Source organism: Oncorhynchus masou, chromosome 18, assembly GCF_036934945.1.
Source record: "Oncorhynchus masou masou isolate Uvic2021 chromosome 18, UVic_Omas_1.1, whole genome shotgun sequence".
Lineage (NCBI taxonomy): Eukaryota > Metazoa > Chordata > Actinopteri > Salmoniformes > Salmonidae > Oncorhynchus > Oncorhynchus masou.
Genome location: NC_088229.1, coordinates 39,161,216 through 39,274,721, shown reverse-complemented (window position 1 = coordinate 39,274,721; position 113,506 = coordinate 39,161,216). Strand labels below are relative to the sequence as shown.

General features: G+C 45.4%; 1 protein-coding gene across 1 annotated transcript; it reads left to right on the top strand.

Moving 5' to 3' along the window:
• Positions 1 to 8,960: 8,960 nt before the first annotated feature.
• Positions 8,961 to 74,313, top strand: LOC135504561 (microtubule cross-linking factor 2-like). The gene is given in 16 exon segments (XM_064923266.1): positions 8,961 to 10,194; positions 12,268 to 12,492; positions 19,003 to 19,161; positions 52,336 to 52,398; positions 53,251 to 54,460; positions 54,463 to 54,569; positions 55,796 to 55,909; positions 62,646 to 62,774; positions 63,479 to 63,709; positions 63,879 to 63,933; positions 63,936 to 64,027; positions 64,149 to 64,316; positions 68,862 to 69,116; positions 70,246 to 70,319; positions 70,402 to 72,010; positions 72,217 to 74,313. Coding segments are annotated over 16 exon segments (5,556 nt in total). The 5' UTR covers positions 8,961 to 9,282; the 3' UTR covers positions 72,370 to 74,313.
• The last annotated feature ends 39,193 nt before the right edge of the window (positions 74,314 to 113,506 follow it).

Below are 113,506 nucleotides of genomic sequence, written 5' to 3'. Positions count from 1 at the left end.
ACTGTGCCGGGTGGAGATTATAACAGAACATGGCCAAAATGTTCAAATGTTCATAAATGACCAGCATAGTCAATAATAATAAGGCAGAACAGTTGAAACTGGAGCAGCAGCACGGCCAGGTGGACTGGGGACAGCAAGGAGTCATCATGTCAGGTAGTCCTAGGGCTCAGGTCCTCCGAGAGAGAGAAAGAAAGAGAGAATTAGAGAGAGCACATGTGGGGTGGCCAGTCCTCTTCTGGCTGTGCCAGGTGGAGATTATAACAACATGGCCAAGATGTTCAAATGTTCATAAATGACCAGCATGGTCGAATAATAATAAGGCAGAACAGTTGAAACTGGAGCAGCAGCACGGCCAGGTGGACTGGGGACAGCAAGGAGTCATCATGTCAGGTAGTCCTGGGGCATGGTCCTAGGGCTCAGGTCCTCCGAGAGAGAGAAAGAAAGAGAGAAGGAGAGAATTAGAGAACACACACTTAGATTCACACAGGACACCGAATAGGACAGGAGAAGTACTCCAGATATAACAAACTGACCCTAGCCCCCCGACACATAAACTACTGCAGCATAAATACTGGAGGCTGAGACAGGAGGGGTCAGGAGACACTGTGGACCCATCCAAGGACACCCCCGGACAGGGCCAAACAGGAAGGATATAACCCCACCCACTTTGCCAAAGCACAGCCCCCACACCACTAGAGGGATATCTTCAACCACCAACTTACCATCCTGAGACAAGGCTGAGTATAGCCCACAAAGATCTCCGCCATGGCACAACCCAAGGGGGGGCGCCAACCCAGACAGGAAGACCACATCAGTGAATCAACCCACTCAGGTGACGCACCCCTTCCAGGGACGGCATGAGAGAGCCCCAGTAAGCCAGTGACTCAGCCCCTGTAATAGGGTTAGAGGCTGAGAATCCCCGTGGAAAGAGGGGAACCCGGCCAGGCAGAGACAGCAAGGGCAGTTCGTTGCTCCAGAGCCTTTCTGTTCACCTTCCCACTCCTGGGCCAGACTACACTCAATCATATGACCCACTGAAGAGATGAGTCTTCAGTAAAGACTTAAAGGTTGAGACCGAGTTTGCGTCTCTGACATGGGTAGGCAGACCGTTCCATAAAAATGGAGCTCTATAGGAGAAAGCCCTGCCTCCAGCTGTTTGCTTGGAAATTCTAGGGACAATTAGGAGGCCTGCGTCTTGTGACCATAGCGTACATGTAGGTATGTACGGCAGGACCAAATCAGAGAGATAGGTAGGAGCAAGCCCATGTAATGCTTTGTAGGTTAGCAGTAACACCTTGAAATCAGCCCTTGCTTTGACAGGAAGCCAGTGTAGGGAGGCTAGCACTGGAGTAATATGATCAAATATTTTGGTTCTAGTCAGGATTCTAGCAGCTGTATTTAGCACTAACTGAAGTTTATTTAGTGCTTTATCCGGGTTGCCATTGCAGTAGTCTAACCTAGAAGTGACAAAAGCATGGATTAATTTTTCTGCATCATTTTTGGACAGAAAGTTTCTGATTTTTGCAATGTTACGTAGATGGAAAAAAGCTGTCCTTGATATGTTCTTCAAAAGAGAGATCAGGGTCCAGAGTAACGCCGAGGTCCTTCACAGTTTTATTTGAGACGACTGTACAACCATTCAGATTAATTGTCAGATTCAACAGAAGATCTCTTTGTTTCTTGGGAGCTAGAACAAGCATCTCTGTTTTGTCCGAATTTAAAAGTAGAACGTTTGCAGCCATCCACTTCCTTATGTCTGAAACACATGCTTCTAGCAAGGGCAATTTTGGGGCTTCACCATGTTTCATTGAAATGTACAGCTGTGTGTCATCCGCATAACAGTGAAAGTTAAAATTATGTTTTCGAATAACATCCCCAAGAGGTAAAATATATAGTGAAAACAATAGTGGTCCTAAAACGGAACCTTGAGGAACACCGAAATTTACAGTTGATTTGTCACAGAGACAAACTGATATCTTTCCGACAGATAAGATCTAAACCAGGCCAGAACTTGTCCGTGTAGACCAATTTGGGTTTCCAATCTTTCCAAAAGAATGTGGTGATCAATGGTATCAAAAGCAGCACTAAGGTCTAGGAGCACGAGGACAGATGCAGAGCCTCGGTCCAATGCCATTAAAATGTAATTTACCACCTTCACAAGTGCAGTCTCAGTGCTATGATGGGGTCTAAAACCAGACTGAAGCATTTCGTATACATTGTTTGTCTTCAGGAAGGCAGTGAGTTGCTGCGCAACAGCCTTTTCTAAAATTTTTGAGAGGAATGGAAGATTCGATATAGGCCGATAGTAACCGATACTAACAGTGAAATGCTTACTTACGGGTCCTTTTCCAACAATGCAAAGCTAAAGATATATCTATTTTAAAATTCATAGAGATAGAGACACAGGGAAAAACTACACAGTGAATAACAGGTAAAAAAATAACATGGCTATGTACAGGGAGCACTAGTACCGAGTCGATGTGCAGGGGTGCGAGGTAGTTGAGTAAGCTATGTACATATAGTAGGGCTAAAATGACTAGTGTGTGTGTCTGTGTGTGTGAGTTTCATATCAGAGAGAGACACTGGAGGAGGGAGAGAGAGCATAACAATTAATTTCCAATCCTTCACTGAGAGCAGATGAGATGTTGAGTGGATCAGACAAGTTCTTGTCCTAATTTTGTTATATATTAAAGTCTGATGATTTGGTGAGTGAGGGTGTTATTTTATCCATTCAAGCACTGCCCAGTTCTGGGCATTTCAACAAAACATAGATCTGCTTGTCTACCCTCACCCTCCTAAAAACCAGGGGGAATTTATTAATAGTTTAACCACAGGCAAGCAATCCATTGCTCTGCACAGAGAGAGTGCATAATTATGGCCATTGTTGAAGCGGCTTCGCCCCGATGGTTCATGGCAACCGAGAGAGAAGTTGTTTAGCCCGGCCTCAGAGAAGTCATTCAGCATTATGTACGGTAATTACACAGCTAGCCAGTGCTAGAGAATGCCACAGGCTGGTTTTGTTTCAGCGCTTTCGGAGAAGAAAAAAAACAATTCTCTCTCTCGGCATATCATAACTACGGGTCAAAAACAATTTTATTCTTGTGGAATATGGCTTGAACAAGAAGGCTTTGAGTGTATGACATGAAAGTGCCATATATTTTATAATCAGATAGGCTTTTCATAAATGACATATCACATAGTTGTTTTTCTCTGAGAAATTGTTGTGTACTTCAAGAAGTAGTCATATTCATTTCAGGGTTAGTCTAATTCACTCTTACCAGTACCTCAGGTTTCATGCCCTGATTTGCCTTTGCGGAATCCTTCGTGGCTATTCTTCATATTCCCACTAGATGGAGGTAGAGAACTGTGATGCATGTGATGCATTTTCTTGGTCTACTTCCATGGTCAGTTTGAACAGAAATCTATTCCGTTTCCAATATATGTTGTCTCACAATCTCTAGATGAAATCTGTCAAATCTGTAACTGCTTTGAGAGTGAATTGATGGCAACACAGATGTTGTGAGAATGTCAAATAATAAAACAGAAACAAATGTATTTGGCCATTTGATTCAAAAGACAGCTCAAATGGAATGTAGGCTTAACCATACACACAAAGGTCACGTGCCATTACAGTGATGTATGTCACTCACCGCCATATTTTAAGGATTTAAGGATTTAAGGAGCCTGAGCCTCCCATGTGACACATCAACAAAGAACAAGCGGAGGAACACAGTAACTTGGCCAGATAAAAGATGAACACACAGTTATCGTCATTGTTGGCATCCTAACCATCACTCTGGAAACATGGTGACAAATCACCTGGCGCCCCAGAAATAGTGTTCATCTAGCTCTTTGAGCGACAACAGATCATTAGGGGGTCCTAATGTTGATATGGTTACAGTTACGCAGGCCATCGGGATCTGGGGTGAAAGCTGAAGAAATGCTCATTTACCATACTATAAATAGTTTTACTTCATATCCCACCAGCGTTTGGGGCTGTTTAAATCACGGTTCAAATCTGTCTCTGAGAATGCTGGCATACTTAAGGAATAGCACTGCTGATCGCTAATGGTCATAACAAGTTCTCAAAACGTATGTTGAGGATGACTGGATTCCAATTACTGTAATGTAAAGACTTGCTTGGACAGCAGTTTTTCTGTATGGTATTAGCCTATACTTCTTTATGTCCAGAGAGGATGGAGTTCATATAATTTGACTATAATAAACTGGAAGGAAAAGAAGGAGGTGTTAATTAATAACTAAGGACTATGTCTACTTTTAATGAGCGTTGGTCGTCTCTCCTTCCCCCATTCCAGCTCTGTGATTGGTGAAGCGCTGGGCCCAGATGCCACCTGTGATTCCACGCCATATCCTGGCTGTGCCAAGAAGGCAGACCTGGCAGCCCTGGCTGGCACCACAAAGTGCTTTGTTGACACTACGCCCATCCTTGCAGATGGCATATACATTTAGATTTGAGTCATTTAGCAGATGCTCTTACAGTTACAGTTAGTGCATTCATCTTAAGATACCTATAGGTGAGACAACCACATATCACAGTTGTAGTAAGTCGATTTTTCCTCAATAAAGTAGATATTAGCAAAGTGTGTGTGTGTGGCGGGGGAGGGGATTAAGACTGAGATGTCTTTTTTAAGATACTCTTTGAAGAGGTAAGGTTGTTTTTGGAAGATGGGCAGGAACTCTGCTATCCTAACATTAGGGGGATTCTCATTCCGCCATTGGGGTGCCAGGACAGAGAAAAGCTTTGGCTGCCTAGCTGGCCGAAGTCATATAATACCCTATGAAATATTAGTTATAGAACTTGTTGCTATGTTATCATCATTATCTATCGACAAACAGACAGACAGACAGACAGACAGACAGACAGACAGATAGATAGATAGATAGATAGATAGATAGATAGATAGATAGATAGATAGATAGATAGATAGATAGATAGATAGATAGATAGATAGATAGATAGATAGATAGATAGATAGATAGATAGATAGATAGATAGATAGATAGATAGATATCTAGATAGATATCTAGATAGATCCGTAGATAGATAGCATTGAATGGAGCCGGTTTCCCACTGAGATGCTGACAGCCTTCCATGTACTCTCTCTGTGCTAATCCTCCTTGATAGGTTTTATGTAGCCTAACGTTGTTACGTGATCCCTGGAGGAAGCTCACAGCTAATCATGACCCCTACTTTGTGACATTCTGTAGGCTCAGCCCTAATTTATGTGCTCTCTGCCACCTCTGGCCGAACAGCAAATGGACCAAGGCAATACCCAAGGATCAGTCAGCCCTTCCCCCATCAAGGGACCAAAATGTATCAATTCAATTCAAGTGGCTTTATTGGCATGGGAAACATATGTTAACATTGCCAAAGCAAGTGAGGTAGATAAGTATCTCTCTCTGCAGTATTCAGAGGACTGGTTACTTGAATGTGTGACAGAATAACGACACGGTATCCATCTCTGGTATCTTTCTGACACTTGTCCCCTGGGGAGGACTCTGATGCCATCTATATGGATGTATGATCTCTGTGGTAACTTGTGTCTGTACAGGCTGAACTCTAAATGATTCTATGTAAAGGGGTTGTAATTGTCTTATTTCCATGGGTCTCGTCCCACACACAAGCCTTTAGATGCGGTGACACCCTGTGGAGATTTGGCCTGGGTGATCAAGTTACTGTAAACTTGGCATAGTTTGATGGGTCAATGGTGGTTGTTTTTTTTTTTTTTTTTTTCTTGAAGAAGTTATCACTTCAGATGTTATAAATGGAATGAAGGTCTGTTGTTCTCTCTACTCTCCTGCATCCTGTCCATTGGAGAACAGTTGTATGATATTTGCTTATTTCCTAGGCGTCTAGGCCTTTGGCCTAGTAGGTATCTCTTTGTTTTGTCTTGTAAGTTAACTTTGGGATATATGTGCCTAGAATTGTTCTTTGTTAATGTCATTATAGTCTATGCTTTGTATGTGAATCCATTCCTTTGATTAAGTTATGGAATAATGCTTTCTTTGGTATTCGCTTCTCATGACCATTCCTTGGTTTTAGTCAGCAAAATGCATAATACTTGATTGCACATGGTTTTACTATAATGTTAAATGGAGTCAGATATACCTTTTAATAGACTGTGTCCATTAATTGCATAGTCTTATTACAGGTCACGTGTGAGGTATACAGGTGAGCTCCAAAGGTTTTGGGGCAGTGACACATTTTTGTTTTTGTTTTGGGGGGTGTGATATTTATGCCTCTGTAACTTTCTCACTCGTCGTTATTCAGGATTCGTTCAGGATTATTCACATTCATGTTGAAGTGTTTTTCCTAAACGGCTGTAGGATGAAAACACCCTCAAAAATTAAAGCTGACAGTCTACACTTTAACCTCATAGTCATTGTATCATTTCAAATCCAAATGCTGGACTACAGAGCCGAAACAACAAAACATTTGTCACTGTCTCAATAATTTTGGAGCTCATAGATTATAAATATTACCCCCATTACAATTATTCCATTGCTGGTTTTACAAGATTGCCTTTACAGTTTATGAATCCAATATGATTATGCTTTTGAGGAGCTGGGGGTAACTATCAGACTGTATTAGACCCTGGATAGGCTGGAATTAAGCCTGTGAGTGGTTAACCAGGAGCTTTGTGCTGTGTGTGTGTGTGTGTGCCCGTGGGTGTGTGCACGCATGCGTGTCTGTGTGTGTCTGTGCGTGTTGGTGTGTGTGAACAGCATAGTATTAAGCAGTCATTACATAGTAAGGTAATTAGGGAGTATGGGCTTTGTGCTCCTGTGTGATTCCTGCGTCATTATCCAGAGAATACCATTCTTCCACTGAGGCTTAGATCTGTGTTGAACTGTTAGTCTGATAGACTCTCATTCTGGCACATGGCAAATTCGACAGACAAAACAACACATGATCAAGAGAAAACACATACAAGTGTTAAAAAATATTACAGCATTGAGACTGAAACTTGTGCTTATACCCTAAGGTGTTAATTTATACGTTTTAATGTGGTTGTATAATAACTGCCTATACGACGCTACGATTACACATATTATTACAGCATATGAAATTATACTGTGTGTGCATCCGTGCATGAATACTTGTGTGTATGTGTGCGTGTGCGTGTGAGAGCGAGAGGGAGAGGGAGAGAGAGAAAGAGAACAATAGAGCCTGTTTCGATGAACAATAAGTGAAAGAAAGAGAGAAAGAGAGAAAGATCGTAGGAGGTGAATATACACACAGGTGTGCTCAAGTGAAATGGAAGCAGGCCAGAATGTGTTGTGGGGGCCCCTGTGTACTCAAACTTGTGTGTGCTGGCAATGATGGATACCACCCTGCATACCACTGCTGGCTTACTTCTGAAGCTAAGCAGGGTTGGTCCTGATCAGTTCCTGGATGGGAGACTAGATGCTGCTGGAAGTGGTGTTGGAGGGCCAGTAGGAGGCACTCCTTCCTATGGTCTAAAAACAAATGGCCCAATGGCAGTGATTGGGGACACTGCCCTGTGGGTGGGACGTTAAATGGGTGTCCTGACTCTCTGAGGTCATTGAAGATCCCATGGCACTTATCGTAAGAGTTGGGGTGTTAACACCGGTGTCCTGGCTAAATTCCCAATCTGGCCCTCAAACCATCATGGTCACCTAATAATCCCCAAGTTTACAATTGGCTCATTCATCCCCCTCCTCTCCCCTGTAACTATTCCCCAGGTAGTTGCTGCAAATGAGAATGTGTTCTCAGTCAATTTACCTGGTAAAATAACAGATAAATAAATAAATGTGAACTGAATACACCACTGTCAAACCGGATAAGGGCCACAGAACCAAGTGTCTCTCAGTGAAAATAATGCTGATGTCATTTGCCTGCAGGTCATTTGCCTGCAGGCCAAATGATGTCTCCTCAGAGGAAACTATGTTCATAAATAGCGATGCTACCATAGCAACGAGTAAACATGTCCTATAACGGTTGAGCCGGCCCGGGCTTATGATTTGTGCAACTTTGTAACCTATGTTTAGGACCAATGCGTGGCAGTGGCTGTGTGAGAAGCCGAGCCTCTATCTCTCGTAGGACTAGAATGAGAATCACTTTCTATGATCTCTCTCTCCCTCTCTGCTCTGATAGACATCAGCCTGCAGCTCTCACCTCTCCAGAGTTGCACTTCATCATATATTTCCTTATAGCAGGGGTTCCCAAACTTTGCCAGCATTGAGGAACAAAGAAAATGTTGGAGTTTTAAAGCTCGTTTTCTTTTAATTCTATACATTGTGCCACGTCTAACTTGTGTTCATGTGATATTTCAGTGACAAAAAAAAATACAACAATACTATGGGCTAAAATGTTGCTGGACCCCAGGAAGAGTAGCTGCTGCCTTGCCAGCAGCTGATGGGGATCCTTAATAAATACAAATACAAATAAAACATCTTTGGCTGACATGGGCAAGTTAATCTGGACATTTCTGACAAGTTATAAGTAGATCTCGAAGGTGATGATGCACTACCCAATTTCGAAATTGCACCTTGCGCATTCTACTATTACAACTTTTAAGAGTACATTCAGGCTGTATCACAACCGGCGGTGATTGAGAGTCCCATAGTTCGACGCACAATTGGCCCAGCGTCGTCGGTGTTTGGCCGGTGTAGGCTGTCATTATAAATACGAATTTGTTCTTTAACTGACTTGCCTAGTTAAATAAAGGTTACATTTCAAACATTTTGTTTCGGTACCTCCCGATCTACAAATTAAGTACTGCGTATTAGACCCTGTAAAGTTCACTGTCCAAATCGAGTTCGATCCTGAATTAAATAGGCAGCCTATAGCCTATGTTTGTAGTAAGTCTATATGCATCCTAGTTTTATTGTAGTCTCACGTGTGCTTCTTGAAACGATCTACGTGTCTGGGTGGCAGCAGAGAGCTCCAAGTGATGCTCCAAATTCGTCACAGACAGAACCGCTAGCTGGGCGGAGAAATAAACCTCGGGAGCACACTGCCACTGTTCCTACCACTTCAAACCGCGCCAGGGAGAGAGTCGCTTAATGCAAGATAAGTAGAAGAAGGGCAAAAACCTCAAAGAAAGTCATCCTAAAACCGGGGAAACATCATCACAACGCGTTACAACTCGCAGTTCCTGTCTTTCTACGCTGCTGCATCCGGGTTATTCGGGATTGCTACAGTGTATTTGTTTGCAGTTGTGAGACAAATTTCAACTTCTACCTCTTCTGAAAGGGGTTTCGTTTCTGTTTTCTGTAGTTGTCAAAACGGAATGAATGACAAAGACAAAGGCTGATGTTCATTCGCCAACTCACTTTGTCTCGCCCAAGGAAAGGAGACACAGGCACAAAATGGAAAGCGGGACGGAGAACGCCAACGGCGGGCAGGCGCAGCCCCAACAACAGCACCAGTTCGAGCAACAGCCCGTAGTGCAGTCCATCCAAGTGAACGAGAAGAAAAAGATCAACCGGGCTCCGTCACCCGCTAGACCCAAGGATGTGCCTGGATGGTCCCTCACCAAGATCCGGGGAGGCATCGGTACACCAACACTGAGCGTTAAACCAGGATCCATACATTTAGGCAGCCGGGTGTCCAGGCGTAGTCCAGGTAGCGGAAAAGAGACCAAATCAGAGAAAGGAAAACTGCCCGGGAAATCCACACTACCGGTTGCCAGTGCCCAGAAGAGCGGCAGTAAATCGATGAAAGGTGGTCGGAAGAAGGTGGCGGATGCAAGCAACGCCTCGGACGACCTGAGCAAAGACTCTGGTTGCGCCGCGGGCAAGCTGTCGCCAACGGATAGCAGTTCTGAGATCTCCGATTGCGCCTCGGAGGAGAATAAACTCTCCACCGAAGCTCTGAGTAGTGACACCGAATCCAGCAGCCGAGGCCGGGGGGCTGAGGGCGAGAAACGGAGCGGGGATTGCGGAGATGGACCACCGGATAGGGGTGCTCGTGGTGACCATCATGCCAATACCCCCGTAGATAAGGACCGACTCTCCTTTGGTGTGGAGACCGGGGAGGGGAGCATTTCTCCGGGGGATGAACGATCTCTCACCTCGTTCGACAGCCGGGTGCCTGCCAGCACTTCCCTGGCTTTCTCCGACCTGACAGAAGAGTTCATGGATGGCATGCATGAAGAATTTGTCAGGGAAATCGAGGAACTGAGATCAGAAAACGATTACCTAAAAGTAAGTATATTTTTCCAGATTTGCTACAGACATTCCTTCCTCTGTTTGCTCTCATTTGTGAAAGTGAAAAGGTTTTGTTTTTTAAAGCATTATTAAAAAAAGCTCTCCAATAACAGTTCTATAAGAGATGGTTCCGGAGAAACTAAAACCTAATCAAAACCTAATGTATTTATGCATAATCACTGTTCTGCTCTTCAGGAGAAAAGCAGGGCAATCCATGCAAACCCAAACTGGCCACAAAGCCAATAACATCTTGAGTGCACAATTGATTACTCCCTCCTCCCTCTTGTCAAAAACAACAACAAAATACCACCCTTTGAAGGCACCGAGACTTCAGTGTTGGTCAGTGTTATTTCGGGAATTCATTATCAATGTTGCCTCAGCTGTTGTGTTTACAGCTCATGATGGTCAGGTGGTGAATGCCCAAACCATCATAGGTGGTCGGACATGCAGCTGGTTGTAGTGTAGTGACCTGGTTAAAACATCTAAACTAATTGTATTTTGTTAAACAATATTATCAAGGCCCTGGGGTTGTATATAAGAATTGGTTTTAACTGACTTGCCTAGTTAAATAAAGGTTCAATCAAATAATAACATTTAAAAAAGAATTGACCATGCGTCACAGACACGGACGGCCTCAGTCAGAGGGGTTCACTAATACATTGGATTATCCTACAGGTTTGCGCAGCATAACGGTTTATCCAAACAACTTCTAGGCTACTATTAGCACATTTTATTTCATATTTAACTGGTCTGGGACAGCAATATTAAGATGATTATGGTGTACATGGGCCTAATAGACTACTTGCCTATTTGGTGGCCATCTAAGATGGCCCTTCAAAAGAAGGCAGTTTACTAGGACAGTCCACTGTGCATGAATGTGTAATACACACTTCCCCACCAATAACACTTTTTGGTTCATTTCAGACCATAATCATCAAATCCATCTTACTGGTTTAATTACCAATTAGGAGTTTTTAAAAATCAGGTCATTCGTGCAGCCAGAGTAGTCCTAGAGCGCGACATCTTTATTTATTTATCCCGTGCTTTCTCTCGCCTGTCTTCGGCACGCCTGTCTGACTAGTACAGCTGTTTGCTGGGGGTAGCCTGCGTCGTGCAGATGCTGCAGTCGAGAGCGCCCACTGTCCTCACTCACTCCACACACCATTGTTTATACCGGGGCCGCACCACGTGACGCGCTCTGCAGTGAGTGACCCACATTCCCCCTGGCAGCCCTCTCGGCATATTAGCAATGCGATAAAAGACTTGCATTTACTACTACACACTTCTGCCACCACCGCCCTTATAAATACTCGATCTGCCTGATTACTGCGCCTCTGTCAGGGGGTTTGTAGGATTTGGGTTAATGCCTCCTGAACCGTGTTGTTATGTAAGTCGTAGTAGGGAATTCTAGGAAGGCTTTTTGGGGTTTGATTTAAATCATACATTGCCATTGTTATTATACACCTTTCTATCAAGTGGGCAAAGTTCAGTTCTGTATTAATCTGTGTTCTGCACTGGTTTGCCCCTGGAGGGGTTATGTAGGCAATGGGGTTGTTAATGCTACAGTCTTACTGCCATGGGCTACATCAGCATATCTCCCGTTAAAACGAACGTTTACACCTCACACACATGGTGATGGGCTTTATAAAAGAAGACACCTGTACCATGTCAGATATAGAGTTGAAATGTATTCCATTTTGAGTTTGCATCCCAATATTACACTTTATATACATCACATAAATACAACAAAACCGTTTGACATGGAAACACCGGATTTTCATTCAGATAAAAAAAAGTTTGATTAATTATGAAATGATTAATAACATTCCACCCATGAGGCCACCAGGTCATTTGACTGCAGGAAAGGCCTGCTGAGTCTGAGATGACAATACCCACCCTGCTAAGGATAAACTAATGAAGGGGGTGTTGACGATGACTGGTGATCTGATGCTGAGACAGTCCCTATAAGAATTATTATACGTAGTCGAATGATGGCACGAGCTCATCCAGACCACTTCCTACCATTCTCAAACCGTCTTCTCCTCCACCCCTCCCCCCCCCCTCCCCCAGGACGAGATGGAGGAGCTGCGCTCGGAGATGTTGGAGATGAGGGACATGTACATGGAGGACGATGTGTACCAGCTGCAGGAGCTGAGGCAGCAGTTTGAGCAGGCCAACAAGACCTGCCGCATCCTGCAGTACCGCCTCCGCAAGGCCGAGAGACGCAGCCTCCGCGTGGCCCAGACGGGACAGGTGGACGGGGAGCTCATCCGGACCCTGGAGCAGGACGTCAAGGTGAATCTGGGATGGAGAGCGTGCGCGTGTATGCCTTTCATTGACTTTCGATGGGCAGCCAAGATGATGTGTGTGTGTGTGTGTAAGGCTATGCCTAAATCGTGTATGTCAGCAACACAAACAGAACTTGACGAGAGACTGAACTTTGGGTAATTGCTAGCATTTAGGTCCTTGCCGATTTTCGTAAACTTAAAAAGAAAGGGGGGGTGACATAACAGGTCAAAGGACAAAGGTTACATTTGGCTTTAAATGCATACATTCACACACCATTGATGGGATTTCTTGTTAATGGAGACGTTGCGGGTTGTTGGTCTTCCTACTGAACTGAGGCTGTGGTTACACGTCCCACATTCACAGCTGTCTGTGATCTATTTCCATGTGACAGAAACACAATGTGGCCTTTCTCAGGAGCCGAGGAATGAGGGAATAGAGGGGAGAGGGTAATGATGTCATCCCCTGAAGGCAGGCCCCGTTCCCGCTGTCCCTCTCTAAAAACGGTCCATTTGTATATCTTTTTCTTTTTTTTAAAGAGAGAAAGAAAGAAACAGGGGGGGGGGGTGGGTCCCTTCTTTCTGGCCTGGTAATATTGTGCCTCTGTGCCGGCCGTCTGTGCTGACTCTGGGGAATAAGGATTTGGTGTCGCTCCCGAGTTAAGTCCTCAGCAGCCAATCGGGGCGCAGCGGGTGGGCGCAAGAGCTCAACGGGCCGGGGGAAGACAGTCAAAGAAGGCCATTAAAACAGGAAACCAAAAACAAACCACGGGGATGTGACCCCGGCTTCCTCGGCCTCCCCTCTCCGTCTCCCTCTCCGTATTCTTAAACAGCTAGGGCCAGTCACTCAACACATACCTGATTGTTTCTGCTGGCTACCAACTAAACCAGATCAAATGTCTCAGTGCTTTTCCCTCACACTGGGCTTTAACACTCCCATGCACTCCAGACTCCCTTCAAACAGAGTTCCTCTAACCGTGAGGCCGGCTGTGTTCTCAGATAGTAAGGCTTATTCACGCACCAACCAAGCACCGGGGGAAGGAAATGTGTCTTGACATGTTTGAGAGGATTTGGGCTGTATTCCATGTGATATTTGAGACCTGTCCTGTACCAGCCATTGTAGACTTTCTTTCACTTGTCAGCAAGAAGCCACTACTTTGTGTTTGTGGCACAGCAATGAGTTATTGAACAGTTAGTATGTGTTATGCATGTTAGGTTCATTCAGTAAATACAGGTAGTTTCAACACATTGGGGTCGGTAGGTTCCTTAGACGAAAATAACTACTTTGTGGTTATGGTCTGTCTTTATTAGTCACACAGTACTCAACCAACGTGATCACATAAAATAGCATACTGTAAGCTGATAGGGCTGTGTCAGTAGGGCTATACTTTAAATTGGCTTAACATAATTATTGCTCTCTCTCCTAAGTCCTTGTTCCCTTGTGACATACACAGTGAGCTGTTCCCACTTCCTGTTGCATCCTGCTCTTCAGCGCTCCACAGGGGGAGGGGCATGAATGTGCAATGCGTGCATTTTTCTGCGGGCGAGTACGAGTCTGTGTGTGTGTGTGTGTGTGCGTGTGTGTGTGTGTGTGTGTGATATCTGGAGATGGTCGTGGGATTCTCCTGGTCACTTCCTGTCCTTTCTGACCCACTGTCCTAATTCCAGAGCTATGAAACATAGGAAATGGAAAACATTGAGGTCTTCCATGACAATGGAAATGTGCTAAGGGATATACAGTAGATACCAGTATGATATAGAATCAGTCTCTCATTACACTGTCTGGGTCAGTGGATTTTATTCAGGGCAGCTAGCCTTTTCATTCCATAATGATTCCATAAACAACATCTCTCCCAGCCTGGATGTTATGATGCTACCGTCATTGTTTGCTGGGGAAACTTGACTGAGGTATTTGATTTTGAGTCAAAGGCACAGGCTCTCACACATTGCCTGTGATCTGTGATAGGTTGGGGTGTGAAAGATACCATATCCTTCCCCTCTTAACTTCACATGTATAGGATGAGTGGGCTGAGCCTCTGTGCACTCCTGCATAGCAACAGCCGAGTTGCAGTATGGCGTGATGTGACATATAGGGAAGGAAAGTAGGGGTTGTTGAGATAAGGATACAGAGAGAGAGAGAGAGAGAGAGAGAGAGAGAGGGTGGATTCCCTCTCTCTCTCTCCTCTATCTCCCTCTCTCCATCCCTCTCTCAGCAGCAGATAACGGCTGGGCAGCAGTAACAGCAGCATCCTGGAGATACCAATAGAAACAGTCTCCATGTGCCAGCCAGACATGCCCGGATCAGAGAGCCGATTGGCTGGCTCAAGGAGTATCAGGAAGTATTTTTGTCCCTGTGCCTGCTCAGCACGGCACTAGCAGGAGCGTGTGTGGATGCCCCACCATGTGGATTATTCTGTAACCACTAAACAACCGTCGTGCAGGGGTCTGCTCTGTCACTACTAAAGAGCCTTTTACAGATAGACAGAAGGGACGAAGATGATTATTTTCAGTTTGTAGAGGCTGCAACAGGAAGGATAACAACTAGATGATAGTTACATACAAGTGCACCAGTTGGCTGAGCCTGTTAGCTGATACTGCAATACTAGACCCTATCATTAAATGTCTAAGCTAGATGGTAAATACTCAATGCTTTCATAGAGTATGCTCTCCTTTGTAAGCACTTCTTAGCTCATTAAAGTAGAAAATGCAATATCTCTCCAAGGTTATGTACAGTAAGGCCTTGGCTATGGGCCCTAGTCAGAAGTAGTGCACTACATAGGGAATATGGGGCCATTTGGGACACAGACGTGGCCGATACTTTACACACTCCCCCCTCCTGTGCGTACTGCCAACATGCAAAACGCTGATGATAAAATCTACAGGGAAGTCATTGTTAAAAGGCGTGTGGAGGAACAGCTGTGACAGTGCTGACAGGCAGGATCAGAAGGGGAACATGGTGCCGCTTCAGCACACCACACACACACACACACACACACACACACACACACACACACACACACACACACACACACACACACACACACACACACACACACACACACTCCCATGCAGGCACACACATGTGCGCGAGCACACACACAAACACACACCAACGAACCCACCCTCAGAGATGCAAAATATTCTCTATCACATATACACTCACCCGCAAAAACATGTGAAAGAGACCCTTTTGATGGGTAAATGGCTCTTTTTAATTTGGTATGTGTGTCCAAGTGCCGGGTGTGGATAGGATCGACGTTAGGAGTCTGAAGGCTGGGACTTGACTATAATGTACCAGTCCTGCAAGACCTTCTCTCCTATCCTCTGTATGCCATTCACGTCCTCTAGCTCTCCAGCTGGAACCCCTCTCGCCAATGCTAAAACCGCTAGTGCAGTGACCCCAGACACTAATCTTGGTTCAGTTTTCTTCTTTAAAAAAAAAATTCAATAGTGGTTGAGGTTAGGGGTTGGAGATGGGAAGCTGATCCTAGATCTGTATCTAGGGGAAACTTCACCCACGGAGTGCTGAAATCCATGTGTTTTACTTTTACATATCAAAGCATGATATTTGATTGGGAGGCGAAGGCAGCCAAGGCAGTGTATGGAAAGAGGCTGAACAGCAAGAGGGAGGAGGGAATCCTGTAGATGTAGTAAGTTAACAGGCCGTTAATACAGACTGTTGTTTACTGTGAAGGGGCCCGATCGCCATATATCGCCAGTCTAAAAACATAACCTGGAACCCTCCCAGAACGCTAATGAAAGGGAGCATTGATTTGACCATGCAGTCTGTCTCTTTGCATGTACATTTCTACCTCCTAAAGTATGGAGAAGAGAGAGGGAGGGGCAGGGGCAGAATGAGAGAAGGAGGGGAAGACAGAAAAAAAGAGAACGTCTGTGTGAGAGAAGGAGAGAGAGAGAGAGAGAGAGAGAGAGAGAGAGAGAGAGAGAGAGATGAATTTGAGCATGATGGGGAATTGGTCGGTTGGTCCACTCTCAGAGTGGGCAGCACAGAGGGGCATTGTGGTTCCCAGCTGCACATTGGCTCTGGTTATAGGGCCAGAGAGAATACCCCAATTCTGACACACGTGGACGCACTCGCACCCACAAACAAACACACAGACGCACGCACGCACACACACACATTCAAACACACACACACACATATACGCACACACACACACACACAGAAGCCCTGTTTTCTCTGACCCCCTTCCTCCTTTAATGAGATCAGCACTGTACCCCACACAGACGCACGCACCCACATTCAAACACACACACACATATACGCACACACACACAGGAGACCTGTTTTCTCTGACCCCCTTCCTCCTTTAATGAGATCAGCACTGTACCCCACACAGAGGCACGCACGCACACACATTCAAACACACACACACATATGCGCACACACACAGAGGAGCCCTGTTTTCTCTGACCCCCTTTCTCTTTTAATGAGATCAGCACTGTACCCCACTCCACACTGCACCAAAAGACTCCCATCCCATGCAATGATGTTGCAGAGGTAGAAAAATAGAGAGAGAACATTAAATAATAATCATCATATTGTGCCTTAGATATCATTATGTTATATTACCATTTTGAATGATACAATGCTTTCAAGCACATCAATATGACAATCCACTCAGATGTTTTGGATGTGTTTCCTGTCTATGGTATGAATAGAGCACCCTTGACATGTCACCTCCTTTCATTATAAACAATTAAAACCAGGCAGCTGGGTTTGCATTTGGATTGAACATCCTGTCAGTGCCCTGGTGATATACAATCAAACAGAAACACACACACACAAGTTGTTGTTGGCCCAGCAGAACATCATACGCTCATCTGGATAGTGTCTGTGTTGATCCCCAACTGCATTTAATGCTCTTCCTGCCCCTCAGGGTAACCAATATCCAACTTTAAGAAGATCAGCCTTAATAACCGTCTTGTTCTGTAGCAACATGTCAACACATGATGATATAAGAGCTGGTCTCTGCTCTACTCCACTCCTACCCGTATTAGTGATCATGCTGGAACACATTAGTGATCATACTGGAACACATTAATCATAATATTGGAACACATTGGTGATAATACTGGAACACATTGGTGATAATACTGGAACACATTGGTGATAATACTGGAACACATTGGTGATAATACTGGAACACATTGGTGATAATACTGGAACACATTAGTGATAATACTGGAACACATTGGTGATAATACTGGAACACATTGGTGATAATACTGGAACACATTAGTGATAATACTGGAACACATTAGTGATAATACTGGAACACATTGGTGATAATACTGGAACACATTAGTTATAATACTGGACCACGTTAATGATAATACTGGAACACATTAATGATAATACTGGAACACATTAGTAATAATACTGGAGCACATTGGTGATAATACTGGAACACATTAATGATAATACTGGAACACATTAGTGATAATACTGGAACACATTAATGATAATACTGGAACACATTGGTGATAATACTGGAACACATTGGTGATAATACTGGAACACATTAGTAATAATACTGGAACACATTAATGATAAGCTACAGTATGGTGTCATTTCTTACTGTGCTGTGAATACACCATCAGCAGAGAGACATATTTTACTTACCCATATACACTGAGTGGACAAAACATTAAGAACACTCTTTCCATGACGTAGACTGACCATCCATATACTTATATGTACGTATTCTCATTCACACCCTTTAGATTTGTGTATATTAGGTAGTTGTTGGGGAATGGTTCGATTACTTGTTAGATATTACTGCACTGTCGGAACTAGAAGCACACGCATTTCGCTACACTCGCATTAACATCTGCTAACTATGTGTATGTGACCAATAACATTTGACTTGATTTGACCAGGACCAGGTGAAGGCTATGGTCCCTTATTGATGCCACCTGTTAAATGCACTTCCATCAGTGTAGATGAAGGGGAGGAGACAGGTAAAAGAAGGATTTTTAAGCCTTGAGACAATTGAGACATGGATTGTGTATGTGTGCCATTCAGAGGGTGAATGGGTCAGACAAAATATTTATGTGCCTTTAAACGGGGTATGATAGTAAATCCCAGTCGCACCTACGACCAAAGCTGCAGTATTTTTCATGCTCAACAGTTTCCTGTGTGTATCAAGAATGGTCCATCGCCCAAAGGACATCAACTTGACACAACTGTGGGAAGCATTGGAGTCCGAATGTGCCAGCATCCCTGTGGAACGCATTCAACACCTTGTAGAGCCCATTTCCCGGATGAATTGAGGTTGTTCTGAGGGCAAAAGGGCCTGCTAACATTTTGTTCTCTCAGTGTGTATATGGTCATACTGGAAACAAATCACAATTTACAAAGGGCATTCATAAAGTAATTTAGTATGACTCTGGACCATGGCATCGTGGATCATGCTTGATCAATGAACCTCTGATGTTGACCCCCCCCACCCCTCCCTCATGTCTTCTCTCTCTCGTCTCCTCCTTTGGACGTCAGGTGGCTAAAGACGTGTCCATCCGGCTGCACACCGAGTTGGACTCTGTGGAGAAGAAGAGGGGTCGTCTGGAGCAGGAGAACGAGGAGATGAGGTTTGGGCTCCAGGAGCTCGAGGTGGCCAAGCAGGTCCTGCAGGCTGAGATGGAGAAGCAACGAGAGGTAAGACGTTAGGTAGGACCAGGCTGGGTGGGGTGGGATTGGGCTGAGCTGGGATTACCATAGTTGGGCCGTGTGGATAGGGCCAGAGAAGTGAGACATGGTGTGGTGTGGCAGGGCTGGGCTGGGCTGGGCTTGGTTGGGTTGACCATGGCTGTGTCTAGCTGGGCTGAGCGGACTGGGTTTAGCTGGGTTTGGCTGTAGGTTACGCTGTGATAAATAGGCTGGGTTTAGCTGGGTTTGGCTATAGTTTACGCTGTGTTGAATAGGCTGGGTTAAGTAGGCTGGGTTTAGCTGGGTTTGGCTATAGTTTACGCTGTGTTGAATAGGCTGGGTTAAGTAGGCTGGGTTTAGCTGTGTTTGGCTATAGTTTACGCTGTGTTGAATAGGCTGGGTTAAGTAGGCTGGGTTTAGCTGGGTTTGGCTATAGTTTACGCTGTGTTGAATAGGCTGGGTTAAGTAGGCTGGGTTTAGCTGGGTTTGGCTATAGTTTGCGCTGTGTTGAATAGGCTGGGTTAAGTAGCCAGGGTTAAGTTGGCTGGGTTTAGCTGAGCCGATCTGTTTGTTTGCCTTTCTTCAAGGTTTCATGTCAATTCACCAGGCTTGGAATAAAAACGTGTCCGTTTTCAGTAAATGGAACGTTTGGGACCACATACACGGTCAGACTGAACCACAATTGTATGTTGTCCTATATGTTGTGAAGTGACCGGTTTGAGTTTTATGATAGAGGGTTGTGTTTTTTGTTTGGACTCAAATATGGACTGGTGACCTTTAAGCCAAATGTTGACATTTGGCCTTTCTTCATTTGGCCTCTTCGTATGTTTACTGGAAAGAGTTGAGTAGAAAACCGTGGGAGGAAGTTGCTTTCTGCACGTCTTTCTATCCCGACAAATGCTTCTGCTAAAAACACTGTTTTGCGATCTACAGATATTGTGTTAGGCTCAGTTATGCTCTAAGGAGAAATCAAATGCCCTCTTCTCTCAGTCTCGGCCCTCCCCCTGTGTTGACTAATCTGGAGTGGACAAAAGGAGGCCCCTCTCTCTCCTGCCGTCCCTTTATGGAGGAGAGGAGAGCAGGGAGGGGGGACTGATGACTGACCGTAGCCTTGGCCCAGCCCTCAGAATGAGGTTTGGGTTGGCTGGCTTGATGGGTAGCTGGTTGGGTAGCTGGGTGTCTGGCTGGCTGCAATGCTAACTCACTCAGTCACTGCCTGGCTGGCTGGCAGGCTGGTTGGCTAGCTTTGTGGTTGGCGGGCCCTATGCTAAGCGAGGTACCGCTTACTGTGTTGTGCTTGCCCCAATGGAGAGGGAGAATTCTTTGCATAGCTGACACCCTTCCAGATCCAGAAGTATTATGCGTGCCCGCCGATCCCTGGCTTCACCCTGCCCACTCCGTCTCTGTTCCCCCGGCCAGTTAGGAATGTCTCTGTCCCAGAGAATCAGGGCTGTGTGTATTAAAGGGGAATAAAAGGCGGTTTGTAAGTAATGAATTTGGTATTCTGTGACTCCTGTCTGGGAGTGGATGTGATGCTGCTGCTGCAGTGTTGGGGTAGCTGCCGGGGCCCGGCTATTCCACCGGACTCTGCCCGCTGGACCGTCTGTCTCCTGGGATAGTGGAGGGGCTGAAGATGCTGGCCAGGTAGAGGGAGAAGAGAGGGAGAAGGAAGAGGGGAAAAGAGAAAGACAATATGGCGTATTTGTCACGTTTTCCTTCTCCTCTGTTTCAATGCAGACATGTAATAATGGTCCATTTTAATAGTTGAATAACAATCCACTCAGAATCTAATTCAACAAACAAAATGTAAAATGACTGGCGGCACTTATATTGTCTATTACTTATAAGACATGGAGAAAATAGGACAGTTTATGTTTCCTCCCTTAGCTTGTGGCAGGCTGTGATGTACTGTGTGTGCTCTATGACATCAGACATTACCCCCCTCCCCCCCAAAACAAAACATTTCAATGTTTATAACCTCAGTTGTGTTGAAAGATGTGGCCAGTAACATTTCAGTCCATATGTAGGATGGATTAACCATTAACCCCTAGGTTAAACCCAGATTGGCTGTTGACTATTTCTCATATGTCTTCCCAAGACAATCTGTTTAAAACCCATCGTAGGCTCTCGGCGTTTCGTCATGTAAACGCATTGTGAAGGATCCGCCATACGCCCCTCTAAACCAGTGGAACATGTTGGGATTAGAAGTAGGGTCACCGGTGAGGCTAAGTAAGGACAACTCTCTGAGATTAGATTTTTAAAAATGGTGGTTTCGGCTGCCTGTGTCTAGAGCTTTGCCCTCTGTTAACCAGCTACCTTTTTGACAAGAAGTGATTCCACACAAATGGATTAAGGAAAGTGGAATGCTTGTAACACAGACAGAACACTGCTGATGAAGGTATTTCTTTATCCCCTCCTTTCCTCGCCGCTCCCTGTTCTCTCCTCTAATTCCAACTGCATCGACTCCCATTGCAGCTCTTTTGACCCTCTGAAGGTGATGAGGCTGGATTGGAGGGAGGGATGGAGTGATGCAAGGGGGTTGGGTTGGGTTGAGGTAGGGAGGGGGGTTGGGTCGTGGCGGGGAGGGGGGTTGGGTGGTTGGGTTGCAGCTCGAATAGGCGAAATGGGCAGGCGGTCAGGAAAGATAACGCCTTCAAGTGTAAACATCCAGCAGGACATCTCTCCCTCCCTCCTTCTCTCTCTCGTTAGCTTCTTCTTCTCCCTCTGTCTTTATTTTTCTAAATCTCGCCACCCCTCTCCCACTTTCATTCCCAGTCGCTTCCTCGCAAGTTCTCTCTCTCTCTCTCTCTTTCTATTCAATTCAATTCAAAGGGGCTTTATTGGCATGGGAAACACATGTTTACATTGCCAAAACAAGTGGAGTGGATAAACAAAAGTGAAATAAAAAAAATATTACACTCACACAAGTTCCAAAAGAAAAAAGACATTTCAAATGTAATGTTATGTCTATATACAGTGTTGTAGCGATGTGCAAATAGCTATCTCTCCCTTTATAAAACTTTTTCTCTTTGAGGTCATGGGCAGACTGGGCAGTGTTTTATGTTTACTGGTGTGTATTTGTGGGCTTTCATTACCCCAGTGATTTAGTGGGATCGCAGTGGAGACAGTTTAGGGACACAGACCTCTGTAGCAGTCAATCCCAAGGCCTAATGCACTTATTTAGTGTTGCAAACGCCACTCATTACGCCATTACTTATCAAGGAAACACTATACCGAGACAGCCCCCATTTTATTTATGCCTTCAGGAAGTGCTGTTGTCCCTTTGTTTGTCGGAGGCTGGGAGAAGCATGTCCTTGAGCAGAGAGAGGGGGAGGAGCCTTATAGGCAAAGAGAAAGTCAGTGGAGATGGAGGACATGTGACCGTGAGCTACTTCCTTATTAGTCACATGGTTGTTTCTCCCAATGAATGAATGATTATGCTCTGGGCTTGAGCCATTGATCATTCAGTGCTTTACAACATGCAGAAGAGCTGGGGGGTGTATTCATGTGATGAATACCCGCATAAAAAATACTATAGTATACTATACTACTATGGGGCGGCAGATAGCCTAGTGGTTAGAGCGTTGGGCCAGTAACTGAAAGGTTGCTAGATTGAATCCCTGATCTGATCTGTCGTTCTGCCCCTGAACATGGCAGTTAACCCACTGTTCCTCGGTCGTCATTGTAAATAAGAATTTGTTCTTAACTGACTTGCCTAGTTAAAGGAATAAAAATACTTTAGTATTCACTGTCGTGTTTTTACTGACTTTACTGTAGTCAGCAAAAACACTAAAGTCAGCAAAAAACACTACAGTGAATTCTGTAGTATTTACTATATTATTTACTGTAGATTACTGTATAATACTGTATAGTATTTACAGTTAACTATAGTATAAATACTGTAGTAAAATACAACTGTAGTAAATACTATTCTAAGGGGTGCGTACTGGTGGCAGAGAAGTCAGACGCAGGAGAGCAAAAACTGTGTTTCCAAACGGTGCAGTTTAATAACAAACAAAAAAAAAAACAGAAAACAGAACAATCAAATAATGGGCACATAACCCGACGCACACCAGGACAGACGTGCACAAGTACTTACAATAAACAATCACCGACAAGGACATGAGGGGGAACAGAGGGTTAAATACACCACATGTAATTGATGGAACCAGGTGTGATGGAAGACGAGACAAAACCAAAGGAAAATGAAAAGAGGATCAGCGATGGCTGGAAGGTCGGTGACTTCGAGGGCCGAACGCCGCCCGAACTAGGAGAGGGACCAACTTTGGCGGAAGTCGTGACAACTATAGTAATTCATGTAGTGTTTTGGCGGACATTACTGTAGTACTTACTATAGTGTTTTGGCGGACATTACTGTAGTATTTACTATAGTGTTTTGGCGGACATTACTGTAGTATTTACTATGGTGTTTTGGCGGACATTACTGTAGTATTTACTATAGTGTTTTGGTGGACATTACTGTAGTATTTACTATAGTGTTTTGGCGGACATTACTGTAGTATTTACTATAGTGTTTTGGCGGACATTACTGTAGTATTTACTATAGTGTTTTGTTTCATTACCTTTGACATAGAAGTGGAGACTTTCTCCTTCAGGAAACCTACTGGAGAAATATTAAAAGAGCAAATGCTCCAGAACCTGTAAGTCGGGAGGACCTACCAGCTCTCACAGTCTCCAGTCAGAATGAAACGTTCATCCATGTTTGTCGAACCTCAAATTTCAAAGTTGTTCCAAATGTCAAAGTGTTTAAGGTTAAGTTTAGGCATTAACTCTGAATGGTTCAGGTCAGGGTTCAGGTTTGGGATAGGCTTATCAAAAACCCTTTTCAATTGCTGGATGTAATCTTACACACTTTGGAATCAGAGGCAGATGCTTATGCCCATTCGCCATCCCCCAAGCAACATAGAAACCTAGTTAAACTAAACAGCGCTCACTGTTGCCCCCTCTGTCCAGCTTCCGCGTTATCTCCCTACATCCTCAGACATGGGTGGATGTCAAACACTGTATCGTGGACGACCTTGTTAGGTAGAGCTTGGTTCTGAATAGATAGTTCAGATCTTCTGCTCTTTTCTATAGTAGGGAACACAATATATGGTCCATAATAACTGAGAAACCTACATGCCAAGTATAGACCATATTGTGTTCTACAGTATTCTTTGGGAAAGTGTTTTTTTTTTTTTAAATGTGGGTAGTAGACAATGTTGTTTTCTTTGGTACCTTGGAAAATGTTCCATCTTCTGGCACTTTGCCACTGTGATCCACTTTAGTTAACACCCAACGGGGGTGTTATTCAGTTAGGTTACAGTGGAATTGGTCAGGTATTTCACTATAGGCACACATACACATACAGTAGTACACACACACACACCTGTTCCGCTGCATTAGGTGGGTCCTGAGTGCTTCTCAGGTTTAATTTGGGATTCTCCGCTCAGCCCCTGCCAACCAATCAGGTCGCTGTGGGCGACGATCACTTGTCCCAAACGGGCTGCTGTCGTTGTGTGTGTGTGTGTGTGCGTGTGTGTGCTCTGATTAGAACGCCTCACCATGCTGCTTACAATCCCAGTGGTTTGGGCTGAACTGAGTCCCACCATGCTGCAGATCTCCAGAACTGCAAACCTCCAGCATGTAACGGAGCCCTTTTCTGATAATGACTGTCTCTTTCCCGCTCCCCTCAAACTGTCCATCCTAAAAACAGAGGTGCTTACCCCTGGTCAAAACCTCTCCCACCCTAATGATGATTTAGCTGGCCAGCTGTCTGTCTCTGATGAGGAGCGCCCTGCGCTCTGGGTCATTGTGATTGACCAGCACCTCACCTATGTGGCTCTGTCGGTAGAGCATGGCGCTTGCAACGACAGGGTCGTGGGTTCATTTCCCACGGGGGGACTAGTACGAAAAGGAAGGCACTCACAACTGTAAGTTGCTCTGGAGAAGAGCAACTACCGAAATGTAATCACTCTCGTGTGGCGCGAAATAGGATGTAAATATAGGCCACCGTACCTTTTTATTAGCGTAATGACTAAAATAGAGAAAGAGAGCAGAAAGCAGGAGAAATGGAGAGTAAAGCTTAAAAAAGAAAGGTGAGGAGAGAAGGCCAGTGAAGACAAAGGAATGTAGCATCTCTGGGTGGATAGAAAGAAGCTTCACACAATGAACCCTGCGGGACATTCAGAGGTGTGTGAGGAGCTGCTGAAGGACCAGCGATCCCTATGGAGGAACATAAAATACCTGCAGAAGAACACACATGCACGCACGCACGCACGCACGCACACACACACACACACACACACACACACACACACACACACACACACACACACACACACACACACACACACACACACACACACACACACACACACACACACACACACACACACACACACACACACGTCTCCCCCAGAAAAATAAACGCATATGCTCATCACAAAATCCATGTGACATCTTAGAGCTGCATGGGCAAATTTCCTTCATCATGCACGAGTCAGGCACAACCAAGCAAACAAACAGTGTTGAATTGTTCAAACCCCCCCCCCCCCCCCTTGGTAATTTAATGGTCCAATACAAATCCACATGAAAATTGAGAAGAGTCAGGCCAACTGTGGAATGAATAGAGCCTCAGACAGCGACCTCAGGCTGTACAGCCTGCATCCTCCTCCTCAGTACAGAGTGAAAACACTGTGGAATGAATAGAGCCTCAGACAGCGACCTCAGGCTGTATAGCCTGCATCCTCCTCCTCAGTACAGAGTGAAAACACTGTGGAATGAATAGAGCCTCAGACAGCGACCTCAGGCTGTACAGCCTGCATCCTCCTCCTCAGTACAGAGTGAAGACACTGTGGAATGAATAGAGCCTCAGACAGCGACCTCAGGCTGTACAGCCTGCATCCTCCTCCTCAGTACAGAGTGAAAACACTGTGGAATGAATAGAGCCTCAGACAGCGACCTCAGGCTGTACAGCCTGCATCCTCCTCCTCAGTACAGAGTGAAAACACTGTGGAATGAATAGAGCCTCAGACAGCGACCTCAGGCTGTACAGCCTGCATCCTCCTCCTCAGTACGGAGTGAAAACACTGTGGAATGAATAGAGCCTCAGACAGCGACCTCAGGCTGTATAGCCTGCATCCTCCTCCACAGTACAGAGTGAAAACACTGTGGAATGAATAGAGCCTCAGGCAGCGACCTCAGGCTGTACAGCCTGCATCCTCCTCCTCAGTACGGAGTGAAAACACTGTGGAATGAATAGAGCAGCATCCTCCTCCTCAGTACAGACTGAAAACACTGTGGAATGAATAGAGCCTCAGACAGACAGCGACCTCAGGCTGTATAGCCTGCATCCTCCTCCTCAGTACAGAGTGAAGACACTGTGGAATGAATAGAGCCTCAGACAGCGACCTCAGGCTGTATAGCCTGCATCCTCCTCCTCAGTACAGAGTGAAGACACTGTGGAATGAATAGAGCCTCAGACAGCGACCTCAGGCTGTACAGCCTGCATCCTCCTCCTCAGTACAGAGTGAAAACACTGTGGAATGAATAGAGCCTCAGACAGCGACCTCAGGCTGTATAGCCTGCATCCTCCTCCTCAGTACAGAGTGAAAACACTGTGGAATGAATAGAGCCTCAGACAGCGACCTCAGGCTGTATAGCCTGCATCCTCCTCCTCAGTACAGAGTGAAAACACTGTGGAATGAATAGAGCCTCAGACAGCGACCTCAGGCTGTATAGCCTGCATCCTCCTCCTCAGTACAGAGTGAAAACACTGTGGAATGAATAGAGCCTCAGACAGCGACCTCAGGCTGTATAGCCTGCATCCTCCTCCTCAGTACAGAGTGAAAACACTGTGGACATAGAAACACATGCAGCAGACAGAGTGAATGCAGAGCGCTGGAGCCCTGACAGGTTACATGAAAGGCATTTTATATCCATCCCCTGCTAGTCTCTCCATCCCCAGACAGAGAATCCACACCTGAGCCAGTCTGCAGTGAGGAGAGCGAGACAGAGACAGAGAGAGAGAGACAGAGAGAGAGAGACAGAGAGAGAGAGACAGAGAGAGAGATGAGATAGAGAGAGAGAGAGAGAGAGAGAGAGAGAGAGAGAGCAGACACATCTAAAACTACCTTTCCGTTCATCACCCCCCTGAGCCAGACGTCTTCTCAACATCTGCTGGTTGTTGTTTTAACAGCTCTCTTTCTCCCCCTTCTCTCCTCCCCCCTCTCTCCTCCTGTTTTATAGATATTAAAAGGTTTTTAAAGTGTCAGATTATCTCACGCAGTGGGACCCGTTGGGTGTGGCTAGGAGAGGTCTTCTACAAGGTTCAATTTGGACCATACAGTCTTTGGGGAGCCATTGTAGTCTGGAAAACAACATGTTAAAGCCAGGGGGAGGTGGAGTTGAGGTCATATGTGTGAATGGAGATGTAGACGGTTTTATTGATATCCTTACCTTTCCTCACCAAAGTTTAGTGGGGAAGACTAATTGCTCTCAAGAGTACATCTGTTCTCTGTGTGTGTGTGTGTGTGTGTGTGTGTGTGTGTGTGTGTGTGTGTGTGTGTGTGTGTGTGTGTGTGTGTGTGTGTGTGTGTGTGTGTGTGTGTGTGTGTGTGTGAGCGATGCTTAACGGCTGCTGGTCGGAGAATTACACATGGATTGTACATACAATACCGGTCAAAAGTTTATCTAGACTATTTTATAGATTGTAGAATAATAGTGAAGACATCAAACCTATGAAATAATACATCTGGAATAATGTAGTAACCTAAAAAGAGTTAAACAATATTTGAGATTCATCAAAGTAGCCAACCTTTGCCTTGATGACAGCTTTGCACACTCTTGGCATTCTCTCAACCAGCTTCATGCATTTCAATTAACAGGTGTGCCTTGTTAAAAGTTCATTTGTGGAATTGATTTCCTTCTTAATGCTTTTGAGCCAATCAGTTCTGTTGTGACAAGGTAAGGGTGGTATACAGAAGATTGCCCTATTCGATAAAAGAGCAGGTCCATATTATGGCAAGAACAGCTCATAATAAGCAAAGAGAAATGACAGTCCATCATTACTTTAAGACATGAAGGTCAGTCAATCCGGAAAATGTCAAGAACTTTTATGTTTTTTCAAGTTGCAACAATCATCAAGTGCTACGATGAAACTGGCTCTCATGAGGAAAGGAAGACCCAGAGTTACCTCTGCTGCAGAGGATAAGTTCATTAGAGTTGCCATCCTCAGAAATCAGCAATTAACTGCACCTCAGATTGCACCTCACAGAGTTCAAGTAACAGACACATCTCCACATCAACTGTTCAGACGAGACTGTTTGAATCAGGCCTTAATGGTTGAATTGCAGCAAAGAACCCACTACTAAAGGACACCAATAAGAAGAGACTTGCTTGGGCCAAGAAACATGAGGAATGGACATTAGAACGGTGGAAATATGTTCTTCTGATGAGTCCAAATTTGAGATTTTCTGTTCCAACCAAGATGTCTTTGTGAGACGCAGAGTAGGTGAACGGATGATCTCCGCATGTGTGGTTCCCACCGTGAAGTATGGAGGAGGAGGTGTGATGGTGTTGGGGTGCTTTGTTGGTGACACTGTCAGTGATTTATTTAGAATTCAACACGCTTAACCAGGATGGCTACCACAGCATTCTGCAGCGATACGCCATCCCATCTGGTTTGCGCTTAGTGGGACTATTGTTTTCTTTTAAAAACAGGACAATGACCCAAAACACACCTCCAGGCTGTGTAAGGGCTATTTGACCAAGAAGGAGAGTGTTGGAGTGCTGCATCAGATAACCTGGCCTCCTCAATCACCTGACCTCAACCCAATTGAGATGATTTGGGATGAGTTAGACCACAGAGTGAAGGAAAAGCAGCCAACAATTGCTCAGCATATGTGGGAACTCCTTTAAAGACTGTTGGAAAAGCATTCCAGGTGACTACCTCATGAAACTGGTTGAGAGAATGCAAAGCTGTCATCAAGGCAAAGGGTGGCTACTTTGAATAATCTCAAAAAATATATATATTTTGATTTGTTTAACACTTTTTTTGGTTACTCCATGATTCCATATGTGTTATTTCATAGTTTTCATGACTTCACTATTATTCTATTATAGTAAAAATAAAGAAAAACCCTTGAATGAGTAGGCGTGTCCAAACTTTAACTGGTACTGTATGTCAGAATAATCTGGCACTAGACTGTGGCATTAATTGCCCAAGTTTCATATGTGCTGCAAGGTGCTACTTTACTCCATATGCTGCTTTCAGGGAAACAAAGAACCGAAGGGAATCGTCATTGAGCGATCTCGTATGCAGCCCCTTTTCATATTTCCTTATCGGAGGACGCGAAGTAACCCTCTCGGCCATTTTGACAGGGGAAGAAACCCAGATGCAGGGATATGTCTGTGATTTATGATGATTGGCATTATTTATACGGATTCTCCAAGAGGAGCGGGGCCTATCAGACCGAGCGGTGATTAGGGTGGACTGGGTGATAGGCTTCCTGTCCTGGCAGGTCATTTGTAAAGTCACCCACCGCCACACACCCTGTCTGAACCGACTGCCTTGGCCCAAGACTAATAATAGTTTTACCAGATGTCTATTCGGAGCTCTGGCTCATAAGGTCCCAGACTCCACAATCCCTGTCATCCAACCAGACCAAGGTAGTGACATCATCAACATGCTGCCAGTTGCACCTGTGTTTACTCTGATATTCAACAAGGCAATGGGAATAGGCCAAAATGACATGTTATGCTGGCTATGCTGTCACTTTGGACCTTGGTTGCCATGGCTACCCAAACTCAGACACCTGTTTGGCTAGACATATTAGCCCTTTGGTCACATCAATTGGGAATAGGTTTTATCGCGAGGCTTATGGTAAAGACTATAATAAGCCTATGACAGATCCCTAACAGAGAAAACAAAAGACAGAATTGTAACTTAGTAGGCCAGTAGGGACGATTTATTATCCCGAAAATGTGGCCGTATAGAATGAGTATATTGAACGAATGGCAGTTTGTGACTACAGAATGTCACCACCAATGGTTTACATCACGACATGCACTGTATGTACGTCTGCTTCCACGTCAGGAGCTTTGAACCAAGGTTGTTCTCCAGGGTTCTAAGTAGGGGTGTAACGGGGTTCGGTATGCGGTTTTGGGATCACGGTTCAGTTTCAGTACAGCGTAAAAAATGTAATTCCCAACAGTTACTCTAATACTTCCAGATCAACTGTAATGTCAATGCCATTGTAAAGCACAATTTCTCCCCTTTCCAGCAGAATCAATTACATGACCTAAACGCTGACCGTTTCTGCATAATTCAAGCAGGCATTGAGCTCCGTCGGGTCTTTTTAAAAATGGCGGGTGGGGAAGCGAAACTAATGTGTGATAGTGTGAAGGAGAGATATTGTGTGGTTAAAATTGCTTTTTTTCATTCGATCTGTCCAACTTATCACCTTATCTCCTCTAAAATGTAAATAAAACACCATAAAGTTGTTTTATCATTACGTACCTATTTAAAGGTTTGTGTCGAATTTGAATTGGGTTTTTTGGGCGGTGCTAATGTGAACTTAGAAGTAAACAGCGGCTTTGAGAATGATGATCACATGCAATGATGACGAAAAAAATGACTAGGCATCCCCCCTTACCCCCGTCACTATCCATTTCTTGTTTTTCAACGATGAGAGAAGTGCTACACCTGGTGGAGAGAGACTGTAGGACAGAAATAGTTGCTTTATGCGTGCTGTACGTTACAACATGACACGTCAAGATGTAACTGAGGGTCCGTTTTTTCAACTTTTCTCCAATACTATTGAGCCATTACCATGTCGATCAACACTTGAATAGAAACCTTGTTCACACCCCCGATTTTGACATCAACACAGTCGCTACAGTCCCATTAGTTTTCTTTGTAGCCTTGTTTGAATGTTGCGGTTGCGCACATTTGTACGGAATGGGGTGAGTTTACTTTAGTTGGCTAAAATAGCTAGCCGGATATCTTTCTTCCTGTCCTACAGTTACAAATAACAACACCTCTATTCAGACTATTAAATAAGCAGCCTGCCATTTGGCTCTTGTTCATTGTAACATATACTTCTCATTTAACTTTGAATTCCATCCTTTTAATTCCAACTTCCATTGATTAGATCATGTCCCAACTTGCTTTGCCACACACAGAGGCTCTATATGACTGTAGTGGCGCTTTGATGACTTGTGATTGACCCGACAACAACAACAAGCTACACAAAAGCAAATGCATAGACTATTCTCGTTAAGCATCCTATTGACTTTTTATCCACAACTCTCTGTCCGTCGACCGTTGTAATCGACGGTGAAGCCAACATGGTAAAAGATGACGGAGGATCCTCCTGGTTTATGGATCCTACCACCCGCCCCACCACATCAACAGTTCCCGGGTGCGCCTCACAAAAGGACCGTTTGAAATCCGCCACTTAAGATTCAAACTTTGATTACAACATGCGCATAAGCTGTACTTGTTTTTACCAAAATAGCCTACAATGGTTTTTCCAGCTCAGATTCACTCACGAGGCAATGGCGTACAACGCAGTTAATGGCCTAGTGTTTCTTTTTGATTGTATTTTGGATGTATTCACTGGTGTTCACAGTGCGGACCGAACCGTGTTCTTTGTTTTCCCTGTTCTCCTCATTAGGGCCTGTCAGAACATTCCTGTCTCTCTCACTGACAGAGGATCGGTAGATCCTGACTCTCCCGGAGTCTCCCGCTCCTCTCATGTGTGTGTTTATTTGTGTGTGTGTGTGTGTGCATGTTTGCAGGGGCGCAACTTTCACTGGGGACGGGGAAGGGGGGACATGTCCCCTCCCACCCTCTGAAATTGCACCCCCCCCACCCCCCCAAAACGAGGACAATGCGGACGCCTCCGAGCGGTCGAGTATGCTGTTTGAAGCGTTTATCCGAATTAATAAAAAAATACATATATAATTATTATTAATATGTCCCCCCCACTTCTAAGACCAAAGTTGCGCCCGTGCATATTCGTAGAAAAAAACACCCTGTTATGTAAGAGACCGACATGTCGGCCTGCATCAGGAGGCTGAGAAGGAGCTGAGCTCCACTTGAACTTGATCTCTGTCTGTCTGTCTCTATTTCTAGCTCATTCTCTCTCTCTCTCTCTCTATCTCTCAATTTCTCACTCTCTTTTGTTTCTCTCTCTCTGTCGCTCTCTCACTCTCTCTTTCTCTGTTTCTCTCTGGCTTTGTCTGTCTGTCTGTCTGAGTGCTGTTGAGACTGTTAAGGCAGTTGGACAGCAAAGAGTCAGGCTAAGAGCCTTGCAGATGAAGTCATTTTAAAACCAGCAAAGCAGGATTTAGATCATTACTGATTAAATTGGCAGGGAATGAGACATCGATAATGAATCGGAGAGTCCCAAATCCTTGAGTTTGACTGTTGAAGAACTGATCACTCCTAAGTGTGTGTGTGTTTCTGGGTCTCTCCGTCTTGAGCCATTAGTGAGTGTCCTGTCCAGCAGACTCGGAGATGGTGGAATCCACCTCTCCTTACGTAACCCTCGGTCCATAAACCCTAGCTGTATGCTGAGCTGACATAGCATTGTTCCATGTCCAGAATAATCAGTCTTCCTGCCTCCCTGCTCTCCTCTACCCAGGGATGAGTACTCGAGGCCAGTCACGCTCCCCCAGACCACTGGGCTACTGAGCTGTATGACGTGGCTGAGTGGAGCAAATGAGACATGGGATTGATTGCTCAATTGGATGAGGAAAATTGCACCTTCCATTACTAGTGCGCCGTACACTGACCTGTCAGACCCTGAGAGATGGAGGGAGGTAGAGAGAGAGAGAGAGGTAAGGGGGGGGATAATGACAAGAAGAGAGACGGGAACCATGGGGGACCCCCCCAGGCATAAAAATGATTGTAACTGTATGTCCTCCAGAATTTGATGTGGTTTTAGAGGACCTGGTGAGATCATCAAAACCACCGTGTGAAGACCGTTAAACAATTACAACGTGGTCTGATGCGGTCTGAGTTCTTATCACCTTCTCTCTGCTTAGATTACACAAGGGCTTGACTGAGCAGGCTTCTCTTGAGTGTGTGTGGTCATGTGTCTGCCTGCCTGCATTAGTGTGTGTGTGTGTGTGTGTGTGTGTGTGTGTGTGTGTGTGTGTGTGTGTGTGTGTGTGTGTGTGTGTGTGTGTGTGTGTGTGTGTGTGTGTGTGTGTGTGTGTGTGTGTGTGTGTGTGTGTGTGTGTGTGTGTGCTCGTGTGTGTGTGTGTAGCAGTAGCATGCTGCAGTGGCGTGATATACTGTACACACCCACCCCTGCATTGTCTCTCCTAGAGCCCTGCACTACCCCGCGCGCTGTGACATGCTTTTCTCTTCCTCTGATAATTATCAGTTAACTCCCAGGCAGCCGCAGACTGTAAGAGAGAAGGCTGGATGCACACATTGAAAAAGAAGCCCTCGTCAATTATCACCTACAGATTGACGACTATTTCTGGCACTGCCAGCCTCAGCGTAGTCAAATCAAATCACATTTTATTAGACACAGACACGTATGTAGCAGGTGTTATTGCGGGTGTAGTGAAATGCTTGTAAGACCTCAATTATGCACACGTCGTGGTAATGTAGTCTCTCTTGACCTTCATGACCTTTGTGTACGTGACTCGTGAGATGATCAGTAGTGTTATATAGATAGGACTTGCTGGACAAACCATCACGACATAAGAGGGAATCTGTCTTCTGCGGGATGACCGTGTGATGACTGTTGGTTGTATTTAGTCCATACCAGCTGGGTATTCATCGCTCTCTTTATTTCTCTCTATTGAACCACCCATCACCACCACCACTACAGCTCGGGATGAGCTGATGGCCAGTTTCAGCCTCAGCGCTCCTGTTTGGTCCTGCTTGGTCATGAGAGCACATAGATAGTTGCCTAGCTGTCACACAGCTACGTGGCTTTTGTAAATGTCTATACTTCCATCTCCTCCCAGCGATGTTATCAGAGCAGCGTAGCGTTCAGTGCTCGTCTCTCTCGGGGAGGTGGAGAGCTCTCCAAACTCATTTTGTGGCAGAAAGGAAAATAAATTGGCTGACAGCCCCTCTTTACTGAGAGTGTGAGGGGTTTAGTCGAAAGAGGATGATTGGTGTGAGTTTGTGTGGGAGAGTGTGTGTGGGTCTTGGGGGGGGGGGGTCTGTGTGTATGTGTGTGTGTGTTTGCATATGCGTGCATGAGTTTGTGTGTGTCTGTGTGTCTTTATGTGTTAAGTGTGCACCTGCCCACTCAACAGAAAAAATGCCAAATGAAAAGCTTTCCCTCTTGAACAGCATGCCCCGAGATACAATCTCTTACAGATTGAAACTGAATCCATTTCGATGGCCTTGTGCATCTTTCTTCAGTCTGGAAAGAACTGGGAGAAGGACCCGTTGCCACTGTTGTTGTTGTGTAGGAGGCTTAATGAAGAGATGAGGTGAGCTATGAGGGGAATGCAGGGGACTGTCGCGCCCCTCTCCTTCGGCTGAGCGTCTGTCTCCGTTAGCGACCAGCTAACTGACGGCTTAATGAGCGTCAGGTGCTCCAGATTCTTCTAACGAGCGAGAGCAGGGGCGCGAGAGGCACATGCTCCTTAACTGAATTCTATTGAAAGGAGAGTTGAGGAGAGGAGAGACGGTGTCTTGTCTATGGGACAGTTGGGATATATACTGTTTAGGTCTTGTCTCCTCCTGCCTCTACTCCTCAGTAACTCTTAATAGACAGTAAAGGCAGACAGGCATTTGATGGATAGCCCTTTTAAACACACATCCAAAAGCAGGCGAGGTGCCAGGTGGGGGGGGGGGGAGGAGGGATGTTAACTGGGTCAAACTGGCCTCCCAGTTCTGATTTGACTTTGAAAGCTGATTTGACTTATTTTGCTATCTCTCATCCCAGTCGAGAGAGACGGAGCAATAGAGAGAGAACCTTTCCACACTACCCAGTATCTGCCGCTCTGAAATGAAATATCTAATTGACTACATTCTGCTCTGAGCTGAGTGGCCTAGTAATGCCAGCAGCACACCATCCTGCATCCCACTGCTGGCTTGCCTCTGAAGCGAAGCAAGGTTGGTCCTGGTCAGTACCTGGATGGGAGACCAGACGCTGCTGGAAGTGTTGTTGGAGGGCCAGTAGGAGGCACTCTTTCTTTAAAAGATATATGTATATGCTGTCCCAGGGCATTGATTTGGGATATTGCCTGGTGTAGGGTGCCGTCTTTCAGATGGGACATTAAACAGGTGTCCTGACTCTCTGTGGTCACTAAAGATCCCTTGGCACTTATTGTAAGAGTAGGGGTGTTAAACCTGGTGTCGTGGTTACATTTCCAATCTGGTCCTCATAGCATGATGGCCACCTAATCATCTAGCTTCCAATTTGCTCATCATCCCCCCCTCCTGTAACTATTTCCCAGGTTATTGCTGTAAATGAGAATGTGTTCTCAGTCAACTTACTAGGTAAAATAAGGCTAAAATGTTACTTTTTTACTCCTCTACTGCCAGAATTCTGTGTCAGAAATGTGTAATATCAGGCCTGACATATTTCTTGTTTTCCCACTCCCCATCATAACAATGGTATCAGATGTATGTTTCCCTGTCGTTCCATCAGAGCAGGGATGGGCAACTCAAGTCCCCATGCCGGAGTGGCGTGACACTTTCCCCCCATCCCTAGCAAACACAGCTGATTTAAACTAATTGCATTCTAAACTGAAGATGATGATTAGTTGATTATTGGAGTCAGGTGTGTCAGCTGGGGCAAAAGTGGGACACCAGTCAGGCCCCTGAGAACTGGAGTTATCCATCCTTAAATCAGCAGGACACTAGCTGCAGTCCTAACACTTGAACGACACACCCTATCACCCCAGCTCTCAAGTTAAATGGACATTTCTGATGACGTATCATGACGTCTGAAGAGTAGACCCCCCCCCCCCCCTCATCCTGCGATGATTGTGTTTTCTGCCACCGGTGGCTTGTGGGTGATTTATATGTGCTACAGTCAATTCTGAGTGCATGTCTACTTATATTAAATATAGAATTATTAATATACACCAACTGTATGATAGCTAGCAAATGCATTAGCTAACTAGTGTTAGCCTGCCTAGCTGGAACTTCTGAAGAAGGAAAATGTTTTATTTCTACAATTTCCAAAAGATAACCAAACAAAAACATATTTACTTTTTACGAGGCGTGTTTGTGCCGTCATGTGCATTAGTAGCACCATTTCTAACTCATTTGCATTCGTTTTTACTTACATTTGTATGTTGACTTCTCCATTTATGTTGTTTTTAAGTTAAGTTTTCGCTGACTTTTCTTAGCAGATGTACAATCGTCGCAAATTGAATTATGGGGAGTTTCAGGCCCCGGGGTGAACATAATTGTACACTCGCAAACTCGACTAAAAACAAGGGCTGGGGGGCTTACGTTGCAAACTTCCCTTGCTTGGCTAATCATTTGGACCGCCCTCCAAGATGGCGACGGGGATTCCCCCAAGGGCATAAGGCGAGGGTAAGTGGACGAGGGTGTGTCTTTTATGAGTTTGAAATGCAGCCATAGTCTGTATTGACTCGGTGGCTGCCATTTTGGTTAGAATAATGAGAAACATGTTTTGGTGGGTAAATTTGATTCGCCCACACCTGTGTGTAATTATCCATGTTTCTACTGCAGGTGGGAAGAGCACGTACAGATGGCTTTGTTTTCTTTTGTTACTTATTTATGATTTCTCATTTCAATCATTCCGTCCCTCTTTCTCTATTTTGCTCCCTGTGTGTGTCTCTCTCTGTCTCTGTCTCTCTCTCTTCCCCCTCTCCGTGTGGGAGTGTACCGCCTGCGTTTAGAGCCGAGCAGGGAGCAACTACACAAGGTCATAACAGAAATGTGCCATGAGAGACAATTGCATTAAAGTTACGTTTCATCAATTTCCCATTTCAACGTTGATGTCCTGTCAGAAAGGGGAGATTGCCTGGATTACACAAGTCATGTCTCCAGGAAAGTGTTTGATGAAAAGAGGTTTGAGAGAGCGATTCGTGTAATGTTTAATTTCCAGTAGACAAACAGTAAAATCCCCAACGTTTTTGGCCGTTACTGGTAGTTAAATGGCAGTCAAAGCAGTCAGGGCAGGACCCAGGGTGTTCGTCCCAAATGGCAGCCTATTCCCTATATAACGCACTATTTTAGACCAGAGCCCATACAGAATAGAGTGCCATTTGGGACGTCCACCTAGAAGTGACGTTGGCTTCAGCACATTAAAGGGAGAGATGAAAGGGGGGGGGACGTCGGGGGCTCAGCTGGGTTTGATCCTAGTCTTTGTGGGGCTGTTTGTGACACTCATCGAAAGGGCAGTCAGATGGAGGGATAACGCCTTCACTTCAATCCTTTCTTTTATCTACCTTTTGTTCCACGGTGCATGGATTCTAATGGGCCAATTTGCAAAGTGTTATTGTGACCGTGACTTGGTCAACATGATACAACCAAAGACACTCTTTCCACCGTTCAACGTCCTTCTATCGCGGCCTAGAAATGACCTCCTCTCCTCTGCACTCTGGAGTCGACTCTTTATCTAAACTAATAAAGCTAGTCAACATGCTGTTTCCCCTCTGGCTCAGAAACAAGTCCCTCACTCTGGCCACTCAACCCCTATATGCCCCCGGGCACCATTATAACAGTGTTTCACAGTGCTAATTGCAACACGTCCAATCACCTCGTCATGAACACTGCTCCTCTCTCTCCCAGTCTCAGAAGCATCATGTCACTGCTGCTCTACGTGGGTGGTGTGGAGGATGGCTACAGAGGGGCGAGGGGGCTCTGTTGTCAAAGATGGGGGTCTATTTTTAGGGTTGTAACAGGGTCTGTTTGTTTGGGATGGTATATGGGTGCGTGCTGTGATTCCGTGTTAAGAGTGAGAGAGCGAGAGAGGGGGAGGAGAGGGAGAGAGAAGGAGGGGGTGGGAGTGTTGCCTGCAGAAGGGATCAGGCTTTCTGGAGCTGGCCAATCTGCTAGCTCCTTGTGTAGACAATGGACATGTGCACAGAACGGCCCCTAGCCTTTAGGGGGCTCTAGGCAAAAGATTTTCGAGGCCCCCCTCTGGACGCCGGAGAGAAACATGTTAAGTTTTGTAGTTAATTTCCTGCAATTCTACACCTTTTTCCATGGGGCAAAGATAACTTGTTTTCAGTTTTAAAGACAATCTCCTGAAATTCTACACATTTTGCCATGACTTATGCCATGTTAATATGATACTGTATCCGAGTGAGAGTGATATAACAAAATCAATGGGGGGCCCCCTGGAGGTCAGGGCCCCTGGGCAATTTGGACATGATTACAACAAGTTTAGATAGCCTGGGAGACTAACTTTACTCATCAAAATAAAAGTGCTGATGTGGGCTAATTGATTGACTAGCATAACAAGTGGAAAACTGCTGACACAGCCACATTTAGAGATTCTACTATTCTAACGGGACTGAGGCCCCCCCCCCCCCCCCCCAAATAATGCCTATGTTGCTTATGCCCAGGGCCGGCCCTGCATGTACAGTAAAGCCAAGATATGCTGAATAGAAGGGGGTGAGGGGTAGAGGGGTGAAGTGAATGACTGTCCAGGTCCTACCTCAATGATTTTGTATTGTCTGGATGTACAGAACAGATTTTCAGGATGTGTATTTGTATATATCTGTCAGGCCTATGTGTTTAGTATACTGGTAAATACATCATTAGAAAATATAGTGTGTGCAATAATGTTAATCGAATATCCGGCTAACCCGAAAGGACGTTGGTATTCTATTGCTTGAGCGTTCATGTAGAATTTGTTTTAAATACAATGTGGCATTTTTATACCATGAATGACAAGGATATACCATGACATTTGAAATTCTTAGTTTAATAAAACGACAAACTTTTGAATGTAGTTTTTATAACAGTGCATTGAACTTCTGCTGCGCTTTTAGGCCTACAGGCGAGCCTGACATCGGTATTATTTTACCCCCTCCCAATAGCAATTACAGGTGCCTAGCGGAGTTTGCACAAGGCCTGACACAGATCAATGGCAAATACTCACCAGAAAACCTTTCTGTAAGAGAATCTGTTCTATCGTGGGGAAAAGCAGACTTCTCTTTCGCTGTTGTCGGGAGCCAAACTAGTGGAGAAAAGACTGTCCACTGTTTACCTCTGCCAATTGCGTCATTGTACGGTGGAGAGACTCGAGAGCAAATTTGTTCTTTTTAGTATTTCAACTATCCAGATATCCATTTTTTTACATGATATTATTTGAATTAGTAAAATATTTTCTAATGCCCATCCCTCATTCCCAGTTTGACGTAAAAGAGAGGGCAGGAGGGGGTGTTCTTGCGTTGGTTGTTATTTCCATTGGTTTTTGAAGAGTGGATCTGTCTCATGTCAATAGGGATTTCCTGTCGTCCATGTTTTTTCCCTCCCATCCTCCACCCTCCATCTTCCACCAACTTGTTTTGTTGGCCTCTACTGTCAGAAACTGAACGAGGGAGTGCACAAGCGGTTGTCAAGGGAACCCATTAAGGTTTGCGGTGGAGGTGGTGGGATAACCCCCCCCCCCCAAACTCTGAATCGAACATTCACTGTAGTTTAAATACTTAAATACTCATTCTTCTCATCCCTCCTCTCTTCCTTCTCCCTTCCCTCTCTTACTCTCCTTTCCTATGCAGACTGGCTTTATATCCCCCACTTCTCCCTCTCTCATTTGTCACCCAGAATACATCCCTCCCTGTACCTTTGCTCGATCTCTCTCTCTCTCTCTCTACACCTGCAGAGCTCCTTTCTTAGGTATTCACACTTAATAGACTTTCCGCAAAAATACCCTCGCCTATGCATATACTGCAATGTAAACTTGCAAACCTGTCACTTCTCGACCGCACGACACAGGCCCTAAAATTGCCCCCCTCTAAGCAGGGCAGCGTAAACAGAATTGTCTCGTTGAGCTAACACTCCTGACGGTAAAAACTGTAATAGCAATGTTTTTGAAACAGCTGAAATGTATAGACCCTTTCTTTATTTTGGAGACTTGTTTTATTGAGTTTTTACCTGACATTGCAGTAACGGCCTGTTACATTCTGGAAATGTCACTGTAATTTTAAATCTAAATAGTGCATTTTTGCTTGACTGCACTGAACCGCCATCGACATCCAGCATCGTCACTAGTTACCACAGCCACGGTCATACACCCCTTCCTTTTCTAAAATGTATCTTCTTAAAATCTGTTTTTAAACCTAACCCTAGCCACACAGCTAACCTTATGCCTAACCCTAACCTTAAATGAAGACCATTAGGCAACTTTTTGTTTTCATAAATCTTTACAATGTAGCCAGTGTTGCCTTTGTGGCTGTGCTATCTAGTGGAAACTGAGTTCAGAGAAGAAGCAAGTCTCCAGGCTATTATTAACCTATTCAGTCACAATTTGCTTTTACCTCATATAATGACTTCCATGATATTGATCAAATGAAGTCTGGTTTGTTCTACGATGACTTTAATACGGTAGCTGGTGTAAGCCCAATAACTCCTATTTAGCTATGGTTCAGCTAAACGTCAGCTTTCAGCTACATCCAGCATGTTTGTGAGGATGCAGAAATTGGCTATTTGTGACCGACCATCTCTTTTCGGGTCTTTTGTTCCAAAATGTTAAATTGTGTATTGTTTTATTGAATAAAAGTACAGACTCAGAGCTTAAAAGTGGAATATCATACACTGTAGTTGGAGGAAACATCGGGAAGTGATGCTGCTGCTTTCAAAGTTGCTAGATTTATAATCCCATTTAGGACAAAAAGGCATTCAAACATTTTGCTGCGATTTTCACACTTGCTCTACTTTAATCCTTGGGAAATATATTTAGAAAATATATGAACCAAATTGACTAAATGGATACTCTGAACATCACCTCATCAATTTCCCCCATTAGGCAAACCACTAACAGTATTAAATAGCCTATTGTTGAGAAATAAAGATAACCTTTCACATTGAACAGCTACAGTGCTGCTCTTTGTTTACGCCCATGTTGCATCGTTCACACCCTCTAAAGCCTTAGACCCACCCGTCTCAAAGAAATTACATTGAAACACATGTGGAGGTAGTGCTGAAAAAAACTAAAAACTTGTCTTTTCTTTTTCTTGTCTTTTAAGACTTAACTCAACTATTAACTTTAAGTGTTAAAAGTTGTAGCCTACACTTAGGAAAATATTAAAGCACACTAACACCATAAAGACTTAGGTAAAAACACAATATAGACTTCGGCTTATATCATCAGATCCTTTTTTTATTTTCTTATTTCACCTTTATTTAACCAGGTAGGCTAGTTGAGAACAAGTTCTCATTTACAATTGCGCCCTGGCTAAGATAAAGCATAGCAGTTCAACACACAACAACACAGATTTACACATGGAATAAACAAAACACACAGTCAATAATAATAATACAGTAGAACAAAAGAAAACAAATTCTATATACAGTGAGTTCAAATGAGGTCAAATAAGGGAGTTGAGGCAATAAATAGGCCATGGTGGCGAAGTAATTACAATATGGAAATTAAACACTGGAATGGTAGATGTGCAAAAGATGGATGTGCAAGTAGAGATACTGTGGTGCAAAAGGAGCAAAATAAATAAATACAGTATGGGAATGAGGTAGATAGATGGGCTGTATAAAGATTGGGTATGAACAGGTGCAGTGATCTGTGAGCTGCTCTGACAGCTGGTTCTTATTTACTGAGGTAGTGAGCTAGGGAGGGAGATGGGAATCTCCAGCTTCAGTGATTTTTGCAGTTCATTCCAGTCAGTGGCAGCAGAGAACTGGAAGGAAAGGCGACCAAAGGAGGAATTGGATTTGGGGGTGACCAGTTAGATATACCTGCTGGAGCGTGTGCTACGAGTGGGTGCTGCTATGGTGACCAGCGAGCTGAGATAGGATGGGGCTTTAACGAGCAGAGACTTGTAGATAACCTGTAGCCAGTGGGTTTGGCGACGAGTATGAAGCGAGGGCCAGCCAACGAGAGCGTACAGGTCGCAGTGGTGGGTAGTACAGTGGGGCAAAAAAGTATTTAGTCAGCCACCAATTGTGCATGTTCTCCCACTTAAAAAGATGATAGAGAGGCCTGTAATTTTCATCATAGGTACACTTCAACTTATGACAGACAAAATGAGAAAAAATAATCCAGAAAATCACATTGTAGATTTTTATGAATTTATTTGCAAATTATGGTTGAAAATAAGTATTTGTTCACTTACAAACAAGCAAGATTTCTGGCTCTCACAGACCTGTAACTTCTTCTTTAAGAGGCTCCTCTGTCCTCCACTCGTTACCTGTATTAATGGCACCTGTTTGAACTTGTTATCAGTATAAATGACACCTGTCCACAACCTCAAACAGTCACACTCCAAACTCCACTATGGCCAAGACCAAAGAGCTGTCAAAGGACACCAGAAACAAAATTGTAGACCTGCACTAGGCTGGGAAGACTGAATCTGCAATAGGTAAGCAGCTTGGTTTGAAGAAATAAACTGTGGGAGCAATTATTAGGAAATGGAAGACATACAAGACCACTGATAATCTCCCTCGATCTGGGGCTCCACGCAAGATCTCACCCCGTGGGGTCAAAATGATCACAAGAACGGTGAGCAAAAATCCCAGAACCACACGGGGGACCTAGTGAATGACCTGCAGAGAGCTGGGACCAAAGTAACAAAGCCTACCATCAGTAACACACTACGCCGCCAGGGACTCAAATCCTGCAGTGCCAGACGTGTCCCCCTGCTTAAGCCAGTACATGTCCAGGCCTGTCTGAAGTTTGCTAGAGAGCATTTGGATGATTCAAAAGAAGATTGGGAGAATGTCATATGGCTGAGTTGCATCCAAAGAACACCATACCTACTGTGAAGCATGGGGGTGGAAACATCATGCTTTGGGGCTGTTTTTCTGCAAAGGGACCAGGACGACTGATCCGTGTAAAGGAAAGAATGAATGGGGCCATGTATTGTGAGATTTTGAGTGAAAACCTTCTTCCATCAGCAAGGGCATTGAAGATGAAACGTGGCTGGGTCTTTCAGCATGACAATGATCCCAAACACACCGCCCGGGCAACAAAGGAGTGGCTTCGTAAGAAGTATTTCAAGGTCCTGGAGTGGCCTAGCCAGTCTCTAGACCTCAACCCCATAGAAAATCTTTGGAGGGAGTTGAAAGTCTGTGTTGCCAAGCAACAGCCCCAAAATATCACTGCTCTAGAGGAGATCTGCATGGAGGAATGGGCCAAAATACCAGCAACAGTGTATGAAAACCTTGTGAAGACTTACAGAAAACATTTGACCTCTTTCATTGCCACCAAAGGGTGTATAACAAAGTATTGAGGTAACTTTTGTTATTTACCAAATACTTATTTTCCACCATAATTTGCAAATAAATTCATTAAATATCCTACAATGTGATTTTCTGGATTTTTTTTCTCACTTTGTCTGCCATAGTTGTGGTGTACCTATGATGAAAATTACAGGCCTCTCTCATCTTTTTAAGTGGGAGAACTTGCACAATTGGTGGCTGAGTAAATACTTTTTTTGCCCCACTGTATACTGTGTGTGTATAGGTGTACATTATGTGTATATACAGAATATTTATTTTTGCTCCTTCTGATATTTCTTCATCTATTTATTTTGTATTTTGGGGGTTTTTGTGTATTGTTTTTTATTGCTAGGTAATTACTGCACTGTTGGAGCTTGTAACAAAGCATTTTGCTGCACCTGCAAATCTGTGTATGTAACCAATAAACTTTGATTTGATTTGTGGATTACATTTGGTTCCGGGGACTCTGTGTATGTAGATTTGGGGTTGTGCTGCTGGTCCATTGTGAGTGCAGTAAAAGGACAATAGTAGGAGAGGAGGGACTGAGACAGAGGGAGTGCTGGTGTTTAGGCTGTGTCTCCCTGGATTTTGCTCTGCTGACAGGCTTTAGAGGGCATCTACAGACCCCTCCTCCCTCTCTCCCTCCCACCTTCCGCTCTCTCTCCTCAACTCATTGTTGCACAGACTCTACGCTTTCTCTAAACTCTAACACTGCACACAGACTGACACACCAACAGACAGAAACACACACACACATTACTCTGTTTGCTCTACTTGAAATTGATCAATCATATTAATAACAAACTTTCAGAAAGATATTTAACCAGTGGACACACAGGGTCAGACCAACCAACCACACTCTTCTGTCCCACAGCCTTCCTACAATGTCTGAAAGTGAGCAGCAGTGAGTTTGGTAACAAAGAGACATATCTCCACCCACTGGATCTCAAACTCGGGTTGATCCGACCACCTTTGATTGTTCTTTGGATTTGACCAAAAGCAAAGTATTGTCTGGTGTTGTTGTCATCTCCACTCACATCACCCACAGTTCTGCTATAGCACTCTGGGAAGTGTCATGCAAATATACTATTCTACTTCACTTCCCTCTTTGGAGTGCAGATAGAATAAAGATGTCATTTATTTAGAAAGTGCCTCCTCCATTACTGCAATAACACCATTTGATGTTACGACTAGAATTGCATCGATTGCTTTTTAATAATCCTACCGATTTGGATATTCATATTTCTAATTTTATGACACTTTTATTGCTCCCTTTGTTTCATGCTTCCGCCGTATTGAATGGTGTAGTAATGTGACAAAGCCATATTGTGTGATGGTTGTGTTGGTTGCCTTGGGTGCAGACCGAAGTAGTAGTTCTGTGTGATTATGTTCCGGGCTGGCGGAGCGATCCATTGTTTAAGTGCCTGACAGTCTGGTCGAGCCGCCACCAGAGTCATGACCCCTCGTCTATCTAGGCATGCCAGGGTTGGTGGCACCTTAATTGGGGAGGACATGGTCGTGGTAATGGCTGGAGCGGAATTGGTGGAACGGTATCAAATACGTTTGATGCCATTCTCCCCTCAGCAGCCTCAACTGTTGCACACTATTACTCTCCATTATTAACTAGTCAGCATATCCCACACTCTCACCCTCTCTCTCTTACTCTCTCTCTCTCATTATTACTCTCTCCCACACCTACACTCCTCTCTCTTCCTCTGTTTTTCATTAATTATAATCAATTATAATCCACGTAATTATTCACATTTCCTTTTGCTGCAGGATTCTTTTCCTTCTGTCGCAAACTGTCTGAAATGAAGATCCTACATCTGTGTGTGTGTGTGTGTGTGTGTGTGTGTGTGTGTGTGTGTGTGTGTGTGTGTGTGTGTGTGTGTGTGTGTGTGTGTGTGTGTGTGTGCCATCAGATGTCCACCAAATCCAGTAAACCCACATTAGTGTTGCGATGATGTCTGTTCCTATCCTAACATTCATTGTTGCACAAGTTAAATCTTTCCAAGCTCTGGACTGTGAGGTTGTGTAACAGCGTCTCCGTCCTTTTCTCTGCCCCAGGCGTTATTTCCCAAGTCCAGTCTGGCAAAGCCAAGCAGAGCTGTACTGGGCTTAAGTGTTTCCTGATTTACACTGTAGGGCAAAGCCAAGCAGAGCTGTACTGGGCTTAAGTGTGCAGGCATGATGGCCAGGCCGGAGCCTTACTACAAAAAAACACATGGTTTTTCAACACACTTGTGAACATATCATGTGAATTATATTTCCCCCCACATGTGCATTTTTTTCCATACTTCCTGTGTCCCATCTAGGGACCAACCAGGACCTAAATAGTCCCTTAGCTTCAGAGGCAAACCAGCAGTGGGATACCGGGTGCTCTGCTGCTGGAATGAACGTACCAAACAAAGGCAGTGAAAGCAAAGGCCAAGGGTAATATAACCAAATAGAGGGAAAATTGCAGGAAAGAGGGAGGCGTTTCTATTTAATAGCGTTACACAAAATGTTTTTACGGAAAACTATTTTTGCATCCATTTACGTTAATTTGTTCTCACAGATTTGAATGACCTTCTTGCAATATTTTGTTTTGCCATCAAGACTTTTAAGGTTTATGTTTTGCTTTCGATATCATTATTTTGTTTGCCATACTAAGAATTGTGTTCTCGACTTCAGAAGTTTTGCTTAATATTAATGTCACAAAAGTAACTCGCTCACTAGAGGATTGCACCATATAATAACTAGTGATGGGGGAAATCTATGAATATCGCAACAATATTTTGGACAATATTATATTGATACTGTGACCCCAAGTATCCATTTGTAATTGTTTTAAATAGAATGATCTAATAGATGTTTTTTTAAATTGCTAGGTAGCGTTAGCTAGCACCTGTCGGTAGTACCTGCAGCAAAACTCCGGTATTTTTCATCCTATGGCTTTGTACTCCATCTTTTTAAATAACGATCAAACATGTTTTCATCGCTTTTATTTCCATGACTGATAAAAACAAATATGATCTATTTGCAGCATTTATGAACCTGCCCCTTAAAAAAGTTTATCCTCTGTTTCACAAATTTTCCCGCTAAATCGTTCCCGTCTTGGTCTTTTTAGATGTGGTCACCCTCATTCTACCATTGGAAACATTGCTAATGCAACATGCTAACACCATCTTTTCACACCATAACGTTACTTTAAACCCCACACGTGAACCTGCAATTCCACATGTGAAAGTGAGATATTCACGTGGAGTTTTCTTAAACATGAAACTGCCAATTCGATTTTCACTTTCACATGTGGAATTGCAAGCTCAGTTGTGAAAAACAATCATGTGGAAGTTTTTCACATGAAACGGAATGTTTTTCACACGTGAACTTGCAATTCCACATGTGAAAGTGAGCTTTTCACATGTGAATGTTTTCCACGTGAAACTACACATCCCGATTTCCACATGAAAGTTTTGAACATGCGATACCAAAAATGTCACATTTGAAACGGCAATTCACATATGCGAGGTGAAAACATGTTCTTATCCTCACGTGAAAAGGTGGCGTTAACATGTGAACTCTAAATGTAATACATGTCAAAATATGGTTTCAACGGGTGAATTTTAACATCAGCGTGTGAAAACAGCTATTTTACTAGTGAAAATGCAATTTCACATGTCTAAGGGGGACCTACACGTCTCGACCTCTCTCTCGCAGGAGAGAGACATCCAGCCAGGGATCAGCCTACCAACCTACCCCCTCCAGGCCTCTGGTTACCCAGCCCAAACCACTAGAGTTACAGCCTGTTGACATACACACACAGAACCATGTTATCAGATAGCACAGACACATGCCATTGAATGCTCATGTTTTTTTGCTGGGGATAGGGTGTGTGTGCGTGCACGCATCTGTATGTGTGTGCACGTGCATGTCTTTAACTGTGTATTGTGCAGGTGTGTTTAGGCATGACACAGGCAGACTTGGACTGGCACCACTTTACATGCACTGGAAAAGAAAATTGTAGTTTTAGATATTATCAACAGTAAAAAAACTCAAATGTTTTACTGCGTATTGTAAATGATGTTGCATTGTGGGAAAATTGCGGTATTTTGAATGGCTCTGTCATTCCACTCTATAGAATACAGTACCGTATCTTTAGAGGGCTGAAAACCTTTTGACCACTAGTGGGTGGATGGTATTGTTGTTGCTGGATCATTAACATATTTTGAGGCATGCCTTATAAGAGGCTACATTTGTTGCACCTGTGAGTGAGAATGATGTACCCATTTTTAACTCTTATGTGGTTATAGAGACCCATGAATTTAAACTGTATAGGGGACAGATTGGAGTGGCAGGAATTCTTCAACTTTAAATGGTTTACCATTTTTCCATGTCTTTCTGGTCTGTTTTGCCCTGTATTTGCCACCTGTTTGGAAGCTTTTGTTAAGGCCTCTAGATGTACAAGTGACATAAAACACTAAATATTCATTCACATTCTATAATGTGTAAACACTTTAGCAGCAAATCTGCTTGCACCAATCCCTTGTAATTAGAGTAAAATAGTGTGAAATACAAAGCCCTCCCCTCAATGAATTTCATTAATCCATTAATTAATTAATTCAGATTATGGTAGCATTAACTTTTTTTTTACACAGTATTTGCTTTTATACCGTACTTATATTACAGTAAGTGTACTATAATATGAAATACAGATTTTTACTTGCCATCAAGTAGCCTGTGAGCTACTGTTAAATTCACGGTGACCCATTTACAGTGTACAGAGACATCATTTCAAACCTCATCTCCCTGATGTTGTCCCGGTTCTGCCTCTGTGTTTTACTGAGGTTGAGTCAGCCCTGCGTTGTTTGTGTGAGTGGCCTTGTGTTCTGAATGACACGTAGCTGTTGCACAGAGAGCGCCGGACGATTACATCAACCTGGCAGAGCGGGTGGAATTTTGTCTGGTTTTGTTTTGTGGGTGTGAGATTGCAGAGCAGGAAGGCTGTGTCCCAAATTACACCCTACACTCTTTTCTTTTTAAAGGTTCCAAAAGGGTTCTTCGACTGTCCCCATAGGAGAAACCTTTTTGAGTGTGAAAATGATTGATATTTGATACAGCTATTGGGGTGACCATATTACCGCCACACCTGCAGTCATGAGTCATGACCGCAGTAAAAGTCCATGTGCCCGTTGAGTCAAGGTAATCTCCTTTTATGCACTCTGGACATGCTTTGGTAGTACCAAACTTGCTAACAACCATCAGGTCGCTAATGGCCTGGTACTCAGGGCTCTATTGCCCCTCTAACCACTCTGACATCAATGCATAGGGGATCGAAAATCGCATCAAACACTTATCAAAACAGTATGGCTATCATACTTGTGAAAATGTTAGAATCACCTTGCTGTGATGATCAATTTGAAGAAAGAAGTTCAACAGCAGGTTTAAACAGAGTAAAACATGGTTGTTGTGGGTGTTGTTTCAAAGCCTAACAACGAAATGGACGGAGTGAAGATGAATTAAAAACTCCCGTACACATAGGCTTATTATGAGCGCAATCCTGGGGAAAATGACATTGTACAAAGACTAATGCATATTACGCCTGGGAGAAAAACATACAACAAAACTGATTTAAGATGTCTTTGGTGCATAATTGGTCTAGCCTATACTCCAAAATTAAACACATTTGAGTAATTGCCTTCGAGTGTGGACGGTATTTTTATGCAAACTAAATGGACTGGTTATCTTATTGCATGCTCCAGAATGTATATTCATGAGTCTGGGAGAGAATGGATAGTCTAGCTAGGCGATGCTGTTGTTTCATTGATTGTGCAGGGCGGCTTACAGTTAGTACAATTAGCAAATTTCTATTTGATTTAGAATAGCCTAGTGATAGGTCATTTTATATTTTCATAATTAATTGGGTGACACATTACCTTTAGCTATGCAGAATATCTCACCACTGTGCGTTTCCATCTCCTCTCCTTTATTCCCTTCTAGAGCGCGCGAAGGGCTGTCAACAGTTTAGTGAAATATGTTTAGTTGTGAAAAACATGTTACTATCGATGTTCCCGAACAGATTTCACTTGTTTTCCCAAATTAAGCACTGGGTAACTGCAGGAACAGGGTTGGAGAGCCTATGGCATACAGAGTTTGGGCGAAATATCAGCTGTCGCGCTGCGAGATCATACTCCTCAAACAGTGGTTGATGGAGTGAATGGAGTGAAATAAGTGTTGTTATAATTATTTCTCGGCTGATCATATGAAGCACAGCTCCTCTATAAAACCGAAGTAGCCTATAGAATGGACTGGTTGGAAAGTGTGCAGCCTCCAATTCGTTATGTAAGTGCATGTTTTTTTATTTAACTAGGCAAGTCAGTTAAGAACAGATTTTCATTTACAATGATGGCCTACCCCGGACGACGCTGTGCCAATTGTGCACCGCCCTATGGGACTCCCAATCACGGTCAGATGTGATGCAGCCTGGATTCAAACCAGGGACTGCAGTGATGCCTCTTGCACTGAGATGCAGTGCCTTAGACCACTGCACCACTCGGGAGCCCGAGCCTGATAATGGGCCATTCTAAATCTAAACTAATTTGACATATTAGTAAAGACAAGATTTAATTGAAATTAATTGAAATTCAAAAAAGATTTGAGGTCACTGTGTTTTTTATTGATTTTCTAATGGGAAACTAGATTTATGAGGCACCTGGTTGCAGTTCCTATGGCTTCCACTAGATGTCAACAGTCTTTAGAAATTGGTTGATGTTTTTCCTTTAAGAAATGAAGATGTACGGCTGTACTTTCTAAGTGTCAAGCCAAGTAGACTCTTTTGTTTGGTGCGCGCGACCTGTAGCTCACTCCACTTTGATTTTATCCGCTATTGAACGCAGTATAGTCCGTCTTAAATTTTATAGATTATTTACGTTTTAGGATACCTAAAGTTGGATTAGGAAAGTTGTTTGAAATGTTTGGACCAAGTTTACAGGTAACTTATTAGATCATTTGTAGTTATGTTGGGCGAGTTGGAACCAGTGTATTTCTGAATCAAACGCGCCAAATAAATTGACATTTTGGGGATATAAAGAAGGAATTTATCGAACAAAATGACCATTTGTGATGTTTCTGGGACATATTGGAGTGCCAACAGAAGAAGAAGATCTTCAAAGGTAAGGCATGAATTATATCGTTATTTCTGACTTTCGTGTCACACCTGCTTGGTTGAAATATGATGTATGATGTGTTTATATGATGGGGCGCTGTCTTCAGATAATCGCTTGGTTTTGCTTTCGCCGTAAAGCCTTTTGGAAATCTGACACGTTGGCTGGATTAACAAGAAGTTAAGCTATATTTTGGTGTATTGCACTGTGATTTTATGAAAGTGAAATATTTCTAATAATTTAAGTTGAATTTCGGGCTCCGTAATTTCACTGGAAGTTAGCGGAACGTCTAGCCATAACAGGTGTTAATGAACAGTCAATTACGGTGAGACCGGCAGTCTTTTGCATGATAATAACCGTCACACCCCTGGAGATAACAAAATAGGTAAAGGGGACAGAACTTTTTTATGTGAGATGTTTGTATCTTATAGGTGTTTTATAGATGAGTGGGTATTGGGGTTTAGCTCTGTGTTAAAATGGTGTAAGCCTGCCATGTCACAGTGGCACCACGACATCCCTGTTACAGCTGGCCTGTCGAAACCAATGGTCAAAACAAAATTTAAAAAAGTGTCCCAAGGTCGGGCGATACTTGGCAGGGATCAATACTTCCAGTATCTCTCCATTGATTCTACCTTGAAGTTTAGCGCCATTTAAAGGTTCTCAGCCACCAGCCACCAGCTAAACTGACATTGTCAGCAAACGCAAAATGGGGATTGAGGATTGGATGCATCTCTTTATGCTATACCGGCACCGCTTTAAATCCAATCTAGTTACTCTGCTCTCTAGCTGGATTTTTTTGCACTGGGGGGTAATTGGTTCTGGATGTTGTGCGTGTGTGTGTGTGTGTGTGTGCATACTGTACATATGTGTCCACTGTGTTAAAGGCTCTATACTGTACTGTGGTAGCAGGGTCGTGTTTGTTTTCAGCTTGATTTAATAAAACACAGCAGAATGGACTGTGGATATCCCTGCCTTTTTCACCAGCCAGCTCAGTGCAGAGAAAGTAGCCAGTTTCCATGGAAACGCCTTGGCGAGATAAGCTTGTACTGCAGCACGTCTGTCTGTCTGTCTGTGTGTGTGTGTGTGTGTGTGTGTGTGTGTGTGTGTCTCTCTGCACTCTGGTAGGAATTAGGATTTATTAGGATTTAACTCCGTGTACTGAAGCCCAGGTGACCAACGGGAGGGGCTGGCTATCGTTAGCAACGCTGTTCCTTTTCTCTCTTTATGGTCTCATCTCAGTTTACTATCTTCCTCTCTTCAGCTTTCTCTTTCTTTCTTTCTTTCTTTCTTTCTCTATCTCTGTCTCCCTCTCCCCCTCGCCACCCCTTCCTCTCTGTTTACATAGCAGGAATGCGGTCAACTGTAGCTCCACACCCCTATCAGTGTCACTGTGGGGATTAACATCTCCATGGTGATGATAAACTGGGTAAAGTGGCAGGGGTGAAGGGGGCGACAGGGGCAAGTTGGGTGAGCGAGTGGCGGGGGAGAAGGCTTGGAGATTGGTGGTATTATTATTATGTTGTATAACGCCTTGGCCAATGTGCTGCTGCATGCTCTTTGGGGGTCTAGGGCCTAGGCTGGGTTACTGTGAAAGCACTTGGTTAATTTGATTTGTTGATTGATTGATTGATACTAATTATTGTCAATACATGTGTTTCCCTCTATTTTCAGAACTCTCTGAAGAAGCGAGGCGCTCGGCCAAACAACAAGCCAGAGAAGAAGCTGTCTCCCCAGGTAACCCAGACTTACAGAGACAGTTAAACTGATTGTTCTCACTTTCGCGACCTGGGAAGGAGATGATACACTTCCAAGTTAGCGCAACGTTTGACTAGTTTGACAATAGCAGATCAAGCTTTTGCGCACATTCCTCTCTCTCTCTCCTCTCTCTCTCTCACGTTGAGGTTGTGGTGGTACACAATGTGTGTGTGTGTGTGTGGGGGGGGTGTTTTTAGTATAATGAGGACGTCAAAAGCCTCTCTCGTCCTTCATTCCTGTGGGGATGAGGTTCATGCTTAATATTATAATATTGGAGTGCAAACGTACTGTAAATAGTATAAACCCTCTCCAGACTGTGTTTAATGTTCTGGCAAATAGTCTATAACCAATAAATCACACAACACAAAGTATTATTTAATGGGCCTGGATCATTTTGGGCCACTTGGTTAAATAATAAATGGAAGGGAATCTGAGTAATACCCTCTGCAAAATAAATGTGGGTTTAATATTCAAAATGGCTTCTGTCTGTTATAAATACACCAATGTCCCTAAGTGCCCCCAGCCACCACACATGTCATATCACTGTAATACAGCGTGCATGACTTCCCGTTGTTGCATCCACCTACCCCACTTTGCCTAAAAAAATCCATAACTTTGCATTGGTCTAACTATTTGCTGGGGTTACCATGAGGATGTCAGATGAGTTCAAGCTATTATGTTAACAGAAAGAAACAATTCACTTTTTTCATTTGTCATTTTGGCCTCATAGTCTTTCTCTCTGTGATATGTTAGCTGGAGATATCTTGTATTTTTGTGTGTGAGTTAGTTAGTGTGTTGTCAGTGTTCCTAACTACCTGTCTATGTGGCCAGCAGGAGGACAGTTCTGACCTCAAGTGCCAGCTCCACTTTGCCAAGGAGGAGTCAGCGCTCATGTGCAAGAAGCTGACCAGGATGGCCAAGGACAGCGAGGAAATGCGGGAGGAGCTGGCCAAGTACCGTTCGATGTACGGCGATGTAGACGCCTCGCTCACCGTGGAGGAGGTCAACGACTCGCCCCACACGCGCGAGGCCGAGGTCAGAGTTCACCTGAAGCTGGTGGAGGAGGAGGCCAACCTGCTGAGCCGGCGCATTGTGGAACTGGAGGTGGAGAACCGCGGCCTGCGTGCCGAGATGGACGATATGAAGGGCCAGGAGCTGCCACCAGGCCTGGGGGTCGGCGGCATGGGAGGACATGGAGGAGGAGGTCTGGAGAACGTGATGGAGCTCCAGAGGCACCTGCAGTTTGTCGAGGAGGAGGCGGAGCTGCTGCGGCGCTCGCTGTTGGAGATGGAGGAGCAGAACAAGCTGCTGATGAACGAGATCAACCGCTACAAGTCGGAGCTGCCGCTGGCGTCGGACCCAGACCAGGACGACTCCTCGTCCATCTCTCTCCTGGAGGACGGTCATGGTGGGGGGGCTCTGATCAGCACAGAGGCCCCCCAGGAGGAGCTGCTGCAGGCCGCCAGGCTCCAGATCGGGGATCTGAGCGGCAAAGTGAAGAAGCTCCAGTATGAGAACCGTGTGTTGCTGTCCAACCTGCAGCGCTGCGACCTGGCCTCTTACCACAGCTCTTCCAGGCCCGCCCTGGAGACCGACGCAGAGGCAGGGGACTCAGCTGAGTGCCTCCCCAGCCAGGCTCACCGCGAGGGCCCCATCGGAGGGGAGAACGAGCCCCTGGAGGAGAGAGAGAAGAAGACGTTCACTGGGTTTCCTGTCCCCCTGGGGCTGAAGGACCGTGAATCCCTGCTAGCCATGAGGGACCAAGCCCGCCTAATCTCTACAGCCATCCAGCTGCTGACTGCCTCCGACTCCAACTGCCCTTCCATCTCCCTCTACCGCAAGATCTCCTCCGGGGAGGCTGCAGAGCCATGTGTCCCAGAGAAAAGCCAGCAGGCCCAGCCCTCAGCGCTCCAGGATCTTCCCCTGGTGGAGGCTCTGACGGGCAGGCTGCGAGCACTGCACACCCAGCTCCAGGCTTTTGTGGAGCGGGTTGAGAGCCTAGGCACCACCCCCTCAGGGAGGGCACAGGTGGAGGGGGCATCCCCCTGCCTCTACTGTCCGAGGCTGGGGACTCTGTGGTGGGTGCACCCTCTGCCTGTCACCCCTGCCCTCCAGACGACCAGGCGGGTGAGATCCCCGCAGAGCAGAAGGTAAGAACAAACCCCCCGACTCCTCCTCTTCCCACCCCTCCTTTATTATCGATCGTGTTTCTTTCCTTTTATTTTTATATCCTCTTTTTTTTGTTGGTAACAAATCTATTATTTCTGTCCTGTTTGCTCTTTGAACCACGTTACGGCTTACTAATGCTCCTCCTCCATCCCAGCTCACACTATGGTTTCTCCCTGGCACAGAATGCTGCCAGTACGTACACATGATACGCATGCTGCTTTGACGCCTTACAGCCTGCTATAGATGGTACATAGAGCTCCGGCCTCAAATGCAGCCACCGCTGTGCTGCATGACATGATAGGGTGATAAGGAAATCCTAGAAACCATAAACCACCGTCTATTTACACACATCAAGAGGCAATTGTCATAGCCATGTAAATGTACTGTATCTGCGCGAGTAGGGTTATTAAGGTGTAAAATAAAAGAGCGTATTGAATTAGACTTGTTGAGTACCCTGTTATTCTGATAATGAATGTTGTAGAGGCCAAGGACGTGCCTGTGTGGTTCAGAATGGAGGAGAATGAAGACAGAAGCAAACCGTGTATCAATAGTGGTTGGTTTGCTCGTTCAGTAGTTGTACTGTATTACTTACTATATGTAGCTCAGCACACCTAGGCCAAGTGTTTAGGATATAACTTTAAGTCAGTCTAGTAAAGTTGGTTCTATGCTTTTAATTAAGCTACATTAGAGGCCTACTGAGTGCCAACCCCGTCCGATCTCTCCCCCCATCCCTCCATCTCTCCCCCCCCCCTCCCCCTCACTGCATGGGCACCGTGATCGCCGTTTTCTGCACTTGTTTCCTTTTCCTCTCTCCTCTCTTTTGATTATTGTAATCCCCTCTCCTTCACCCCCTTCCCCTCCCCTCCCCCAACCCCCCAGCCGTTGCTCGCACTTCTCCTCATTGTTTTGATTCTGTTTTCCACCCTGTCCTACACCACTCTGAAAAAGCTGTTTTTCCTTTACATACTTTTCTTTGTCCTGTGAGGTTCATTTTTATTATTTGGAAAGTGTCTTATGGATCGTCCATTTTGGTTCTATTGTTTTTATCTCTTTTTTGATTTGGTTTTTTTTCGATTCACTACCCCCCCCCCCCCCTCCAATACGTCTCCTCTCATCCTCTTCCTTCCCTTCCTCCTCTGTTCGTCTTCCCCTCTTTTTATTATTATTATTTTATTTTTTTCATTAACTTGCCCATGCATGCATGCAGCAGCCCAACTTTAGGGACCAATCAGAGCGCGATGTGAAAGGTCAGAAGGAGGAGGGTGACAGCCGCACTGACCGCAACCAGACCCAGGAAACACAGGAGACGGACACAGCTCTGGTAGGTCGCTGCTACAGTACAGTCAAAATACACACGCACAAAATCAAATCCAATCAAATTGTATTTGTCACATGCTTTGTGAACAACAGGTGTAGACAAACAGTTTAATGCTTATTCAAGGGTCCTATTACAACAATGCAGAGTTAAAGATACACAAAAATTGCAAGGAATAAATACCCCGTGAATAACGAATAACGATAACAGGTAAAAAATAAGCTGGCTATATTCAGGGAGAACGTGCAAGGGTAAGAGGCAATTGAGTTAGCAATGTACATGTACAGTAGGTAGGGTAAAAGTGACTAAGCAACGGGTTAGATAATAGACAGTAGCAGGAGCATATGTGGGGAGTGTGAACGAGTGTGTTTGTGCGAGTATGTGTGAGCGTGGTACAGTTGAAGTCGGAACATTTCGGTTGGAGTCATTAAAACTCGTTTTTCAACCACTGAACAAATTTCTTGTTAACAAGTTGTTTACAGACAGATTATTTCACTTATAACTCACTGTATCACAATTCCAGTGGGTCAGAAGTTTACATACACTAAATTGACTGTGCAGCTTGGAAAATTCCAGAAAATTATGTCATGGCTTTAGAAGCTTCTGATAGGCTAATTGACATGATTTAAGTCAATTGGAGGTGTACCTGTGGATTTATTTCAAGGCCTACCTTCAAACTCAGTGCCTCTTTGCTTGACATAATGGGAAAATCTAAAGAAATCAGCCAAGACCTCAGAAAACAAATTGTAGACCTCCACAAGTCTGGTTCATCCTTGGGAGCAATTTCCAAATGCCTGAAGTACCACGTTCATCTGTACAAACAATAGTACGCAAGTATAAACACCATGGGAGTATAAACACCATGGGACCATGCATGTCTCCTAAAGATGAACGTACATTGGTGCAAAAAGTGCAAATCAATACCAGAACAACAGCAAAGGACCTTGTGAAGATGCTGGAGGAAACAGATACAAAAATCTATATCCACAGTAAAACGAGTCCTATATCGACATAACCTGAAAGGCTGCTCAGCAAGGTAGAAGCCACTGCTCCAAAACCAACATAAAAAAAGTCAGACTACAGTTTGCAACTGCACATGGGGACAAAGATCATACTTTTTGGAGAAATGTCCTCTGATCTGATGAAACAAAAATAGAACTGTTTGGCCATAATCACCATCGTTATATTTGGAGAGAAAAGGGGGAGGCTTGCAAGCCGAAGAACATCATCCCAACCGTGAAGCACGGGGGTGGCAGCATCATGTTGTGGGGGTGCTTTGCTGCAGGAGGGACTGGTGCACTTCACAAAATAGATGGCATCATGAGGAAAGAAAATCATGTGGATATATTGAAGCAACATCTCAAGACATCAGTCAGGAAGTTAAAGCTTGGTCGCAAATGGGTCTTCCAAATGGACATGACCCCAAGCATACTTCCAAAGTTGTGGCAAAATACCTTTAAAGACAACAAAGTCAAGGTATTGGAGTGGCCATCACAAAGCCCTGACCTCAATTCCATAGAACATTTGTGAGAAGAACTGAAAAAGTGTGTGAGAGCAAAGAGGCCTACAAGCCTGACTCAGTTACACCAGCTCTGTCAGGAGGAATGGGCCAAAATTCATCCAACTTATTGTGGGAAGCTTGTGGAAGGCTTCCCGAAACGTTTGACCCAAGTTCAACTATTTAAAGGCAATGCTACCAAATACTAATTGAGTGCATGTAAACTTCTGACCCACTGGGAATGTGATGAAAGAAATAAAAGCTGGAATAAATCACTCTACTATTATTCTGACATGTCACATTCTTAAAATAAAGTGGTGACCTTAACTGACCGAAGACAGGTATTTTTTGCGAGGATTAAATGTCAGGAATTCTGAAAAACTGAGTTTAAATGTATTTGGCTAAGGTGTATGTAAGCTTCTGACTTCAACTGTATGTAATGTGTTGGAGAGTGCATAGAGTCAGTACAAGAGAAAGGGACAATGTAGGTAGTCTGGGTAGCCATTTGATTGGCTATTTAGCAGTCTTCTTTAGCAGTCATATGGCTTGGGGGTAGAAGCATTTCAGGGTAATTTTGGTTCCAGACTTGGTGCACTGATACTAAGTCTGGAAGAGTCTATGACTTGGGGTACTGGAGTCTTTGACAATATTTTGGCCCTTCCTCTGACACCGCCTGGTATAGAGGTTCTAGATGGCAGGGGAGCTCGGCCGTACTCACCACCCTCTGTAGCGCCTTGCGGTCGAGTGCCCTTCAGTTGCCATACCAACCGGTGATGTATCCAGTCAAGATGCTCTCAATGGTGCAGCTGTAGAACTTGAGAATTTGAGGGTTTGTGCCAAATCTTTTCAGCTTCCGGAGGGGAAATAGGCACTGTCATGCCCTTTTCACAACTGTGTGTATGTGGACACCGAGGAACTTGAAACTCTCGACCCGCTCCACTACAGCCCTACCGATGTGGCGTGCTCATCTCTCCCTTTCCTGTAGTCCACAAATAAGATCCTTTGTCTTGCTGACGTTGAGGGAGAGGTTCTTGTCCTTGCACCTCACTGCCAGGTCTCTGACCTCCCCATAGGCTGCCCCATCGTCGTCTGTGATCAGTCATACAACCGTTGAGTCGTCAGCAAACCTGATGATGGTGTTGGAGTCGTGCACGGCCACACAGTTGTAGGTTAACAGAGAGTACAGGAGGGGACTAAGCACACACCCCTGAGGGGCCTCCGTGTTGATGATCAGTGTGGAGGATGTGTTGTTGCCTACCCTCCCCACCTGGGAGCGGCCCGTCAGGAAGTCCAGGATCCAGTTACAGAGGGATGCGTTCAGTCCCAGGGTCCAGAGCTTGGGGATGAGCTTGGAGGGTACTATGGTGCTGGTGCTGTAGTCAATGAACAGCATTCTTACATTAGGTATTGCTTTTGTCCCAGTGGGTGAGGGCAGTGTGGAGTGCAATAGAGATGGCATCATCTGTGGATATGTTGGGCGGTATGCGAATTTGAGTGGGTCCAGGATCTTTGGGATGATGGTGTTGATGTGAGCCTTGACCAGCCTTTCAAAGTGTTTCATAGCAAAAGTAATTTAGGCAGGTTAACTTGGCGTTCTTGGGACAGGGACTATCGTGGTCTGCTTGAAATAAGTTGGTATTGCAGATCGTGTCAGGGATAAAATGTCTGTGAAGACACTTGCCAGCTGGTCAGCACATGCTCTGAGAAAGTGTCCTGGTATTCCGTCTGGCCGCGCAGCCTTGCGAATGTTAACCTGTTTAAAGGTCTTACATCGGCTACAGAGCACGAGATCACACAGTCGTCCGGAACAGCTGGTGCTCTCATACATGGTTCAGTGTTGCTTACCTCAAAGCTTGCATAGAAAGCATTTTGCTTGTCTGGTCGGCTTGCGTCACTGGGCAGCTCACGGCTGGGTTTCCCTTTTTAGTCCGGGATAGTTTGCAAGTCGCCCTGTTACATCCATCTAGCATCAGAGCCGGCTTAGTAAGATTCGACCTTAGTCCTGTGACTTTAGTCCCCCCCCTCCCCCCAAACACACACACTGGGCATTCCTTGATGGCCCCAACATGCGGTTTAGGCTGTCTTTAGGCTTGCTTCCCTCGTTCTTTCATGTGGGTGAATCAGGCTGGATTCACGCTGCTGCTGTAAACACAATGACATCACCTCTTGAGGCGAGGAGAGGACGTGTCTGCTGCTCAGTGTTTGTTTGGCCTTTCTATAGGTCTCCTTGGAAACCTGGGCTGTGAGGGGGAATCGGCAGAAGCATTGAAAAGAGCAGAGAGAAACACAATCGCCACAGCCTGTTCTCCTGTTACAGGATATTACAATTATGGTTTTATAATGTGGGAGTCATGAAGGGGAAGGTTTCTCTCTAGACTGTATTGTAGCACATAATCAGTTAGTCATCTGAACACACCACAGTCTTCATATACTGAGAGAACTAAAGAACCTTATTGTTGCTGTCAGTAGGCTGCAATAACTCAGTTGATTTCTCTGTATCTGCTGAATTAAAACGCATTGAAATCAAGAATGATATAATAGTAGGCGATGACAACTATGAACCATGACAACATAGCGGGCCATATTAAATTGGCTTGTGGGCCACTTTTGGCCCCGGGCCATGTGTTTGAGATCTGTAGGCCTATTAATTTAACCTGTGTCTCTCTCAGTAATTACAACATTGCAGACCACTGTTGGCTTTAAGACATCTGTCATCCACCCTGCTCCTCTCAGTGACCAGTGATTAGGCTGCCAGGTCAGGGACAGAGAAGTCCAGGACCGGGCCCGGGGAGGGAAGGACAGGGGACAGGACTGTCAGGCAGTCACACCGTGGCACCGTGCCAGGCGATGATGTTATCACACACAGACTGCCTGAGTGCTATGTCTGCCTGTAGAGACGAGGCCGTCGATAGAAGCGAGACAGGGCTGATGTATGGACGTGGATGTGGGAGTGTTGGTGGGAACCTGGGGCCCATCAGGTTGACTGCTCTACTCATTTGGGAACGTGGTTTCAAAACGTTGCGCAACGGAAAATGAAAAGGAACGTTTCTTATTGGACAGGTTCAGGTAGTCTCTCCCCATTTCAGTCCGTTTTCTTCTGTTTGGTGCCTAATGAATTTGGACCAGTTCATTCTCTCCACCCAACCCTTTCAGGGTATAACTCAGTAATGTACGGTATGATAATCTGCTACTCCATTTCTTATCCAGAATGTTAGAAATAGGGTACTATATCCACGTGATGTTGCCATGAGCAGCACCAGAGATATTTGAGATTAGCGAGATGCAACACTTCGCTCTCACACAGTCACACACAGTATCCACGCATGTTCACGGGTTCTCGCTTCGCACCGTTCACAGCATGGTAGCCAGGTCACCAAAGCAGTGGAGAAGTTGAGCCTCGCGCTTTAACTCTCTTATTTGTTGCGGAAATTGACCCCTTATGTTTTTTTTTAACTTTCTGCATCTACGTCATATCGCTGAGTCTACTTTTAAAATGGGAGATTCTAGGGCAGTGGGGCAGTGGCGTGGGGCAGTGGCGTGACAGACATAAAGCTATGAAGGGCAGTGGCGTGACAGACATAAAGCTATGAAGGGCAGTGGCGTGACAGACATAAAGCTATGAAGGGCAGTGGCGTGACAGACATAAAGCTATGAAGGGCAGTGGCGTGACAGACATAAAGCTATGAAGGGCAGTGGCGTGACAGACATAAAGCTATGAAGGGCAGTGGCGTGACAGACATAAAGCTATGAAGGGCAGTGGCGTGACAGACATAAAGCTATGAAGGGCAGTGGCGTGACAGACATAAAGCTATGAAGGGCAGTGGCGTGACAGACATAAAGCTATGAAGGGCAGTGGCGTGACAGACATAAAGCTATGAAGGGCATCGGAAACTGACAGCAGGTTATCCATTTATGTACACGGAGTCTGCGCCTGAGGCTTGCCTGGGAAATGTAAGCCCTTCATACACTTTTGGTCTACGAGGCAAAATATGCATTGAAGTGTGAGGAAACGACCCAGCTGAAATTGAGCTCCCCTCACTCTTGCTCCTCAATCCCTGTGGTGAGGAATTCAAGGTGTGTCACGCCCTGGTCTAAGTATGTTGTGTTTGTCTTCATTTATTTGGTCAGGCCAGGGTGTGGCATGGGTTTTTGTATGTGGTGTGTTTGTATTGGGATTGTAGCTTAGTGGGGTGTTCTAGTTAAGTCTATGGCTGTTTTGAAGTGGTTCTCAATCAGAGGCAGGTGTTTATTGTTGTCTCTGATTGGGAACCATATTTAGGCAGCCATATTCTTTGAGTGTTTTGTGGGTGATTATCCTTAGTGTCCTGATGTCCTTGGTCTGTGTTTATTTACACCAGTATAGGCTGTTTCGGTTTTCGTTACGTTCTTTGTAATGTTTATAATTGATTCGTGTTTTACGTTTGTTTAAACATGGATCGCAATCTACACGCCGCATTTTGGTCCGACTCTCCTTCTCACCTAGAAAGCCGTAACAAGGTGTCAGAAGTCACTTACAGAGGCTGCAGGGTAGACGAGTGGTGGGTGAATTGCACAACAACCAAGAAATGATTCCAGCAACGCCTGTCAAGCTTACATATGAAAAATAAATGACACAGTACTTTCACTTATCTGTCAAAGCCCTCAGAGAATCGCAAGACAAAGCGCAATGGTCGCCGTCTTTATGCTTCAAAACACAGCAGCAACTAGTAGCCAAGCGCCATTTAAGCACAGATATCCATGGCACATTATGCACACAGTGGATATTAAATAATGGAGTTTTCATTTTCAAACCTCACAAGCCTTTAGAGTATTAAAATGTCCTCAGGGTATCTCAGTCTTCCACCCAACACCCCCGTCCCCAGTGTCCCACCCTATCAAATGTTACGCGCTTCGTGCCTGTCGGTATAAAGGAGGCCATTTGAGTTCGCAGTTAGTGGGTTAACGGTGATGGTGGGGCTGGGTCGGGCTGGGAGTGACCCCTGCCGCGAGTTAGCGGAGGGTGAAGAAGAAGAACATTATGGGGAACGGTCGATGCCCCTCTCACTGACAAAAGGCGAGGATTGTTGTTCCCTGTTTGGAACAGTTATGATCAATAAATGAGACCATGTTGGTTGTGTTATACAATCTAAAGGAGGATATTTTTTCAGTTGGGAGGTGGTGTATTTTACTCCACGCTATAATGGTGTACTTCTCTCTCTCTCTCTCTTCCCTCCCCCTCGCTCCCTCCCGCCGTCCTTCCCTCAGCAGATCAGTGAGCTGCAGGCCCTTCTGTCGGATGCGAGGGAGATGGCTCACGGGACGCAGGAGGAACTGACTCTGGAGAGACAGGCCCACCGAGACCACACCCACAGCAGTTCTCAGACAGTCTCACAGGTACACAACCATGGAGACACGACTGTTCTATATCTATGGGCACAACCACAGAGACACGACTGTTCTATATCTATGGGCACAACCACGGAGACACGACTGTTCTATATCTATGGACACAACCATGGAGACACGACTGTTCTATATCTATGGGCACAACCACGGAGACACGACTGTTCTATATCTATGGGCACAACCATGGAGACACGACTGTTCTATATCTATGGGCACAACCATGGAGACACGACTGTTCTATATCTATGGACACAACCATGGAGACACGACTGTTCTATATCTATGGGCACAACCACGGAGGCACGACTGTTCTATATCTATGGACACAACCATGGAAACACGACTGTTCTATATCTATGGGCACAACCATGGAGACACGACTGTTCTATATCTATGGGCACAACCATGGAGACACGACTGTTCTATATCTATGGACACCACAGTCACTACAGACAAACCCTGCTAAACCACGCATTGTCACTGTCACGTCCTGTCAATGCTAATACAGAATATGCGCCCCACTGGAGAACAGTATTGTATCGCTACTATATATTTAACAACAGTTTATTCCATACATGCACCCACTTAGCAAACTTCACAAACAACTGCTATGAAGCTAACCCCTTATAATAACAAATGTGTCCCTGTCGCCCTCACTAACTGGCCCGTGTCCTGTGTGTGTGTGTCCCCAGCTGCAGGAGGAGCACCAGAAGGCCCTGACGCGGAGGGACTTCCAGCTGCAGAGTCTGAGTCTGCAGACACGGCTGCAACAGAAGTTCTGGAGCCAAGAGAGGAACCTGATGGTGCAGGAGTCCCATCAACTCAAGCAGACCCTGCTGCTGCTGAGCCTCAAGCTGCGCTGCTTCCTCAAACAGTGGCGTCTGGGACGCAAGCTGGACACGGAGGCCAAGGATGTCCTGGAGGTACGGGACTGGTTGATACCTTCTCCTTTTGAATCAGTCACTTAGTCGTGGCAGAATTGGTTGGTTGGTTGGTCGGTTGGTTGGTTGGCTTGCTGGCTGATTGGCTGGCTGACTGACTAATTGTTTAACAGACTGACTGACAGATAACGTGCTGTGTGTTTCCCTACAGGTGAACAGTCTGAAGGACCTGTACCTGCTGCTGGAGGAGGAGAGTCTGGCCGCCCACCAGGAGACAACAAGATGGCCGCCGCAGAGGAGCAGCCCCTCAGCCCCAGCATCTCCAAGGAGCTCTGCCTGCTGGAGAAGAGCTACAAACAGGTACAGGACACACAGGGTTAACACGGGAAAAAATAGCATTAAAGCAGGCAATATCGACGAGGTCTTTTTAGGCAATATCGACGAGGTCCTTCACTGATTCTCTATCCTGTCCGTGGCCTAGACGAGCGGCGTGAGCAGCACTCTGGCGGACCTGAAGGGAGCGCTCCAGGATCTGAGCGGAGAGCTGCGAGAGGAGCGCCAGGGCTCACAGGAACTCACCCAGCAGTTTGCCCGTGCCAAGGCCTCCTGGGAAGTGGAGAGGACAGAGCTCAAGAGCCTCATCACCCAGGTAAGACCAGAACACCTACTGAAAGTAACTGGCATTAAAATAGAGTTACTCAAATGGAAACTTGAAGTAGGTGCACTCAATGTGACTGACATGGTATTGAGTCAGCGACTCTATTGAAACGCTCTGTCGCATAGTTTTGAACCGACACGCTTAGAAATAAAGGTGCTGTCTAGAACCTAAAAGTGTTCTTCGGCTGTCCCCATAGGAGAACCCTTTGAAGAAAGCTTTTTTTGCTGCCGATTAGAACCCTTTTGGGTTCCATGTAGAACCCTTTCTACAGAGGAGGGTTATAAATGGAACCAAAAAGGGTTCTCCTACGGGGACAGCCGAAGAACCCTTTTGGAACCCTTTCTTCTCTAAGAGTGTATAGCTAGTTGACCTAAAAACCATCTAAAAACCATCTCAACCATCAGATGCTATTTGGGCCATTGTAGAAGCCAGGTTATTATGTAGCTTACAGACCATTATCTAGGCTTAGCATAAAGCCTCCCCTGGGAGGGCAGTAATTCATCAGGCCTTTTAGCACCCTGGTATCACACAGACTACTGGAGAGAGAGGACAGATAGTAGGACTCTCGTCACCAGGGTTACGGTCTCTCCCTCTCAGGCGGTAGAGTCATTACTTTAGTGTAGATTCATGCCAGATCAGTCAGATATTCTATAGCTACAATAATTTCTCCTTTTGGCTACCTGGATGTCTGGGGCAAAGCCATTGATTTGTACGGCCGTTGAAGTGAGGATTTATAGTGGAACTATAGCTATCCATTCAGCGTGCAGGAGAGCACGCCGTGAAGCTGTACACAGATCAAGTTACCCGTTCTTGTAGGATGACATGACCTGCCATTTGTTACAATCTACTCACTGGAGAAAGCTGCCGAAGCTGTGGAGGATTGTGTTACAGATCAGTATGAATCAGTCACTGGGGTTTTCATTTCATCACCAATGTTCAGAGTAACGAATGGCTTGAAACTGCTCATATCCTGAGGTGGTGGATTTGTACCAATCTATTTGTCTGGTGTTCCGTCTGGCTGTCTGCTTTGCCCTCAGACCGCCGTTCAGTGTGTGTGTGTGTGTGTGTGTGTGTGTGTGTGTGTGTGTGTGTGTGTGTGTGTGTGTGTGTGTGTGTGTGTGTGTGTGTGTGTGTGTGTGTGTGTCTGGCAGTGAGAGATGAGTTTAATATCCAGACAACGTTCTCATAACAGCAGCCTCCGCAATGACTTAAACTAACATGCTTTGAGACAGGCCACTAGATTACAGCAAGATAATATATAATATCAGACCAGGGGGGAAACAGAAGGAGAAAAATACAAAAGTAATTAGGAGGAGAGATGAAGAGTAATAATGAGAGAGATAGATAGATAAATAAATAAATGGGGGAAGGGGGAGAGAGAGGGGGGGGGTTGTGAGTGGTTGAGAAGGAGAGGGAGGGGCACAGTACAGTAAACAGTTTGAGGCATGGTTCATTGGTCCTGTCAGACTGTTCCCTCCTCCTGCGGTCCCTCCTCCATGGCTCTGAAAGGGCACATGTAAATGGTGGGGGATCCCCACCTGGTGAAACCACCACAGCCACTCAACACCATAACTGGGTCACAGTTTACAGCCATGGAGGAGTGGGCCGGGCCAGGTCTTCCTCATCCTCCCTCCCTACTCACGAATACCCCGTAGAGGCTTTTGTTTCTCTCCTCCATGGCAGTAGTAATGTGTTGTGTGTCTGGGAGAGAGGGGAAAAGGGGGAAAAAGGAGGATAGGGTGAGAGGGGAAAAAGGGGGATAGGGAGAGAGTGGAAAAAGGGGGATAGGGAGAGAGGGAGAAAGGGGAAAAATGGGGATAGGGAGAGAGGGGAAAAAGGGGGATAGGGAGAGAGGGAAAAAGGGGGATAGGAGAGGGACAGAGGGGAAAAGGGGGGGATAGGGAGAGAGGGGAAAAGGGGGGGATAGGAGAGGGGAAAAGGGGGGGAGGAGGGACAGAGGGGAAAAGGGGGGATAGGGAGAGAGGGGAAAAGGGGGATAGGGAGAGAGGGAAAAGGGGGATAGGGAGAGAGGGACAGAGGGGAAAAGGGGGGATAGGGAGAGAGGGGAAAAGGGGGGATAGGAGAGAGGGGAAAAAGGAGGATAGGGTGAGAGGGGAAAAAGGGGGATAGGGAGAGAGGGGAAAAAGGGGGATAGGGAGAGAGGGGAAAATGGGGGATAGGGAGAGGGAGAGAGGGGAAAAGGGGGATAGGGAGAGAGGGAAAAGGGGGATAGGGAGAGAGTGGAAAAAGGGGGATAGGGGAGAGGGAGAAAGGGGAAAAATGGGGGATAGGAGAGGGGAAAAAGGGGGATAGGGAGAGAGGGAAAAAGGGGGATAGGGGAGAGGGACAGAGGGGAAAAGGGGGATAGGGAGAGAGGGGAAAAAGGGGGATAGGGAGAGAGGGGAAAAAGGGGGATAGGGAGAGAGGGGAAAAAGGGGGATAGGGAGAGAGGGACAGAGGGGAAAAGGGGGATAGGGAGGGAGGGGAAAAGGGGGGATAGGGGGAGAGGGGAAAAGGAGGATAGGGTGAGAGGGGAAAAGGGGGATAGGGGAGAGGGAAAAAGGGGGATAGGGGAGAGGGGAAAATGGGGGAGAGGGGGAGATGGGGGAAAGGGGAAAAATGAGGATAGGGTGAGAGGGAAAAAAGGGGGAGAGGAAGAGAGGGAGAGAGGGGAAAAAGGGGGATAGGGAGAGAGGGGAAAAAGGGGGATAGGGACTGGGAGAGAGTAAAAAGGGATTCTTGTGCTATAGTTCTAGACCTTTATTAAACTTGATACAACTGACTTCTTTCTCGTTGATATTTCCTGATTAAATAAGGCCCTACATGGACTGCAGGAGGGGGTCACATGCTGTAGCCTTGGGTTAATTAACGTCCTGATTTGTGTTCTGTTTGTGAACTCACCGGAAGACCCAAATGCCAGAGTCGTAATTCAGTTGGATCACTTTAAAATGGCGTCACCTGTGTGAATCATGGCCATAATCAAAGCGTTGGCTCTCTTTCCCCCAGGTCTGGGATCATTTGTAATCTGAAAGGGCTGACAGGTGACTTTTTTCTTCTTTTGGAGAAACTCATTCGTCATCTGCTGCCCCACCCTGAGAGTCATGCATGCCCACACACACACACACACACACACACACACACACACACACACACACACACACACACACACACACACACACACACACACACACACACACACACACACACACACACACACACAGACACACATAGACACACATAGACACACATAGACACACACACACATAATTCTACAATGCTCCCTTCACTCTATAAACTATGCTGTTACTGCTGCCCTTGTCTTGTGTAGACCCACTGGTCTGGTGCCCAAGAACTGGATGGCACAGCTGGGACCAATCTCTCCCTGATCTGCTCTGCCAACCACATCAGTAGGATGCCATCCTGGCAACGTGGCATGGCACCGGCAGCTGTTGCACTGTGGAACCAGGCTTAGGGCCTAATGCCTACAGATGCCTACAGAAAACCCACTAAGGAAGTCTGTCTACAGTGGATTTTGGGGGAATCTGGGGTGAATTGGGAGCGTTCAAAGCAAATGTCTTTCTTTTTGCTATAAACCTCCAGACAACCATTAAGTCACAGCCCCGCAACGCCTCACCAATAAAACTCATTAGGGATATTCATCATCACATGAGATCAACGCTCCGTCGCCGTCGGAGACGAATGGCGTAGTCATCCAATAGGCCGCCCAGACTCCATTAGCACCATATAAGGCCAGAACCTGTAGTCGTCCCTACCGTAGCGATTGATGGGGCTCCCTCCGCCGAAAGCTGTGAGCTCTAATGCAAGAAAGAAACGAGACAGACTCGTAAAAAATATAAAGAGCAATCGCCTCCTTGAAGCACTGCTTGATTCATTCTAATGGGGGGAATTGGAGAGGAGGGAGAGGTGGAGAGAGGAGGAAAAGAGGACGAAGGGAGAAACGTAGTGGGGGCGTCTTCAGCTGTCGCCTCTTTAATGTGACTGAGTTTCCAGGTTTTGGTCTGTTTTCTCTTCCGCCTCAGAAACAAGGGATGCCTTGTTCAAATTGTCACAGACACACAAAGCATCTGCCGTCGTTCTTCATAGGGCTTTCTCATTGCTCTCCGTATCTGGTTGTATAGAGGGAGAAATACTAAAGAGCAAATAAAGTCTGTTTAGATATTCACATTAGCGATGCTGACATTTAGACTTTTTTTATGCATCGTTTTCTCTTTCGTCAACCCGCCCTTCATCCACATAATATGTCATGACCCTCAGCCCTCACATCACTAATTCAGATAAACACTAACAGCTGTTCTCAGAGACCAGACAGAAAGAAAGAGAGAGTGTAAATCAGTGAGAGTGGAATTCAAGAAGTTTTTCTGCAATTGGGCATTTCATCAGCTGTCGGCCTACATCTAATTTAGCTGTTCAGAAATGCATGGAACCAGAACTTGTGCACCAATCGCACTACACCTCTCATAATTTGTCATGTTCATGAACCTCACCCAATCCACTCTCTCCGTCACCCCCTTCCAGCTGGAGAGCAAGTTGGGCCAAGCTGTGCTGGCCGGGGGAGAGAAGGACCACCAAGGACCTCCCGACCTGAAGATGGCCCTGAAGAGGGAGCGTGAGGAGTACCCGCACCTCCTGGCCGACTCGTACGCCGCCGTCATGGACCTGACCAAGCAGCTTCAGACGGGCGAGAGGAACTGGAGCCGCGAGAAGCTGGAGCTTCTGGAACACTTCAGTCAGGAGAGGGGCCAGTGGGAGCAGAGGCTACAGAACAAGATGGTAACGAGATTTCTTTGCACCTCAGAGCCTCTACTCTAGCTTCTGTTCTATTCTATTCTAGCATAGTCCAGGCCTAGCCATGTATACTGAGAGAGGGACACTTAGCCATGAGTACTGAGAGTGACACGGAATATCCTTGTGACATCTAATGACTATCCTCGTTTTCCTTCCTCGGGGTGGTATTTTGATGGGGTGGAAAGAGAGGTTTTCACGGGTAGGAAATTGTGGGCTTGTATGCATTCCTGTACTCTATGACTATAGGTTTAGCGTTTTCCATAGAACTTTCACTGTGGGTGGATGACTGGCCAGTACAGGAATGCATGGACAGACAGCATGCTGCTGAACAGGAGTGTGTCTGCTGCGTGGTCTAACCACACTGGAGGCGTGTGTGTGTGTGTGTGTGTGAGCACGTGCTCGTGCATGGTATAGTCTGACTGGCCCTACTACCAGCCCAGCCTCATTACCTGTGCCTGTCATCCAGTCTATCCCAAACTGACTGGCTGGTCTTGGAAAATAGGACTCTCTCTCCCTCGCTCCGATACTCATTGTGGCAGAAAATTGTACAGGAAACGTAGCACTGAGGCCAAGCACACAAGAGGACATGTCATTATTTCAGACAGACGCCTCTTTCTCTCTCTACTATTTTCTCCAATCTGTCGCAGCACTGCTGTTGGTTTTGTTCACTGTGCTTCAAAACACCCTGAAAACAAAACCTGTTTAAAAAAACAAACAAGTTGTTTCCTTTCCTTCATGAAGTAGACAGCAGTCATGTACTGTAGGATTCCAATGAGCCTTCCCCATCCTTCCTCTTCTTCCTTCCTCCCTCCCCTCCTCTCCCCTTCCCTCCTCTCTCCTCCACCCCTCTTTCCTCCCTCCCCTCTGAGAGGAAATGGTTTTTGTGTGTGTGTGTGTGTGTGTGCGGGTGTGTGTGAGCTCATCTCCCTGCGAGCTGAACGGTCCTAAGTCAGCGTCACTACTTGGACAGCGAGCCCTCTGTCAGGGAGAGATACTGTATCTCCTTCATGATGCCCACATCCCCATCATGTCCTCCATTAAACACTACCTATAAAACCTAACAGCCTGGCTGGGCCGGCAACTTAAAACCTCTCCTTGTTTCTCTCCCTTACAGTCTCTGCACGAAAAAAACACCTCCGAAAGGGAAACTGCAACAGACGCTGTTACAAATGGAAGCAATTTACCAAGGTAACATTGGCTTTGAATGTATTCAAAACTACATTTCAGTTATCATGAAAAATGTTTAGTGATGTCATTTTTCTCCACCCAGGACCAAATCCATCCCAGAGTTAGAGGGTCTGCTGGAGGCCTGTCCTTTCCTTCCGGGTCAGGAGGTCAACGGGACAGCCAATGAGGAGGGAGAGAAGGACCAACCCAACACCCAGGCCCCTCCCCTTCTAGCCCACACAGACCTGGGTGACCTCACCAGGAAGAACTGGAAGTACTTGACCAATGAGGTGGCTATGATGGAGCAGGGTAATGCCCCCTTCAAGACGTGGGACTGCCCCAGCTCCCCCAGTAGTTTCCTGGGCCTGGGGAGCATCCAGAGGAGCTACACGGCCCCCGACAAGACTGGTATTCGCATCTACTACAGCCCCCCTACCATGCGCCGTATGGAGAGCCAGCTAGCCAAGGAGAAGCAGGACAAACCTCAAGCGCAGCAAGGCCACCTGTCCCGGGCTTCAACTCCGTCAGACGCTGGGGCCCCGGAGGGCCAGCCTCCCTCTTCCTCTTTTGCCTCCTCCTCTTCGTCCTACGACCAGTGGCTGAGCTCTCTGTCCGAGCAGCACAGGGAACTTCTGGAGAACAGCAGCGGTGGCGCGGGGGTGGCGCCCTTCCACGGCCTGGAGATCTCTGCCAACCTCTCGGACGACATGAAGGAGATGACCAACTGTGTGCGCCAGGCCATCCGCTCCAGCTCTCTGGAGAGGAAGTGCAGCAAGGACGCGGGCAGCCAGACGGTGGGGGTGTCTAGCCGCTCCACCCAGACGGCCCAGTTTGTGAGTGTGGGACTGCAGACAGACGGGCTCGGGTCTCGGGGGGTGGGGGGCCTCCACACCAAGTCCTCCTGGTCCCCCCGGCCCTCGTCCTCACTGGCCTCGGCCCGCTCACGCCACATCTCCTCGTCCCTGGATAAGGTGCACAGCCGCATCGACAGGCCCTGCTGCTCCCCCAAGTACGGCTCCCCCAAGCTTCAGCGCCGCATCTCCGCCTCCTCCTCCAAGTTGGACGGAGTGGGGTCGTCCTCGGCTTCCTCCCGGGATCGCAGCCTGTGGAACCTGCACCAGCGCTCCTCGACCTCCAGCGGCTCGGCCTGGGCCCGCTCCACCACCACCAGGGACAGCCCCGTGCTCAGTGGCCTCAACGACGGCCTGTCCAGCCTGTTCAGTGTGGTGGAGCACTCAGGCAGTGTGGAGTCCCTATGGAAGAGTGAGCCGGGGGTCAGCCCAGCCCGCCAGGCAGCAGGGAAGCCCTCTTCTGGCCCTGCCCCCGACACCGGAGCCCAGAAATACGGCCCATTACAGGAATTCTTCAGGAACGTATGCGGTCGGACCGGGACGCCCATGCCTGGGGGAGGGGAGAGAGGGCAGAGGGAGGTGGGGGCCACGGATGAGCCTAAGCCAGAGTGCCTCTCCGGGGCCTCGCTGGTGGGGAACGACAGTGTCACCAAGATCGTTAACAAGAGGTTCATGAGACAGATGCCCAGGGAGGAGCTTGGGGCCAATGCCAGGGACCCCAACTCCAGGGACCCTACCGCCAGGGACCCTACCGCCAGGGACCCCACCGCCAGGGACCCCACCGCCAGGGACCCCTCCACCAGGGACCCCACCACCAGGGACCCCACCGTCAGGGACCCAACCATGAGCTCTAGCATTGAGGTAGGTCCCACACACACAGATACACACTCGCACTCACGCACAGAGAGACAGGCGCACACACATACATTCACGCAGAGACGGGTATACACATGAACTTGCACAAGCACACACACAGGGCATCATATCCAAGCATATTATTTAAGCAGCTTCGTCTTTCATTGGATTGGATTATAACGTAACTATTTACTGTCTCCTTCTTGTCCCAGGATGCAGTGTGTGATTGCACCTCCCAGGCTCTGACTTCCTGCTTCGTCCGGCCCTCCCGCTCGGCCACACGCCATTCACCGGGCCTCTGCATCCACCTCTCCCAGGAGTCTCCAACGGCAACAGAGGAGAGATTGGATCCAAGCAATGAGTGATGGATCAGAGAGAGCACGGAAGCTCACACTGCCACACACACACACACACACACACACACACACACACACACACACACACACACACACATGCATGCTGCCTCGCCAACACACTGCCACATAGGCTACAGTACTGTCACAAAATGTACACATACATACATACATACATACATACATACATACATACATACATACATACATACATACATACACCTGCAAACCGCCACACAAACACACTGCCACATGCATAATGTACATACACACAATTCCCCACAAACTGCCACACAGAATCACTGTCACACACGCGCACGCACAGACACAGATGTCTAGGATTGGAACTAAAACCCAAGCAGAACATTCTAATGCCAAGGATGAAGGAAGACCACAATCTCCTAGGATTCCTCTCTGACCATCATATCCACTGTCAACTACCAGCAGGACAACCCCACTTCACACACAAGTCCCTATATAGTGCAGCATTTAGGGAACAGGGTGCCATTTTGGACACTGTGGATTTATATCACGTCAGAACCCTCAGCACTCTGAATTGCACAGGGGAAAACATCCTGGACTATTGAATTACAACCTCTTGCCGTTATCAACCATCAAAAAACGCCTGTTCAACATTTCTCCATTTAAAAAAACGTCTTTTTTTTTACGTCAACTGCCTGATGTTTTGCCTGTTGTTTTCCCAGAAGACTATATATGACGTTGTTATGATATACATCGCATATGATATGATCCTATGTTTCCTGAATGTTGTTTGAAGGTTTGTCATCTGCCTGCTGTTGGCACACAATGATAGTATGGTGGTTAGGACTATGAGGGGTGTCTCCCGTGTGTACTGTACTGTAGGCTGTATGAGTATAGGAGGAACTATACTCTTATTTAAACCCAGCTGTAAAGATAACTCCCTGCCAGGAAAACAACGCAAACTCCTTGTCCCATTTCGAGACAAAATGCATTCCTTTGTTAAGTCACAATTCCACTGACACTCTGGGTAATCTGTTCAATTGTGCGTGTGTTTCTTTTTCGTTGACTGCCGGTGTGTTCCTGACCTCCTTTCTCCTGCTTTGTGTAACAACGTCCTCTGCAGAAGGTGGGCTCGCTACTTTCTCACGTCATCACTCAATTCTTGAGATCCTTGGTGTTATATGTTTAATGAAAAAACGTATCTTTAAAATGGGAGGGAGGGGGGGGGGGGCCTTGGTTGTGAAGAGGGTTATTTGTACCTTGAAATGAAATCCGAGACGAGAGAGACTGAGAAATGGTCTAATTATATTTGATTGATTCCTTCCATTTTGGAGTGTCCCTTTAAGGTCTGATAGCTGTCAGTCAGCCTGTTACTATGGTGACTTTGAAGTGCCTGTTAGACTAGGTCAGCTCGCACCAAACGGCATTTAACAACTAGAACCCCAGATTGTTGTTCTTATAATGATTTTAGACACAAGGTGGATATACAGTATACTCTTATGTACACGTCATGTACACAGAAGTAACATGTCGTCACCAACTCTTAAAAGCACGGAGAGAGAGAGCGAATGGTTTACGTTCTTTTGATACCAAGGAACTTTTTTCAGAGAAGTAAATTATTTGTAATTTTTTTTATATATATATATATAAATGTTTATATCTGTTTGTTTTTTCTCTCGGATTGCAATGGTGCTGAACTAATAGTGCAGATTCTTCCCTGATTTTAAAAAGAGCTTTTTACAAGGCTTTTTAGGTTAGAGAAAAGGCTCCGTTTTTGCTATATTGGCAGTGGCACACAGTATTCTATATAAATGGCTATTGGTTAGGAGTCAGTCCCTGGCAGGTGCCTTAAAGATGAGCATGTCACTGTCATAAAAACACTGATTTGGCCGCTACCCCTGAGAGCCTCAATGAATGTGTCCCCCCCCCCCCCCCGCTCTCTCTCGTTTTCTCTTCCCCCCTCTCGCTTTCTCTTCCCCCTCTCCCTCTCGCTTCTCTCTTCCTCTCCTCTCTCTCTCTCTCTCTCTCTCTCCCCCTCTCACTCTCTCTCTCCCCCCCTCTCTCTCCCCCCTCTCTCTTCCCCCTCTCTCTTCCCCCAACCTCTCTCTCTCTTCCTCCCTCTCTCTCTTCCTCCCTCTCTCTCTTCCCCCTATCTCTCTCTTCCCCCTATCTCTCTCTTCCCTCTCTCTCTCCCCCCCCTCTCTCTCTTTCCCTCTCTCTCTCCCTTCTCTCTCCCCCTCTCCCTCTCTCTCTCTCCCCCTCTCTCTCTCCCCCCCCTCTCTCTCTCTCTCTCCCCCTCTCTCTCTCTCGCTCTACCCCTCTTTCTTGCTCTCTAACTCTTTCTTTCTCTCTCACCACTCCCCCCCTCTTTCTCTCGAGAAGCTAAGTTGAGAAGCTAAGTTAACATGCTCTTTTGTTTGTGTTGCTCTTCTGGTTCTAAGAACGGGGCATTATAGTAGAAGGCTTTAGTATTAAGTCTTTAAATGACCTTGTGGTTCAGACCCACAGTCTCCCCCAGGCCCAGCCATCCAAACACTGACGAGCATGATTTCCAGTCCACACAGGCAGACTAACTGGTCTGGTTCCTCCTGCCTTTGATAGAAGCTGCTGCCAAACTGTCCTCTGCTACCTCCCTGCCCTCCTCACAAACAGGACCTGGAAGAACTAAACGCAATACCGGCCGACCTGCCCGAGGCCCACCATGTTTTTTGTGTTGTCGTTAATAAGGTCACTAGAGTGCCTTTCTAAAATAAAGTTGGTCTTGTTGAGCAGCAGCTCTTCTGACAACTGCGCTTTGCCCAGTTACCTACAGTCCCCCGTGGTCCAGATAGATACAGACTGTGTACAGTCAAGTTAGTGTCAGGTTTATAGGCTTACTCTGCAAGGCCTCTGCCGTCTCATTGTCATCAGAACATACTGAAGTGTTACACAGTATCAAAGACCACTTTGCTCTTCTACTTTCCCAAAACAATTAACAGAGCACATGAAGTGAATGGAAAAGTGAAGTCCTTGAATTATGTCAATTGAAAGGGAACTGAAAATATGATATGTTTCTTAATACACTTCAGGTTTTTCTGTTTACAATAAAGGTCTTTCCTCTTGTGTTTTTGAAGTTGTTTCGGTGTGATATAGCCGTTCTACCTGTCTGGCAGGCTCGTATGTCAGGCTCCTAACCCCTCAGGTAACAGTAGCTGGTCACACGGCAGGTAGCCAATGATAGGAGAGAGCCTTGGTACCTTCTAAAGCAACAGTCCAATTAGAGAGCGGTACTGCTAGGCACGAGAGGGCAATGCCACTGTACAATACCTTTGACATTGTTCATCTGTCCTAAAGCAGACTGTGTTATGTAATCTCCCCGTCCACTGTCCCAATGACTGGCAATATGTACATGGATTCTTAGCTTATGCTGTTAATAATATTAGCTAAATTATTACTGAAAGATTGCCTGTATATTCGCTTGATATATTTTCTTTCTTTTTAATACATTGACTCTTGGGAAAAGAAGAATGCAATGGCTGAGAACGAAACAACAACAAAAAGAATCACACGTATTGTAACTTGAAAAGAATACATTGAGGTATAATTTGTACTCTTTCTATCCTCGCGTAGAGAATAAAGCTGAATGACTACAGTAGCGCTGAGCTGGCTGTTGAAGTATGTAGCGCTCTCCCCTTTCTAGAGACACGTGAACATTTATTTGTACATACTCGTTTTGAAAAAGGAAATGAAAGGAAGAGAAAAATAAATGAAAAGTGATTTTGAGTGGATTTTTAGGGGGTTTTGGGGTGGTGGGGGGGGGGTTCCAACTATGTAGCCCGTTCAGCTGAGATCTTATTGCCTCTTGTTTGTCATATAGTTCACAAATAAATGTTTGTTTGAAAAAAAAAATTATATATATATATTTTTTGTTGTATTCTTGAAAACAAAACACTACAATATATTGGTTGTGGGTTTGGTATTTGTGAGGGAGAGAAATTGCAGTCTCTCTCTCTCTGTCCTTTCTCTCTTCCCCTCTCTCTCTCTTTCTTACTTTCTTTCACTCTGTCTTTCTCTGCAGCCCAGCTGTCCCTGTACGCATTCTCTGAGCTGACTGGGCAGCTGCAGAGAGAAATGATCAAACACCGGGAAGGCAGAGAGAAAGAGAGAGAAGAGGGGAGGGAGAGAACCCGGAGGAGGTAGAGGGAGGGGGATACATTGAAGAGTGAGAGAGGAGAGAGAAATTGCTGAGAGAGAAAGAGAGAGAGGTTTTCTGCAGTGAATATGCTACATGGTTCTCGGCTGTGTGTCCATCACATACAGTAGCGTCTTGTTGTTTGTGTCCTCTAGTGTTCTAATGTACTAAAATAGACACGAGAGTCCGCCTGTGGCCGCCACTGTGTCTGTCTCACACAGGCTGCTGCTCTCTGTCCTCTGATTAGTTTCACTTGACTGTGATGTCATCAGAGGGTAACTGACGTTCGGGGGTTATGGGGGTTTTGGGGAAGGGGGAGGGGTTAGAGGGGCGGCGCATGATCCTGTTGGCTACACGTTCTTGGAAACATCTGGGATTTGAGTTTCTTTTTTCTCTCTTTCTCTCTGCCTGTCTTCCTTTTAAAACAAAACAAATGTGGGTTTGAATGTCGCCGGCCGGGCCGACTGGCTGGTGGACAGACAGGAAATGACCTCACCACAGCGACATTTAAAAACAAAGCAAGACTTCCTGTTTGGGTAGAGGTGACACTATCATCAGAGGGTGAAATAAATCACGGTGTCATTATGTAATGGAGCAGCTCTTTTAAAATGGCTACACAGTTCATGACCATTAGGTGTCCTAGGGGACTGGGTTCACATCTTATGTAACACAAGTTAGATGTTTATACCTCTTTATATTTAGAGCTTGTCAAGGGACTTAAAAACATTTAGCACAAATATACCCTATGAGATGAATCACAAAAATAGATAAGTCCATTATTATCTAATGTTTAATTTTAGACTTTAATTTTGGTCAGTTAAGCATCCCCAGTCATGGAGAGACGGTCACCTTTCAAATTCTCTTCAAATTCATCAAAGTAAAGTGAGATACAGATACCAGAGAGGGATTGGATTGGAAAGAAGAAAAAGTGCTATATAACTATATAATAAAAGATGTATAAAGAGAGGGAGTGAAAAGTCTGCCCCGAGTGTTGCCAGAGGGACTCCTCCCACAGCACCAAGCTGCCTGGCAGGCCCATAATGCATTTCATTTCACACTTGGGTGCATTCCAACGGACCTGGCGCCGCCCTCGCCGTGCACACGCAGACACATGCGTGCTCGCAAACAAACACACACGCACACATGGGAGCACGCACACACTTACCTCATCAGTCCAGGACATGTGTCAACCACTTTCTAGTAGTTAAAGGCTCAGTGCGTTCAAAGATGTGATTTCCTGTGTTTTATATATACTTCCACACTATGAGGTTGGAATAATGCTGTGACATTTAGAAAATTATGATAATGCCATTTTAGTGTCAGAGTTGTTTGAAAAGACAGACCTGTATTGATGGCATTCAGTTTTGGCCTGCCCGGTGACATCACCAGGCGGTAAAATGGTTAATAGACGAATAAGAAAGTTCCAAACCTCTCTGCCAATAACAGCTAGGACCCTATTCCCACTATGAGATATGAAGGAGAATCTGAAGAGTGCAGTGGCGAAAGTGATTTCTAGCCGACATTCTTGATCCTCAGCTCAAACTGATCGCAAAAGTCACAGTAGCCACTAGCCAGTAAGCACAAACTACTCAACAATGACAAGCTTTTCTTCTGAAACATATTACACTAATGGATAATTCAACCAAACCATGTTACACTCTTGAATAATGCATCAATTTACATGCATGTGCAGACAAAGGGTTGATTTTCTCGTCTGTAGGCTACGCTCATTACCTTTTAGCTTCAAGACAAAAGCGCAAAGTTGCTAACAGCATGTCTTCATCAAGTTGCTGAACAAAAATGAATGATTGACCCTCTCATACGAATATAAAAGTACAGTAGGCTTGTCTTACAACATAGCAGGTTACATTTTTATCAATTAAAAAATAAAGGAGAGCCGCACGCTCTAGGAGCTCAGATGCAAAAAAATATTTATGTCCAACGTTTCGTTTCGACAGAAAATCTGTCTTCATCAGGGTATAATGACAAAAACCGAGGGATGACTCATTTATATCGCGTCAAAAGACACACAGGTGTCTGTAATCATGGCCGGGTGTGGTCTGATATCATTGGTTAATTCTCATATATTAAAATAGCATACATGTATGCTATTTAATATTTTAGAATGAACCAATGATACCAATGACAAAGACCTGCAGACACTAGACCCTCCACGGAATGAGTTTGACACCCCTGGCCTACACGATGCAACCCTGCATACAGCGAGCTCAGCCCTGTCAGTTTTATTGCCTAATCGCAGTTGTTGTGTCTTTGTCTGTGTCACGTTCTGACCTTTATTTGCTTTGTTTTGTATTCATTATTTAGTATGGTCAGGGCGTGAGTTGGGCTGGGCAGTCTATGTTTGATTTTCTATGATTTTGGGATTTCTATGTTTCGGCCTAGTATGGTTCTCAATCAGAGGCAGGTGTCATTAGTTGTCTCTGATTGAGAATCATACTTAGGTGGCCTGGGTTGCACTGTTTGTTTGTGGGTGATTGTCTATGTTAGTTGCTTGTGTCAGCACAGTCCTTATGATAGCTTCACGGTCTTTATTTGTTTATTGTTTTTGTATTCAGTGTTCAGTTCTTTCTTTAATTAAACAGTCATCATGAACACATACCACGCTGCATTTTGGTCCTCTGATCCTTCTCGCCTCTCCTCTTCAGAAGAAGAGGAGGAAGATCGTGACAGTCTGTGCAAAGGGTTTTTAAGGTTTTCATCCTCCCTAGTGCCAGGAGATTTAAAACCATATGACCTGATTAGAAAAATAATCTGGTCCCATCTTAGCCCATATAAAACTGTGTTTAACATCTGATTTATTACCATGTCATACCCTACACCTAGGTTAAGGATTTAACCTCGGCTAATACCAGATCAGGAAAAACTCTGTGCCCCTGTCACGCCCTGACCTGAGTATTCTTTGTTTTCTTTATTGTTTTGGTTAGGTCAGGGTGTGACATGGGTGATGTATGTGTTTTTGTACTGTCTAGGGGTTTTGTAGGTTTATGGGGTTGTTTATCATCTAGGTGTTTATATATGTCTATGGTTGCCTAGATTGGTTCTCAATTAGAGGCAGGTGTTTATCGTTGTCTCTGATTGGGAACCAAATTTAGGCAGCCATCTTCTTTGGGTATTTCGTGGGTTATTATCTACATCTATGTCTAGTTGCCTGTGTCTGCACGTTTGTAGTATAGCTTCACGTTCGTTTAGTTGTTTTTGTTTGTTTGTTTTTGTTTGTTTAGTGTCCGTCTTCATTAAAATTGAACATGTATTCAATTAACGCTGCGCCTTGGTCTTCTCACTACGACGAACATGACAGAATAACCCACCTTAAAAGGACCAAGCAGCGTGATTGGGAGGAACAGCGCTTAATGGAGAAATGGACCCGGGAGAAGGACGAATGGGTAATAACCTGGGAGGAGATTGAGAGTTGGTCGATCGATCCAGGGAGTGCCAGAGCCTGCATGGGATAGTTTGGAACAGTGCGATGAGGGAAACAGGAGAATGGAGGAACGGCGAAGATATAAGGGTACACGGATAGCACGGAAACCCGAGAGGTAGCCCCAATATTTTGGGGGAGGGGCACACGAGGAGAATAGGCTAAGTCAGGTGGGAGACCTGAGCCAACTCCTCGTGCTTACCGTGGGGAGCGTGTAACTGGTCAGGCACCGTGTTATGCAGAGATGTGCACGGTGTCTCCAGAATGAGCATCCAGCCAGGACGGGTTGTGTCAGCTTTACACTCCAGACCTCCAGTACGCCTCCACAGCCCAGTACGTCCTGTGCCTGCTCCCCGCACTCGCCCTGAGGTGTGTGTCCCCAGCCCAGTACCACCAGTGCCAACACCACGCACCAGGCTTCCTGTGCGTCTCCAGAGCCCCGTACGCCCTGTTCCTCCTCCCCGCACTCGCCCTGAGGTGCGTGTCTCCAGCCTGGTACCTCCAGTGCCGGCACGACGCACCAGGCCTATAGTGCGACTCGGCAGTCCAGTACACCCTGTTCCTTCTCCTTGAAATCGCCCTGAGGTGCGTGTCCCCAGCTCGGAACCACCAGTGCCGGCACCACGCACCAGGCCTATAGTGCGACTCGGCAGTCCAGTACACCCTGTTCCTTCTCCCCGCACTCACCCTGAGGTGCGTGTCCCCAGCCCGGTACCACCAGTGCCGGCACCACGCACCAGGCCTACAGTGCGCCTCGCCAGTCCAGAGCGTCCGGCAACAGTACCCAGTCCAGAGCGTCCGGCGACAGTACCCAGTCCAGAGCGTCCGGCGACAGTACCCAGTCCAGAGCGTCCGGCAACAGTACCCAGTCCAGAGCGTCCGGCAACAGTACCCAGTCCAGAGCGTCCGGCTACAGTACCCAGTCCAGAGCGTCCGCCAGAGTCTCCCTCCTGTCCTGAGCCGCCAGAGTCTCCCTCCTGTCCTGAGCCCCCAGAGTCTCCCTTCTGTCCTGAGCCTCCAGAGCCGTCAGCCAGCCAGGAGCCGCCGGAGCCGTCAGCCAACCAGGAGCTGCCGATGCCGCCTGTCACGCCGGCGATGCTGGAATCTCCCTCCTGTCCGGAGCTGCCAGAGCTGCTCCTCAGTCCAGTGACGCCCTCTACGATGATCTTCAGTTCGGGGTCCGCTGCGAGGGTCCCCGCACCAGAGGCGCCACCTAAGTGGGCCAAGACTGAGGTAGAGCGGGGTCCACGTCCTGCACCCGAACGAACCCCCGCCGTGAAAAAGGCCCACCCGGACCCTCCCCTTTTTAGATTAGGTTTTGCGGCCGGAGTCTGCACCTTTGTGGGGGGGTACTGTCACACCCTGACCTGAGTATTCTTTGTTTTCTTTATTGTTTTGGTTAGGTCAGGGTGTGACATGGGTGATGCATGTGTTTTTGTACTGTCTAGGGGTTTTGTAGGTTTATGGGGTTGTTTATCATCTAGGTGTTTATATATGTCTTTGGTTGCCTAGATTGGTTCTCAATTAGAGGCAGGTGTTTATCGTTGTCTCTGATTGGGAACCATATTTAGGCAGCCATCTTCTTTGGGTATTTTGTGGGTTATTGTCTTTGTCTATGTCTAGTTGCCTGTGTCTGCACGTTTGTAGTATAGCTTCACGTTCGTTTTGTTGTTTTTGTAGTTTGTTAAGTGTCCGTCTTCATTCAAATTGAACATGTATTCAATTCACGCTGCGCCTTGGTCGTCTCACTATGACGAACGTGACAGCCCCAGGAAGACTATCTTCCTCCACCACCTGTAGTGCCACCTCTGAAATCACCACACAATGTTACAAGTGAAAAAACATGTCCCATTAGTATGATCTACATTGGTGGGCTTCCGTAGTTTTACGAGGCTCAGTGCTGCTGGCAGCTACTGCAAAAAACACCTGAATGTTACAAGTTGTTACTGCAATTTCAGGTAAAAACTCAATAAAACAACCCACTGGAGGAAAAAAACTGTCCGAAACAACGTTGTTTCCGCGTCATTTCAACAACAAAAAAACTCAAATTTGATGACATTTAGTCAACGTGGAGAACTGATTGGATTTGCAAAAACTCATCAACATAAGGAAATGTCTGCTTTCTTTCCCCACCCAACTTTTAACCTACATGAATCCAATGACATGGTGACATTTGTTGTTGATTTGAAGTTGAATTCACGTAAACAAAACTAGACATTTGGAAAATGTCTATACATTTCAGCTGTTTCAAAAAGATTGCTCTGCTGTTAGCCTTTATACTGCAGGAGTATTGGCTCAACATGACAGCTCTGTTTACACTGCCCTGCTTCAAGAGGTGCAAACTGTCGGCCGAGTGTCGGAGGTAGTGGTCGAGAAGGAGCAAGTATGCAAATTGGCATTTGACCAATATGTGTAGCCGGTGGTATTTGTTTTACGAAAAGTGTAAAGAGGCTCTCGTTTTCAGTTTTCCTCCTCCCCATTCAGACCACTCTCAGCCAGTTCTAGTTAAATTCCGCTTGAGAAATTGCTCCTCTCTCACCTCTGTCCTACTATCTCCCCAGTACCTGTCTCCCATGCACAAATCATTAAAATCCAGACGGAAAATATTTACACAAGAAGCAGCCTAATATCACAGTCAAACTCTAGTCATTTAGTAAGTTCACCATTCTCTTACTCACTGCGTTGATGCTCTTATACTGTACAATAGAGAACATTGTAGAACAAAATAAAGTGGCCGTGTCGGGAGGTCAATGTGGAGAAGCGAGGGAGATCATCGTAAGAAAGATTATCGCAGGCAATGAATAAGGTGGACTTAAATGAAACAGACAATTTAGCCCAAGGACTTTACACAGATCTGTGCATAGATTTACAGACGTCTGTAAGCACCAATGTTATGTTCTGCCTGCTGCTGTTGTTACTGCCGTGTCAGGAGATCTGCAGGGTCAGGCACTCTGTGCTGAGCTACAGAACTGATGCCTGAGAGTGTCCTCAATATGTGTTGAAGTAGGTCAAGGTGGAGAGGGAGGCCTGGCTCTCGGTCTTGTAAGTACCATCGCTATGCTCTCCCATATCAGGGAAGATGAGGGTAGACAAACCAGCATGGATCGACTCCTTATCTCACTACACTCTGAGAAAGAAAAGGGTTCCAAAAGGGTTCTATAGCTCTCCCCATAGGAGAACCCTATCTGGTTTTAGATAGCACCTTTTTTTTCTAAGAGTGTACTCCTCCTCTTCCTCCACCCTCTCCTCCTTCCCAATAGGGAAGACACAGATCCTACCACCTTTAGGTTTCATTTCCACCCATTTATTGAGGAATTCCTGGATGTAAATATGGAAAATATAAATCATTTCTCAACCCCAAAGGAGGGGTGATCTTAAAAGTCCCCTTTGAAGGGTGGCAGCTGGGTCACAATAAGCTCATTTTTTCAACATTTGTAGAGGAGGGGAAAGAGCGATAGACAAAGGGGGAGTGATTGAGAGAAAGAGAGCGAGCCAGAGAGAGAGAGCACGCGAGAGAGCGAGAGAGATATAGATTCAAGGCCCCGAGATCCCAAATCCCATAACCCTCCTCTGTTTAACCTTTTACTGCAGAAGGGCTAAATCAAGGTCACAGAGTGTTTCTTGGTAGTCAAACAAATCTACCTTGAAACAGAAGTATACACCTCACAGACATATTTATGGGCTTAAAAAAAGAAGACACCTGTACCATGTCAGATATAGAGTTGAAATGTAATCAATTATGTGTTTGCATCCCAATATTACACGTTATATACATCACAGAAGACTGAAATATAACAAAACCGTTTGTCATAGAAACACGGGTTTTCGGCTGAGTTTTTGAAATAAATGTTTATTAATGATGAACCTCTGAAGAATGTGAACAACATTCTACCCATGAGACCACTAGGTCCTTTGACGGCAGGAAAGGGCTACGGCCTGCTCCGAGAAAAACGCCTGCATAAGCAAAACTCAGACGGGCCAAATCGAATCAAATGTTATTTGTCACATGCGCCGAATACACCAGTGGAAATTCTTACTTACAAGTAATGCTTTAAAAAAAAAATTTTTTTTTTCTAAAGAGTTCATTAAAAAAATAGATAAGTAAAAAATGGAAAATAGAAAATAAAAGTAACAAATAATTAAACAGCAGCAGTAAAATAACAATAGCGAGGTTATATACAGGGGGTACCGGTATACAGTCAATGTGCAGGGGCACTGGTTAGTTGAGGTAAATGAGGTAATATGTACATGTAGGTAGAGTTAAAGTGACTATGCATAGATTATAAACAGAGAGTAGCAGCAGCGTAAAAGAGGTGTCTGCGTAGCCCTTTTATTAGGGGGCCCAAATCCCCCTCACACCAACCAGTGGGGTGAGTGGCTCCTGGACAGGGGTTAACATTTTAACTACCCACTCCTCTCTATTTCCCATGCATAAGGCACAGGCCCACTATACTATGCAGGAACACTCTAATGGTTTGATTGGCTGTGATACAGCAGCAATGCAATGATTAGGCTTTGGAAATAGGCATGTGACCATCAAGACTGCATTAATACATTTCCCCTGCCGAACTTGTAACAATCAGATATCAATCAATATGTGCAACCAATGGAACAGCTCATCTGAGCAATTCTTCAATGGTTTTCTTCCATGTCATACTATGGTGATAAGTGGCTAGTGTATATTCTACTTATGTGTATTGGTGTCTGGGGTAAACTTTCCCATCCATATAGTGTGGAGCTCCATGTCCAGTCTGGCCACTCTCCGTCTTCAGGGCCCGTATTCATAAAGGGTCTCAGAATAGGAGTGTTGATCTAGGATCAGCCCCGACGGCCCCCGTCTATGTAATCACATTCATTACAACCTAAAATGTCAAACTGATCCTAGATCAGCACTCCTATTGCTTGTGTCTATCCCTGGGTCAGTCAAGCCACTGTGATGACTGTCCCAGATTGGATCGTGTACGGACATGAAAAGGGCCTGGACCGGATCCCACACAAAAGCAGGATGCAGGCAATGGGCCTCCTTCAATTAAAAGTGAAATTGAGCGCAATGCCAGGAAATCAAACTCCTTTCTCTCAGGCTTGCCCTCACATACTGAAGAAAAACAAATTTGAAAAACAGAGGTGTTTGTTGGCTGGTTTCAGGCTGTGGCCATCTAAACCGAGGAAGGGTGTGTGTTTCCCTCCACTGATAACGCAGATGAAAACAGACTCAGTGAACCGTGGCAACTCCAAATCACAACCACAATAATGGAGAAAGGGACCAGTGCGAGTCAAAGTGGAGAGAGAGAGAGACAGAGAGAGACAGAGACAGAGAGAGAGACAGAGAGAGACAGAGACAGAGACACAGAGACACAGAGACAGAGAGACAGAGAGAGACACAGAGACACAGAGAGACACAGAGAGACAGAGAGACACAGAGAGACAGAGAGACACAGAGAGACAGAGAGACACAGAGAGACAGAGAGAGACAGAGACAGAGAGAGAGACACAGAGAGAGACACAGAGAGACAGAGAGACACAGAGAGACACAGAGAGACAGAGAGACAGAGAGACAGAGAGACAGAGAGAGACAGAGAGACAGAGAGACAGAGAGACAGAGAGAGACACAGAGAGACACAGAGAGACACAGAGGGAGAGATAGCCAGAGAGAGAGACAGAGAGAGGGACAGAGAGCGAGATACACACAGAGAGCAACAGAGAGACAGAGAGAGACACACAGAGAGAGAGAGAGAGACAGAGACAGAGAGAGAGAGAGACACAGAGAGACAGAGAGACACAGAGAGACAGAGAGACACAGAGAGAGAGAGACAGAGACAGAGACAGAGAGAGAGAGAGACACAGAGAGACACAGAGAGAGAGAGAGAGACAGTGAGAGACAGAGAGAGAGACACAGAGAGACACAGAGGGAGAGATAGCCAGAGAGAGAGACAGAGAGAGGGTCAGAGAGCGAGATACACACAGAGAGCAACAGAGAGACAGAGAGAGACACACAGAGAGAGAGAGAGACAGAGACAGAGAGAGAGAGAGAGACACAGAGAGACAGAGAGACACAGAAAGAGAGAGAGACAGAGAGAGAGACACAAAGAGACACAGAGGGAGAGATAGCCAGAGAGAGAGACAGAGAGAGGGAAAGAGAGCGAGATACACACAGAGAGCAACAGAGAGACAGAGAGAGACACACAGAGAGAGAGAGAGACAGAGACAGAGAGAGAGAGAGAGAGAGAGACAGAGAGACACAGAGAGAGAGAGACAGAGAGAGACAGAGAGAGAGACACAGAGAGACACAGAGGGAGAGATAGCCAGAGAGAGACAGAGAGAGGGACAGAGAGAGAGATACATACAGAGAGCGACAGAGAGACACTGAACTTGGCTGATGTGCACTCACTGGTGTGCAGTAGCCTAGAGCTCCCTAATCAGATAACCATGCAGACGTGTTGTACCAGAATGGAAGACAACAGTAAACACAAAAAAACAACAAGAGCCACTGAGATAAAAATGTCTTGCATTTTTACATAACTCCTGTGCTGTATTGTATGTTATACATTTACATTACATTTAAGTCATTTAGCAGACGCTCTTATCCAGAGCGACTTACAAATTGGTGAATTCACCTTCTGACATCCAGTGGAACAGCCACTTTACAATAGTGCATCTAAATCATTAAGGGGGGGGGTGGTGAGAAGGATTACTTATCCTATCCTAGGTATTCCTTGAAGAGGTGGGGTTTCAGGTGTCTCCGGAAGGTGGTGATATAAGCCCTGAATGCTGATTGGCTGAAAGTAGTGGTATATCAGACCGTATATGCAGTGGCGGTTCTAGCTTGTATGGCTCCCTGGGCGAAAATATATATATTTTGTGCTGGTGCCCTGTGCCGCCCCCGGCAAGATGCCGCCCCGGGCGGCTTCCCATGTCACCTCTGCCAAAACCCGTCGCTGCATATACGACAGGTATGATGAAACATTTATTTTTACTGCTCTAATTAGGTTGGTAAACTGTTTCTAATAGCAATACGGCACCTCTGGGGTTCGTGATATATGGCCAATATACCACGGCTGAAGGGCTGTGTCCAGTCACTCTGCGTTGTGTCACGTGTAAGAATAGCCCTTAGCCGTGGTATATTGGCCATATACCACACCTCCTCAGGCCTTATTGCTTAATTGTTTGGAAAGTTCAGGACACGAGCCGAGTCATGGCACCGTACTATGCTTGGTGAGGGACGTCTGCAGGTCTAAGGGATAGCAGATGAGCAGATGATGCAGGCCAGGACACATTAGTGAGATGCTTTCAAGTGATTAGCCAGACCAGGGACTCTGTATTTACATTTCAGCTCTTTAAAACACCACCTAGAGCCAGATTCCTCGTTCTCTTTCACTGTGCCACTTCTGTCACTGACCTAATAGAGAGAGAGAGAGAGAGAGAGAGAGAGAGAGAGAGAGAGAGAGAGAGAGAGAGAGATACACGAGAGAGGGTGAGAGAGAGAGAGATAAAGAGAGAGAGAGATACACAAGAGAGGGTGAGAGAGAGAGAGAGAGAGATAAAGAGAGAGAGAGATACACGAGAGAGGGTGAGAGAGAGAGATAAAGAGAGAGAGAGATACACGAGAGAGGGTGAGAGAGAGAGAGATAAAGAGAGAGAGAGAGATACACAAGAGAGGGTGAGAGAGAGAGAGAGAGAGAGATAAAGAGAGAGAGATACACGAGAGAGGGTGAGAGAGAGAGAGAGATACACGAGAGAGGGTGAGAGAGAGAAAGAGAGAGAGAGAGAGATACACGAGAGAGGGTGAGAGAGAGAGATAAAGAGAGAGAGAGATACACGAGAGAGGGTGAGAGAGAGAGAGAGAGAGAGATACACGAGAGAGGGTGAGAGAGAGAGAGAGATAAAGAGAGAGAGAGAGATACACGAGAGAGGGTGAGAGAGAGAGAGAGAGAGAGAGAGCGCAAAGAGAGAGAGAGAGAGAGAGCGAACAAGAGAGCGATAAAGAGAGAGAGAGTGCAAGAGAGAGAGTGCAAGAGAGAGAGAGAGAGCGAACAAGAGAGAGATAAAGAGAGAGAGAGTGCAAGAGAGAGAGTGCAAGAGAGAGAGAGAGAGCGAACAAGAGAGAGATAAAGAGAGAGAGAGAGAGAGAGGGAGAGTGAAAGAAATACATGAGAGAGGGAGAGTGAAAGAGATACATGAGAGAGTGTTAGAGCGAGAGAGAGATACATGAGAGAGGGTGAGAGCGAGAGAGCGTCTTTCTTCTATTTGTGTGGACCAATGGGAGTGCTGTGTGTCCCCGAGGACACCATTGGGGACTGAGTGATTTGTCATGAAGACTGGCACCCTGCTCATTCCTCTTGCCCTTTTCTGTCTCTGCCTGGCTCCTCAAATTCAATGTGGTCAGTAAAACTGTCAGAGCACTGCCTCTCTCTCTCTCTGTCTCTTTCTCACTCTCTTTCTCATGGTCTCTTCTCTTTCTTACTCTCCCTCCCCCTCTCTCTGTCTCTTTCTCACCCCCCCCCTCTCTGTCTCTTTCTCACTCTCTTTCTCACTCCCCCCCCTCTCTCTCCCTGGCCAACCTAGTGTGTGCAAGAGGAGTACAAAACAACAGAGTACTATCAACGCAAGCGCCACTACCGATATCCTCACAGACATGTACTGCTACAACAACAACCTTGCCATTTCCTCAGTAACAGACAAAATAATGTATACTTTCTGCAACAGTGTAAGTACATGTCCTTTATTGGGATGTTATTTTAATAGTGCGATTACCTACATAAGACCGTTGCTTGATTCCACAGATTGCACCTAACGTGGATGCATCTCCTCGTCAGTCAGAGGATGCCTGTACTGTGGTAATGTGATGTACACTACGTAACGACTATGTAACTATGCCTCGCGGCCACAGACATTTTAGCACCCGATGGAAGCTCCGTTTGAATAATCCATTAAGTGCTATTGGTAACCACCCCCAGGCAGGCAGGCAGGCAGGCAGGCTCACTCCTCCTCCCTCATATAAACCCAGTACGGTTAGGTGTGCCAGGCCGTGTTTGTACGCTATTAGACCTTAGTGAATGTTCTTCCTGAATAATGAGCAGCTATGCTGACACCACCAAACTGCTGAGGCCACAACCTGACACAGACGTTTTCAAATGAGAGAACGTTTGCTCAGCTTTATAAGTAATCATACCAATATTGCGGTTGCGTGTGTGTGTGTGTGTGTGTGTGTGTGTGTGTGTGTGTGTGTATTAGGGCTCCTGTAAAGCTATCTTTGTGCTGCATGCCTGGTCTTCAACAGAGCCAGTACAGTATCTCTCTGCGCTCATTAACCCTCAGTGATGCAGCAGTAGAAATCCACTATACATACTTAAACCTCCCTCCACAGCCATAATTACAGAGAGATGAGCTTTCTCTCTTTCCGTCTTCCACATATTGAGCAGCTCTGCGTGAGCCACTCACAAACACACACACACACATACACACACAGACTGACTTTACGCAGTATATGCTTGGACAGCTGTGTGTGCATGTGAAAATGTGTGTCTCTTACTGTGTGTGTACATTTATATGGGTTTTAGTAAGCCTTTGAAGATCACACTAACCAAATACCAAGACCAGGAGTTTTTTTGTTTTCACATCGATCGTCCAACCGTTTAAAGTTGTCACCAAGCAGAGCCCTAGGACTGTAAAGACGCTGACACGGGCAGAGCACACACGAACACACACACACGAACCCCCCCTCTCAAAACACACATACACACACACCCTCAGACACACGGAGACTGTCAAACACACCAAGCAAAAGCCCAACAATGCCCACAAAAAATGTCTTTCTGTACATAACAGAGCCCACTGTCTGCTAAATGTTTCACATCGCCACCATGTTTAAGCTCAATGTAGAATCTCAGTCGTCTATTTATAAAAGAGGTATTTATAAAGACAGTCAAGCTGGGTCTGTGACTGAAGAACAGTATATGCTAAAAGATCTGCCAGGTGGTCCAATATTTTATTAATGTCAGGCTCGATCCGGACACATTTACAGATGTAGAATCTTAATTTTTGCCAGTTTTCTACAGCAGGAAAATAATCCTGCAGCAACAGGAAATGTGAATTATTATGTTGATTATCATTGGTGGACATTTCTGTGGGGGTTGATCGATTCTTTATAAGGGAAAATCAAGCCTGAAATTTCAAAGTGAAAATTACAAGCTTAAGAAGCCTTTTCAAAGGTCAAACACACAACACGTTTAATATGTCCTACACTGCGGGAAAGCTCTCCTGCAACAGGGTGGTCAAATTAAGATCCTACATCTGTCGAGTTAAACAGAACAAGAGAAGAGAACACTTTCAAAAGGTGAGGGTGATCAAGATTTTATGAACATCATCACAAACTTTGGGATGGGCAATGTCCCCATATAGCCTAGGTCCTCATTCTCATATGAAGTATGGTTGGGTGGTAGAGTTCTCAGCTCTGTGTACAGTGGTGGATGTAAATCAATGGTGCCCCTTTAGAGTAAACAGAGCGGGAGGAGAACAGTTAAATAGAGGCCCCGGCTGAGGGGGAAAGAGAGGGGCCGGTTGGGACCGGGAGGGAGGTGGGGGGAGGGCTTTTGTCATCTTCCAGGAACATAAACAAATGCTCCCCTCTTCAGCATTCCACACACACACACACACACACACACACACACACACACACACACACACACACACACACAAACAAATAAAGTGTCCACATACTACACACAAACCCCATAATGACAAAGCGAACATTTTTTTTTTAAATGTGTGCACATTTAAAAATAAATTATTGACATAAGTATTCAGACCCTTTGCTATGAGACTCAAAATTGAGCTTAGGTGCATCTGTTTGCATTGATCATCTTTGAGATGTTTCTACAACTTGATTGGAGTCATCTGGTAAATTCAATTGATTGGACATGATTTGGAGAGGCATATACAATTCTATAAAAGGTCCCACAGTTGACAATGCATGTCAGAGCAAAAACTAAGCCATGAGGTTGAAGGAATTGTCTGTAGAGCTCAGAAACAGAAACAACTCTTTGGCCTGAATGCCAAGTGTCACGTCTGGAGGAAACCAGGCACCACTCCTCACCTGGCCAATACCATCCCTGCGGTAAAGCATGGTGGTGGCAGCATCATGCTGTGAGGATGTTTTTCAGCGGCAGGGACTGGGAGACTAGTCAGGATCGAGGGGAAAGATGAACAGAGAAAAGTACAGAGAGATCCTTGATGAAAACCTGCTCCAGTGCACTCAGGACCTCAGACTGGGGCATAGGTTCACCTTCCAACAGGGCAACAACCCTAAGCACAGAGCCAAGACAACGCAAGAGTGGCTTCGGGACAAGTCTCTGAATGTCGAGTGGCCCAGCCAGAACCCGGACTTGAACCCAATAGACCTGAAAATAGCTGTGCAGCGATGCTCACCATCCAACCTTACAGAGCTTGAGAGGATCTGCAGAGAAGAATGGGAGAAACTCCCCAAATACAGGTGCCAAGCTTGTAGAGTCATACCCAAGAAGAAACAATGCTGTAATCGCTGCTAAAAGTGCTTTAACAAAGTACTGAGTAAAGGGTCTGCATTCTTATGTAAATGTCATATTTCTGTTTTTATTCTGCAAAAAAGTCTTAACTGTTTTTGCCTGGTCATTATGGGGTATTGTGTGTAGATTGATGAGAGAAAAAACTATTTAATAGTAGAAAATGTAGCAAAATGTGGGAAAAGTCAAGGGGTCTGAATACTTTCCGAAAGCACTGTAGATTACAGGATACGCACTATAATACACACTAACACTCTTTACCACACACATAACTCTCACACATTTCTACATGATTCCAAACACTAATCCCAACAACACTATTGATGTCTCCAGAGTTCCACTCTTCTATTCCTCATTCTACTCACACACACCGCACATCTCTCCAGCCAGGAAAATCCTGTACTGAAGCGCTATTGGCTCTGACCTCTGACCTCCAACCTCGGAGCAACCCTCCTCCACGGGAAGTACTGAATGAACGGTCACCTCACAGACCCGGCTCGTCAGAAACCCGCTGAACACAGACACAACCGTGGCCTCCCGCACGAACCATGAACGCTCTAAGCGCGTATATGAACACCAGCAGCACAAACACATGCATATGCGCATACACACACGGGGCGTGCACGGTTACACACACACACATGCATATGCGCATACACACACGGGGCGTGCACGGTTACACACACACACACACACACACACACGTACTGAAGTACTGAATGAACGGTGCCTTATCGAATTCAGAGTGCCGCAGTCAGCAGTTATACTGTAGATACGAACCAGTAGGATTCTAAACTGGAGCTTATCACTATAGTATCACGGCAACCCCTCACAAAGCACTGTGTGCATCTCAAATGGCACCCTATTCCTTAGTGCACTACGTTTGACCAGGGCCCATATATAGTGAACAGGGTGGCATTCGAGACACAATTCTATCCCTCCGTCAGCCTCCTCCACAGATGGCTGAATAGAGAGAGGAGGCATATCGGTATCTGGATGATGAACAACCCCACCACGTCTGTGCTGAAATGAAAGCCTTCCATACTCTCGTGCGTTATCGGATTCACCATATTATTATCCTGGGGGACTCTGGGTAGTGGGTGATCTCCCACTCCTCTAAGGAGGGAAAGCAGCACCTGTGTCTCCCTGTTCCTCTCTGCTCCACTCTGACTATGTCTCGATGTGTAAACACTGATAACACATTCAACTTGCACTGCCTCGCTCTAGTTCCCTGGAGTACTTATTTTTCTGGATATACACCGTCCCTCATTATGGAACATGAATATGGAAGGGGGGGTGGGGGTGGGGGGGGGACTCACGCACACTCTCTCTCAGATTGAGATGCACATGAGTCACGCATCCACGCACACTATGTAACGAGCTTTCTTATCAGCCCGTGGCCAGGTCTCTCCCCACATCCATCCCGGGGTGGCTCTGTGTGAGTTACAGCTTGGAGGAGTGATGCTCTTTGGTCAATATGAGAGGGGACAATCAGAAGACCTTCCAGGAGTCTGCCTCATGTAGCAGGCCAGCCAGGGGCCAATCCAGGAGGCAGTCTGGCTCAGAGAACAACAGACAGGGCCCACTGCTGTTGTCGTTGTTGTCCTGGTGTGCGTGCATGCGTGTGAGAGCTTTGTTCCAGAGCCTCTGTTCTTATAAAAGCTTCTCTCCTCTCCTTCACACTGTGATCTCCCTCATGAGAGAGAGAGAGACCTTTATTGGGTCTGGGAACCCGCAACACAATAAACACTCAAACTCTGAATACCCCATACTCATAAACAGCCCAATATTATTAACCAGTTGGTAATAGGTACACTCAACCCTCAGTCTGGCTGCCAACATCCCCTCCAGCATGCCCACCACGTCCACAGACCCCTGTCCCCAAATACTGTTCTTTCGGGTCTTCCAAATTGCTAATTTAGCTGCCCCTGACACAAAGTTAAGTAAGAGAACAACCCCCCTTCTACTAAACCTGTGCTTTGGCCCAAATATAAACAGTTGGGAAGAGAAAACCTCTCCCAGAGCTGAGAACCAGCTAGTGTTCAGGTCAAACATCCCAACCAACCTGGGACACTGTAAGAACAGATGTGCCAGAGTTTCAGTCTCGGCACAGAATGGACACCCTTCCCCAACTGTAGGATCCAGGTGTACCAGATGCAGAATGGACACCCTTCCCCAACTGTAGGATCCAGGTGTACCAGATGCAGAATGGACACCCTTCCCCAACTGTAGGATCCAGGTGTACCAGATGCAGAATGGACACCCTTCCCCAACTGTAGGATCCAGGTGTACCAGATGCAGAATGGACACCATTCCCCAACTGTAGGATCCAGGTGTACCAGATGCAGAATGGACACCCTTCCCCAACTGTAGGATCCAGGTGTACCAGATGCAGAATGGACACCCTTCCCCAACTGTAGGATCCAGGTGTACCAGATGCAGAATGGACACCCTTCCCCAACTGTAGGATCCAGGTGTACCAGATGCAGAATGGACACCCTTCCCCAACTGTAGGATCCAGGTGTACCAGATGCAGATAGGACACCCTTCCCCAACTGTAGGATCCAGGTGTACCAGATGCAGAATGGACACCCTTCCCCAACTGTAGGATCCAGGTGTACCAGATGCAGAATGGACACCCTTCCCCAACTGTAGGATCCAGGTGTACCAGATGCAGAATGGACACCCTTCCCCAACTGTAGGATCCAGGTGTACCAGATGCAGAATGGGCATCCCTGCCTAATATCCCTTTGTACTGGGATGGGGCAGCTCAAACCAACCTCCACCATACATGAGGCCCCCAGCATACAGTAAACTCATCCGAGCCAAAAAGAACATCCTCAAACCCAAAGGCTTTCATTGTCTTGAACAAGTACTGGTGGTCCACACGGCCTAAAGCCTTCTCCTGGTCCAAAGAAAGCAAACCCACATTCACATCAGACAGTTTACAAATGTCTAAAATATCTCTTATTAGAAACAAGTGATCAACAATAGAGAGCTCAGGCACACAGTATGACTGGTCCTTGTGGACCAACAGACCCAGATACTCTTTATACCTGTTTGAGAGACACTTAGATACCATTTTATATTCTGCACACAGCAATGCAACAGGTCGCCAGTTTTTCGAAAGAGCCCAATCCCCTTTTTTTGGAAACAATGAAAGCACAGCACGTTGACAGGATACAAGTAAAGAGTCACAAAAGTCCCCCCCAATAAACCCCCAAAAGTGCTTATAGAACTCAGATGGTAAACCACTGACGCCAGGGGCTCCTGATGAGAGCTGCATAACTGCTGTGGACAGCTCCCGCAGAGTATTGCCAAAGCAGCTCTCTGCTCAGGGCCCAATTGAAGAAGTCCATGTAGCAACTGTTCGGCACACAGAGGATCACAATCCTCCGCCTTGTAGAGGGCAGAGTAGCAATCCACAGCGTGTTGGCGCATCTCACCGTCATCTGTGGTCACCTTCCCATCAGGGAGACGAAGGCAGACCATCTGTTTGAGTTGCAATGTCGACTGCCCCAGGTTGTTTTTTTAAGCGTTAATAGCATCCATATCCTTGAGGGTAGCAAAACGAGACCTAATCAAAGCACCCTTCACTCTTTCATGTAAAAAACGACCTCAGTTCATGTCTCTTGTCCTGTCAGTTCATGACTAGTCCGGGGTCATTCTGAGTGAGCAACCTCAATTCAATAGATTTGATGTCTTGTTCAAGGGCCCTGATAGTCTCTTTAACTTCAGTACTAGTCAGAGCAGTATACTGGTGATGAACACACGTATTTGGGCCTTCCCAACCTCCCACCATTGTCCCTGTTACGGATACAGTTATCCTGTGTGTGTGTGTGTGTATCCTGTGTGTGTGTTTCTTTTCTCTCCTTCTCCCCTCACAGGTGAAAATCATCACTCCCCAATCAATCATCAATCAGAAGACACACCTCCTCCAATTTCCTGACCTATCACAGTTCCTTCCCCATGGTTTAAAAACCCCATCATTTGTTTGTTCTGGAGCCCAGCCCAGCTCAGCTCAGCTCAATCTCTCTGTAAATGCCATGTCTGTAGGTCTCTGTGTTTCACTCTCGCTTTGTGTCGTAACCTCTCTTTTGTTTAAGCACCTCATAGCACTTTGTCATCACCTGTGAGTATTGTTTTTGGTTATGGTGTTTGTGTTTGATTGCTGGTGGAAAAGGGGGAAACCAAGACAAGTCGCCCATGGGCATACACTACCCGTAGGTGAACTTTGTTAAATACACTAGTTAGAACTGGGCGGACCACCCACTGTATTTTTGGTTAGTTAGTTAGCTGTTGTTAAAGTAGGCTAGTCTAGCTTAGGGGTGTTTTTGAATACTTATTGTTTCTTTCCTTGGGTCCAGCTCAGCCCCTTTTTCCTGCTCCCCCATTACCGTGTGTTTATAAATAAACCTAGAGTTTGACGGTAGATTTCAGTTGTCGTGCTTATTTCGTTCACACTTTTCCTTTGTCACAATAATAATTTGCATGAGTTATGTTACGAGTCTCATTACCATCCCCCTAGACTGTCGGGCCAAAAGGGATTCGTAACATATATATATCCCATTTAGCAGACGCTTTTGTCCAAAGCGACTTACAAGTCGGCTGGGGCCACTACTTTCACATATGGGTGGCCCCAGCGGGAATCGAACCCACGACGCTTGGCGTTGCAAGCGCCATGCTCTACCGACTGAGCCACACAGGACTCCACATAAGTGGAGCCTCGTCCGGGATATGTCATAACTGACACCCATGCCGCTCATGTAGATTGTTGTAGTGGTATAGTTCAGTGTTGAGCGTCATAGCTGAAGTAGCATTAGTGTTTGCTATTTCCTTTGGCACTTGTGAAGTAGTGTAAAAATGACTACTTTTGATTTGAAATCTTTTTTGGATAACCCTTCGTGGGAGGTTTTTGACAAATGTCGTAGAGTTGATTTAATGACCTTGGCTGACCATTATTCAGTATCGATTCCGCAGAGTTTAGTTAAGGCGGAGGTGAAACGGATAGTATTAAATGTATTGTTGGAAGAGCAGGTGCTTGTGTTACCGCTGCCTGAGCCTACTACCCCTGTAGCGGATTGCTGCTCCTGTAAGACCATTGGTGTCTGATAATGAGGGAGAGGCTAAAACACCAGCCACATTGTCCCATTTTGATCCACTCTCCCCACTGTCAAATGGTGATGCCAGGAGGGATGTCCGTTTAGCACAGTTCCAACTGGAGGTGGAAGAGAGAGCCCAAATTAGGCGAGAGACTCTCCATTTGGAGATGTGTAAAATAGAGGCAGAAAAAGAACGAGAACAACGGCATTTAGAGATGTGTAAAATTGAGGCAGACAGAGAACAAAGGCAGTTGGAGTTCAAAATGCGCCAGATGGAACTTGAGGCAGAGACAGCGAGGCTAGCCTCCGGTCCTACTGTGCCTGTTTGTGAGCCGTCCTCACCTGCTGTGTCCTCAAACACGTTTGACATTAGTAGGCAGATTGCCTTAGTACCTTTGTTCAGAGAGTCAGAGGTTGACTCCTATTTTTGTGTATTTGAGCGTATAGCCGTAGCATTGAAATGGCCTGAAGAGGTTTTGCATATTACTTCAGTGTAAATTAACTGGTAAAGCCCAAGAGGTTTTGTCAGCGCTACCTCTGGAGGACAGTTTGAATTATGAAGTGGTCAAAGCTACTGTTCTTCGTGCCTATGAGCTTGTGCCTGAGGCATACCGACAGAGATTTAGGTCTCATAGAAAGTCTTCTAGTAAGACTTATGTGGAATTTGCTAGAGACAAGGGAAATCTGTTTGATAAATGGCATGCTGCTAGTAAGGTAACTGATTTCAACTCTCTCCGGGAGTTAATCTTGTTGGAAGAGTTTAAAAATTGCTTACCCGAACGCATTGTAGTTTACCTAAACGAACAGAAAGTATCCTCCCTGGCAGAAGCGTCTGTGTTGGCAGACGAGTTTGTGTTGACGCACAAGAGTGTGTTTTCGGCTCAAACTGAGAGTAGAGCCACTGAGTTTCCTACCTTTAGTCCTAGTCGGCCAGCAGTAGTATGTCAAGCACGCCAGAAGAATGAGCGTCCATGTTTCTATTGTCATAAAGTAGGACATATGATTAATGATTGCTTCCTGCTTAAACGCAAACAAGGGATGCCTCTTCGTGCCAAGCCACCAACAGGTGTTGCTCTAATTCGTACGGTTGTGAGGTCTGCAACAAAACAGGTGCCTCAGGGTAACTGTAGTTTGAAAGTCTCAGTCCCCGACCGCAGTTATGAACCATTCATTTTCGAGGGGTTTGTGTCCCTAACGAATGATGACGCGTCTCAACGACCGGTTAAAATCCTTAGAGATACTGGTGCGGCGCAGTCGTTTATATTGTCTGATGTGTTGCCCTTGTCTGACGATACATACTGTGGTTCCAGTGTGTTAGTGCAGGGTATTGAAATGGGTTTTGTCCCAGTGCCATTGCACTTTGTGAAAGTACACTCTGAGTTAATCAGTGGAATATTCAGAGTGGGGGTACGCCCTATGTTGCCAGTGAAAGGTGTGACCTTCATAATGGGTAACGATATTGCCGGAGGAAAGGTGGTACCCGTATTGGAAGTATTGGATAAAAGTGACCACTCTCTCTCGAATGAGCTGGCACAGAATTATCCACATGTGTTCCCCGCTTGTGCTGTCACTCATGCTCAGGCACGACAAGAGGGTGATGAGAGAGATTTGTCGAACACTGTTCTGTTCAAAGAGGATGGATTGTGTGATACCTCTGAGAAGCATGGACAGGTGCGCCCTGTTAATGCCAAGGTCTTGGCTATAACTGCATTCCCTGCACCTACCACCAGACGAGAGCTACGCCGCTTTTTAGGGATGGTTGGCTACTACCGTAGCTTCTGTAAAAATTTCTCTGCGGTAGTTGCTCCATTGACCGATTTGCTTAGTCCGGCTAGATCATTTGAGTGGTCCCCTGATTGTAAGAGAGCTTTTGAATCAGCGAAAGCACTCTTATGTAGTACACCTGTACTTGCTGCTCCTGATTTTGAACAACCGTTCAAACTTGAGGTAGATGCTAGTGCCAGAGGTGCTGGTGCTGTTCTACTGCAGCAGGACAAGAGTGGAGTGGATCATCCCGTTTGTTATTTTTCACGTAAATTTAATAAATGTCAAACAAACTATGCGACAATAGAACAAGAAGCTCTTGCTTTGTTGTTGGCTCTGCAATACTTTGAAGTATATATTGGTTCCAGTGCCCTACCCGTGATTGTATATACTGACCATAACCCCTTAGTTTTTCTCCACCGAATGTACAACCAGAACCAGCGCCTTATGCGTTGGGCGCTGATTGTACAAAATTATAACTTGGAGATCCGGCACAAAAAGGGTTCTGATAATGTGTTGGCAGATGCTTTGTCTCGTGTGTGAAAATGATTTCTGCATGTTTTGCAAGGTTGTTGCTTTGTTGGGAGTATTAATTGAAATACTGTAGTCGCAACCCCTAGGGTTGCTCTTTTAAGGGTGGGAGTGTTACGGATACAGTTATCCTGTGTGTGTGTGTGTGTATCCTGTGTGTGTGTTTCTTTTCTCTCCTTCTCCCCTCACAGGTGAAAATCATCACTCCCCAATCAATCATCAATCAGAAGACACACCTCCTCCAATTTCCTGACCTATCACAGTTCCTTCCCCATGGTTTAAAAACCCCATCATTTGTTTGTTCTGGAGCCCAGCCCAGCTCAGCTCAGCTCAATCTCTCTGTAAATGCCATGTCTGTAGGTCTCTGTGTTTCACTCTCGCTTTGTGTCGTAACCTCTCTTTTGTTTAAGCACCTCATAGCACTTTGTCATCACCTGTGAGTATTGTTTTTGGTTATGGTGTTTGTGTTTGATTGCTGGTGGAAAAGGGGGAAACCAAGACAAGTCGCCCATGGGCATACACTACCCGTAGGTGAACTTTGTTAAATACACTAGTTAGAACTGGGCGGACCACCCACTGTATTTTTGGTTAGTTAGTTAGCTGTTGTTAAAGTAGGCTAGTCTAGCTTAGGGGTGTTTTTGAATACTTATTGTTTCTTTCCTTGGGTCCAGCTCAGCCCCTTTTTCCTGCTCCCCCCATTACCGTGTGTTTATAAATAAACCTAGAGTTTGACGGTAGATTTCAGTTGTCGTGCTTATTTCGTTCACACTTTTCCTTTGTCACAATAATAATTTGCATGAGTTATGTTACGAGTCTCATTACCATCCCCCTAGACTGTCGGGCCAAAAGGGATTCGTAACAGTCCCAAGGACTCACAATTCCATTTAACAACCCTCCATTTTTCCCAAAACAACAAAAACTATTCACAAAACATGGCGTCATGTAATAACTCAACATTAAAATATCAATAAGGTGATGACCTTCGTGGACAGGACAAGTGAATATCAACAGTAACAATGTGGTGATCAGAGAAACCCGCAGGAGTAATATCACACCTTCCAACCCTACCACAGTAGTGATCAGATACATACAACCTGTCTAACCGTCCAACCCTACTACAGTAGTGATCAGATACATACAACCTGTCTAACCTTCCAACCCTACTACAGTAGTGATCAGATACATACAACCTGTCTAACCTTCCAACCCTACTAGAGTAGTGCTCAGATACATACAACCTGTCTAACCGTCCAACCCTACTAGAGTAGTGCTCAGATACATACAACCTGTCTTACTGTCCAACCCTACTAGAGTAGTGCTCAGATACATACAACCCGTCTAACCGTCCAACCCTACTAGAGTAGTGCTCAGATACATACAACCCGTCTAACCGTCCAACCCTACTACAGTAGTGATCAGATACATACAACCTGTCTAACCGTCCAACCCTACTACAGTAGTGATCAGATACATACAAGCTGTCTAACCGTCCAACCCTACTACAGTAGTGATCAGATGCATACAAGCTGTCTAACTTTCCAACCCTACTACAGTAGTGATCAGATACATACAAGTTGTCTAACCTTCCAACCCTACTACAGTAGTGATCAGATACATACAAGCTGTCTAACCTTCCAACCCTACTACAGTAGTGATCAGATACATACAAGCTGTCTAACCTTCCAACCCTACTACAGTAGTGATCAGATACATACAAGCTGTCTAACCTTCCAACCCTACTACAGTAGTGATCAGATACATACAACCTGTCTAACCGTCCAACCCTACTAGAGTAGTGCTCAGATACATACAACCCGTCTAACCTTCCAACCCTACCACAGTAGTGATCAGATACATACAACCTGTCTAACCGTCCAACCCTACTACAGTAGTGATCAGATACATACAACCTGTCTAACCTTCCAACCCTACTACAGTAGTGATCAGATACATACAACCTGTCTAACCTTCCAACCCTACTAGAGTAGTGCTCAGATACATACAACCTGTCTAACCGTCCAACCCTACTAGAGTAGTGCTCAGATACATACAACCTGTCTTACCTTCCAACCCTACTAGAGTAGTGCTCAGATACATACAACCTGTCTAACCGTCCAACCCTACTAGAGTAGTGCTCAGATACATACAACCCGTCTAACCGTCCAACCCTACTACAGTAGTGATCAGATACATACAAGCTGTCTAACCGTCCAACCCTACTACAGTAGTGATCAGATACATACAAGCTGTCTAACTTTCCAACCCTACTACAGTAGTGATCAGATACATACAAGTTGTCTAACCTTCCAACCCTACTACAGTAGTGATCAGATACATACAAGCTGTCTAACCTTCCAACCCTACTACAGTAGTGATCAGATACATACAAGCTGTCTAACCTTCCAACCCTACTACAGTAGTGATCAGATACATACAAGCTGTCTAACCTTCCAACCCTACTACAGTAGTGATCAGATACATACAACCCGTCTAACCGTCCAACCCTACTACAGTAGTGATCAGATACATACAACCTGTCTAACCTTCCAACCCTACTACAGTAGTGATCAGATACATACAACCTGTCTAACCTTCCAACCCTACTAGAGTAGTGCTCAGATACATACAACCTGTCTAACCGTCCAACCCTACTAGAGTAGTGCTCAGATACATACAACCTGTCTAACCGTCCAACCCTACTAGAGTAGTGCTCAGATACATACAACACGTCTAACCGTCCAACCCTACTAGAGTAGTGCTCAGATACATACAACACGTCTAACCGTCCAACCCTACTACAGTAGTGATCAGATACATACAACCCGTCTAACCGTCCAACCCTACTACAGTAGTGATCAGATACATACAAGCTGTCTAACCTTCCAACCCTACTACAGTAGTGATCAGATACATACAAGCTGTCTAACCTTCCAACCCTACTACAGTAGTGATCAGATACATACAAGCTGTCTAACCTTCCAACCCTACTACAGTAGTGATCAGATACATACAAGCTGTCTAACCTTCCAACCCTACTACAGTAGTGATCAGATACATACAAGCTGTCTAACCTTGCTGCACTGACACAACTGGTATTAACTGTTAGCCATGTCTACTGCCTAACTTTTGCATTTCTTTCTCTCCACACATCAGAAAGCTCAAACTCAGTTAATAGACCAGACAGACACATTTCTGACCGCAGGTGAGGTTCTTCAGCAGTGCGATCAACAGTAAAATCCACTGTACAGTTCCAGTCACCCCTTAAAATCATGTTCCCCTCTTGGTCACACTGTCTTAAGGTTTCCTTTATTTGATCAAATACAGCAATACGTTCTGTACCCTCATTAGGAGCATACATTTCTTTCTTTTTACAACACAAAAACCCACAACATTAGCTGATTAAACAGTCACCCCTAAGCCTGAGGAAAACAAAATTGCCACCCCAGCACTGACATTGGTACCATGAGTATATACTGCCCCTCCCGCGACATACCCCAGTCAACCTCATTAGCCTCATCACTACGTATCTCCTGCAGAAAGACTTTTATGTTTTAAGCCTTTTCAGTTATATTACTTCTAAAACCATATTCCTGTCCCTTACCCCATAACGTTTGAGAGAACCTCCCCTTAGTACCTCCATACAAAAAGAGAAAGGAAAAACAGAAGAAACCACAGAGAAACCAGACAAAGAGAAAGAAGCAACGACTATCATGCATGAGGCATGATAATCGTCGTTGTTTTCATTTAATTTTCTCTTAACCTTACCAGGTTTCCCCGCAAACTTTTGGTGCCGTGACAACCTTTTCTTCAAGCGGAAACGCTTCTTCACACTCAACTGGTCTAACCCCACCGTCTTCTGTAACACCACATCTGACCTCACAAACTTATCAACATCCAAGAAATCTGCCAATTTAACAGATTTCCTAAAAGTCTGGTCCGTCTAGATTGTAAATTGAGTTGTCGCCAGCTATCATATCAACAGGGTTATCAGATATGTCCATATCCTTCTCCTGATCCTGCTCAACTGAGGTCACAGATCCCTGACTCCCCTCTGCCACATCCCCCTCAACACTCCCCACTTGCACCCCATCACTCATACCGGGCATCACCTCCACTACCTGGGAGACTAGCTCCACCTGCACCCCCTCCTGTACCCCATCATTCGTACTGGGCATCTCCTCACCATTCTGGGGAAATGGCTCCCCAGATCCATCCTTACCTCCTAAAACCATATTTTCCTGCTGTCCATCAGACGCTCTGTTCACCTCTGGTACAATCTGCAACTCAGTATCATCAACACAAACAACTTGTTCGTCAGCAGCAGGTGCTTGTGGCTGCTCTACCACTGTCAGTCCACCTCAGTGGGCCCAGGCGTTAGGTGGACCACCGTCCTGCCCTCCGCCTTCTCCCTTTTCGGGCAAGCATGTCGCTTGTGGCCAACATCCCCACACTCAAAGCACTGTTGACTACTCGTACCAGCATAAGCAATATACAGCCTGTTGTCATACTTGACTTTAAACGACAACTCCAAAGGCTGCTCCGGTGAGTCCTAATAAATTAACACCTGTCACTGAAACGACATGAACTTGCAAACTTCACGAACCGCAATAACTTGTGCTCCAATAGCTTATTGGGGGGGAATGCGGTACATTACAAATTGTTACCCTTGCCGATGGTGAAAAAAGAGCCGTAACTTGAATAAACGTACCTTCAAGAACTACGCCATGCTCAACCATCCAATCGACAAGAAGCTCTTCTTTAAGAAAAAACACCCCCGATTTATTCATCTGCGGCGCGTAAGCAACAATTTCATATCCTACCTTCTCTCCTACGGCGACCAGGAACTCCTCCATGGTGACAACAACTTCAGTAACACACCTGGGTTGCCTTGCCCACCCAAAACCAGGGCAATTCCAATAAGAAATACAATATACCTTAATTCTACCACAAAAATAAAAAAAAATCAATCATGCATAGAAAAAGGAAAACCACCAAGAAAAGAAAACAAACAGATAAAATTTCCAGCATGCACCAACTCTCCCAGCATGCAGAGAGAGAGAGAGAGAGAGAGAGAGTAGACGGATGAGGCCACATCCACCGTCCTACTCCTCTGTGAACCACTTTTGAAATCAAAAGGCATGCGAAAAACGCAGGTGCTCTGTGGGAAGATCAACAGGCGTTTGGTTTTCTACTGGCATTGAGCTTCAATGGCAAACTCACTGAGTCAAGGACAAGGAGGTCGTATTCTACAGTAACATAGTAGCTCACACAAGAGTGTGAATAGCTGTGAAGACTTTCTGTCCAGGATATAGATGAAAAAGAGGGGTAATATAATTGCTGTAGCGAGGGTCACTCGTTAGGTCACCGCCACCACTGCCAGCTCCGTGCTGTACCTTCACACACAGCGCAGCATGGGTAATGCCCCAGGCCCTTCCTTCCTACCAGTGAGCCCAGGAGACATTCCACTAGACAAGGTTAAGGTCAATTAGCCAGGGCAATGAGGATGAGCTTAACACCCCTAACCCCCCCTCCCCACCACCCCACGCCCCATCCATCGCCTTCATCACCCCCGGGGCTTGGACATTCCTGAACCCCCAGAGTCAAATATCACCTGGTGTCCCACACACAAAACACTTATCTGCAAGAATATTAAAGCTGAGTCACGTGACAGGTAACAGAATAAAATAAATGGCATGTCAATTGCATCGTAAAAACCACAAATACTGTGAACCCACCGATACGTTTAGATCATTATGTTCAATCTATTTTTATTATAAAAGCATATTGGGGATGGGGAATATGTATACATTTTTTTTCTCTCCCTTTTTCTCCCCAATTTCATGATATGCAATTGGTAGTTACAGTCTTGTCCCATCGCTGCAACTCCCGTACGGACTCGGGAGAGGCGAAGGTCGAGAGCCGTGCGTCCTCCAAAACACGACCCTGCCAAGCCGCACTACTTCTTGACACACTGCTCGCTTAACCTGGAAGCCAGCCGCACCAATGTGTCAGAGGACACACCGTACAATTGGCGAACGTGAATGCACCCGGCCGCTGCAGTAGTCGCAAGAGCGCGATGGGACAAGGACATCACGGCTCGCCAAACCCTCCCCTAACCTAGATGACCTTGGGCCAATTGTGCACCGCCTCGTATGGTTTTCCGGTCGCGGCCAGCTGCGGCACAGCCCGGGATCGAACCCGGGATCAAATGCAGTGCCTTAGATCGCTGCGCCACTCGGGAGGCCCGTCGTGGTTTACTTCTGCCCTAGAAACCCTTGTTAGCTAAGATCGTTCATCACGAAACTGCCAGGTGAAATTACTGCTCTCCTTCTCCATTTCCCATGAAATCACCTAATAGAGAAACCTAATAACCTGCCAGCACAAATGAGACTACACCTCTACACACAGCACTGAACACAATCTATTACAGACCACACACCTCTATACATTCAATCACCCACCACATGCACAAGCATGCATGCACGCACACACACGCACGCACGCACGCACACACACACACACACACACACACACACACACACACACACACACACACACACACACACACACACACACACACACACACACACACACACACACACACACACACACACACACACACACACAAAGCTAATAGCTCTAGGAGGAGAGACTCACTAACAGGATCTACTAGCGCTGAGGGAGGAGACTGTACAGTACCGACTGTACCTCAGAGAAAGATGCATTTCTCATAAGCATATTTAAGTGAGGGAGATTGAAGCATGGGCAAACAGGGAGTTTCTCAGACAGACAGACAGACAGACAGACAGACAGACAGACAGACAGACAGACAGACAGAGGTGTATTTAGCATGTCACACGCAAGACAGGAGTTGTTTTTATGTCCTCACAGGTACACTTCATGTATTTCTTAAATAAGGCACTTCACAGTAACGTGACACTGTGGACTGTATCTGGGAATCTCACTCGGGATTAGCCAACGACATTTGCGTCACACAGATGAATGAACCAAGGGAATTTACAGTAAGGAGACATTTCTAGGATAAGAACATACAGAAAAGGTGTATAAGCAGTGATCCCTTTCTGTGTGAAGGAAGAGTCCTAACATTGTGACCTACATTTGCTATATCAAAATGTGATTTCGTAATTACTAAGGATAGTCACACACCCACATAATTCACCATCCTAAAAATCTAGAATTACAGTATGAGAAACAAGAGTCATCCATCACGGCAACGATACAGTCAGTTCCCCGTGTCTCTCTCAAGACTTACGTGGAAGGGAAATTCCATCGGACGTTGCAGGGGAATTACTTGTCTATATATAGATGTGATCATGGAAGACTTGTGTGTGCCTTCCCTGTTCTCTGCCTCAGCATGGTGTACCTCATAGTAGCCTAGGACAGTGGTTCCCAACTTTAGTCCTCGAGTACCCCCAACAGGACACAGTTAAGTTGTAGCCCCTGACAAAGAAAAAAAACACCTGATTCAACTAATTGAGGGCCTTATGATTAGCTGATAAGTTGAATCAGGTGTGCTTGTCCTGAACGACAATACACATGTGTACTGTTGGGGGTACCAGAGGACCGGATTTGGGAACAACCCGGCCAATGAGAACACTGTGTGTGTGTGTCTGTGTGTGTATGGGCGTGCAAGTGCGCAAGTGTATGTATGTGTGTGTGTGTGTGTGTGTGTGTGTGTGTGTGTGTGTGTGTGTGTGTGTGTGTGTGTGTGTGTGTGTGTGTGTGTGTGTGTGTGTGTGTGTGTGTGTGCATGTGTGTGTGTGTGTGTGTGTGTGTGTGTGTGTGTGTGTGTGTGTGTGTGTGTGTGTGTGTGTGTGTGTGTGTGTGTGTGTGTGTGTGTGTGTGTGTGTGTGTGTGAGAGAGTGCATTGTTTATGTGTTGGTGCTTCCTGAAATCTCCCCCTGACAATGGAGGTAATATGTAATGTGCTCGCAGGCCCTGCTGAGCAAATATTTGGGCTTTTCAGATAACTATGCTGTGCTTCGCAGGGCTTTAGGACAGAGCCCCCGATTTAGCAGGGTGGAGTGCTGCTGCTTCTTCAACAATGCTTTTACATTCATCTGCAGTCTCTCTCAATTCAATTCAAAAGGATTTATTGGCATGGGAAACATATGTTTACATTGCCAAAGCAAGTGAAATAGAGCATAAACAAAAGTGAAAGAAAAAATCAACAATAAACAGCGAAACATTACACTCACAAAAGTTTCAAAGGAATAGAGACATTTCAAACGTCATGTTATAACTATATACAGTGTTGTAACAATGTGCAAATAGTGAAAGTACAAAAGGGAAAATAAATAAACATAAATATGGGTTGTATATACATTGTTGTTTGTTCTTCACTGGTTGCCCTTTTCTTGTGGCAACAGGTCACAAATCTTGTGTAATCTGTGTAATCTGAGGGAAATATGTGTCTCTAATATGGTCATACATTTAGCAGAAGGTTAGGAAGTGCAGCTCAGTTTCCACCTCATGTTGTGGGCAGTGTGCACATAGCCTGTTTTCTCTTGAGAGCCAGGTCTGCCTACGGCGGCCTTTCTCAATAGCAAGGTTATGCTCACTGAGTCTGTACATAGTCAAAGCTTTCTTTAATTTTGGGTCAGTCACAGTGGTCAGGTATTCTGCTGCTGTGTACTCTCTGTTTAGGGCCAAATAGCATTCCAGTTTGCTCTTTTTTTGGTCAATTCTTTCCAATATCTCAAGTAATTATCTTTTAGCTTTCGCATGATTTGGTTGGGTCTAATTGTGTTGGTGTTGCTGTGCTGTGGCTCTGTGGGGTCTGTTTGTGTTTGTGAACAGAGCCCCAGGACCAGCTTGCTTAGGGGACTCTTCTCTAGATGAATATCTCTGTAGGTGATGGCTTTGTTATGGAAGTTTTGGGAATCGCTTCCTTTTAGGTGGTTATAGAATTGAACGTCTCTTTTCTGGATTTTGATAATTAGCGGGTATCGGCCTAATTCTGCTCTGCATGATTTATTTTATGTTTTTACATTGTACACAGGGTTTTTTTTTACAGAATTGTGCATGCAGCCTCAATATGGTGTTTGTCCCATTTTGTGAATTCTTGGTTGGTGAGAGGACCCTAGACCTCATAACCATAAAGGGCAATGGGTTCTATAACTGATTCAAGTATTTTTAGCTAGATCCTAATTGAAATGTTGAATTTGATGTTCCTTTTGATGGTGTAGAAGGCCCTTCTTGCCTTGTCTCGCAGATCGTTCACATCTTTGTGGAAGTTACCTCTCTGGTGCTGATGTTTAGGCCGAGGTAGGTATAGTTTTTTGTGTGCTCTAGAGCAATGGTGTCTAGATGTAATTTTAGTGAGATTTACTGTCAGGACCGAGGTCTAACAGAATCTGCGCAGAACATCTAGGTGCTGCTTTAGGCCCTCCTTGGATAGGGAAAGAAGCACGAGATCATCAACGTCAGTAGACATTTGACTTCAGATTCTAGTAGGGTGAGGCCGGCAGACTTCTGCAGACTGTTCTAGTGCCCTCGCTGATTTATTTGATAAATATGTTGAGGAAGGTGGGGCTCAAGCTGCATCCCTGTCTCACTCCACAGTCCTGTGGAAATAAATCAGTGGTTTTTGCCCATTTTAACTGCACACTTTTTGTTTGTGTACATGGATTTTATAACGTCGTATCCCCCTCCCTCCCCCAACACCACTTTCCATCAATTTGTATAGCAGACCCTCATGCCAAATTGAGTCAAAAGCTTTTTTGAAATCAACAAAGCAAGAGAATACTTTGCCTTTGTTTTTGTTTGTTTGCTTGTCAATTAGGGTGTGCAGGGTGAATATGTGGTCTGTTGTACAGTAATTCGGTAAAAAGCCAATTTGACATTTGCTCAGTACATTGTTTTCACTCAGGAGATGTACAAGTGTGCTGTTAATGCAGAGGATTCTCCTAAGGTTGCTGTTGACCCATATCCCACGGTAGTCATTGGGGTCAAATTTGTCCTTAGTTCCAAATATTGTGGAAGATGCCAGAGCTGAGGATGTTAAAGAGTTTAGGTAGAGCCAATTGGAATTTGTGGTCTCTATATTTGATCATTTCATTGAAGATACCATCAACACCACAGGCCTTTTTGGGTTGGAGCGTTTGTATTTTGTCCTGTAGTTCATTCAATGTAATTGGAGAATCCAATGGGTTCTGGTAGTCTTTCATAGCTAATTCTAAGAGTTGCAATTGATCATCTATATGTTTTTGCAGTTTGTTCTTTGTTATAGGGCCAAAAAGATTGGAGAAGTGGTTTATCCACACATCTCCAATTCGGATAGATAACTCTTCATGTTGTTGTTTGTTTAGTATGTTCCAATAAGTGGTTAGAGTCTATCAATTTTTCAATTACATTGAGTTGATTTCTGATGTGCTATTCCTTCTTTTTCCATGGTGCATTTCTGTATTGTTTTAGTGATTCCCCATAGTGAAAACGTCGGCACAGGTTTTATGGGTCTCTACGTTTTTGGTTGGATAGTTTTCTAAATGTATTTCTTAGGTTTTTGCAATCTTTCTTAGATTGTCTGCTTGAAATGTTTGGATTTGATAGGGAAGCTGAAAGGTCAAATATACTGTTTCGGCTTTGTACCGCCAAGTTCACACCTTATACAGCTAAATGTTTTGTCCAGGAACTTCTCTAAAAGGGATTGAATTTGTTGTTGCCTAATTGTTTTTTTTGGTAGGTTTCTACACTACTCCCCTTCCATCTATAGCATTTCTTAATATTGTGTTGTTCCTTTGGCTTTGATGCCTCATGATTGAGTATTGCTCCTTTGAAGAAGACTGTGATTTTGCAGTGATCAGATAGGGTTGTCAGTGGGCTGACTGTGAACGCTCTGATAGTCTGGGTTGAGGTCAGTGATAAAGTACAACTGCCAAGGGATGAGCTGTAGGTGTACCTACCAGTCTCCTCAAAGCTTACCGTTGACTGTGCACAGACCCAGCATGTGACAGAGCTGCAGGAGTTGTGACCCATTTTTGTTGGTTGTTTTGTCATAGTTGGGTCTAGGGGGGCGTATTTGGGAGGGAATACTGTCACCTCCAAGTAGGTGTTTGTCTCCCTGTGTGCTGAGAGTGTCAGGTTCTTGTCCAATTCTGACATTTAGGTCGCCACAGACTACTGTAGTACATGTCCCTGGGCCTGGAAATGTTTGATCTCCCCCTCTAGGATGGAGAAGCTGTCATCGTTTAAGTATGGGGATTCTATTGGGAGGATATAGGCAGCACACATTGGTGGCACACATAAGGAAATCTTTCTCTGTTGAGACATTTTACATCTGGTTGGAAATTAATACGGACATCCTTATTCATTTGTTGTTTTGACTAATTTAAGAGTGGGTTAGGTCTGCTCTATACCAAAAAAACTCTTCCCTGTTTCACACCTGGTAGTTTGGTGGATGGGATTACCAGCTCTCTGTAACCTAGAGGGCAGGCAACCTAGTGGGTTCGTCTCCTCTATAGCATGTTTCTTGTAGGATGACAATGTCTGTATTTCCAATTTCTTTGATGAATTCTGGGTTCCTACTCTTTAGGCCAAAGACAGAGGACCTCAGACCTTGTATATTCCAGGATGAGAGTACAGTCTCTCTCGCTCTCTCACTGCCTAGCTTCACCAGTTCTCTCTATTTATTTCAGATTTATTTTACCTTCCCTCTCTTTGATTTAAATGTCTGATATCCCATTAGTGTATAAGAGAGAGAGACATGAATTATTCACGGCCCTGTGGTAATCACCCAGTCCTGTCAATCAAAGACCATCAAGGCGTCCTCCTGACCAGCCCCCACTCGAGGTTTAGAGCCCCGCCCTCCTGATGAATGCACCCACCCCCCACCCCATCTCTCAATTCAATTTAAGGGATTTATTGGCATGTTACCATTGCCAAAGCATGTGAAGTAGATAATAAACAAAATTGAAATAAACAACAAAAATAAACAGTAAACATTACACACACAGAAGTTCCTGAAGAATAAAGACATTTCAAATGTCATATTATATATATATATATATATATATATATATATATATATATATATATATATATATATATATATATATATATACAGTGTTGTAAGGAGCTGCAAATGGTTAAAGTACGAAAGGGAAAATAAATAAACATAAATATGGGTTGTATTTATAATGGTGTTTGTTCTTCACTGGTTGCCCTTTTCTTGTGGCAACAGGTCACAAATCTTCCTGCTGTGATTGACACACTGTGTTATGTAAACACTGTAAATATTGAGCCTTAATTGAACTATTTAACATTTCACCCAGTAGATATGGGAGTTTATCAAAATTGGGTTTGTTTTTGAATTCTTTGTGGATCTGTGTAGTCTGAGGGAAATATGTGTCTCTAATATGGTCATACATTGGGCAGGAGGTTAGGAAGTGCAGCTCACTTTCCACCTCATTCTGTGGGCAGTGAGCACATAGCCTGTCTTCCCTTGAGAGCCAGGTCTGCCTACGGCGGCCTTTCTCAATAGCAAGGCTATGCTCACTGAGTCTGTACATAGTCAAAGCTTTCCTTAAGTTTGGCTCAGTCACAGTGGTCAGGTATTCTACCACTGTGTACTCTCTTTTTAGGGCCAAATAACATTATAGTTTGCTCTGTTTTTTTTGTTAATTCTTTCCAATGTGTCAAGTAATTATCTTTTTGTTTTGATAATTAGCGGGTATCGGCCTAATTCTGCTCTGCATGCATTATTTGAATTTGTACGTTGTACACTGAGGATATTTTTGCAGAATTCTGCATGCTGTGTCCCATTCTGTGAATTCTTGGTTGGTGAGCGGGCCCCAGACCTCACAACCATAAAGGACAATGGGTTCTCTCTCCCTCTCTCTCTTTCTCGGCTCTCTGCTCTCTCTTTCTTCTCTCTACTATAATCTCTCTCACCCCTCCCTCTCTTTCCCCATGTTCCTCTGAGTACTGTCTATACCTCATGTCCATGTAGGGGACACGTGCATGCGGTGCTGAAATGCCAAGCCATGCAATTCTGCCACAAAAAGCTGCCATCCCCTCTCAGATGTAGCCTTTCTGTTGACTCCCTGTCACCCTCCCCAACAAGGATGTTAGAAACACTACCCCCATGTCAGCAAGAAAATGCCACTGATATTGACTCAAATTGTAATACCCTGCCAAGAGAGATATTGGCAGAAATTCACAAAGGAAATTAGACATTGGCCGAAATGTGGAAAGGGCAAGAAAAGGTGAAAAGACGGATGTTTTAGGGAAGAGTGTGTGTGTGTGTGTGTGTGTGTGTGTGTGTGTGTGTGTGTGTGTGTGTGTGTGTGTGTGTGTGTGTGTGTGTGTGTGTGTGTGTGTGTGTGTGTGTGTGTGTGTGTGTGTGTGTGTGTGTGTGTGTGTGTGTGTGGGTGTGCTTACCTGCGTGTATGTGGTAGAGCAGATGTCCCGTCTGTCGTTGTCTAGTGAGAGAGAGGGAAAACATAGCGTTCTTTGATAACCCGTCTAGAAAACACACGGTTCTCGCGTTTCAACGGGAGGCCATCTCGAAACGGAGTGAGAGGAAGGGGGAGACACGTCGCTCCGCTGTATAGCCTTATTCACACAGGTCAATTAGAAAGTGATACAATCCTAAGGATATCTGCAAATATATACAGTACCAGTCAAAAGTTTGGACATACCTACTTATTCAAGGGTTTTTCTTTATTTGGACTATTTTCTACATTGTAGAATAATAGTGAAGACATCAAAACTATGAAATAACACATATGGAATCATGTAGTAACCAAAAAGGTGTTAAACAAATCAAAATATATTTGAGATTCTTCAAAGTAGCCACCCTTTACCTTGATGATAGCTTTGCACACTCTTGGCATTCTAACAACCAGCTTCCTGAGGTAGTCACCTGGAATGCATTTGAATTAACAGGTGTGCCTTGTTAAAAGTTCATTTGTGGAATTTATTTCCTTCTTAATGAATTTGAGCCAATCACTTGTGTTGTGACAAGGTAAGGGTGGTATACAGAAGATGGCCTTATTTGATAAAAGACCAAGTCCATATTATGGCAAGAACAGCTCAAATAAGAAAAGAGAAATGACAGTCCTTCATTACTTTAAGACATGAAGGTCCGTCCATATCTAACATTTCAAGAACTTTGAAAGTTTCTTCAAGTGCAGTCGCAAAAATCATCAAGCGCTATGATAAAACTGGATCTCATGAGGCCCGCCACAGGAAAAGAAGACCCAGAGTTACCTCTGATGCAGAGGATAAGATCAGTAGAGTTACCAGCCTCAGAAATTGCAGCCCAAAATGCACCCTCACACACGTGCATGCATGCACATACACACACTAATAAATATGCTTGATTCGAGATGAACGTTCCTCTCCCTTGGCACTACTCCTCTGAGAAGATACCAAAGAAAGAGCTAAGTCCTTAAGCTTAGAAAAGCATATCTTGCTTCACCTGTCCTTCCTTTACTGACTGTCACTGTCACAGAGCTTCTAAAATCCAAACACTTCCACACCAGCCTCTGTGACTCCTATTCATGTCACGAATGATCAGTGTTTTCTCTTCCAGCCAGAACCATAAAAACCTCATGTTTCATTCAAACAGGGGCACCTCACAGTTCCATCTTACAGCGCC